The 144,179-nt window shown below is 44.1% G+C and overlaps 2 protein-coding genes and 1 long non-coding RNA gene across 6 annotated transcripts; 2 read left to right on the forward strand and 1 right to left on the reverse strand.

Annotated features, from left to right (window-relative positions):
* Positions 1 to 19,454: 19,454 nt before the first annotated feature.
* Positions 19,455 to 91,727, reverse strand: TMEM200A (transmembrane protein 200A). 3 transcript variants are annotated; one of them, XM_077353073.1, is made up of 3 exons: positions 91,342 to 91,727; positions 34,331 to 34,417; positions 19,455 to 23,427 (listed from the first exon to the last, which is right to left on the reverse strand). In XM_077353073.1, exon 3 carries the CDS (start codon positions 23,409 to 23,411, stop codon positions 21,936 to 21,938), a length of 1,476 nt encoding a protein of 491 aa, XP_077209188.1. In that variant the 5' UTR covers positions 23,412 to 23,427; positions 34,331 to 34,417; positions 91,342 to 91,727; the 3' UTR covers positions 19,455 to 21,935. The 3 variants fall into 3 exon arrangements, with proteins under 3 accessions (XP_077209188.1, XP_077209197.1, XP_077209207.1); XM_077353082.1 differs by lacking the exon at positions 34,331 to 34,417; XM_077353092.1 differs by lacking the exons at positions 34,331 to 34,417; positions 91,342 to 91,727 and adding an exon at positions 24,606 to 25,188.
* A 27,863-nt stretch (positions 91,728 to 119,590) lies between these two features.
* On the forward strand, positions 119,591 to 121,696 carry LOC143841396 (uncharacterized). The gene is made up of 4 exons (XR_013232687.1): positions 119,591 to 120,013; positions 120,271 to 120,326; positions 120,420 to 120,744; positions 121,216 to 121,696. It is a non-coding gene; the product is annotated as an uncharacterized LOC143841396 (long non-coding RNA).
* Positions 121,697 to 121,869: 173 nt separating this feature from the next.
* On the forward strand, positions 121,870 to 128,076 carry LOC143845079 (uncharacterized). 2 transcript variants are annotated; one of them, XM_077353114.1, is made up of 4 exons: positions 121,870 to 122,320; positions 122,911 to 123,017; positions 123,125 to 123,259; positions 123,344 to 128,076. In XM_077353114.1, the coding sequence occupies exon 4, from the start codon at positions 123,382 to 123,384 to the stop codon at positions 127,957 to 127,959; it is 4,578 nt and encodes a 1,525-aa protein (XP_077209229.1). In that variant the 5' UTR covers positions 121,870 to 122,320; positions 122,911 to 123,017; positions 123,125 to 123,259; positions 123,344 to 123,381; the 3' UTR covers positions 127,960 to 128,076. The 2 variants fall into 2 exon arrangements, with proteins under 2 accessions (XP_077209229.1, XP_077209220.1); XM_077353105.1 differs by having other exon boundaries at positions 122,914 to 123,017.
* Positions 128,077 to 144,179: the final 16,103 nt, after the last annotated feature.

Raw genomic sequence — 144,179 nt, forward strand, 5'->3', positions numbered from 1 at the left:
GCACCGAGTCATGTCTGACCCTTGGGGTGACGCCCTCTAGCGTTTTCATGGCAGACTCAATACGGGGTGGTTTGCCAGTGCCTTCCCCAGTCATGACCGTTTACCCCCCAGCAGCAAGCTGGGTACTCATTTTACCGACCTCGGAAGGATGGAAGGCTGAGTCAACCTTGAGCCGGCTGATTGGACGATGGGCTAAACTAGGAGGATGAAATTCCTTGTCCTGGAATGAGTTAATTATACCATTAATGTAAATATTAAACAAAGTAGGAGCTAAGATGCAGCCTTGTCTAACTCCTTTAGTAACATTAATGGGATTGGTAAGGTGGCCTTGGTTACTGCATCTGACCCTTATTGTTGTACCCTGGTATAATAATTTAATAAGGGCAAGAAGCCATCGGTCAATAGAGGAGTTCTCCAATTTCTTCCAGAGGCGAGATCTAGAGATGGAATCAAAGGCCGCTTTAAAATCAACAAATACAGCGTAGAGAGCAGATTTTGCAGAGGTGTATTTTTCTGCTAGGTGTTGGATAGTCAAGCAGTGATCGATAGTGGAGGCACCTTCTCTGAAGCCAGCTTGTTCGGACCCTATCAGCCCTTCCTGCTCGCTCCAACTCGAGAGTTTCTCTAGTAGGTGTTTGGCATATAATTTGCTGGGAATACTCAATAAGCTGATAGGGCGATAGTTTGCAGGGTCACTTCGTTTGCCAGTCTTATATAAAGGTACAACCACTGCTGTCAGCCAACTACTGGGAATATGACCTGAGGAATTAATAGATGTAAAAAGAGTTGCTAATATTGGGCTCCACCATTCCTCATTATTCTTTAGAAGTTCAGGGGGGATCCCATCCAGCCCCGGGGCCTTGCCTCCCTTTAACTGATTAATAAGTGATTTTACTTCATTTTGAGTGACTGGAGGCCACTCAGGAAGCCCCTCCAATGTGCCTGGTTGGTTCATTTCTGAAGAATCGTTATAAAGGTTTTGAAAGTAAGTGACCCACTTTTGTGGGGGGATGCATAGGTCAGTAGTCATTCTGCCACTTGACTTCACCCCTGAGGTCAGTTTCCAAAAGAGAGTGGTGTTCTTATTTTTTACAGACTGTATTAAGGACTGCCAGAGCTCAAGACTGTATTTTTTCTTCTTACGAGCTATTAGATTTTTATACTTTTTCTTAAGATTTAAAATTTGTAAAGGCTTGTTATTCAAAGACCCAGCTCCATTTTCATTATACCGTTTGTAAGCGGCTGTTAGATCTTTCTTTGATTTGATGCAGTCTTTATCGAACCAAGGTTTGCCAAAATGGCCCGTTGTCGGACTATGTGGGATGTTTTTTTTGGTTAGGACAGGCTTCAACTTGTCAGTGAGTTCAACATACAAGGAAAGAAGGTTCTGGCAAGAACTGGGCACAAGAAGCTTCTTGCGCAGTTCCTTTAAGTTGTCCGAGACTAACATTCTTTTTACCGAATCATCTAGTTGAGGGGACCATCTTATCCGACAACCAGTGTTTTCCATTAGAGCAATTTGGGGAAAGTACGCAGGTTCATATTGGAAGTGTTGGTCAGGGGGAGAGAAATGAAGGAGAAGAGGGAAATGATCCCCTTCTAAGTATGGAAGCACTTGAAAATCACTAACTGACCTGCCAAAAATTGCATCGGTCAGCATATAGTCAATAGTGCTAGCTCTTGTTCCTGCCAAGTATGTAAATTCTCCAGGGTGGTCTCCGGGTGTTGACCCGTTTAATACAAATAGGTTTAATTTATAAGCCATCGAGGCAAGTTGAACCCCCGCTTGGTTGGAGCGTTTATCTTTAGAAGCACGGGTAAGGAAGCGGCTTACTGAGCCCTCCTCATTGCTGATCCAAGTTATTTTGTGTTTGGTTCGCAAAGTTTGATCATCTGGTCCAATACGTGCATTTAGATCCCCTACGACCAAGACTCCTGCTGATGGATGATCCAGACTGGTATCAAGTATGTATTCTTCTAGAGCTTTCCAAGCAGCTTTGGTGTCCATAACCCTCTTTTGGGGAGGGAGATAGACATTATAGATCAAAATTTTGCTGGCTCCCCAGCTTACCAGAATACCAAAAGCCAGATTGCTTAAAGGATTTAGGGGAGTGCATGTTGCCTTTAGTTTAGTGGATACCAAGAAACCCAAGCCACCTTTCAGTCTCCCAGGGCCTTGTCCTTGCGCTGCTTCCAGCTTGAAGGAGTAATATCCATCAAAATCAAGATCGGCTTTTGTCCACGTTTCCTGGAGAGCTATAATGTCACAGGGATGGTGTAAAAAGAGAATTTCTTCTGCCCTATGGAGGACCCTAGACCAGCCAGCTATATTCCAAGATAATAGCTTAAGTGAGTTGGTTGGTCTGTGGGAGATGGGCCTATCTTGGCGTCAGGAGCTCGTAGAGTCCAGATCAATCAAAAGTGGTACCTGTCTACTTTCTCCTTCAAAGATAGATTGTGGATTTATTTGGTCGTGCGCTCCCGATTCATTCCGTTCTTGCAGCTCAAGCAGTTCTTGTGCCAAGTATTTTGGATTAGGCATAGATTGTGCTTGCCTCTCCTGAAACACTTTGTGTAGGGCAGGAGGATCCAACTCCACTTCCTGGAGGAGCAACATTCCTTGGGATTTAACTACTGATGGTTCCTGAATTATTTTGTCCCTAGGAGAGAGGGAGGGTTGTACCATAGATACTCCAGCAGCTTCTGTATCTGTTGGAGGTATTTTTTCCTCCTGGTTTGCTTCCATTTCTGAACAGTAAGATGTTTCCAGTGGGGGCATTGAGTCGAAAGATGCAGAAAGGTGACTTCTTGCCGGTGAATCTTGATTCTGATTTCCTCGTGCCCCACCTTTGTCATCTCCCGTTGTCACTTGATTGATGACTGTCCGGATTTTACTTCTTAACATTATTTGGCTCTTTTCCAAGCTTTTCTGGCTATAGGTCTGGTCATGCTTTCGAAAAGCTTGGGGACCTGGTTGTGAGCTTGCCTCTTTATTATTTGTTTTGGTAAACAAGGTCATATGCCCAGAACTATTTTGTAATTCTTTACCCTTTCTCATTGATGCCCTTGAAGTTGGTACCAAATTCCTTGGCTCCTGTTGATTAGACTTTACTTTGCATAGAGGGGAACAGACAGAGTCTTTAAACACTCTGGTTAAGAAAATCTGGTACTTGACAAACAGTTCCCTCCTGCGCGTAAGCATGGTTACAGTCCTGTTATGTCTGAATGTAATGACCAGCCTTTTATAAAAGTTCTCACTTGGCAACCAGTGGAGGTTGTCTATATTAACCTCCATTATTTTGCATTGGAGAATTTGTGTCAAGGAATTAAGCACGGCTCTTTTAGAATTCCACTTATTGTAATTTACTCTGAGGTTTCCCACCAGAATAGCCAGCTGATTTCGTTGGAGCCTGCGAGTGTTTTTTGTATTATTGATATGCAATTGCAGGTTACTGGGAGGGAGCACTGAGGGAACGGTTTTCTGATTAGCATTTCCTTTGGGGAGGGTATCTTGAGAATTTGTTTTAACTTTTAGGTGATTTGCTTTCTCAACACTGTTCCTCTGTCCCTTTAAGTGAAATTCCTTAAAGTTGTATACTGCTTCCTTCAATTCAGTCAAATGAAGGTTTATTTGGTCAAATTTTGTAAACAAATTAACTACTGTCTCAGTTATCAGAATTGATTGTTTAAAAAGGAGCTCAAAGTTACTTGCCTGCTTGTTACACGGTGATTGCACCCCCGTATCTTTCTCGATTGGTGAAGACAACTTCGGTGGACTTGAAAGTCTTCTTTCAACTACCAGAGTGGGGGAGTCTTCCTCCAAGATAGAATATCTGTTGCTAAATAGAGCAGTTTCTAGTGTAGGATCCGAATTCTTTGTTTTCAAGTAGTAATCAAGCTTTAGTTGTTTCTCGGCACTGCACCCAGGTTGATCAGCAGGTGAATGTAGCCTCTTTTTCGCTCCCATTTGTTTAGACTGCAGGAGTTCTTGTTTTAACAGGGAGTTTCTTGTCCTTATTTTCTTTATTTTCTTGTATTATGCTTCTTGTTCAGATAAGGAGCATATATTGAAACTCCTCTAAACGCGAAACAGAGACCAGTAGAGATAGAAAAACAAAAATAAGCCAGGCACAGCTGTGCGTTGTTATCTCACTACTGCCGCCGCCGCCATCTTCTCCCGGTATCCATTACAGGACTATATTTTCAAGAGGTCATGCTTTAACTATGTTTCTTTAATGGACTAAGGAAACCTTTATGAAAATATATGGACTTCATAACCATTTTTTGACATTGTTGTACATGGAAAAATAGGGGGATTTATATTAGTGTAAATTCTCTGGTTAGGGTTACCTCATATATGGGTCTGGTTGGGGAGTTTGTAGGTTTAGTGGGAGTGTTAGGGTTGGGAAAGATGTTGTGACATGGTTAGGAAATGCTATGGAATGAATACATTTTGACATTATTGTACATGTAAAAATATAGGGATTAATATTAGCAGATATTCCCAGGATAGGGTTAGTGTTAGCTTATGTATGGGTCCAGATGGTGAGTTTGTAGGTTTAGTGGAAGCTTTAGGGATGGGAACGATGTGGTGACATGTTTAGAAAAGGCTATGGCATGCATAAGTATTCTTTGTCATTACTGTATGTGTAATACTAGGGGGATTCATATTAGCATTAATTCTAAAGCTTCCCAGAATATTAATTTATACATATGGAAGGGTCTGCAACATCAACTTACAGCTGCTAGCCTCCTTAATTGTTGCTAATAATTTAAATATTGTTTGTGATGGAATTGGCAGTTGGGGGTTTGTTTGTTTTACATTGTGAACTCACAGATCTGGACTAGAGCAATATGAAATCTGAATCATTCTACAAAAGATAAAACTTAGATGGAATAGCTGCGTATGTAAGAGAACGATAAAGTGGCGAATAATGCTTCCCCCCCCCCTTCATTTGATTTCTAGCCTGTGAAAACAGGAGGTCACACTTTATAAGCTTTGCTCTTCAGTAGGAGATTGTAACAGGATTCGGAAATGTGTGCAGGAAAGAGCCAAGACCAAAGAGGTAACTATGCAGAACAGTCCAGTGGGATACAAATATGACAACTGATTAATAGAGGTTACCATACAAACCTTGAACTACAAAGGCCACTCATACTGCAGAGCAGCCAGAAGTCAAGGAGGGCAGGACTAATAGAAGAGGGATCTTTAGCAGGTGTTGTTTGTCTTCCAGTGTTTGGGGAGGGGGAGCTTCAATTGCTGAAATGGCATCTTCCTTTGCTTCTTAGTCACCTTTCATGACACATACAACTTTTCTCTAAATTCCTTCATTCATATGTGTGTGTGCACGTGTGTGTCCATACAGTTTCAAAACTCTTCATAAATCAGGAAACAATACTTTTCAAAGTAGCCTAAGGTGGAGTTTAAAAACCCTCACTTTCCTATTTACTAAAAAAGATTTAGGCCCATCATTCTGTCCAAACCCTTTTATTTGTAATAACGGGGTAGAAATAACTGTCAATAGGGCTTTTCCCCCTATTGCTCTCAAAACAGAAGACGGGTAGCAAAGTAATTAAGGCTGGCACAGGCTTAATTACAGCTATAATTGCACAAAACGTTTTCAGCCTAAAGCAGCAAGGGACAATCCCTGCAGCTTAATGGAAGTAACACTTTTTACCAATCAGTATTCTGATGAAACATCCATTCATCTCCAAAAAGGTCAATAGCAGCATATCACCCCACTCACAGGCTATCTCTGGGTAACAGCTGGGTGTGAAAATCCATCCAGCAATATACATTCTTCTGCTTAAAAAAAAAAAAAAAAACCTCTGCCTCACTATGAGGCATGTCTTTGAACATGACTGTAACTAGTACCCAATGCAATGAGTAATTCTCACCACAGGATAGCAAAGATCCTGTGTTTATTATGTTCCTTTATACGTGCACAAATTTTACCTAGAGTTCTTTGCTTTTCTTTTATGCCCTGCACTGCAAGATTGAAAAACAGCTTATTTATTTCTGTTCTTCATTAAAAGAAATTGTTCTCTAAGATAACAATTCTGAATATTTCCTTTTCATTAACCCCTCTTTACCTCATATTGCACCGTTAACTTTTACTTTATTTTTTTTAATTAAAACTTTTATTCAGAATTTCAAAATGGAACATAGATGAGAATAAAGAAAGGAAAAAATCTTCTGATTTTATTCATTACAATTATAAATCAAGTTGTTATCTATTACACTATGATGGTATATAAAGAAATTTAAAACCACTCTTTCTATACATTCATATTTCCCCCTCAAAGCCATGAGCCATCATTTCATTTTTTTTTACTGCCTTTACAAATTAAGTCAGCACATAAAATTGCCCCTACATTTTACCAAAGCAAACCTTAGGCCCTGGTTGGAACAGTGTAAGTAAGGAAAAACAAAAGAATTTTAGTAGGATGCATTAAATCTGTGGGTTCTGTAAGTTATGGACACTCAGACTGTTTCTGCAATAGCGATATTGTCCAGATTTGCATTTTTAAAGGGTTAAATTTTTGTGTCCATTTCCACACTAAAATTTTCCTCTTTGAGCATGGTTCCAAATTTCCCCCTCACTTGTCCTGCAGCAAGAATCCCCAGGAAACCAGATTTAATTTTTTCAAGCAGGGTCTAACGGAGTCTAATCCAGGACTGGCCAATGCAGAAATGCATGCAGTTGGGTTTTTCCACACACACACACAATTTTGAGACAATCGGGCATGCCTCTTTCATCATCACCATCATCCCTCCCCCTCCCTTAATCCTCCCTCCATTTTGAAAAATCTGCATTTTAAAAAGCAGGCTCCATTTTGTGAAAAACACATCTTTTTGGAAAGCAGAAGGGAGCAAAGCATGACAGGAGGCTGCCAGAGAAATAAGGGGAACAAAGTCCAAATGTGGAAATGCTAGTCCATTCACAGCATCCAAAGCAAATACAAAGCAATGTTAAAAGAAGGTATGTCTCCTAATGCAGAAACAGTTTCAGCTACAACAACCAACAACTTTACTGAAACAAGAAATGTTGAATACAGACAATTAGAACTAAGGAACTTGTATGCATACTTGAGACTCCCACCAAGATATGTGACTGGCCCTTAATGGAAGCTTGTGTTAGGTCCACAAGTCTATATGATGATTGATTGTAAACTGGACACTGGAGAATCCCGAACCAGGGTTCATGATTCCAGTCTCTGCTACAAGCTCAAGGTTTCTGAATGGCTGAAGTTTCTAAGAAAGTGTTAGCGTGTCTCTAGCCAAGCTTCACCTGAAATGAAATTAGGAACAAATTTAGGGGTGTCAGCCTCCAGGCGGGACTGAGGACCCCCCCCCCCGAATTACAGATCATATCCAGGTTACACAAATCAGTTCTCCTGAAAAAAATGGATACTATGGATTCAATGAAATTGTGCCCCCTGTGGTCCCTGTCTCCCCCATGCTCCATCCCCAAATCTCCACATTTTTCCAATGTTAATCTGGCAACCTTAACCCCTCTCCATCTTCTGCCAGTGGCCAGGGGGGATGGGACTGGCAACCCTAGTCAAATTTAGTGTAATGTTTTCAAGCAAAAGAATATCTGAAGGAACATGACAGAATTTTTTTCAAGATTGTAAATTGTAATGTAGACATGATTTTATTAACTGCTTGCATCCATTCCCCAATGCCACATGTTAAAACATAGCAGTTTTGCTAGTGTAGATGTTTTAGAACTGTAGATACACATTTTATGTTGTCTTTCTATAGGAAGATGCTTTGTACTTTTGAAGAGGAAAGTATTGTTAATATACCTGCCACTTGGATTATGAACACGGGCTCAGTGTTGTACAGCTACAACTAATATTAACACATGAAACTTTTTTAGAGGGAAAAACTTTACATACTAGTGTCTTCCTGTTATGCAGATGTTAAAGGCATGGAGCATCAATTGTTTCTCAATAGTTGTGGCAACCCCATTGCAAGAAATGGAAGAAATGCATATGATGTGCTATAAAAAATGTACTAATGAAGATCTGACTTGAACTATGACCCAGTCAGAAATATCAAGAAGATTCTTAATCCAACCCAAACTGTGTCCAAGAGTCAGGAGCCTTCAGAAGTCTAACCATGTCTTATTGCACCTGGGAATTTTCTGAAAATTCTGTCATGTATGAAAGTAGGGAAGGATGCATTAGGGGATACAGTTCCTAAGACTGTCATTCCAAATTATGGATGGGGGTTATGACTTTCACCTCTCCACACTTTCCTACTATGAGGTAAAATTTCCCTGTAAAATGAAATGTTGTTCCCTCACATACTGAACTAGCCTTGTAGTGTGGTTCCTTCATTATAAAAATGAAGCTCATTGTCCCACCCTTTCACTGTTAGATCTTTTTGACTTAACTCAGCCCTGGAACTTTTTGGGAGTTGTAGAGCCCTTTTTCTTTTAACCCTTTTGTCAGAGTGGCGCTGAAACATTTTAAACAAAAAAATCAAAAATCGTTGCTAGAAAGTGGGTACTCTTCGCCTGTGCCGCCACTTTTCCCTTTCTTAGATGAACCAGGATCCCACTGCCTTATGAGGTAACTGTACTTGCCCACACATACAAATCTGAGAAATACAAACACCTATATCCCCTTATTAACTAAGCAAGGATCCTCCTTCTCTTCCTTAAAAGGATTATCCTTCCAATTTGGCCAAATTTGGAAATTAACATCTTACTGCCTAAATTCTCACTCCCATATGACTGCCCTCATTGTCCAGACACTGTGGATTTGCTGTCAATAGTTATCAGAATTTATCCTCAACGTAGGTGATCTGCTAAGGTTTTAGCAGAATACTCAGAATGGCTTCCCTCCAGTACACAGCCAGAATATCAACTCCAACTCAACTGCTGCTGACCAGTCAGATGGCTCAGAGCAGCCTGTGGCTCTGTCTCCATCTGCCTAGTGGGGATTTTTAACCCTTCACTAACTTTTGATGTTTCAGCATTTAAAACCTTATTTTCTAAGTGCAATCTCTCACAGGGGTTAATACCCAGATATATATTTCCCCTTATGACCAATTAAAACAGTGATCAAATTGAGTCCTGTTGTGTTTAACTTTGATTATGTTATTCAGTTTCTAAAATAACAGACAATTCAACTTTTTAACAAGCAGAGACCTAGAAATTGCTGTAGTATTCATTTTGAACATGAAATCTTGGAAACCTGCATCGTGAAAAATCAAACCATTTTTGAGTCTGGACGCTGCCTAGAGGAAATGATGTTTCTCTGCTTCTTCATCATGAATTATACATAAGACAATGAAAGTGGAAACTCACTATTTGTTCTTTGTTGGGTTTTTTTTAATAAAAGGAAAAAGAACATCAATTTACATGTTCCCATGGCAATCACAATATTCTCTTTGCAGTAGCTCTGTGACCTCCTTTGCAATGTATTTTTCCCTCCAAAGGTAGAGCTGGACTACAGGAACTTCTGTGGAGATCAGTGTATGATCAAAAAACAAAATCCTCAGAGTAACAGGGTCTTGTTTGCCCTTACGGCTCATTTGGGAAACAAAATTTAGGTTACTCATTTTTTCTTATGTCTTTTGAAAACCTACCAGATCTGTGCTTTTAACATGCCAAATAATTATATTCAGCTTTGTCCCTATGTAATTATCTGCAAAGCTGTACAGTTACTTTGCTCCTGGCGAAAACACAGCACTAGCCCTGACAATATTCAATTGAAACAACATTTGAACTTGTGAAGACAAAAATGTAAAAGAAATTCTTTGTGATGCAGCATAAGCCCCTCCAAGTCAAAGAGCTTGCAGACTCAGTGATGGCAGAAAAGTTAATTTACCTCCCCAAGTCCCTAGCAGTGATGGCAGAAAGCAGCAGGAAGCCCTCAATGTGTCCATCCTGCATTGTAAAAAGATATCAAATATAATTTAGCAATCTCTATAAGACCAAGAACTCAAGTTCCCAGAAACAGTGACAGCTCATGCTATTAACTCTGCCCCATTGCAATCAGCATGAAACTACAAAAAGAAACCATTACCTTATAGTGAACGCAATCACTTCAACGTACATAATTCTGCACGGGGCCAAGTGGTATTCTCCAGGAAAATGTGGCAGTACATTCAGCTTTCCTCAGGATAACTGCAGGTTATACCCCCAAATGTGTGTCGAATTCCTGCTCCTCTTTTGTAATATCTACGGTATTCTATGTGTATCCTGACAGCAAGATATTATCCACACATAACTGGAAGCTATTGTGGAGTATGCATAAATGTATGACAAATTGGCATTAGGACATGAAAAATGTTATCTTAGATTTCCAAGGAAGAAGATTAGAGAATTCCATGGAGAAGAACTCTTTGGCTGTAAAAACATATTTTATATAATTCCCCCCTCCTTTACACCTCTGAACTCCACGCTTTCTAGACCACAGTATTTTGTGACTCGTATTAACTTTTCTTTCAACTGACTTCACATTTCAAAATAATAAACTCTTTCCTATTCACAAAAAGATGCAAAACTGAACAGAAATACGATTGCAGATTGCAATAGTACCACAAAAGCATGATTAAAAAATCTATGCATAAGCACAGTATACACAGAGCTCTTCTGTTTGTAAATAAACAGGATACTTGCTTTAATGAAATTATGAAGGCCCTCGGTGGCTCAGTATTTGATTTTTTTAAATCTCTGCATTTGAAAATTAAATACTTCAGAATCAAGGGCTGCTGATGAAGCTGCTTTAGCTAAGAAAGACAGAAAGAAGGAAAGTTTTTATATGCTGCTTTTCTCTACTAGGAGTCTCGAAGTAGTTTACAATCGCATTCCCTTTCCTCTCCCCACAAAAGACCCCCTGTGAGGTAGGTGAGGCTGAGAGAGCCCTGATATTACTGCTCAGTCAGAACAGCTTTATCAGTGCTGTGGCAAGCCCAAGGTCACCCAGCTGGTTGCATGTGGGGGAGTGCAGAATCAAACCCGGCTTGCCAGATTAGAAGTTGCTGCTCTTAACCACTACACCAATCTGAGAAAGAAACCTTGTTAGCAATGCACATATTATGAATACTTTGCTTTTCACTGGTAGCCCTTTGCATAAGTTCCCAGTAACTAAGATTAATTACTAAAACACTGCAAAGTAATTTTGCTGGATCCAGTGCTGGTCTCTGTTCTCACAAAAGGCAGTTCTGTGGAGAAAAGATGATGGGGAAATTCTTACTTTCTGGTTCTCCTCAGTTGGTAGAGTGAGAGAAGAATGCCCAGGCTGAGAGAACTCTGCAAATAAATTATTCAAGCAACATTGCAAGGTGCCCATAGACTTGTCCTTGTTTTTATGACAATCGAAAGAACACACTTTTAAATATGGTTGTTACCTAAATTAGCTCTTGAGCTTGGCAATCTGCCTAGTGAGTGTGGTAGCAACTCAATGAACCCGACCAAAATATATGAAAGCTGGTTTTGTTAAGAGGAAAATGTAAAGGTACAAGAACTTAAACTATGGAAGGCTGGGGTGAATGGATATAAGAGAGGGAATAGAGGACAATTATAGTTACCATCACAACATGAAGAAGTCTGCAGATGAAACAATCAGCATCTCTGGAAATAAGATGTAGCTTACAAGCATGTAGGGATGTACATATTGGAGCCAAGAACACACACAAAAAGAGAAGAGTTATAGGGTGGGGCTTAAATAGGAAATTTGTATGATCAGGCTAAGGTTGGGTGTCTTAGCCCCCTAAAACCATGTACTAGAGGTGATCAAGTGTACTATGTGAAGCATAAAAGCATAATGACTACAGATGAGAGATTGTTTGCTGCACTGCAGATCATCATAGATGAGAGGAGGAGCACCACAATTTGCCTTTTGAGCACACAGAGTGTGAGGCTGGTGGGCTACATAGATGCAGGAAGGGGGCAGGGGGGGCGAACTGAGCCAACCCCCAGCATCCATCTCTCACCCTTGCTCTTTGTCTTTCCACTGTATTTTCTGTCGTCACATATCATAAAGTCTGCCAGCTCCAAGCCAGAGCCAGAATGTGGCATATCTATAGAATAACAAGTTTTTTATTTCCTTATTAATAAGTTGCTTATGGAGAAATAAAAATCCCTAATGAAGATTATGCCCTGAGGAAAGGAACTGATTACAAAAGAAATCTCTCTGAGAAGGGTTATTCAGCAATAGATGGTTTGATCACACTGGTGAAGCAGCAAAAGGTAGCATATGAGCCTGGATTGTGAGATGAAGGTCTCTGTTTTGTTTATTAAATGAAAAATATGATTTAATTATTTGAACGATGCAGCCAATTTTCTGGTTTGTGTCCTGAGTCATTATGACTGGAAATGCTGAGGGTGAATAATTTTGCAATTCATTAACAGCTCAATCATCCCCCTGTGTGCTGTTAGTACAGAAGGGAAAGAGATTGCCTCTGATGCACAAGCTTGTTCAAGATGGTCCTAGGGGCAGGAAAGAATCCCAGTGACTAAATGCCTTGATTGTAGTGACTTCTGCTGCATGGCACTGGGTCTTATTCCTGTCCATGCAGTATCAAAGAATAGAATGTTTAACAGAAAAGAAGATTTAAGATGGTCTTCCATGTCATAATTTTCAGTGCATTCACAGACTCCAGAGTAGCAGTATCTAATCTGGCAAACTGGGTTTGCCTCCACATGCAGCCAGCTGGCTGACCTTGGGCTCATCACAGCCTGATAAAGCTGTTCTGACTGAGCAGTGATATCAGGGCTCTCTCAACCTCACCCACCCCACAGGGTGTCTGTTGTGGGGAGAGGAAAGGGCAAGCAAATGTAAGCCACTTTGAGACTACTTTCAGCAGTGAAAAGTAGGGTATAACAACCAATTCTTCTTCTGTGTAATCCAGGAGAGGAAGATCATGGAGCAGGAGAAATTTCCAAATTGTTCCCCCCCTGGCAATTCTTGTGGGCCCCAAGCCTGTAAATAAAACTATTTTTTTCTCATTAAGGGATTCATATTACATTTTGTTACTCAGAATGTATCTGTTGTTAATTTTTATTAATGGGTCTATACTATATTTCTGTCAGGGGACAGCTGCTCGCACCCACGACTTATCCAAGAAGTCCACCATTGCTCTCTCAATCACCTTACCCAAAACAGACTAATTAGAAACAGGGAAGCAGCCATTTGCTCCTGATGCAGCCAGCATTGGGCAGCAAGGGGAAGGGGGGGCATGGGCGTCAACGTACCAGCGGGAGCACACTCACAGGCGTGGAGCTCCTGCGCGCGTGTGACCACTGGCGCGCTAATGCCTGTGCCTCCCCTCCCCCCCTGTGGCGCTGGCTGTGTCAGGAGCGAACGGCTGCTTAGGGTGCCAAAGCGCCCAACTCTAGTTACAACTGGCTGCATCACTTTTCTGTAGGGATGGATGAACACCTCATGAGTGGCTGAGGGAAGGTACCCTGAGTCAGTGATTAATCCACGATAGACAGAAATGTCAAATTTAGTGGTCCTTAGATTTCAGCAGCCAGGATGGACAAGCATTCAAATATAAATAGTATTCTTCAAAGATCCAGGATTCTGTTGACATCCATCATGGTAACTGAGTCAAAACAATCCATAAACAGACCAGACAAAGTATTCGGTATTTACAACCAGAATCCAGATTACTTTTAAAAGAAACTTTGCAAGACATCACAACTAATTTCCTAACTAAAGGCTGAGATTTAGGCATCAGTAGAAGCAAAGATACCTTAAATAATTGGAACGGCTGTGAACTGGCTGATACTATTGTTGTTGTGTTTAGATTTATTACCCGCTGCTATTAGCAAGCCGTCTCACGGCAGGTTACATAGTAATAAAACCACACATAAAATGCATAAAATTATTGATCCCCCCATTATATATGTCCAGGTAGCAAAAACCTATCCCCCCCAGATCAACTAGCTCCATTTCTGTGGGTCATGGTGGTAATCTATGGATGCCAGCATAATAAAAGCCGGGCCCATCTTGCACCAAACTTTCCCATGTTGTGGGTGGAGTTAATCTCACAGGAATCAAGGAGAAGTGAGGGGTGGGCATAGCCAATAAGAGTGGCCAAGGACTAAGGACAAGAAGAATCTTCTTCAGCTCTCCCTGTGCCTAACTGGCTGGAGGGAAAAGCAGTGTGGGGAGGATGAGCACAGATATTCTGAACTGTCTCCCCTGTCAGGACTGAGGCCTGTCAAAGCCCAAACCAGTGAGACCTTGAAAGATATGTCATCCCTTGCCAACTCTAGCGACACCACAGAGGCTCACATGCCCATGAGCTGTCTCGAATTCATAACTAGTTTCCAAGTCTCTATTTACTGATCCAAGAGAATGAATATTTCAAAAGCAATTTACCAGGTTGGCCTCTCAAAGTCTCTGGCTCCATGACATTCTTTTTTATAACCATCTCCTTCTGGAATTATTCTCATTTTGTAGGAATACTCATCACTAATAAACTACCACTCTGAGGCCATTTCATACTCAGATAATGCTTCATGACTGGCAAGAATATAATTCATGTGCTATATATCAGAGTAATTTCTCTGTTAAATGATAATGAAGACTTGGTATGTATGTGTGTGTTTTATTAATTATACCTCAGTTTGAGGGTGAGAGAGCTGGGCTCTGCTTCAATCAGTAAATTCCACCAGAGAGATAAGATCACTGTCCACTGGGCCTTTCAAAATTGTGGTCTTCAATCTAGGTTGTGACTCTTAGGTAGATCACAGAACCCCATCTTCTTAGTCTTGAGTCCCTATAAAGTAACCATATTATTTCTCTAGCTTCTTGGAAGGATCTGCTTTTAGTGCACATATACAGAGGGCATTGGCAACATGACTTCTACAGTTGTATGCATGCTGAGTGTAGGCATGTGCAAAAAAATTTTTTTCAGGTCCGGGTAGATTGGGCATGTGAAATATAGGTATATGCCAGTATACCCAAATACCAGTATTGGTATTTGTATTCAGATCTGGCAATATTTGGGAATACTGAATATATTTAGATCCATTATACCCTATGAGGCCATTAAAGTCAATGGTAAATCTAGCCTAAGTATATTCAGTGGTCTGGTGGGGGCAGGGCTTAAAATAGAGGCCCCAAATTTTCAGTGTAGTTTCTGGAGTCTCTCCTCAAAATTACCTCAAATTTTCCAAAAAATTACACCAGGGGTCCAATTTTATGGTTACGCAAAGAAGGTGCCCGCATTCTCCATTGTTTCTAATGGGGGAAAATAGCAAGGTAATGTAAACCCAGCAGAATGTCCTAGAGAATTTTTACAGTGATAGTGAAGAGAGGCATTTTTGCAAGACCAGCCCAGCAGCAGAGCCAATGCACTAGGGCCCAGCTGAACCAGTGACACTGTTGCACAGTGCCAAACCCAGTGGGACTAAGGTCACATTTGAGAATCTCTGGGATTGTGATTCCTTGCTTGTCATCAGTCAGTCCTGTTGAGCTGGCATTTCTGATGCTGGCACTAGCACATGGCATTGGTTCTGCTGTCCCTGCAGTAATGCCTCTCCTCCTCCATTACTACTCAGATGTGACCCTAACCCCACTGGGTTTGGCACTGTGCCACATTGGCATTGGTTCTGCTGGGCAATCATGCATTGGTCCTGCTACTGGGAAGGTCTTGCAAAAATGTCTCCTCCCTTCACTATCACTGCAGAGATTCTCTGGGACATTCTTCTGGATATACTTCTGCCTAGCCATTTCTCCCCAATGGAAACAGTGGAAAAACTTGGTTTCTTTTGAGGAGAAGCTCAAGCAGCTGCACTGCAAATTTGGTGCTTCTTCCTTAAACCCCACTCCCACCACTGAATAGGCTAGGGTAAAAAGGGGATGAATATGTTTGGTATTATTATTATTTATTTATATTTGAATGTATATGAATGTATATGACCACCCCTCCCAGGGGACCAGATCGGGGTAGTTTAAAATAGTAAATGGTACAAAAGATTAAAAACAGTTAAACTGATATTGCTATCTCTGAGCTTTGCCTTCAGTACTTCTGATGAAAGTAGGGAATTGCTTACAAAAGCTCATGTTCTTTCAATAAAACATTTAGTCAATTGTAAAGGTGTTATCTGAATCTCTTTGCAATCCACCTTGAATTACTTTGGAAAAGCCGGAAATAAATGCTTCAACAAAACTAATAGGATTATCAATAAAGGCTATAAGAAATTATACAGCAGACCACACTAACCTAGTGTTTAATTAAAATATTTATATCTTGTTGTTCTCATCTATGGGACACAAAGTGGTTGTCATCATTAAATCCACATTAAATTTAAAACAAGTACAAATGTAGAATACAGATTAAAAGATATGAAAAGCAGCCTTATTAATTACTCATCAAGCTAACTGGCCTGGATCAACAGTTATTAAAAGACTGTCAGATTAACATGGTAGTGTTGAGGTTTTTTTAAAGGGGACAGGAAGGTTTGAAAAGGAATAGTGGAAAATGAATTACTAACTTCTTTGCTTGGGGAATCAAAATATTTTTCAGAGCAATGTGGAATAGTGTTTCAACAAATGAAATTCAAAGAAATTAAATTCCTAGGCACCTTTCCATATTTTGTTCTATTGGACCAACAGAATTCTTTTGTGAATAATAAAGCAGATGAATGGCTTAGCTGAGCTGGCATGAGATCCCTTGCAAAGTGTTTGGCTCAAGTTCCCGCAGTGTTTAGCAAAAGACATAATTGGTTATAGGAAACCCCATTCTTGGTAGAAAGACTCCCTGGTTGGTTTTCTCTTAGTTTGTCGTTATGTAGGTGTATGTTGGGGAACTGGTTTTAATGGGCATATTAGTGGCCACCATGGAGGGGGGGTTAATTATAGAAATATTAGTGTTTGTTGTTTTATATTGTCTTTATAATTGTTTTTATAATTTGTAAGCCACCCTGATTTATTTTACAGACTATATGGGCATATAGAAACATCCAGAATTAATGTCAGGACTGGGTAAATTGAGGTTATTGCTGTGGCAATCATGCCCACCCTTCACCCCAATTCCTGCCTCTTCTCCAGGGCTCTGGACCAATCCTTGTGATTTTGTCCTAATAGAAATTAAGGTGACTGTCAGCCAATCAGAATACATGGAACTCCACTAGATGAGATGATGTGAGCTAGCCAGAAGGGGGAGGAAGAACATTTCCCTCAGCTTGGGGAATTTGTAGCCCTGCATAAAACCATCAGTTTAGCCAGGCTTTTATTTGGCTTTCATTTAGAGTTTGAGTTCAAATTAGGGAAGGCAGCTTGTTTTAGTATGATAAACAAGCATCCCGTTAAGGACCTCACATGCCTAACTTTCATGTACAGGTTCTGTGAGCAGATTTTAAAAGAACAACCTTGAACCTGGGGAGAATCCTGACGGTTGTGGCATTAGGTTCCACTGAAATCTAATCAGCTGAGATTTGTCTGGGGAAAAAAGGGAATAAAATCTCCCTTCAGGGTTTTTTCATGGTAACTGAGGCTCAGTTACAATATGATTAATTGGAGAAAGTTTGTAATCTTGGGGGGGGGGGGGACGATGACTGAGTAGCAGTTCATATCATATACTGAAACATTGCCACCCAAGATCCTTACCCTGCTAAATACTTTATTTTTGGTTAAATAAATATTTATTGTTCATCACCGTGTCTTGTCTGCCTAGTCAAATCTCTACAAAAAGAGATCTCTCCTTACCTCATTAGTAATTACAGCCATGGGCTTGCAGGTTACCAATCTTTGGGGAGGATGTAGCTTACATGCAACCAACCTATTAATCAAAGTTTGTGTCCCATTCTTACCTGACTGTGGGTGGCTGGGCACTGAAGAAGGAGAGGCTGGAGTGGGGGACTGGAAGTTCTTCAGTCCAATTGTCAGTTGTCTCAGGAGTTCCTTCCCACCCACCTTTAGAAGCCACAAGTTCCATTTTTGCTTGTATTTTAAAAATCTCAGTAAAAATAAAAGCTACAAGGTGAGTTGGAGACAGAATTACAATGAAAGTCTAATCAGAGTTACAATGCTTAGTTGTTACTTTTATTCGTGTATGTATGTATCTCTATCTCTCTCTATAAAATTAACTCCCACTCATTCAGGAAATGCTTCCAGCGCCATCAGGCTTAAAAAGATAAAGGTATCCCCTGTGCAAGCACCGAGTCATGTCTGACCCTTGGGGTGACGCCCTCTAGCGTTTTCCTGGCAGACTCAATACAGGGTGGTTTGCCAGTGCCTTCCCCAGTCATTGCCGTTTACCCCCCAGCAAGCTGGGTACTCATTTTACCAACTTTGGAAGGATGGAAGGCTGAGTCAACCTTGAGCCGGCTGCTGGGATTGGACTCCCAGCCTCATGGGCAGAGCTTTCAGACTGCATGTCTGCTGCCTTACCACCCTGCGCCACAACTTTTATTTGTGTATGTATGTATCTCTATCTCTCTTTATAAAATTAACTCCACTCATTCAGAAAATGCTTCCGGTCTCATCAGGCTTAAGGTTCTGGTAATCAGGTTCAACATCATACATGAGTATTTGAGAAACTGCCTCTCTACCTATGCCCCCCAAAGAGTACTATGCTCTACCAACACCAACAAACTGGTGATTCCCTGGCCCTAGGGAAGCTCGTCTATCATCAACCAGAGCCAGGGCTTTCTTGGTCTTGGCCCCCACATGGTGGAGTGAGCTCCCAGATGGCATCAAGGCTCTGCTGGTACTAAAACAGTTCTGCATTGCCTGGGAAAGGGAACTCTTCCACCAGGCTTTCAGTCAGGACACATAAACATACCACCAAGCAGAGCCCAGAGGCCCCTCCTACCATCAACAGCACCCACATGGGGGGGGGGACAGAATCACGGTGCAGTTAAACAAATGCTGAGTTATTGAATGCGTAATATTGAACATTAAATTATAAACTGTTTTATTCATTACAAATACTTAAGTCATGATTTTATTGTATTGTGTTGCTTTATGAAAGTTTCGGCCCTGAGCTGAAAAGGAGGCTGGTATATCAATATATAATAAATAAATTTAAAAAAATCAAGAAACCCCAGGGGTTCATGAAACCCTGGTTGAGGAATCCTGAGTTAAATCAAATGCATGAGTAGTCAGAGAGTTCTCAGTGTTGTCTCTCAGAGATGGCACTGCAGGGCCACTCAGTGTAGTGGGGCCATCAATAGGTGGTAGGTCACGCACTGCATAACCCCTCCCCATATGGAAGCAGTGCAGGAGGAGACAGTTGCCAAGCAGACGTCAACTGCCATGGCTGATGCAGTGTGCAGGCCAAGTGCCCCTTGAAGCTTAAGCAGAGTTACTGGGACTTGGCTCTGCTGGGTCCTGCCCACCAATAGCCCTCTAGAGCCCACTGGGAGAGTTCCCTGAAAGTTAAGTAGCCAGTCTACCCCTTTTCAAGAAAAATGAGCTTATCCCTAACCTTCATGAAACTAGAATAGCAGCATTACTAAATAAGTACACATAAATTATATGTTTGGTTTTTATTTAGAAAAAATAGCAAATGTATTAAGAACACTGACCAGAAAGTTATTAAAAGCTTCATAGCAAAATATTTAACCAACTTTGTTACAATATATAGGCTTGAGAGTCTAACACTATGCCTTAATTCACTGGGCAAATAATGCTATTGAAACAGAAACAGTACATTGGTAGGATATGGAGTTTGAAATCAGTAAAAAAGTTATTTTTTATTTCCTAGTCAACCGAAGTATAACATTTTAATGTAACTGATTATTTTGGGATAAGCTATTAAAATAATTCCTGAGATTTAAGTAAGAATATCAAACAACTGCTAAAATGACCCAATAACATGATGATTCTATTGGCAAAGCCACAGGGTGGACTGGACTACAGTGGACTGCCAATGAGAGCAGGGTCTGCATGAAACACAAGGAACATTCCTAGTTCATCTATTCAAATCACTAATTTCTTAGCCATAACTTGCTTCCCCGGCGATCTGATCGGATGACACATTTGCCTTTCAGGTCATCATCTTTGTAGCACTTATTTCTGCTTTGAACTATTTTTATAATGATCACAGTATTGTCCACAGCAGCTTCACATTTAACATTGACATGGCTGGGGAATTGCACTGTTCGTTATTTCACTCGGTACCTTAACCAACATAAGGTGTAATCAGCAACTGTTGCATGATCAGAATTCCCCTTCCTCATACTTCTCCTTTTAGAAGAAGAAGAAGAAGTAGAAGAGTTGGTTCTTATATGCCGCTTTTCCCTACCCGAAGGAGGCTCAAAGCGGCTTACAGTCGCCTTCCCATTCCTCTCCCCACAACAGACACCCTGTGGGGTGGGTGAGGCTGAGAGAGCCCTAATATCACTGCCTGGTCAGAACAGTTTTATCAGTGCCGTGGCGAGCCCAAGATCACCCAGCTGGTTGCATGTGGGGGAGCGCAGAATCGAACCTGGCATGCCAGATTAGAAGTCCACACTCCTAACCACTACACCAAACTGGCTCTCATTTAAAATGTGCTGACTATTTGCATTCCCTGTGATCCCAATCCTGACAGGTAAGTTCTGTGTTAAACAATCCTACACAAACCAACACTCGTAACTGATCTGAACTAATAGGTATAATTCTAGCATATTCTACATTTTTATTAATTCCTAATACATTCTAAAATATATTTATTCAGTCCATTTATATCCTACCTTTCTTCCCCTTGGGGCATTTATTAATTCTTAATTTTTTAAAATTCACTTCATTTATGTCCACATTTCCCCAATGGACTCCCAAAGAAATTTACATTATTTCCCTCTCCTCCATTTTATCTCACAATAACCCTGTGAGGTAGGTTAGGCTGAGAGAGAGCATAACTGGCCCAAGGTCACCCCGCAAGCTTCCATGACAGAGTGGGGATCTGAACCTGGGTTTCCCAGATACTAGTCTGACATTCCAACCACAACCCCACATTAGCTAAAGAGCCCATTTTATTAGAAAGTGCCTTTGTTGGCTAACACTGGGCCTTGCTCACTTCTCTCTCCTCAGTTCCACAGCTTATCTTTCCCAATCCCCCAGTTCATTTATTCTCTTGCCCTCACACCATTACTATAACAGAACTAATCAACATGACATCAGTATTTAATGTGGCTGATGACAGCAAACTCAAAAAGCAGGGTTTCAGTCCGTATTCTCCTTACTGTCTTCCAAATGCCATCCAACGGGCATGACCTACTGGGACCCTGCTGCGTGCAAGCACTGCTGGAATAAATATGAGTAGCTACTACATAGAACTGTTATTTAATTCTATATTTGTTTCAATTGCACATGAGAAAGATTTCCAAGATCTTATCCACATTTATTGCCTGGATCTGGAAAACCAAGCAACTAATTCCTCATACCTAAGGGAGATTTGAATTCCTGTTTCCCAGACAGCAGAACCCCTTACTTCTTGGCAGAAGCATTACATTTTTCTTTCTCATTGGGAACCTTAAATCCCCCTCTATCTTCAGCTAAAAGCACAATTGCTAAAAGGCTGCTATCACTGATAGATCTGAAGCTTATCTGGACAGCTCTTAGTGTGATCTTGTTGCATGCTGAAAGAGAAACAAAACAGCAACAAGACTGGATGGAAACGGAATCTGAGGCACCCAAATATGTTTAGTGGCGATAATGTACAGTATTGCAATAGTTAATGAAGAAGACATCCATTCCCAAGCCACTCTCTCAGCACAAAACCATCCAGGCGGCATTATGCTGCTGTTGTGTTTGGATGTACAAGCTGCTTGACCTTAAACACTTGGCACTGCAGAGGTGGAAATAACCTTTGCTAACACAAGGCAATTCTAATCTGATAGAAATATCTGGTAAAAATAAGTTTGCACCAGTTTCACTGGAAACAAGAAAACGGACCCCAAAAAGTCACCTGTCATTATTGTTTCCTTTTTTAAATACTGGTTAATACTTCATTAATGATACCAGTCTGACTCTCAAAACCTTGTCTCAGAGGTTCTGCGCTTTAGATTGTTACTCAAAAACTCCTCATGTTCAAAACTTAAATTATTATGAGATCTGGAAATCATAAGAAGCTTCTCTTTATTAGTGAAGTCCTTCTTGGCTGAGACTGGTGGTACAAGCAGCCGGTCCATTGGATCCTCTTTGTTTTCTAGTTTCATATAACCTTTGCTGTTGTTCCGATCCAGTCTTGGCCAGCTGGGATGTTTTCTTTGTTCCACCTGGACAGTGAGGGTTGAGGGTCTCCTATCTAAGTCTAGGGATTTTGAATGCGCAGATAAAAGATGCAAAGAGGTGTTTGATCCAAACTGCTTTCTGGCTGCACCAGGTGACAAAAGCTTTCCGGTGCTGGGTCCAAGAGTCATAGACGATTTGGACTGAGAGGGTGAAGAGTCTCCATATAAATTGTTCCTTGGGAGCAGCCCACAGGCAGGTTTGTAATGGTCATTGGTATCAGTTAATGGAACAGCTAGAGAGTCCATGGATAAATTTCTAGGCTGGCCTCTGGTGCTTGCAGAATCCTCAGAGATGTTGTCTATACTGGGTTCATCAATAACACAATTATTTAGCTTAATTACAGGTAACGTAAAAGCATTGATGGAGGATGACACAATGGACTTGGTTTCACATTTTAGAGAGCCACTGTTCCTGTCCTCCTTTCCTTTTCCAGGGTGAGGATAAATGCCAAAGACCGAACCAGAGTGCTCTGTCAGCAAAGGGGGCAAAAGATGAGCGGCATTTTTTCGGCTACTCACAGACATTTCATCCTCTTCAGGATTGCTATCCACTCGAACGTTGCTTGCAAAGCCTGAGAAAGGTGCAATTGTATTGGCAGCCAGCCGTGAAGCACAGCTACTTCCGCTGTGCTTGATTTCAGGCTCTCCCACAAAGCCCATGTAAGCTCCATTCAGCTGCTTTTGTTCACTGATCCGCAGGGTGTGGATGTCAATGACAGTGGAATAGATGTCTCTCATGTGTATGATTTTTGTCTCCTTGTCGCGGTTCTCATGGAGCATAGCGTTGGCGCAAATAAAAATAAAGATTCCAATCCCCATAGTGAACGGCCCCAGCATTTTCATCTTATCGGAGTGTAAATGCTGTTCGAAGAAACGAATGATAATTCCTCCTTCTTTTCCTATGACTTGAGTCTCATTTAATGACAGACTGTTCTGGGGCTCTAGAAAAGGGTCCTTTTGAGGCCAGTATCCAAGGATTGCCATAGCAATCCCCAGGAAGGCAATGAGCACACCTAGAACGAGGAAAAATCCTGATGGAGAATAAAGTCGGATCTTGCCACGAACAACAACTACATCAGCCCGGGGTCGGCGCTTGACTGGCTTTGGTTCTTCAGCGACTGGTGATGCTGTCAGGTTTAGGTGATGCTGGGATCTGGCAGAGTCTTGCCTTTTTAAGGCAGCCAGTCCTGTTATAACTCCACCAGTTGCTATCATAGTTTTGCTTATTGATCTGGATTTGGGAGAAAAAATGGCAAAGTTATAAAAAGCCTTTAGTAGAAAGTATGCAATATCATTTACTTTTTACATAGTACGTGTACAACCTGTCTTCCAGCCCACAAGCCCCATAATAGTATAACTAAACTAGTGTTCTCCAATACATCTGTAAAATATTTGTTTGAAATTTTGTATGGCACCCATCAGATGCAATCTCCCATTGTGCATTTCAGACAATACTTGTGTTTTCAATACAGTGAAGAGCTATTAGGCTGTATCACCGTGGAAATGTTTAGTCATTACTAACATATCTGGTCTAGGGGAATTAATAACTGAAAAGACTTTGCATATTTTCATATGACTCTTGTAAAGAACTGTGAGCATTGGCCATATCATTTATTGTGCCTCTTGATGTAGCAGTCCTCCTATACACCTACGTATGCATAAGTTTTTTGCAAGGAACTCCTGTACCTAGCAGATGGATAGAACTGTCATATTACCAAACACGTGGGCAGGGAAGGACACACCTGGATCCATTAATTGCATTCCCTAACATAGGATTGATGCCATCAGTGCCAACAGCACTGACCATCTGCTCACTGTGCATCTACTCCAGGTGCTTAGATGTAGGTCATCCTCTGCCTCACTCAATGCCATTCTATAATGCTTAGTTTTATTGGGGGGACTGTCTTAGCTGAACCAGAGCAAACTTATTTTCATAGGAAAAGTGTCATGATCACTCACAACATACATTGCATAACGCTTGGCTGGGAAGCTGCTTGGACAGGCCCTTACTCTACAATGGACTGCTGAAAAGGTATTTGCTATTTTTCTAGCAGGCTTCCTGATTGTCAGCCATACCTGGTCTTGTTGTCATATTTATATTGTGGGATATTTCTAACTGAAGCAAAAATGCACACACAAGCTGAATTGAACAAAACTGATTCTTACCCCTTTTTCTAATTCCCTATAATAAAATGTATAAAATCTCAATTAAAGCCTGGTTTGTTTACACACTCTGCCCTGGGGATCCAGAAGCCCACTGGGCTTGTTTGTTGACAGAGTGTCTCAAGTTTATTTTATTCATTCATGTATTGATTTGGGGGCAGCTTCCAGTATTTTACAAACAAATTCATAATAAAATACAGCTTATCATAAAACATTAAAACATTGACATTAGTTTTACAATCGGACCACTTGATCAGCCAGAGAGCTCATGCCGTTATACTCGCCATAGTTCAGAGGACAGGGCACATGGTATGGGAGTCTGCCTCAGAGATCCCTAGCATACCCACATAGAATGCATACTGGTGCAATTCAGTGGTGGGAGAGGCACAGAGAGGGCGCTTAGAACCCCTGAGAAAGTGGTGAGAAAAACCCATGCTGTGTGGCTAATACATCTCATTTCAGAGCCTTAACCAGTAATCTGCCTCCTCCCTTGCAAAAGCTTGGTGCCATTTATACAATGCTGTCTCCCATCCCTGAGGCTAGTGATAGATGCATATTGGCGTGATCTGAGCTAGCACTATGGTCAATGTCATGCAATGAGGCCTACTTAGGGTTGCCAACCTGGCAACCAATTTACGAGGAGAGGGAATGACCCAGGCAATGCAGCAGTGTCACTTCCTGCATGCATAGGGAGTGATGTTATCGCTCTGTGACATTGTGGCAACACACTGGCATTTTGGCAAAAACTGCAGTTGCAAGTTGCTGCATTCTGCAGGGGTTGGACTATATGTCCCTGGAGGTCACTTCCAATTCTATGATTCTATGGTAAAAATGGCTTTTATCAGAGTTTTCCCCAAATACCAAAGCATCACCTAGATATTGCTGGTGACAACACTTCCTGAGCACACCAGAAGTGCTGTCACCACATCATCAGTGACATCATCTAGGCCTCCCCCCCACCCCCCACTCTCTCTCTTGGTAAGTCCCCTTGCTGGTGAGCTGAGTGGCAGCGAGGAGTGGGACCTGGTGGTGGACGACCCCTGCCTCTACCAGGGGGCTAGCAACCCTATCCATATTCTCAAGAAAGTGTACCCAGGAAAGCTGCCTGTGATGTGGGGGGTAGGGGTGCTGGCAGCCCCCTACTGGAACATTCATACTCTTTGCCCCCCCCCTCCGGGCACAGGACGCAATTGTGGCTTGGGATGCCTGGCAGCCTCCCCACGGTGTTCTGTGGCTCAGCTGCCCAAGCAACCACGGAACCCATTGCCTTTCAGGATCTGGGCCTAGGGCATAGATGGAGCACTTGCAGAGCTTTTCCTTATGGGCTCAGTATCATGTGGGTGGCTACAGCATGCATCTTAGGGGGTGTGGATTCACAGACCTGCCTGGCAATTAATATCACCATTAATATGACTGTCCCATCATTCAAAGAAGCTCATTTGGTGGGTATCCACAGAGGGCCTTTTCAAAGGCAGCACCACAATCATGGAACAACCTCCTCAGGAACAATTAAGAAACAACTGCTCCCCAGCTTTATTTAGGATCTAATTTCATCTAGATACCCTCAGCCCTAAATTGTGGTTTTGATTTTTGTATAGGCATTTGATGTATTTTATATCTACCTTGTAAACCACTTTGAATTCCACAAGGAAGAAAGGCAGCTGATACATTAAAAAAAAAACTTTAGTGATGATTTGCAAGTGGATTTTCCTGTTCCTCACCGGAAAATCTACTGGCAAATGATCACTAAAATACACTGAAAGTGCATTACCCAATATGTGTGAAAAAGTCTAAAATTACCTAACTGCACCACTGGCTGAATGCCAATCCCTGATCTGTTTTTATCATTGGATGAGATTGCGATTGCAAATGTAGGGAATGTATATCCCCCCCCCCCAATTATATAGGACCATGGTCAGCCTCTAAGTCACTATCCAGCCCTCAATAGCAGTTGCCTTTGTATTCTGTCCTGTGTTAAACTTTCATATGAATAAGAAATCCAAATTGATTAATAAAGTTCTAAAATATACTAGTTTCAGTGAGGTGGATATGATGTTGCTGTTCATGATCGGTTATGAAGCAACAAATCCTGCCTGGAGCAAGTATTGGAGCTGCTTAGCAACAAGAAAGCTCCAACATTGAGCCTATAGACCTCTCAGTAGGTATGGTGGTACATCATGTTGCCATGGCAGCAGTCACATAAGAACAAATATACTGCTGCTGGTCAGCCTCACAGCAGGGACACAGAATCAGAACTTGGTACACATGTTGCATATTTACTGAGTGTCTGGAAACCAAACTAAAATAAGGGAGCCACATATATGTCTAACAGGACATATTAGGGCCAATTAATATTTCATGTTGCAATGTTGCAATGTAAGCATTTAACTGGCCAGTGCAACAGCAAACATATAAAATCCATAGATGTTGTGGCTCAGGGGCAGGGGACATACATTGCATGCAGAAAGTCTCTGGTTCTATCCCAGGCACCTCCAGTTAAGCAGTGGTGGGAACACCCATTCTCTGCCCAAGACATTAGAGTCTGCTGCCCATCACAGTAGATATGGACCACAGATGGACCAATTGTTTGATTCCATTTAAGGCAATTTCACAGGAGAGTGTATGGGCATATGCTAAGGAGCCATCTTGCAGAGTAACTCACAAGGGGCTTTGGCTTAAATCGGGAAGCCAAAGCTACATGTCACAGAGGATGAACAGCTGACATTGAAAACAGCAGTCCCGTATGTTCTTTCCTCTTTCCCAGTAGCATATAATAACCTAACATGCAACATATTAACATGCTAAGAGGTTCTCCTTGTTTGCAGGATTTACATTTATTACAGTTGGCAGCAAACACTCCTCAAAGAACAGCACACTCATGACATCACAAAAGGTATGATTCCATTAACTGTCTGTGTCATATATCGGGATTTCCATGAATGGACTATTTACCCTTGCTGCATCAGATCTTCACTGAGCCAGAAAGTTGTGTTTTGTTTCTTTGACAAAGCTATTTTGACAAAGCTACATGGGAAATTATGTTTGGCATACTAATCTTTGCAAATGGGTCCATAGCTTCTGAATGATACATAGGGGTGTGCATTTGACATGAACCAAGCTGAAAAAATACCCCCAAATACCTTACCTTTCAGGTATTATTTATATTATTTAAGTGGGGGGGGGAGAGAGAGAGAGAGAGAGAGAGAGAGAGAGAGATCAGGGAATCTGATTGGCTACTGGCATAGCTGATGTGAATAAAGCTGAATTCAGCTATAGCAAAGATCATCTTTCAGGATTTCTGAAAGATCCTGGATCCCCATACCATACCAGTATTGAGATCTGGGATTTTTCAGAATACCATAATTTTTTCACATCCAATGCATGCAAATTAAAAAAAAAATGCACACCACTAGTGATAAACTATTTTTTTTGGGGGGGTGGGGGCGACGACAAAGTTTCATTAGCTCCAACTACTGAACTTCATGAGCACTCTTAGGACCCTAGAGGCGAACCACTAGCATTGATTCTGGTCAACTTGGCATAAAGCTACCGGTCCAGTTTACATTTGTGGCTGCATGCATGCCAGCATTCTGGGAACATATAGGCTGACCACCAAGCAGTAGTAACACAAAAGTACAACTGAGACAATTGATATGTCTATGTGGGATCCACATTCACAACTGCAACCATGTGAGAGATCGCATCACCCTTTCTTTAGACTTTTGTGATTGTGCCAGTTTCAATAGCTGCATGTATGGCCACCATAAGCATTTGTGAGGAGCCTGGTCTATAGGATTGGTAGGGGATACACGTGTTCCTGAGGTGTTTGTTTCAGGTTCACAAGGAATGTGAACCAGTCCACAAGCTGACATCTCCAGTAGATGTGTATGTGGGAGGGGAGTGCTAATCAATAGGGGATCAGACCTCTAAATACATATAAAAAATATTTCAGAGAATACTTTGCTAGTCTCTACAATGAACCTTCTGAGCTCTAAATACTCATGTTTTGTCTTCGAGTAAACTAGAGAGCCTCTTGTGGCGCAGAGTGGTAAGGCAGCAGTCTGAAAGCTTTGCCCATGAGGCTGGGAGTTCAATCCCAGCAGCCGGCTCCAGGTTGACTCAGCCTTCCATCCTTTCGAGGTTGGTAAAATGAGTACCCAGCTTGCTGGGGGGTAAACGGTCATGACTGGGAAAGGCACTGGCAAACCACCCCGTATTGAGTCTGCCATGAAAACGCTAGAGGGCGTCACCCCAAGGGTCAGACATGACCCGGTGCTTGCACAGGGGATACCTTTACCTTTACCTTTAAACTAGAAACCTTCTCTGTGCAGCAGAACTACCATTTTTACTCAAGAGGTAGATGAGATACTCGAACTTTTTTGGCTTCCTAAGGAGGATGGTGTGTGTGTGTGTATGCATCTTTCACTTATGTATATAGATACGCTGAGCGAGAGAGATGATTCACCAGCAGAGAAGAAAGCAAAGCTGAGTATGTAAATATGGTCTTTCTATCTGCTTTGAGTTTCAAGGCAAGAAAGGAGGGGTCTGGTGGAATCTTTGGTTACCTTTAGAAACTTCAGCTCCTTGCCAGAAAAATATTATGAAGCTGTGGGAACAATGGGGGTGGATTTGCACCTGTAATAACCCATGTTTTTGGCTAAGACTATTTCTCCACATCAACTTTGCTTTTTCCTCTGTGCTTCAGGCAAAAGTTGCCTAGTAGTTGGGCTCTTCTTCTTTGCCAAGAGAGAAAAAGTGGAACAACTGGTAGATTTATGGTATAGTACATAAAGGATAAGGAAAGTGGTTAAACTTCCTCTTGGACTGGAGATACAATGCTTTCTGTTGCAAAAGTGAGCCTTCCTAGCCTACAGAAAGTATTGTAAACCAGTGCATTCCTAAAGAGATTTTTTTTCAGATGGTTGCCATGATGGTCTGCAGTAGATTTGCATCTGACAAATGGGGCTTTGACTCTCAAAAGCGTATACCCTGAAGCTTTTGATGGTCTCTAAGGTGCTACCGGACTCTGTTCATAGAGAGTTATACTCTTTTAAGTCCACTGATTTCCACGGATTTAGAAGGATCTCGCCCTACCAGTATGTCAGTTTATCTGAGCCCTTGTCTATGTTGGAATATGCAACAGTTGTAGTATGCATGATTCAAAGGCATATGAAGAATATCCTATAAGGAGCGTTGGAGGAGCTGTGTATTTAGCGTAGTTAGAATAGCAACTTCCTGATGTTTTGCAAATAATCTCTTACAACAGGGGTAGTCAACCTGTGGTCCTCCAGATGTCCATGGACTACAATTCCCATGAGCCCCTACCGGCGTTTGCTTGCAGGGGCTCATGGGAATTGAAGTCCATGGACATCTGGAGGACCACAGGTTGACTACCCCTGTCTTACAATATCCTGCTTGGCTCAGTACGAGACTTCCAGCTCCTTTGAGCATGTTTCTCCCCCGCTTGCTTCCAGAACCAACAGACAGAATGAGTGCAGAACAACAGTTAATTAGGTATCTCTCTCCTCCCTTTCTATACAAAGTTGTTTCTCTTCTAAATATAACTATTTTATTCTTTTAAGCAACCTGGTGCTACATATCTCTTTGCATATTTAAACTCTGACAACAGTCTAGTAGTTCAACTTAGGGGTGTTTTAAGAGCCTTTTTACATTTGAAACTATGATCCAATGCTATCTGTGAACAGTTCCAATGCAAAGAGGTAAAAAAAGTAAAAATAATATTTTTTCTATTGTTATTTTATTTGTTTAATATTGGAATAAAATTATGTTTATAGTCTACCTTTTTAGAAGAGGTCATTTTGAATTTGGGGCCACGTGCTGTTTAATGTATAATCCTTTTAAATGGGGAGGAATCATCTTGCATTCATGGTAAATATAGTATACGTCTTCTCTGGGATTTTTAGCAGTACAAGTGGATTGTCATCGTTTATCCTACATTAATGGCTGCTTAGATATTTTGGGTTGCAAGGAATACTGAAGTTCTGTTCATCTCTCCTTTATCACCACTAGCCAAAACTTTATTCAAATGCCTGTTGTGTTCCGGGGTTGCAAGTTGTGACTCCTTCTTAAGCTTATCTCTTGCTCTGATTCAGCAAGCACACAATTTATGGAGGTCTTGTTTTTTGTTTTAATACTGTGTATGCTGTGTACATTGTGCATAAGGGCAAAGTGTAGGTGGAATGCAAATTACAGTTTTATTTTCACGTACAAGGCCTGAAAAAAGTTTTCCTTCGTATAATTCTCCCTTTCAATACTACTTTCCATCACTCTTCTCTCCCACTGATAATTACATTTAAACAAGCCCTGGGATCACAGGTGTCTTGCTAATTTCTGACCTCATATATTTATGTATATTATTAAGCATTCTTTCTCCTCTTAAATCTGTACTTTTTAAATTGCTACTGTGTCCTTACTTTTTGCCTCCTGATTATAAAGGAGTGTATGACATAGCAGCGAGAAGGAAAGGGCCCCAATGTTATGCCTGGAAAAAGCTCCATTGAAGTCAGGTTGCTAACTTGCATTCCTGGAAGCATTCATACATCTTTCACAAACACCCACACACAAACTTAAAAAGAGGACTCTTTTCATCCGCTCCCTCTCACCAGCGTTGCACATATGAAGTGAGAAGAACTGCATGGATGATATATTTGGGGAGGTGGGAATGAACGGGTTTGGCTGTCCTGGCTCACCTCTCATTAAAGGAGGCAACAACAGCAACACTTTATTTGCAGCCATTGGGATACCAAAATACAAGGTAAAATGTTGAATGCATTTAAAATTAAAGCCATAGCATCACAATTTAAATAGTAATCTATATAACATTCATAAACATACGGCTATTATAAAAAAGGCACAAAGATGTATTTTCCTGCGAAATTTTTGCACATCTTAATGGCAGCAGCACAGAATTTGGCGGTACAAAGGATGGGTTGGGGGTTCTCATCATTTAAAAGATTCTTTATCTTTCCTTTTGCTGCTAGGCCTGAGTACCTCTCTAATAAAATCTGTATTGTTTTGTCACATAACATATCATGTACGAGGCAGTGGAACAGAAAATGCTCCCTTGCATCTCTGGGGCAGGGGCATAGTCTCTGAGGGAGGGGGTTATGGATGCAACATTATGTAAGCAATGACTGGAGTTCAAGATGGAAGCATTGCCTGAAGTTTAGGGAAGTTCCTTTCCCAGGAGGGTATACTTTGGACCATTCCGCACATACAAAAAAAAAATAGTGTTACGCCACTTAAAAAGCGTGCCTCCAGCCATTCCTCACCTCCTGGCTCTCTTGCTTTCCTCTGCCACCTTCTTGCGCATGGTGGCACTCTGCACGCCTGCTTGAAATGGTGGAAGAGAGGAAAGCACTAAACATGTGACTCTCCTCCACCTGTCAATCAAGTCAGGCAACCAGTCACCTTTCTCCATGTTTTAAAGGGCCCACAATGAAAGATATTTCATTTTTAAGTAAAACTTTTCTGTTGCTATGCCTATGCATTTGATCATAGAAGCATAGTGCTTAGTTTACTGCCACCCCCTTTGGAATTATGAGCCTTGAAGCTTTAAAAAAGTAATCTTGTACCCAATTTTTTTTCGGGGGGGGGGGTAGAGAGGCATGCTTTATGAGTTAACTGGTGGTTAATTTTTTTTTTTTGCTCTGCCTGGACGATTTAATGCATATTTGTTGCTCCAGGCAGTTTGCTTTAAAAAAAAAGCCCCAACCCCGGGAGAAGGGAGAGCGAGGTGGGGGTAGTGCTATTTCACCACACATTTCCTTAGTGTGTGGTTGCTGGTTGCTGTCCTCTCACCTGCACTACATAGTTGGTGGATTCCCCAACTAGTGCTTTAAAATGGAGGATGTTGCTGCCAGTTTGCTGCTGGGATGCTGGATGCTGATGACGTTTGAAATGCCAAAAACAAGGCATCAGCAAAAGGTAAGCCTTTCACTATATTTTCTGGGTGTGGAATGGCCCTTGGAATTGGATTGTAATGTTAGAACTCTTGAGTTATAGGATGAAATACATTTTCATCATTGTAGGTTGAGGAACTCAGCTCATTTTTATAATACTTGGTTGTGCGCTAATTAGCAGCAACAACAATCAGTGCCGCCCCCACTTCTGAATTTGTTTACCAAGAAATTTAAATCGTCTTATATTCTTATAATCTATACTCCTACCACATGCTATTTCAATGCAACTAAATAATCAAAGCTGGAGTTGGTGACATTTCTACTAAACCCACAAATGTAGTATTACTATATAATACTTGCTGAGACCTTTCGTATCCTATCTTCTGCCCCCAACAGTGGAGTTCCTTACACCTCTGTGTGGAAAGTGTGATCAATTCACAGCCGACATATAGCAACCCTGTAGGGGTTTCCAGACGAGAGATCAAGAGAGGTGGCCTGCCATTGCCTTCCTCTGCAATTCCATGGTGGCCTCCCATCCAAATACGAACCATAGCTTCTACTGGCCAAATGCTAACCAGAACTTCTACTGGTGCCTTTGATTCAATCCAGTGTATTGTAACTAGCAGCAAAAATGCTTTGGATATGGCTCAGGCATTAAATTTTATTATGGACACAGTGATTTGTCAAAACTACTTTAGCTGGCTTATCTAAGGTTGCCAACTCTGGATTTGCAAATACTTGGAGACTTTGGGGGTGGAGCCAGGAGTGGGTCGGTTCCAGAGTGGGGAGGGACTTCATTGAAGTATAATGCGATGAGGTCCATCCTCCAAAGCAGCCACTTTCGCCAGGTGAACTGATCTCTTTAGTCTGGAGGTGAGCTATAATTCCAGGGGCTCCCCAGGTCCCACCTGGGACTGGTATCCCTAGACCTTTTTTTACTTTCAGAGCTGTTCTGCCTTATCTTCCTAACATCATCTTTCTTCCTTTAGCTATTCTTGCTGTTCATTCCTTTTCAACTGTGTAGTTGGCCTGCACAGTGCAATGATTACAGTGCAGAATGACAAATGAGAACGCTTGAACAATCAAACCCCAATACAACCATGAAAACTTACTAAATGACTTTAAGCCAAGCCTACTATGTGTCCTGCCATGAGTAAGGGTGGAATGAAAAGATAGGCAGGACTATCCCAGAGCTCTTTTTTCCCACCACTTTCGTCTTTGACTGGGTCCAAAGTTCTTTCTCAGGACAATACAGCTGTACTGGAAACCAGGCAAAAACAATTCAGTTGCAATCGTAAAAGAAATTTATCATCCTAAAAGCAGTCAGTGGTCATAACTGAGAATGGATGCAACTTGGTGGTTACAGAATACAATCAGTTGTGTTCTTATATGCATGTGCTTGGTCTAGAAACATGAATATCTGTAAGGCAAATTTCTATCTTGCCTTCCAATTCTTTTTTGCATCTTTGAAAAATAGCATGCAGGTATATGCTATTATGTAGTTACCAGTTAAGTGTTCATTTGTATGATAATAGCCAGACCGAAGTGTAACACACAACAGGGGTGTCAGTTAATTTAGCAAGATATAGCCCCAGCATCTGCAGTCTTGGCAATCCCAGCCTCCTCCTCTTTAAACAAAAAAGTGAATCTGCAGCATTCGCTTCTGTATGCAGATGAGAGGGGCTGAGACTTCCACCACACTCAGAAAGCTGAGAGTGAGGAAGCTCCAGCTCATGTGCCCACCTGAGTCTTCCTTCTCGTTCATCCCCACGCCAAGGTCAGATCATGACTGGCATGTGCTAAATGAACTTAGCAGTGGTGGCTTTGGATATGGCCAGGCATTAATTCTCATGAAGGAGTCACTGGATTTTGAGGGCATGCCCACACAGATCGTAGCCTGCACATACTATTCAAATCATACTGCTTTGCAACTCCACCACTGCTGGGAGCTGTGGGAATCCTTCACTCTATACCAGACTACTTCATACTGGAATTCCTGTGACCTTATTGTCAGAAGGACTATTTCAAACGAGAACTGATATTACTGACCTTGTCTAAATCTGTTTGCTGACACTCAGGGTTAATTCTTGCAAGGGCCATCTGTAGACCACACTTCCATTGTCCTGTGAATGTGAACTACAAAGAAGAAAATGACTCTTAACATGGGCAGCTAAGAGTAACATCTGTTTCTTGTATCAGAGCAAACAGCAGTGCCAAGAGGCTTATTCACACTGGAAGGGTTTTTTACACACACATACAAAGGCACCCACTCTTGCTCAGCACCATGTTCAAAGCTGTTGTGCAGGAACTATTTAGGGAAGTTCAGTGAAGTGGGAATTTTGATCATGCATCTGAATAGCCCAAACTAGGCTCTGTTCATCTCAGACTGGAAGACAAGATCAGAAAGTCAAAGAGTGTTCCAGGAGAATTTCAGCCCGCATCTTCTTTTTTGGCAAATGAGAGTCCATAGCACATTACTTCTCTTAAACCTAAACAAGTTGCAACTCCTCTTCTACCCCCTAATGCTTTCCTTTGCTGCATCTACCATTTAAGAAAAGATTCTGTTCTAAAGTAACCTCTCTCTTCAATCTTGCCTATGGCCAAAATCACATTTCAGAGTCTGTAGAATGCTGGTTTACTATTTAGCAGTTATCTGAGCAGGGCAAATAGACAAAAGCAAAAGAAACTCATTTTGTAAGAAGTTCAAGCTGGACTTGTGTACTACCCTAAGCTGTTTATACAGTCACTCTTGTTTCTATTTTTAGGATATAATCTTTGGGTTCTTTATCCAGATTTTCATATTGCAATCTGTTTTCAATGTTTTGCCTCCAGGAATCACAAAATTTTAAAATGTTGTACAAAGATCCATTCCTATGGCTAAAAATCCCCTTTTAGCAACATTGCCTGTATAGGCCAATAAGATCAATAAGAAAATATTATTTCCCTTTCTCATGCAAGAAGTGTTTGAAAAGGAAAGGGGTTTTTCAGTGGTGGTGGGGGGGAACTGTTGCTGAAGCTTCAACTATCTGCTTCACTGAGAGGACAATTGCTTGTTATTGCAGAATCTTGCCCTCAAAATGGGGACTCCCAATGCACTTCATAAGAACTTTATTCACAGCAAGTGAGCAGAAGAGGAGTGGAGAGGCAAGCAGAATGGTAGCACAAGACAGTGACAGAAAGAGCAATAATAATAGCTCTTTCTAAGCCGGAGCACCAATGGCAGAAGACACATCATTTATAATATGAGCCTCCTCAGTAATACAGACACCAATATTATTGTGACGGGATAAACAGAACTGGGTCAGCCAAAGCACACACCTTGGCAACCAGCGAGGTCTACTATTTAACTCCCCTTTATTAGGGGTTTCTCCTTGCCATTCCTTTAAACATCAGGCTGTTTTATGGCCAAGTTAAGTATAGCAATAATCCCCACTAGCACACATTTACATGAAAAAAACACACCCTCTAACATACTAGCTGCACAGTCTTGCGTGACTTGCATTCATTCAAATCCACTTTCAGGAATTTGAGGTTCTATATAAGGCAGCAAGGGGTGCTTAAAGCAGTCCTAATGGCTGCTGCACAGACACTGCAGTACAAACAGGACCAAGGCGGGACCACATAATAGTGCAGGATTTATTTTGGCATCACCTGCTCCTAATGGCTGCACTGTATTCCAGAAGCTGTCATTCATTATCTCTATGTAGTTCAGGCATCTGTAGCTATTTGTTTTATGACTGCGCTAGCAAATCATCTTCAAAGGTGATGCGTGTTTGGCATCCCCACTTGGACCGTAATGTGGTCTGAAAGGAACAGCTATGGTACCACAGTAAAACCTGAGTTCATACGGGGTCTCATACAGTCAGAAAAGGACATAGTCTCATTGCTTGTTTCCATTTGCTTGCCGTCTAGTGTAAACTGCATTCAACAAGTTTTTAAATACTGAGAACAGTACATGCTGGCTCCCACTGTAGTATGCAAGCAAATTCTGCTGAATAATACCCTTAAAAGATTCATGGAATTAGAAGCCTTGCTTTAAGGAATTAGGATCTAAGCCGTTCCATTTAAAAATAGGATTTTCATGCTTACCGATAGTCTGGATGTTTGAATTTTAAAAAAATCATACAGCTTAGTTGTAATCTAGGTGGATTCATTAGTAACTATATTTGATAAAAGCTAATGGTATTTCACACAATTCTCAAAGCAGCCCCCTTCAATTGCTTAAAAATTCTGAATTGTGTCATAATTCTTACACTCCTTCAGTTTAAATTTGTTTTTTTTTCTTCCAATACTTTCTTACTAATGTCTCTGAACTGATTTTTTCTCTCTTCAATTCCAAGATGTTTGGCAACAACAGAAGGCCAGGCAGGAAGGGGGGGGGGTGGACAAAGGAAACAAGGTATATGTTTTTCTATAATATAGAAATCTGTCCAAGAACTCAAGCCAGAATTATTCAGAACAGAAAAGAAGCAGACACCATCGGAAAATGATGAAAGACATGAGAGACACGTCCTTCATAATCCTTAAAAGGAATCATTTCATAACATCAGATACGGCAAATTCTGTATCTACAGCAGTGCTTTCACGAGCACAAAAGTATCCTTTTACAGTATCCCAGTACAAAAGCCCATCTGTATTATAAACAGAAAACAATTCAGGAATCTGGTTAGAAAATTTTGTGTCTCATATGAAACATTTAAATTGTTTAGTACAGACAACAATGCTTGAGTGATATACTGCTGTAAGGTATAGCAGTGGTTCTCAGCCTGGGGGTCAGGACCCCTTTGGGGGTTGAACGGCCCTTTTACAGGGGTCGTGGCAGGGCAAGCAGCTTGGCTGGGCGGGGTCATCATCCACAAAACAGGCTTGCAGATTGAGATAGAGCGTTTGTCTGTCTGGAGCAGTGGAAAAGAGTGAGATCGGCATAGTGGGACAAGAGACAGAACTGAGAAACCCCGAAAAAAACCCATTTTATATACAATCATGGACAATGGATCTTCACACTATTGGGCAGTTTCAGTTTAATTTATGTGAAAGAACACTTGCATAATGTTATGGTTGGGGAGTCACCAAAACATGAGGAACTCTATTAAAGGGTCACGGGATTAGGAAGGTTGAGAACCACTGACTTATAGAGATAAACAGGGTCAAATTTTGGAGACAATGAAAGTAGAGCTAATCCTTGTCAGAGGAAGGAGCTGCAGCTGGACCCCATCTACCCTGACAGCGTGCTGCCAAGCATGCTGATCTTCTGACAGCTGTCAGGGTAGATCACCTCCTCTGATGCTGCCATTCGGGGCTTGCTGGGGCTTTGGCCTGAGGCCACCAATACTACACCTCCAGTTAGTCTTCTGGACTGGTCACTGCTTTGTCAAAGGCTTGCCATAGGGGAACTGAGTGCCAGCCGGGCTGGGCCCAGGCTACTATCCTCTGGTGGCTCACGCTGCTCCAGGTCTGTGGTAGTTGGGTCTCCTGCTGCCTCCGGCTGCACCCTGGTTGGCCCTGCCCCTGCATCTCCCACCCTCCATCCCTGGACTCTAGCCTATTTGCTCTCAGACACACCTCAGTGCCTGAAGCCAGCAGCAGGTAAGGGGAGAGGGCCCTGGGCAAAGGATTGTGGTGGAGGGCCTGCTAACGAGGACCCCTTAGCCTGCTAGGCTGGGCCTGCTAACAGCCTTCCAGCCTGCTAGCCTGAGCCTGCTAAGGAGCTCTGTCCCGGGCCTGCTAACAAGCAGGACAGCCCCTGCCCACTCGCTTGATCCGGCTGCGAGCTGCAGCCCAAAGCCACTTTACGCTGCCTGGCCGAGGCCCAGGGAAGAGGACCCTTTCAAAGCTAGTCTAAAATATAACACACTACCAGGCTGGCCAGTTAGAACAAAGGAAAGAAGTTTAGGGAACTTCATATTGCTAAAGGTTAAACAAACATCCATCATATTCGAGTCCAAAAAGGACATTGTCAGAGGCAGCAGAAGGGAAGAACCTGAAAACTCATATTATTCAGGCCCCCTCCATTTTATCATCATAATAAGTGTCTGCATCTGTACTGCTTTAAAGCAAAAATAAACATAAGTGAGAAAGCATCCGCCCAAATGCAAGGTGTCTCTGTGCACAGTCAAACATTATATCCGACAAGAGAGTAGCTTAACAGTGAAAGGGCCAGGTCACCTGGGACCAGGATTGGGGGGCAGAATCCTTTTTCTTTCTTTTACATAATGGTGGTGATCCATTTATATTTAAAAAATGCTGCACTGTTGCGGTGAAGTTACACTTAACTGCAACAATGTAGTGCTTTTCGAAACAAGTGAATTGCAAGACCGATTCTACACAGAGGTATAAAACATACGCTGCCTCCCCCTTGCAAAAACACAATAATAAAGCATGTGTTTGCAAACTTCCTGACAGGAGACCCTTCCCACATCCCGCCATCTCATCACGGCTTTATGCCTGCCGATGAGGTGGCAGAGAAGCAGGAAGCATGGACAACCCGAAGTTTCGCCCCAGCTCCTCAGGTTGTCAATCAATGAAAGCCACCAATCCCTTCACAGCAGTGATTTTGGGTACTCACAACAATATAGTACAAAAAAAAACCTTTAATGGCATTTACGATATAAAACAATATACAAATCGGTTCTGTAATACAAGTCTAAAAAAACTGTGAGGAAAGTTACAGCAGGCAAGGGAGCAGCAAATACAAAAAGATGAAGCCAGTGACGTTTACTTCTTTACCCTGTGGGTCATTACTATAAAAACTTGGCTACCCGTTCAGTGGGTAGCAATTATCCAAGCAATTATCAATAAGCAGCAATGCAAGAGCCCTGCCATCTGAGACACTAGGGAAGGGTAGAAATGGGGAGATCAAGTCAGAATGTTTGTTGTTATACAACTCACATTGCAGAATGATATGGCAAACTGAGTCTGGTTCTGTATGGCAATACCTGCAAATTCTTTCATTGCGGAGAATTCTCCTATACCTGCCTTCAACCATTGCAGAAGGAAATACGTTTAGTCTGGCTAACATAAACGCTCTGCGGTTTGAAGGTATTATAAGGTTGGAAAAATAGTGTGCCATAGTGTTTGGGGTTTAGGATAGACCAAAAGCTCATGGGGAGCACGGTGGTTTTGGAGACTCAAACTTCTGCCCCCCAGTCCCGAAATTAATTAGGAAAAAAAAACACTTCTGCATTGCTGCGTGGACATGCCACAACAATAAACCATTAAAAAAAATAAACGTACACTTCCACATTGCTACAGGATCATGCCACACCAATAAAACATTTGTCTGTCTTTATGTTTGGGTATATTTGTGATAGGCTGACCATGGTAATTGAATCCCGATGGCTGTGTGTTCACAATGAAGATTTGAAACACAGTGCATGGATGCTAAGCTAGGGGCTGCTTCATCATACACACACCCCTTTCCACACCACTAGAAAACACAACAGGAATGTGTTTTAGATTGAGTTGCTGCCCGATCCCAATACTACTGTGCACACTGAAAAGAACATTTTATTTTAATTGAGGGCCTGTCGTTTTGTGGTCCTGTAGCTACACGGACTGCACCATTTCTTTTTAATTTCAATCCAGAAACAGGGAAGGGAAGGCAGGTGCAATGGTGAGCACAATGCTACCAAGACTGTCATGCATTTCTCCCTTCAGGTGGGCTTGCCCCTGTTTGTGCCCCAATTTGCAGCATGACAAGAAAGGGAAATCATGTTTTGGCTATTTCCCTCATTGCGGAGCAAATCGGGCAAAAATTTGCACCAACTCTTACACAGCTGCAGGTTGCTGCCGATGTCATGTGGAAGTAGCACTAAAACCTGCAAACAATGAGAGGCAGTCCAACGGCAAATTTCTTGTGTTGAATCGGTCTCACTGTTAACTTATATTAATACTGGAGTGGAAACTTAACATGCTCTATGAGCTATGTGAAGCCAATGCTCTGAGTCCAAGAGAACCAAGCTTGCTCCCACCTCCATAAACCCATTCTGGGTTCCATTTCTCAGTCATACTAGAATGTAGCAGAGTGCTGGAAGCTGACTTTACAGGTATTTTTTTTAATGATAGCAGTTAATTGGATGGCCCGTCCCAGAGATAAAAGCAACAAAACTAGGCCATTCACCATGTCCAAAACAATCTGAATTCTCTTACATTCAGCAGTACACAAATAGCACCGCTCATCTCCAGTTTTAATGCAAACTTTTAAATAAAAGATGAGGATTGGTTGTGGCTTTCTAACTCACAGGATATTTCCAAAATACCCCTTCAAACCAAACAAGCTGTCCTCCTTTATTTAGAAAACAGTACTCCACAAGAATAAATGCCCATTCTTAGAGTGGTAGTAAATGATGTATGATTTCTACAAAAGTAGAAGGAGAGGAATAAACAAAGCTTCTAGGAATTATTGGACAGTGTCTTAGACATTTTCCAATGATTTTGGTTGGACCAAAATCACCTAGCAAGCTGCAAAATTTAAAGGTTTGCACCCTGAAAAAGAGAGACTAAGAAGCGGAAAACGTATTTCTAGAAATCAGACACTGCAGCCAATATGAATATGAAGTGAAGTTGCTTTGCATTTAGAAATTATAAAATATGTGACTCATACTATATTGAAAACAGTTACACACAGCTTCACTTTAAAGTATAAATCTCTAACCTTAAAAGCCATAAAAGGAAAAGCTGTCTGTTTGGTCCTGAAAATTGATCTGGAAACTCACCTCTATATCTGGAAGATAATTTTTTATGAACAATGTAAATCATGTCAAGCTTTAAAGATAGCAAACATAAATTCTCAGGGCTAAAAGTCAAACAATGTTCCCTGCTTCTGAAGTTTTCTCCTTTTCTAAGAAGAATGCAACTGAAAACACATAGGTGCATTAAAAGAAGACAGCTTTTTGGCTAAGCAACTTCTAGGTCTTACACAACTGGAGTCCCAGTGTTCTGATGCTATCTATGTATGTACTTTGTGAAAGGATGTAACTATTAATATGTGTGGTGGTCTTTGGTATGTATTGCCAGCAAAACAAGAGGTATGAAAACTGCTTGCTGGAAAATGAGAGTAAAACCTATCCCAAGGCTACTAGCAATGTTTGCAAACTTTATACAGAATAAAGAAAAATAAGATAAAAGGTCTGTGTAGCTTTATTGTAGAATCCAACCAAAATGAATTTCTAGATATCCCCCATTTTCAAGGTAAATTTTCCTCTGTGGTTGTTCCTCTTACTTGTAAATGAATTGGTACTTCAATACCTCTATGAAAAGAAATTATATAAAGTATACCCTTTGGCTCTGCAGCGTAGGGATGCTAGGAATCCAACTGCCAATTTCTTTTCATAGAGGTATTGAAGTACCAATTCATTTACAAGTGAGAGGAACAACCACTGAGGAAAATGTACCTTGAAAACAGGAGATATCTAGAAATCCGTTGTCGTTGGATTCTGCAATAAAACTACACAGAAAGATGAGACCTTTTATCTTATTTTTCTTTATTCTGTATAAAGTTTGTCTCTATTTGGCCATTTCCACACAGAGTGGCTTCCTGATTACAAACCTGGAATGGTAAATCTTGTGTTTGCAGCCCTCCTCATGGAGAGACCCCTCTCACGTTTTCCCTCTGCCCCAATGTGAAGCTTAAATTTCCAAAACAAGAGAGATCAACAAAGGGGGTGTTATCCTTGACTAAAATATGAATCCATTTCCAAGCCAGTCGTGGAGGGTGTGTGGGGGGGGGTGATTTCTGGAATATAAATTACATGACTACAGCCCCTGGCTCTATTTCCCACCACTACTCCAAGCGTCAGTAGAAAGATTTATTTTTTAATGGCTGTTAGGTTGATGGTGTGACATCTTCTCCAGGTAAAACCCAGAAGTCAGTCCTCTCTAGAAATTGCATAAAATTCTTTGATTTTATTTATTTGTTTGTTGGGTTTCTAAGCCACCCCTCTCCAAAGAGGTCTCAGGGCAGCTTACAATAAATAAGATTATATACAAGTATTACTAGAATTTTACCAAAGAGTTTCCAGTAATGCCTAGAGAGGTGCAATAACATTTCCAGGTTTTCTGAGATCTGAGGCGAGCAGGGGAAGAAGTGTTTAACCCTTTCCCTGATGGTTTTTGTTGTTGTTGTAGTTGCCAAAATCACTCATCTACCAAGCTGCTTTTGGACAGTGTGATCTAAATGTCACATTTGGAAATGTCAAGAAAATGGAAAAAGATTAAGCAACCTTTTGTTATTCCAATCTCAATCACTCTTCCACAAAGACGCTTTCTAGCCAAAAAGGGGAGGTCTCTGTCTTTCCTGGTACAATGCCATAGAAATAACTATGCCTTCTCAAGTAAAGAAGTTGACTGCTATAGCTTTTGGCTGACAAAGCCTCCCTCCTGAAATTTTACAGGAACCTGAAGAAACAAATGTACATTAATAATTCAAGATCTCAAAAATGGGACATTGAGGATGGGCCAGTGAGAGGGCTAGATCATGTGAAGATTATACTAACTTATACTCATGTATTACTAGGATGCTTAAATTCCTGTGTGCTGGCTTCCCCCCACCATCTCTGCATAAATTATATATCATCTTTATTTTCTTTGCAACTCTGATTCTACTGTACTGTTAACTTCAGCTATCACTCAGTATGTTCTAGGGATGGTTGTAGGCAGTTTATTGCGTCAAGCAAAGTATATCACTTTTTCCTCCTGTGGCGTCACCAGCTGGTTCAGTGCTGAAGAAGATCCAGCCAGTGATAGCACAAGTCCAGGAGGTGATGCCCAGGAGGTGGATGGCTTACAGCCAAAGAAGCTCCTGTCTTCTTGGAGTCTTCCTTATTATGCCCCTCTCTCAGCACAGTCACTTCAGTGGCTCAGCCAGAGAAGTGAGCAGCAAGTCAATATACCAGAGAAGGGTAGGGGGGAAGTAAGAGCTGTCTTTATTCCTAGTTGCTGCAGCTGTTCCGCCACCACATTTGCCTTCTATCTGCTTATTACAGCAGATGTGATAAGCAAAGGGATAAGAGATGCCCTTGGACAAAATGTGGGGTTGGATGGAACCATGGTAGTTTCATCTTGTGCTTGGATAACTACAAAATAATGGTGAAGAGCAGATCTCTGGGTTGCAACTCTAGCTCAATTTTTAAATAATCTACTGCTGTTGTTTTATTATTAGCAACAACAACAATAACAATAATTTATAGTCCACCTTCCTCATAAGACTCAAGATGGGTTACATATAAATATAAAATCCCATAAAAACCCCTAAACTAGCATCAACTTCCCACAGTCATCTAACAAGGAGTGTGCTAGAGGTTGTATAGCATAGCCTGGGGGGGGGCTCATTACTCTTACTGACCTGGCCTTAACCATAGACCTGGTAGAAGAGCTCCATTTTACAGGCCCTGCAGAACTTTGCCAGCTCCGTCAGGGCCCTTAGCACTCCCAGGAGCTTATTACATCGGTCCGTCAGACAGGCTAGGGCCAAGGCAAAAATGGCCTTAAAGGTCAGAACCAAGACATTAAATTTGATCTGGGCCAAAACTGGTAACCAGTGCAGCTGCCTCATCACTGGCTGGATATGAATCCTCCAAGGTGAACCAGTGAGGACCCTAGCAGCTGCATTCTGCACTAGCTGGAGTTTCCAGGTCAAGAACAAAGGTAGGTCACCGTGGAGCAAGTATCATAAGGGAGGCATCCAGGATCACTCCCAAATTCCTTGCTGTGGATGAGATGATCATTTGTGCCCCCAAAGGTGGGAGGATGAACTTCCCACCCTGCATCTTTCCTATTAGCCATGGGACCTCTGTCTTGGAGGGGTTGAGTTTCAGATGCCTTTGCTCTAACCATCCAGAAATAACTTCCAAACAACTGGCAGATGTATCCAGGGGGGAGTCCAGGTAGCTGCCCATGAGGAGCTAGAGCTGGGTGTCATCTGCACACTGATGGCAACCCAGCCCATAGCTCCTCATCAGTTATCCAAGAGACACATGGCAATGTTAAATAACATGGGGGAGAGTACCACACTATGTGGTACCCCACAAGGAAGTCCATGTGATAGAGACCCCCTTAACAACTAGCCTCTGTGTCCACAGCGATGGCCAGGCTGTCCACCACATCCTGGCTCTGGTGAGGCGTTGGGCCAGTAACCCATGGTCGACTACATCAAATGTGGCTGACAGATCAAACAACACAAGCACCGCAAACCCGCTCCAATTCAGCTGGCGCCGAAGATCATCCATCAAGTCAACCAACACCATCTCCACCCTGTGGCCAGGATGGAACCCCACCTGGTATGGATCAAGTGCTGCCATTTCATCCAAGTAAGCCAGAAACTGGTCTGCTGCGGCACTTTCAACTACCTTTCCCAGAAATGCAAGATGGAAGAACAGGCAGTAGCTGAGTGGGTCCCACAGTTCCAGCAATGATTTTTTCAGAAAGGGATGGACTACTACCTCCTTTAGCACCCCTGGAAACTCCCCTGTGAAAAGGGAAAGGTTCCCAGGGGGCATCCTATCTGTTGGTCACTTGTTTTGAGTAACCAAGATGGACAAGGATCAAGAGAGCAAGTGTTCGCCTTTACCGACCCCAGAAACTTGTCTACTCACCCAAACATTATAAAGATAGAAGAATGGAGGACTACCCATACATCCTCTTTATTTGATCTCATCCAGAGTGATATTCGTGAACTCACTGCGAGTTAGATAAGAAAGCCTTAGTACAAGCAAGGCCACCTGAAGGGAAATGTGCAAATTTGTGAAATGCTTTGTATCCAACAATAACTACTTTGGAAAGTGTGATCAGAAATCCACAAGGAATTAAATTATAAATTTCAACACGTCTGTTGGAGTTGGCCTGTTAAAGGGATCTCATCCATAGATGTCTTGGCCATCTTAGCACAGCGAGCTTGGTTTGGCTTCATCAGTAGCAATTGTGTTGGTTTTTCTTGCTTGAGCCATCTGGACCTGTTTCCTCCAGGCAGAGTTTATAATACACTTACCCCTTGCTCATGGCAGACTGTATTCCACAATTATTCCAGCTCACAGTTATTTTAGACTGAATGAACTTCCTTCACTGGCAGCACCAGTCCTGTGGAATGGTCTGCCAAAGGAAGTGTGTGAAGTGTCATCTCTGATGGCATTTAATAAAAGATACATGCAGAATTGTTAAAAGGGCACATCAGTATTGAAGAAGAAGAAGAAGAGTTGGTTCTTATATGCTGCTTTTCTCTACCCAAAGGAGTCTCAAAGTGGCTTACATTCACCTTCCCTTTCCTCTCCCCATAACAGACACCCTGTGAGGTAGGTGAGGCTGAGAGAGCCTTGATATTACTGCTTGATCAGAACAGCTTTTATCAGCACCGTGGCGAGCCCAAGGTCACCCAGCTGGCTGCATATGTGGGAGTGCAGAATTGAACCCAGCTCGCCAGATTAGAAGTCCACACTCCTAACCATTACACCAAACTGGTTGTAGAAAGCAAACTAAGCAGGTACACTCCACACAATGGTGTGGAGGACAGCATTCTTAGAATTACAGCTATATTTGGCCCTGGTATTATTGCATTTTGGAATTTGTAAAAATAGTAAACACATGTTTTCTTGTATACTTTATGGACTATTTATGAAAACTGCTCTGAGCAAACTGGAAAAGTGCTATATTACTGGGAGGGGTGGTATATAATTTTGCAAAAATATATATAAATCAATAGGTAATCTTATTTATCTGCTTGAATGTGCACACCAGAGATCCAATTATAGTGAAAGCATCTATGGCATCAGAAAAAAACAATTTTAAGGAGGCCAAGTAAAGCATGTATTATTATGCAGTATTATGTTATATTACAAAAAGATAACCTAGCTCTCTGCTGTATTCCTTATAAGTTACTGGAGTTACATGACACCTCTTTTAATAGTCATTGTAATTACAGGTCTTTCCCAACATTTATGAAACATTTTACCCCTTTGAAGCTTTATGTGGTTTTATAGGTGAAACATTTATAGGTTAATGTTTGTTATGGAAAAATCTGCTGCATTTGTGCCAGTGATTAAGACTTCATAACTAATGTATTAATAGTTTTAAATATTTTGCAACTGGTTATCTATCAATGCGAGCCTCTTGTGGCGCAGAGTGGTAAGGCAGCTGTCTGGAAGCTTTGCCCATGAGGCCGGGAGTTCAGTCCCAGCAGCCGGCTCAAGGTTGACTCAGCCTTCCATCCTTCCGAAGTCGGTAAAATGAGTACTCAGCTTGCTGGGGGGTAAACGGTAATGACTGGGGAAGGCACTGGCAAACCACCCCGTATTGAGTCTGCCATGAAAACGCTGGAGGGCGTCACCCCAAGGGTCAGACATGGTGCTTGCACAGGGGATACCTTTACCTTTACCTTTATCTATCAATGCAAAATGGAAAACCCTCCCTACATCCTTTGAATGTTGTTTATCATTATCAAAATGACAGAAATTCAAGGATAAATCCAAATAGAGAACATCTGCAATCCACTTGGCATGAAATCCACTGCTTCATTACAGGTCATATACATTCTGTCTGAACATCTGCTCTCATGGGAAAATAATAGCAAACCAAATAAGGAATCAAATGCTCTCTTACAAAGCACTTGCTATCATCAAGATTATAACAGATAGGATGTTAATGTGTGCAGCTGCAGAATTTTTGCAATAGTCATAAGAAGAACAAAGCTATGTTTGAAGGATCTTTTCACACCGGTTTTTGCAGAAAGATTAATTCTGTCCTTCCAGCATATGAAAAACAGATAAATTGCAATCAGCTTTTTGGAACTGGAAATACCAGCCAATTTCATACTAGCCCATTCAGTACTTTATTAAAAATATATATTTTCATGTTCTGTTAACTGGAGCCTTCCTATTCCAAGATCTGGGAGTGGGAATATGCTATTTCCCCCTATTTTCCTGTGGTTTAGTCCTCTACAAACCTGTCTGAATATCAACATTATATACTGCTTTGGGGATATGCACTGGCTTGGGGATCAATCAGACTTCAGATTAAGTGAATTCAAAAGCAGACCGTCAACCCTTTGTTGTTCTGCCTTGATACACAGATGGCTTATTTAAGAGAGCACTCCAGGTTGACTTTAGAGATTTCAAGAGGGAACCCACAACACAGAAACACAGAACCCACAGGGTATCTCATTTTCCTTCCTTGACTATTTCTCCTGTCCCTTTCCTGAAATTCCCAAGCGTCTTCACTTTTCTGCTTCCTTTTCTCCTTCACATTCAATAGCCAACCTAGTTTTTTCTGCCCCTCCTCCTTCAGCTTCCCCTCCACCAGCAGGCTCTACCTAGGAAAACTATGGCAGGAAAGGTGGGCATAGAATCCGAAGCAAATATTAAAAACTGCTCTGCAGGTCTGCACTAAGATTTGCATGTGTAACAGGCTGTGAAGACAATATAAGCCACAGAATGTTGATGTAACATGCCCCCAATAGCCCATTCCTATCCGAAGACAATGTTTTGTGCCAACTGAATTTTCTAAAGTATTATTGGGAAATCCCCAAGTAAAACAGTAATGTGTTAGGGCCAGTTGTAAGATTGTTAATGCTGCCATGTAGTATTCAAGAGTAATTTGTAAAATTAATCTGATTGAACACAGTGCCCACACAATATATTTAAAAGATTTCAATCATTCATTTTTTGTGTGTAAAAAATACTATTAATTTACTGTTAATATTAACAATGACAAAAGATGTTAAATCAGATCATTAACCTTCTTAAGAATACTAAGTATTTTGCATTTCCCAAGGTAAGAGAGAAGAAAAACACCTCAATGTGTGGTGTGAAAATACTTATGAAGGGATGGGGACTGTGTGGCATATGGATGGAATGGCTGCCAATATTTAGCCCACTGTGAACAGTTTCCAGACAGAAACAGGTTGTCGTGTGCAAATCTGCTGGGGGATAACAGGCTGTTGTGTGTGTGTGGGGGGGGGGGGAAATGTCCACATGCAGTTACATACCCACACCTTCAGCACAGCAGTTGAGTAAGAAAAGTTTGAGAAGAGCTATTACATTGCTTTAAAAAAGATGTCAAGGTAACAACAGAAATAGGGAGCACTTAGACTTCTTCTGGTGGTCCATTTCTACCCAGCTAACAGGAATAAGCTCCACACAGGAAACTTTTTAATTTTTAATTTGATATGTGGATCCTCTCTGACTCCCATAGTTCTCTTGATCAGGGCTCTTGGCTTTTATTTCTCTGGGATGCCAGTCTTACACAACACGTTATTAAACCAGACAGCTTCTATTTTGCTGTAGGCAGTCACAGGGACATGGACAGGCACGTTTTGCTAGAAAACAGCTGCACAACCAGCACCAGTCACCATTAAACATTTTGCAGGCTTTCCATTCCATACAGAATGCCATCTGTCCATCAGACCACTCCTGTTCACTGTCCCTGCCCATTAATCACTTGCTTATTTTAAAAGTTAGTAAACAAACAGTAACACTGGTCCTTTAGAATCAAACTGGATTATCTTTTTGTAAAATGCCATTTATTGGGGGGGGGGAGTGCTTGAAACCAGAAGTTCAAGATATGTAGTGCCAAAGGCTACCTAAGTGAATAATAAAACCAAATCTTTCTGTTATAGAATATAATAGGCTCTAAGCCTCGAGATGCTGGTGCAGGGATTTGCTTCCTGCCTCTTTTTATGGATCAGTGCTCTGCCATGGATCATAGAAGAGGTCTGAATAGTGGAGGGAAGAGAGCTCATCATGGTGGGTAGCTAACCTTTAAACAGCAGATGTGCATTTAAACAAAATGGTGCTTTTGTTCTTCAGCCTCTACAATGAAAGTGGCTTTGGGAGAGCCATTAAAGGTACATCAGAATGCATGTTGCAGCTTCAGCGTACACCAAAAGGAGAGACACAGCCGGCATGACTGAATGGGGGGGGGGGAGCAATTCTCAGAACATGTGCAGCAAAGACTCAGTAATTTACATCCAATCTTACACAAGGTCTCTGCTGGATCACCCATTCCATTAACTTATTCCCAGCATCCTGTAGCCTCTTGGAAGCTCAAAAATTTGAAAGGCAACAACCTTCTTTTGTTGTCCCAGTTGTTATGAAAAGCCACGTAGTCACCACAGGTGACTAGTATTCAGTTCCAGGCGATCAGGAAGTGAATCAGAATCCTTTATTTACTGCACTTGTCTAGCATGAGACTGGCCATTTAATTGAAAAATCAATCACTGGACATGTTCAAATCAATGTTTATTGACTATTCATCAATTACAGTAATTTCCACTACAAGTCTTGCTTTGTACTTATAATGAATACCACCATATGTTTCTTTTTTACACAGATCAAGGTCCAGTAAATTATGAAAAAAGCAAACATTTGTCTGTGGATTTTTGTTGTGTCATTTGAAAGAACTCCTGATTAATATTATTACTTCCCTGGGGATGTACACTCTGATTTGCATTTGCTATGAAAATTGTGACTACTTTAAGACAAAGTAGCCTGGAAGCTAATTTTAAGTGGAAGTACAAAGTGGCTTATAACTCCTTGGAGGACAGAAAAAGTCCTTTACCAATGCTCAGTGATGATCTATTATTACCTCACATGAGTCATTCTCTTCCCTTCCCATGGAAAGTCCTTACCTCTTTTCCTAGGAAACCAAGAAAGCTTTCCCCAGTCACTAGATGATATGAAAGGGGCTTATCCTCAGGCCTCTTTCACACTTTCCTCCTTGCTGGTAAAAAAACAGAGACTCTCACTTTAGTTAACCTGGAACAAGCTTTTATTTCATTTTGACTTAAGCAACTCTCGGCCAGGGCTGCCTTTCCATAACATTTGATCCTACCCTTCTTCCATAAAGAGCTTAGGGCGTGGCATGCAGTTTTTCCTTCTACGTTTTATACTATATCAATACATGAAGTATTGAGTTTTGAGCTGGGATGTCATCACTATGCATACGACATCCAGCTCTATCTCCTCATGGATGGGCGCCCGGACTCCCCCACCCCCCTGATACATTTGCCAGTTGTTTGGAAACCATACCTGGGTGGCTCGAGCAAAATCACCTGAAACTCAACCCCTCCAAGATGGAGGTCCTGTGGCTGGGAAGGAATGCAATCTTGCATATACTTATATTGTTATGGGCCAATATTTCTAGCCTTTCTCTGTGTGCATCCTGTGACACCCTTTTACCCCACACTGTGGGTCCTCTCTAAATAGCAACAGAGACAGACTGAAGTTGATGGTTTAAATAACTGCTAAAATCACTGCTCCCCTCCTTTATTTTGTTTCGAGGATACTGAAAAGAATAGTACTGCACATATTTTATTTGCATGTTAAGTCAACAAGATAGAATTTGGTAGCATTTTTGTTAAGGTGAGAATTTTATGCCTCATTGAATGTTAATCAGTCTTGCCTTATTTTCCAAAAATAGCATCCAGTGATAAATAAATAATGGCCTGGAAGAAAGCAACAGAGAGCATGCTATTTTTTAAAATGGTTTTGTAGAACTATATTGTGTAGCATTATTATCATGTTCTATTTATTCTTAGAAGTAAAATTACTATTTGGGATATTTATTTAGAAAAATAATCTATGCTGCCAGAGGCAGCATCTATATAAAATAAAAACAAAACATTAAAAGATATTAATTAAAATCAAGCATTACAACATCGATGATTGTCAGTATTCAGACTAAAACAGTGTTAAAAATCCACCCCTTAGTTGTAAGCTTGGGTGAATACAAAGAAATCAAAGAGATGAGGGGAAAACAATGGTGCAGTGGGAAAAAAATTTATTTCAAATATCAAATATAATTTCCCACCAAGCTTCCTCAGACAGTACTGCCAAATAGAAACACAGTCACGCTCCAACTAAATCAGGCTAAAACAGTGTCAAAAACCAACTTCTTAACTGAAAACAAGAGAGAACAGGAACATTTGGGTTTGGTGTCTAAAAGAGAGGAACACAGCCAGCAGATGAACCTCAAGGGGAAAGGGCTTTCTAATAAGTCAGGCGCTACTGCTGGAAAATCCCTCTCTCTGGTTGCCACCTGACTCATCTTTGAAGCAACAATAATAAGGAGCTATAATGACCATAACTTGAAAAGGATCATATTATTTTGGCAAAATGCTTAAAGTTCTGTGAAGCTTGACCTGCACAGGGTCAGTAATGGGATCTGCACAGACAAAAGCCATAGAGAACAGGGGCTATAATACTGAGTAGATTGAGCTGAGACTAAGTGAAAGAACTAGCTGTATTCAACCCAAAATAGTAAAAGAAAAAAAAAGAACTTTAAATAATAAAAAGGATCTGATGTAATAAACAAAACAAGCAAACATCAATGACTTCCACACTTAATTACTATAATGCCTTATAAGTGGAGTGTCCTTGAAAATAACTCAGAAGATTCAGCGAGTGCAGAAGGTGGCTGCCCAATCGATAACTAGGCACTGAGAATATATTCAGTTGATATTAGTCCCATGGGCTTTCCATTTGCTAGTGAGGGCAGTTCAAGTTGCAGGTGTTTCTAAAAACCTTTCACGGCTTGGGATGTCTGGACGGTTCCATATGAGCTCTCCCTCCTACCCCAGTTGAGATCTTTCTGGTTTGGGTTTTGCTTATAACTAGTAGCAATTTTTAATTTTTATATAGATCATGTTTGAATGAATTCAGTTCTGTATACTTCCTTGGATTTAAAGTCAAGCATTTGAATAAAAACAACAAAATTATATATTCTGGTAATTACCAAGGATGCTAAGAACTCTGACATGAACATGATAGCTGTGCAAACTTACTTTCATTGCATTTAAAAACAAAGTGATTACCTTGATATTTTGAATATCAAAATTCAGCAGCTGGGCAACACAGTAACTGCTTTGACTATAGGGTAACAGTCATACTATTCCTTAGTAATAAGTAATGTAAAGTTTGAGCCCAGTGGCATCTTTAAGACCAACAAAAATTAGTTCTTTAAGGCCACTTAGGTGCCATGAGACGCAAAGTGTGTTCTGTTGTGTCAGACCGATATGGCTACCACGTGAATCTAATAATGTGTTTGTGTTGCACTTTTGCATTTGCATGGCCCATCTGCAATCTAAATGTTCCCAGCCACTTAAATACAGTAATTTATCCACAAAGTCTTGGTCAGCTTATTTAAGTGACCTACTTGTCAAGCACAGAATTAGTTCATACCTCTCCCTCTGCATGAACAATTGGATGCACTTTTTAAATAATCTGCCTACTGTTTGTACTTGCACAGTACACAGCTTCTATCATGAAGTGGCTGCAAGAACTGATCAGAGAATTAGTCACCTAGGTGAACACCAAATCATGGTATTAGATGAATCACAGAAACACAGAAGAATTATGTCTCAGTTTAAATTCCTTGTAAGCCACCCTGAGCTCACCTTAATAGCTGGGGCAAAAATCTAAAGTATAAAGAAAATCTCAAATCTTTTTAAAAAATCAAAACCATGTGCCTTTTCAAAATTAGAGGTGATGGCAGGTGGGTGGTGAAGCAACAGCAGCTTTGAGAAAGCAGTGTGTAGCAGTGTATGGTTAAATGTATAGAATCATAGAATCATAGAGTTGGAAGGGGCCATACAGGCCATCTAGTCCAACCCCCTGCTCAACGCAGGATTAACCCTAAGCATCCTAAAGCATCCAAGAAAAGTGTGTATCCAACCTTTGCTTGAAGATTTCCAGTGAGGGGGCGCTCACCACCTCCTTAGGCAGCCTATTCCACTGCTGAACTACTCTGACTGTGAAAAACTTTTTCCTGATATATAGCCTATATCGTTGTACTTGAAGTTTAAACCCATTACTGCGTGTCCTTTCCTCTGCAGCCAGCAGAAACAGCATCCTGCCCTCCTCCAAGTGACAACCTTTCAAATACTTAAAGAGGGCTATCATGTCCCCTCTCAACCTCCTTTTCTCCAGGCTGAACATTCCCAAGTCCCTCAACCTATCTTCATAGGGCTTGGTCCCTTGGCCCCAGATCATCTTCGTCGCTCTCCTCTGTACCCTTTCAATTTTATCGATGTCCTTCTTGAAGTGAGGCCTCCAGAACTGCACACAGTACTCCAGGTGTGGTCTGACCAGTGCCGTATACAATGGGACTATGACATCTTGTGATTTTGATGTGATGCCTTTGTTGATACAGCCCAAAATGGCATTTGCCTTTTTTACCGCTGCATCACACTGCCTGCTCATGTTTAGTTTACAATCCACAAGTACCTCAAGGTCTCGTTCACACACAGTGTTACCTAGAAGCGTATCCCCCATCCAGTATACATGCAAGCTATTTGGATGCAGCACAGCAGCCTGCTCTTGGGAGGCCTTAATTCTGTACCCTAAAACAATGAATGGGCAGACCAGCCTTTCTCAATTTTTTCACCTTTGAGAAACTCCTGAAACATCCTTCAAGCTGCAAGAACCCCCAGAAGTTGCTTGATCATGCAGAATATGGTTGGGAAGCATGGCTGTGTATGCACCCACCTGGAGCCCCTTCCCTTCCCACACCCTTGAGGTCCATCACTGGCCATTTTGGGACAGGGGATGGGTCAACATGACCATATATATTTAAAAATTAATTAATCCTTACCCATTCAAGGGTCCTCAAGAAAACCCTGGGTTTTACAAACCCCTGATTGAGAAAGCCTGGGCTAGGCAATAAGTAATTTGCCATGCTCAAAGATCAACTAAAAGGTATTAGTACGAAAGAGGCAAGGCTATAAACTATAATTTTACTAGTAATTAACAACATTTCAGCTGATTTCATCAGAAAATTCAATGAACAGTTATATCTCATTCTAAAGTACCATATATAGAAGAACTGTCCAAATATAACTGATGATCGCAGGAAGACATTAGACAGAAATGTAATTTTGTGGCTATCTAATTAGTGCATAAATTCTCCTGATGAAGACAGCTGAAATGCACAGGGGTTTACTTATTAAATTATAATAATTCCTTATTTGCCCTGTCAATTGCATCTTTCCCATTAGGAGGTGGTAACTCTAGGAGCAAAAATAAGCAAAGGGCAGCAAAATTGGCACAGTTCCCTATTATGGCTGGCATTTGTTTTGCACATAACAGACAAAAGAAATCTAGTGACAGTACAGGGCATTCTGAAGATCCAAGGCAGAAAACTCTAGCCAGAAGTCCAACTCAGTTCCTTGCCTTGTTTTCATAAAGGCCTAGAACGGATACTGGGCGGCTGGCAGGCTCGCATTTATTGACTAGCCAAGAACAGCAGGCCAAATTCCCAAGCCTGCCACCAGTAAATTAGAAAAGCCAAAGTGAAAAAAATGAGAGCCTTACTGAATGAGACCAAAGTCCATTTAGTCCAACAAACTGCAAACACGGAGTTCATCTGATACGTGAGAGGGCAAAAAAATCTTTCTTCAGGTCAGGTATAATTTCTGACGTATTTCCAATCCGGGTCACTGACATTTCCCCCCCTCTAAACTAGCCACCTCACTTGGGCCTATTACACATGGAGGGGAAGGTCCACATTCGAAGTGGGATGGTGGCAGCTAAGATCACCAATAATGCACACCGCAGGCAGCAGCTGGGCGCAGAGTCGATGTATGCCGCCAAAAAAGCTGCGTTAGCAAAACGCGGAAGAAAGTGGAGCTTCCCAGGCGACCAGGGCACAACCAGAAGTGGCTCAGGAATGGCCACATGCATAATCGGGGAGGTCTGTGGTGTACACGGCTTCTGGGTGTGCTTGCTCTCTCCCCTTCCCTGCCCTTCGGTTCCGCTGGCAGGGCCTGCGCCTGCGTATGCCGTGGCCGCCCTGCTTGGCAGCCTAGCCTTGGTCAGCACCATGCTCGCCTCCCTTCCTGTTTGCTCTGCATCGCCGCCTTGTCGGCCGCAGCCAGCAGCTGCTCTGGGTTTTGCCACTGTTGCGTTCCGTCCCATGCATTTGCGGTTTGCTTCGCTTCTTTCTCCTCCGCGTTTTCCATGCGACCGCCAACCGGCGTTTCAGCGGCCGTGCATAATAGGCCTTGGTGAGGAAGGTGCTCCAAAACAGTTTTAGTTGCCCTCTCCTGCCTCCTTTCCAGTGTTACAATATCCTTTTCCAGGTGGGAAAAACCAAGGCATACAGTATATTCCCAATGTAACCACAGCACAGTTTTATATAAACACGTTATGACAGTGGCAACTTTATTTTGAATCTCATTCTTAATAATAAAGAGGAAATTTGCCTTTTTCTCTAAGGCTGCAAGCTAACTTGTTGAGCTACCCATTATGATCTCAAGATATCTCTTCTGGGTAGCCACAGAGAGTTCAGATCTCATTAGATATATGTACATAGTTTAGATGTATGCCCCAACGAGCATTACTTTTCACTTACTTACACTGAATCTCATTTGCAGTTTTGTTGCCCATTGACCTAGTTTTCAGGTTCTTTTCTTTGCAATCTTCTTGTTCTCTATGGAGTATTTTTTATCCACACACTTGACTAACTCACTGCTTACCCTCTCTCCAGATAATTTTTAAACAAATAGCACCCAACCTAATATAGATCCCACTGCTTATCTCAGGCTTTCTCAACTAAGGTTTCATGAAACCCTGGGGTTTCTTGATGGCCTTGGAAGGGTTTCCCAAATATGTTGAACAGGCTGCATGCATGTCACGGTTCCCTTTTACCTGCCGCTGTGTACAACTCCCCCTTCTGGCCATGCGGCCAGCACATGCCAAACAGGGATTCCCCCAGCTCAGAGTTCACACTCCAGCTGCACTCTCTGTGCTCCAGGCTCCCCCACTCCCACAATGGCCACAGTGGTCTTATAGCTGCCATGGTATTTAATTTTATATATGTATTGTAAATTTGTGAAACATTTATCAGGTGATATGACCATATACGATCATGTTGACTCCCCACCAAAAAATGACCAATGATGGGCCTGGAGAGGGTGGAAGTGGAAGGGCCCCAAGTGGGTGTGTACCCAGCTATCTTTCCTGACCACATTCTACACAATTGTGCCACTCTTGGGGTTTCTCAAAGGCTGAGGAATGTTTCAGGGGTTTCCTAATGGTAAAAAAAAAAAAAAGTTGAGAAAGGCCGGCTTATCACTCTCTATTGTGGAAATTTTCTGTTTATTATCTTCAGTGCTCCCTATTTTTAACCAGTTAATCAGTGAAATGGCAGAAATAATCATAAGCACTACAGTGGAAGAAATCTGTTCCGGATGGTAAGTGGATACAGGCAAAAGTAATTTTTAGAACCTCTTATGTGATGAAAATTCTAACAAACTATACCCTCCTGCCATTCTTGCATCTGCTTAATTTCACCTAGTAACCGTTCTAAGGGCTAAGGGGATCTTTTATATCTTGGCCCCAAGAGGAATTAATGAATCACAGTAACCAATTTGCAAAACACTTTGCAGATACAATCAATTTTATTTGATCTGATTGGAACTCTCCTTTAATAATCAATGTGATTAATGTTCCTGTTTCTATTTGTTATTGTTATTATTATTATTATTATTATTATTAGATTTATAGCCTGCCACTCCATTGCGGCTCGTGGCGGGTAACAATATCGCAAATCCCCATTAAAACCCCATAAAACAATAATAACATTGCCAATATTGCCGGCATGGCAAGAATGGCAGCTCAACTCCCCCCCCCTCCCACTACTAGCGGGTGGAGAAGAGGTCCTGATGATGTTTTGCTTCGGGTCCAGAACCTGAGTCCCCGGGGGAGGCATAGATCTATTATCAGCCCCGGCCTCAACCATAAACCTGGCGGAAGAGCTCCGTCTTGCAGGCCCTGCGGAACGTTGAAAGATCCCGCAGGGCCCGCAGCATTCCCGGGAGCTCATTCCACCAGGTCGGGGCCAGGACCGAAAAGGCCCTGGCCCTGGTCGAGGCCAGGCGTGCTTCCCTAGGGCCGGGAACGACCAACAGGTTTTCACCCGCAGAGCGCAAGGCCCTGCGAGGGGCATAGGGCGATAGGCGGTCCCTCAGGTATGTTTATATGGATACTTCATGTTTATATGGATACTTTTTTCAGTTAAGGCACCCTGATGCTGTAAATACAATACTTGGAAAAGAGTTTACTTAACCCATGTCATCTTGGCTGGTGAAAACTTACAAGATGACTTACCAAATGGGCAGAGCAAACCAATAACTCTTTAATGGCTATTGAAAGGCCTGTTGTGAGCCCAGGTCCTGTTAGTGAAGACTCCTCTGAGGAAGAGTCTAGCCAGGAGCTCCCAACTTCACTCAAGCCTCAGCTGGATGAGAGTTTAGCTCAGTCAGATGCCCTGAGCCACAGGCAAACCAAGGCTTAGACTCCAAATTTGTTGCAAAAGCCCCTAATTCCTCTATCCAGTCTCCAGCTGCAGCTCCCTGTCCTTTCATCCCACCTGGCTCACCTGAGCCAATTAAGCAAAGCAGGCTCCATGCCAGAAGAGAGCTTCAGTTTAAAAGATACCACACAAGATTAGCAAAATGGTCGCTGACTGGAGAAGTCTGTGAGTCATAGAATCATAGAATCATAGAGTTGGAAGGGGCCATACAGGCCATCTAGTCCAACCCCCTGCTCAACGCAGGATCAGCCCTAAGCATCCTAAAGCATCCAAGAAAAGTGTGTATCCAACCTTTGCTTGAAGACTTCCAGTGAGGGGGCGCTCACCACCTCCTTAGGCAGCCTATTCCACTGCTGAACTACTCTGACTGTGAAAAACTTTTTCCTGATATATAGCCTATATCGTTGTACTTGAAGTTTAAACCCATTACTGCGTGTCCTCTCCTCTGCAGCCAGCAGAAACAGCATCCTGCCCTCCTCCAAGTGACAACCTTTCAAATACTTAAAGAGGGCTATCATGTCCCCTCTCAACCTCCTTTTCTCCAGGCTGAACATTCCCAAGTCCCTCAACCTATCTTCATAGGGCTTGGTCCCTTGGCCCCAGATCATCTTCGTTGCTCTCCTCTGTACCCTTTCAATTTTATCTACGTCCTTCTTGAAGTGAGGCCTCCAGAACTGCACACAGTACTCCAGGTGTGGTCTGACCAGCGCCGTATACAATGGGACTATGACATCTTGTGATTTTGATGTGAATCTCAATCCTCATCACAGAATGAGGATTGAGAGGCTACTGGCATCCTACATTAACTTGGCGTTAAGAGGCCTCCATTGCAGATGCAGTTTTGCAGTATTACAGATTCAGATTCAGAGTACCTTTATTGGCATAAAATTGCAAAGCATGAAACGAAAATTTCAAACAGTTCCAGATATAAAATCTATCGTAAAAGATTTTCATTTAAAACTGCCAGTAAAAACTTTGCTACTTTTATAACAGTTGCTGAGTCCCTCACATTTAGTATCATTTTAATCCAATGTTTCTAATTAACACAACTGAATTTCAATTTCTTCAGATAATTAGCTAACTGGCGATGACTGGCCTTTTGCAGATTTTATTGTTTTTTCTCTATGGATGGCCCAACTGTTAATATAAGTAAAGTTTATACCTAAATACTTGTAGTGCAGTATTACTTGCAATCTCATTTGCCAACGGTCCTGAGCTGTCTGAACAACTTTCAACCCAGCTGAACTCTGCCTGACCATCTGTTTGGTGTTCTCTCCTTGGACACTGCTTTTTGCTTGGCCTTAAATCAGCTTGTTTACTTCCAACAGAGAGCTGAAATCTGAAACCAGCACAAGGACATTGCTTTTGGATCCCAAAGAACTAAACAATGATTGACTATTCTCTAATTTGGCCTTCTGGGGCAAGATGCTCAAAAGCATGGTGACATCTCAGCTTCAAGTTTAACAAGATGATATGCCCATGCTTATGTGTGCTCAAGGAAATTTCTTGGCTCAAGGTGAGCCAAGATACCTGGATAGCCATGATTCAGCTGTAGGGTGCAAGGTTCCTGGTTCAAACACCAGACCCCCTGATATACATGTGAAAACCCTGAAATACACTGCAGATAGCTAAATGAAAGCTTGTTTACCTGGGATTTCTGGAGCCTTTTTAAAGTGAAACTTCTGATATGTGATTATTGTGTAAATTGCCTGTTAATTATCTGTTTGTCATCTTAAGCATCTTTGGTGAAGGCAGTGGGATAGAAATTATTCAAACAAATCCCAAACAGAAAAACACACAGGTGTACCTAGTAAGCCAAATATGACTGCAAGGTGATAATTGGGGGAAAAACCCAGCAGGACTCTAAAATACTTATTCTTAAAACTGTTGAAACTTCTGGAAAACATCATAGCAGGGCTACATGCTGCCTTCCCTTATAAAAGTGGCAGCTTTTCTGCCTTAAATGTTTTAATGTAACTATTGTTAACGGTCTGTCAGAAAAAGAGAGATGTGCTCTACTTAGGGACCTTCTGCACAGTGTGAGAAAGACAGAGTAAAGGAAAATGAAACACTTCTAGTCCCTTAAAGAAAATTCAGGCAGCATGCACATTCTGCTTTCATGTATAGTATAATGAAGGCAATGGTTACCACAATGTGTCATTTTCTCCATAAGGATAAATGCTTCCTGCTGAGACCTTTTGAATATATTTCCCGAAGATATCTCTCTTTTTAATTTCGTTATGCTACCTACATTTTCCATAGTCCTTTCTTCTTGAAAGTGTTTGTTTCCATGGTAGGATTGGATGGGTGATGCGAGTTACTTGTATTGCCCCTGCCTGAGGGGAATCTTTTATGAGAGTGAAAGATAAGATGTGGGGATCTTGAGCACTGGCATCATTGAAGAACCCTCCTGCACTTCCTTCCTTCCATTATGTAGCTGAGTGTGTGAACAGCCCCAGAGAAAAGCTAACAGAGTACATGTATTTCCTCCTGACAATACACTGTATACACAAAAGTGGTAGTGATGGCCACAGAACTGGGGCAGGCAAATTATTTTTCATTCAACTGTGTCTAGCTCATTTCTCCATTTGACCATCATTTCTCCATCCACACACATTTCTCCATCCACACACATCCCAGCTTAGGACCACAGATTGTGCTTCGATAGCCTCTACCTCCTATTTCTTCCAAAGTACCTCCAAAGAGGAGTGTCCCATGATCACTGACTGAAACTGTAGAGAACAACCAGGAGCATCATGGGGAAAGGAAGTTATGCTTATACCTATACATACTGTGAGAAGCCAGATACACAGGGAAGAAGACTCCTGGTCATATATATTACAAAGAAACCTCAGGTACAGAAGAAATATATTATTATTATTATTATTATTATTAATATTATTATTGTTGTTGTTGTTGTTGTTGTTGTTGTTATTGTTATTGTTAATTAGATTTATTTCCCGCCACTCCCCGTAGGCTCGTGACAGGTCACAATAGTCCTATCCCCATTAAAATACCCATTAAAAGACTTTAAAAACAATCCCAACATGGCGGAAGCTCTCAGTATTCCTACCCCCTGCTATCAGAGCGGCAGGGAGGGTGGGGAGCAGATCTGACTTACTAGGTCCGGGGGGGGGGGGGAATGCTGGCACTCATTCGCTGACCCTGGCCTCAACCAAAAACCTGGTGGAAGAGCTCTGTCCTGCAGGCCCTGCGGAAAGCTGGTAAATCCTGCAGGGCCCGCAGCTCACCCGGGAACTCATTCCACCAGGTAGAGGCCAGGACCAAAAAGGCCCTGGCCCTGGTCGAGGCCAGGGGCGCTTCTCTAGGGCCAGGAACGATCAGAAGATTTTCCCCCGCTAAGCTTAAGCCCTGCGGGGGATATAGGGCGGTAGGCGGTCCCTCAGGTATGTGGGTCCCAACCCGCGTATAGCCTTAAAGGTCAAAAACAGAACCTTGACTTGTATTGACTCCCTAAATTAGAAGCCATATGATCCCAATGTGTTCTGAGTACAAATTCACACGTTACAGGTACAGGCCCCTGCTTGTTTGTTATTTGTTTATTTATCTATTTATTATTTGATTTCTACACTGCCACACCTGGGCCAGCTGGCTCATGGAGGCTCACAATATATATGTATTAATAAAAATACTGACATCCCATAAGACAGCAAACTATACCAGTTTGCTGATAACTACAAATACAACACAGAAAGCAGTAAAAATCAACATGGATGGTGACAATAACTACTCTTTATAGACCCTTATACCTCAGCTTGTCTATTCCCAGTCTTATATCTAAGCAGATATAAATCAGGGGAGCGATGATCAGCCCCAGGGGGTCCAGATCTCACAAGGATGGGGAAGGACCCGTTCTTATTGACCCGGTATATGGCTGGCCTCAACCAAAAGCCTGTGTTAAGTAGTTATATACAATAGCTACTGCATGCTGTGAGTAACACATGTGCTTATAGCAATTCAAATAGCTCCAAATGGTCTTAAAGAAATATTTTTACTGACAAGCCCAATACGTCTGTAGTGCTCATGATTAGCTGCTGCACACAAGCATGTCACCTCTGTGAGCATGCTGTGAGCTCAGAATAATACATGTCATGTGGAATATTTAAAGCAGAATCCACAGGACAGTAGTTCTATATGAAATGGCCCTGAAACATTCTTGGCCCTATTATAGGGCAAAAGTGCAGGTGAGTAGGTAAGGACAAATCCCAAATGCATTTCTAGCACACACATATACAGGATCTGAGCCCTTTCATTAATTTATGTTTGTTGTACCTTGAAAACCACTAGAGTGACAGTTACTTGCAGTGAATTTTATTGATTTTATTTCTACGCATTATAGTGCAATCCTATTTTCACTGAAGTCAGCGGGTGCAACTCTGTTTAGTATTGTACTATACATGTTGCAAATTCTTATAACTATAGGCCTGGACAAAATCAGAGGAAAAGAATGTGATCATCCTGTCTCCAGTATAACTTAAAAAACCTGAATCAATTCTACATAACAGTATTCTACAGAGGGATTAAATATGGAAGGATACAGTTGGGAAAAACTGTTCAAATTAAAGAACCATATGTATTTTGCAGACAAGATCTATAAGTAAGAAAATAAATTCCTGCTGGCTCATTTCTATAGCTCTTGTCCTACAGATTCTATGTAGAGTTCCTATGATTACCACATAGATCCATCTATAGGGAAAACTATGCAAACTGCAATCAGATTATTTAATAAGAAATTACCAAGGGTATGATTGTTTCCAATAAAAAAGCAAATAATTGAATTGTTCAGGGAATCTCTTCTGAACACTTGAACTGTTTGTTCTAGTGTGAGAACACAGGTTTGCTTTATTTTATTTAAAAAAATATTAATTTGTGATGCAATATCTAAAACAAATTGTGAAGTAAAATCCAAGAAAAATGTCTGGTTAGAATGTCAGTGTTTTCTGATGCCACTAAAGTGGTAGTTCTCAATGGTCTACCCACCTGACTTGTACAACTCTGGCCACTGAAGACTCCCTTGCCCTTTAAAAAGCGGCCATGAAGCATGAGATAGTGTCGAGAAAGATAACTGAAAACAGGATGGCCAATTTCTTCATCCTGAGAGCCAGTCTTTCCAAGTCAAGACTCTCAGAGCTAGACATCACTTCTCCTCACCACTTGTGAAGATTGATCAGAGTCTAGCAGAACATGGGGGTATCAGAAAAAAAGAAGAGTCCTGTTGGATCAGACCAGTGTTCCTTCTAGTCCAGCATCCTGTTTCACACACTGGTCAACTAGTCCCTTTGGAGAGTAAACAACAGAGCACAGAGCCGAGGCCTTCCCTGATGTTTCCTTCTGGCACTGGGATTCAGAGGTTTATTGCCTCTGAACATGGAGGTTCCCCTCAGCCACCATGGTTAGTAGCCATTGATAGATGTATCCACCAGGAATTTGTTTAATCCGCTTTTAAAGCTGTCTGTGCCTGTGGATATCAATACATGCTCTAGCGGCGAATTTCACATTCTAATCACCCATTGTGTAAAGAAGTTATTTCCTTTGGCTTGTCTTGAATCAACTGCCCATTGGCTTCATTAGATGTTCTCAAATAGTATTTGGGGAGAGGGGAAAAGGTGTTTACTTCTTTAGTGTGTGTGGTGTCTTTTGCTTGATCATCATGGCTCCCAGGATTTCTTTGCAATACCTCCCCGGTCCTTCTTTGTTGCCTCCCTCAAGCTCGCCTCCCTAATTCTCTCCCCTGAATCAAAAGCAGCATCTCTTAGATTCTCTGGTTTCATGCAATGCATTTGCAACACCTTGTATGAAACTGGAAGGCTAACAGCACTTTGTTTCCAAGGACTCCTCATGTTTAGCATTTCACCACCATCACCCACCCCACAAAGGAGAATAAGTGCGCAGTTTGAAATACTGGATGCCGAGTGCAAGCAAATTTCAAGATCCACCAAAGGCTTACTGGGAAAGAGAAGGGGGGAATTGCATGATTTTAGTAATCTGGTTGGGGGGGGGGAGGGGCTGGGAAAGATTCTCCTGATTAGCAGCTGCTGAGTAACATCTTGTGGAGTCCTCTCTTCATTGCAGATAAGTATTTAAGGACTCATACCTGCAGGTTGGAGCCTAGAAGTAAGTGAAGATCAACTAGCAGAGGAAAAAGAACTGCTTGGCAATTGGAAACTTGCCCTCTCTTCTTTTCTTGCTTGCTTGTTTAGTTTTCAACTCATAGCTGAACCAGGAAGTTCTTTCAGTCCTTCTCACACTCATAAGGCATTATGTGTGCAGACACTATCCTGGCCTAAAGAAATCAGAGAAATAACAAGAAAGGGAAAGGAGAGGGGCAAGAGTTTGTATTGGCCCAGCCATAAATTACATTACTGGAACAAGACATATCTGAAACTTTCAGAGCCCTGGCTCCTGTATTATGGCTCAAAATAATATTAGGAGTCTCTCATCTCCTCTCTTATGTGGGAGTAATTGTGCAAAGGGGGATTTAGAAGAGGGAGGAGGGAGGAGGAGGAGAAGAAGGAGGAGAAGGAGGAGAAGGAGAAGGAGAAGAAGAGTTGGTTCTTATATGCCGCTTTTCTCTACCCAGAGGAGGCTCAAAGCGGCTTACAGTCGCCTTCCCTTTCCTCTCCCCACAACAGACACCCTGTGGGGTGGGTGAGGCTGAGGGAGCCCTGATATCACTGCTTGGTCAGAACAGTTTTATCAGTGCCATGGCGAGCCCAAGGTCGCCCAGCTGGTTGCATGTGGGCGAGTGCAGAATCGAACCCGGCATGCCAGATTAGAAGTCTGCACTCCTAACCACTACACCAAACTACACCAAATCTCCTTTGATTTGATTACCAGTTAGTTTATTTCACTGTGCCATTATCCATTGTTATGGTTCCCCGGCTCTTTGCTTGCAAACCACAACTTCCTTTGTATGCATTAATAGTTATGAAATACATTGCCAGTACAAGGTAGCATTGCCAGATTCCCCGTGGCCACCAGCGGAGGCTGAGAGGAGTAGGGTTGTCAGCTCCAGGTTGGAAAATTCCTGGAGGTTTTGGAGTGGAGCCTGGGGAGACCAGGGACTTCAAACGGGTTCAAACAAGTCCATCCTCCAAAGCATCCATTTTCTCCAGGGGAACTGATCTCAGTCATCTGGTGATGACCTGAAATTCCAAAGATAATAACTACTGGTTGAGAAATGCCAAGAGATGATGAGACCATAAAAGAGATTTCTTTGTTTTTGCTGCAGCCTGTGCAGACTAACACTTTGTACACAGACCTGTTTTGCCTTGACTGCGCAAACAACAAAATGAGATTATTTTGCAACAAACAGCCTGCTCCTAGGCATGTTTATCTCCTTGTAATTTCTACCACATTCCATGAGACTAACTCCCAGGTAACTGTGCACAGGACTGGCCTGCATAATTAAAACCAACGGGAACAGCCTTATTGAAAGAATTAATGCACCAGCAGAGGTTAAGCAGTCAGAGATTGTACCTTAGCTGACATTAAACACCACGGCAACCTGACATTCCTCATCCCCATTTAATTTCTCACCATTCACTGTCAGTCCCTGGGGCCCTCTGCTGTTGCTGTCTTGTCTGCCTAATGGAGATTATAAACCCCTTGGGTAGAGACTCTGCCTACATGATGTTCTATATGCCACTTAGCACACTGCTTGATGAATAACAATAGCAGCACTGCCAGAGCTCTGCACCATTACAGCATCTTGACTTGTGGCACTGCAACAGACGACTGTCCTTCAGAACAGGGTGGTTTTTAATTTTAAAAAAACACTCCGTTTTTGTTAATGTCAGTTTTAGACACACTCATGAAATGGTTTGTTTCATCTACACTACACTGGTGGGATAACACCTGGGTTATGTCTAATTTAGAAATGTCCCCTTTGGGATTCATCCATAACACACTGATCTGTTCATGCTAGTCATCCTATCTGCCAATAAATAGATTTCATAGCATTCATCTAAATAGCATCACATGGTGAATAATATCCCATTAAGCCTATGTTAGAGGATCGGGACAGTTCTTCCTCCAGGTTGTGGCCAATCACAATCCAGAAGGTTGATGCAATATTTAAAGGCGAAATGGTTACAGTAATTATAAGGAGTTGTATAATATGAAGTCAAGGACACAACTATAACCTGGCACTGTCTACCCATCTGCCTGTGGCTTTCCTTGTTTTTAGGCAGAGATCATCTCTGGACCCATTATTTCAGAAGATTGAACCTGGAACAGTCTACACTGAAAGCATGTAACATACTCACTTTTCAATGCCATTTATTACATGGAAAAGGCCATTTGCTTATAACAATATAGTATAAAGACTTCTTAAAATTATGGGGGAAAGTGACATAGTAATGATAACAATGATTCAAAAACAACCAAGAAATTATCTTTAAAGACAAAAGAAACCTCAGTATGTTCTGAGCAGCTTAACAAGAGCTCTAGCATTTTGACTAATAATTCCTCTGTGAAAACAGCAAAATTGATCTGTAGGATAGCCAAATGTGAAGCGGGAAAGGGTTTCTGTGGCTTTAACACCTGTGTAGAAGAATGCAGGTGCAGCTTGCTATGCAGGAATGGGAAAACAGCTACTGTAGTCACAGCAATTAGGGTACAGATGCTCTATCCTCCCTTACATCTGGCTGTCATAGAAACAGGATCAGAAGAAAGAGCTGCAAGAAGCATCTGGCAGGCATCATATTATGCCTGTCATACTTGGATATTGCCTCCATGTGCTTTGTGTAACTTTGAACCCGAATTTCTTAAATTTCATTCCTCATGTTTGTTTCAGTATGCATCAGTCCACTAATGTCCACCATACAAATAAAGCATGTTATTGAATCCTAAAAAACAAATGAATGTTTTATTTGTTTATTATATTTGTATGCCATTGCTTCCAGCAAGCTGGCTAATTAATTTCATAGTACAAACCATCTGGGGGAGAATACAATACCTCGTGGACAACCGTTTGTTCTTATCCTCTGTGCCATGAGCCTAATTGATCAAAACAAATGTCTGTTCCCTGGGCTGGGAATTGTCCAATCTCTGTAGAATAAAAGTCAGAGCAACTTGGACCTGGGATAAGGAAAGGTTTTAACTCAATAATCCCATGTCATACTGTAATGTGATAAGGTATAAACTGAGGTAAGAAACCAACTATTTCTTAACAATAGTATTTCATTGACTAGCCAGGGTAATAAGAATTGAGAATTATGTAGAAAACTAGCTTCAAAGCCCGTTCCTAAGAACGGGCCTTGAAAGGGTCCCCTCCCCTGGCCCCCTAGCTTAAGGTGGCTTTGAGTTGCAGCCTGCAGCCGCAGGCCTGGGACAGAGCTCCTTAGCAGGCAGTCAGTAGGCTGGGAGGCCCTCATTAGCAGGCCCTGCTTAGTACTCCAAGAGGCCCTCATTAGCAGCCCCTCCACTATGACCCTGTGCCCAGGGCCCTCTCCCCTTACCTGCTGCTGGCTCCAGGCACTGAGGTGCATCTGAGAGCAAAGAGGGGACAGAGGGCGCAAGCTGCAGGGGCAGGGCCAATCAGCTGTGCTGGGTGTACCCTGATTGGCCCTATTCCAACTTGGACAGCCGGACACGTTCCACCCCCCAGGCTGTTTCACAAATATCAATAGAGGAACCAGGGATAAGGATTATATTGGCTTAATTTTCTACAAAGCCACTAGGGGAAGGAGACGATCAAAAAGCCACTAGGGGAAGGAGACGATCAACATACGGAGTGTATGGAAGGAAAACTATCGGAGGCAGCCCAACCGGCAAGGCCAGCTCATAGGGAACCAAAAGTAAAAGGATTCAGATGTCTTTATACTAACGCCCGAAGCATGGGCAATAAAAAGGAAGAGCTGGAACTTCTCATGCTGATGGAAAGGTATGATCTAGTAGGCATCACAGAAACTTGGTGGAATGATTCTCATGACTGGAATGTAATGGTGGATGGATATGAACTGTTCAGAAAAAACAGAATAGATCGAAGAGGTGGAGGAGTGGCACTGTATGTGAAGAAAGGGCTTACCTGTCAGGAAATTCTAGTGAAGGAGAGCATATCTACAGTGGAAAGCATCTGGGTGAAAATAAGCAAGGGGAAAACAAACAGTGTGGTGGTTGGTGTCTGCTACCGACCGCCTGACCAACGAGAGGATGTGGATGCTGCACTTTGTGAGCAGCTTGAGAAAATATCCAAACGGCAGGACCTTGTCATCATGGGTGACTTCAATTTCCCAGATGTGTGCTGGGAAACAAACTCTGCGAAGCGTCCTCAGTCATGCAAGTTTCTGACCTGCCTGGCTGACAATTTCATTTATCAAATGGTAGATGAACCCACAAGAGGTTCAGCCATACTGGACTTAATACTGACCAACAGGCAAGAGTTGGTGGATGAGGTGAAGGAGGTGGGGACCCTAGGGGGAAGTGACCATGTCCTCATAGAATTCCTTTTGAGATGGGGAGCCAAGGAAGCTTGTAGCCAGACGCGGATGTTGGATTTTCGTAGGGCAAACTTTAATAAACTCAGAGACATGATGAGTGTCATACCATGGACGAGAATGCTGGAAGGGAAGGGAGCATGTGAAGGGTGGGCGCTACTCAAACAAGAGCTATTGCATGCTCAATCAATGACTATCCCAGAAATACGAAAACACTGCAGGAGCTCTAAGAAGCCTATTTGGATGAACAGAGAACTTCAAGAGGAACTAAGAAAGAAAAGGAAAATGTTCAGGAAATGGAGGGAAGGACAGAGCTCTAAAGAAGAGTACCTACAGGTTACTAGGCACTGTAGATCAATCATCAGAAAGGCCAAATCTGAGAGTGAGCTAAGATTGGCCAGGGAAGCCCACTGTAACAAGAAAAGATTTTTCAGTTACGTGAGGAGCAAACGTAAAGTAAAGGAGGCAATAGGCCCGCTGTTGGGTGCGGATGGACAAACTCTAACGAAAGATGCAGAGAAAGCAGAAAGGCTTAGTGCCTATTTTACATCTGTTTTTTCCCACAGGTCAAAGTGTTTAGGCACATCTAGAGATGGCTGTAGCCAAAGGATAGTGTCTGGGTGGCAGGTTAACATGGATAGAGAGGTTGTCGAGAGGCATTTAGCTGCACTGGATGAGTTCAAATCCCCTGGTCCAGATGAAATGCACCCGAGAGTACTCAAAGAACTTTCCAGAGAACTTGCACAGCCCTTGTCCATCATCTTCGGAACCTCTTTAAGGACTGGAGATGTCCCGGAGGACTGGAAAAGAGCAAACGTTATTCCGATCTTCAAAAAAGGGAGGAAGGATGACCCGGGAAACTACAGACCAGTGAGTCTGACCTCCGTTGTGGGGAAGATAATGGAACAGATATTAAAGGGAGTGATCTGCAAACATCTGGTGGATAATTTGGTGATCCAAGGAAGTCAGCATGGATTTGTCTCCAACAGGTCCTGCCAGACCAACCTAGTTTCCTTTTTTGACCAAGTAACAGGTTTGCTGGATCGAGGAAATTCGGTTGATGTCATTTACTTGGATTTTAGTAAAGCTTTTGACAAGGTTCCCCATGATGTTCTGATGGATAAATTGAAGGACTGCAATCTGGATTTTCAGATAGTTAGGTGGATAGGGAATTGGTTAGAGAACCGCACTCAAAGAGTTGTTGTCAATGGTGTTTCATCAGACTGGAGAGAGGTGAGTAGAGGGGTACCTCAGGGCTCGGTGCTCGGCCCGGTACTTTTTAACATATTTATTAATGATCTAGATGAGGGGGTGGAGGGACTACTCATCAAGTTTGCAGATGACACCAAATTGGGAGGACTGGCAAATACTCCGGAAGATAGAGACAGAGTTCAACGAGATCTGAACACAATGGAAAAATGGGCAAATGAGAACAAGATGCAATTTAATAAAGATAAGTGTAAAGTTCTGCATCTGGGTCAGAAAAATGAAAAGCATGCCTACTGGATGGGGGATACGCTTCTAGGTAGCACTGTGTGTGAACGAGACCTTGGGGTACTTGTGGATTGTAAACTAAACATGAGCAGGCAGTGTGATGCAGCGGTAAAAAAGGCAAATGCCATTTTGGGTTGTATCAACAGAGGCATCACATCAAAATCACAAGATGTCATAGTCCCATTGTATACGGCACTGGTCAGACCACACCTGGAGTACTGTGTGCAGTTCTGGAGGCCTCACTTCAAGAAGGACATCGATAAAATTGAAAGGGTACAGAGGAGAGCGACGAAGATGATCTGGGGCCAAGGGACCAAGCCCTATGAAGATAGGTTGAGGGACTTGGGAATGTTCAGCCTGGAGAAAAGGAGGTTGAGAGGGGACATGATAGCCCTCTTTAAGTATTTGAAAGGTTGTCACTTGGAGGAGGGCAGGATGCTGTTTCTGCTGGCTGCAGAGGAAAGGACACGCAGTAATGGGTTTAAACTTCAAGTACAACGATATAGGCTAGATATCAGGAAAAAGTTTTTCACAGTCAGAGTAGTTCAGCAGTGGAATAGGCCGCCTAAGGAGGTGGTGAGCGCCCCCTCACTGGAAGTCTTCAAGCAAAGGTTGGATGCACACTTTTCTTGGATGCTTTAGGATGCTTAGGGCTAATCCTGCGTTGAGCAGGGGGTTGGACTAGATGGCCTGTATGGCCCCTTCCAACTCTATGATTCTATGATTCTATGATTCTATGATTCTAATTAGAAATATCCTGGAGCCGTTACTAAACCTTTTTGCTCTAGAGTCCTATTTCTGACTGGTTTGTACAGGCAGGTGATTATTCTAGAAGACCACTCATAGCTGCTACCTCTTCCTCTTTCTTCAGAGGAATGTTGTGGCTTTAACAGCTGTATTGCAGGTAGAAAATCTATAGATGCAGCTTTTCCTCAGCATGAGTGTACTGTTTCAGAGGAAAACCTCACCAGTAGGATTTCTTTTACCATTAATGTGCTGGTTGGCCCAGGCTAGCCCAATTTCATCAGGCTAAGCGGGGCTGGTTCTGGATGTACTTGGCTGAGAGACCACCAAGGAAGTCCACAGTTGCTCCATAGAAGCTGGCAATGGCAAACCACTTGTGGTTATCTCTTACCTTGGAAAACACACGTGGTCACCCAATGTGAGCTGTGTCTTGATGGCACAATTTCCACAGCCATTTTTTTAAAAAGAGGGCAGCTTTTTCAATAATTCTGACAGCCATGGACAACAACAAAAGTGCCTCACAAGGGAGTCTGTAATGTGTATGAGGAACTGCACAAGTGAATAGACTGTTTCAACAATTGCAATGTATATTAATTCTACATAGGGAGATACTATAAATGGGGAGATGAATGGTTTGGCTTGTAATTCACTGGAGGAATGTGTCTGTGGTGATCTACAATTTGGCATATGTTTTTAAGACATGCCACTGTTGCTGATCACTTTGCAAACCTTGCTGCTGCCCGAAAATGATGCTTACAGCAATGTGCAATTTGCTTCAAAAACTGGCAGCCTGCTTCCCTCCCATAAATACACAGGGTGGCCCATAGTTGCCCAAATGGGCAATCAAAATGCATTTGTGTTCAGGTTCCTGCATGCATGCAACTGCGATTATTGTCACATTAAGGATGGTTGGAGGCTTCTCAACTGCTCTTCTGTAACTGTGCTAGAAAGCAGGAATAAGCCTGTGAAGAAATGTATCTTTTCTTTGGAGGTTTGAAATAAACAAAACTTTCAGTCAGAATTTTAAAAGAGTTTCCTCCCCCCTCCCCCCCCCCACAGCAGAGAATAAGGGGAGAAGTTAGTTCAACTGCTTTCCAAACCTACCTCAGCTCACCTACATCAAATGCTAATAGGTCTAGACAACTGGATGGTCAAGCTTTCCCTCCCAAAAGAGGTAACAGAGGTCTGGTGGAATTAAATATTGGAGAGACTTCAAAAAGGAAATTTTGTAGAATTCAGGAAAAACCTTCAGGACCAGCCTGATCTGGTCCCCGAGTGGGGAAAAGAGAGGTGATAAAACTCAAGGGAACAAGGGAGTCTATCAGAGCAGACAGAACACTTAACTGATATCTGGAGGAGGCAGGCATTAGCCGTGTGTTGATCTGGACAGCTGAAGGAAGCTTCAAGGTAATGGAAAATCTATAGATATCTACAACTTCCTAAGCTAAGAAGCCTATTCTATATTTTAACATCTGATAAGGCTTGTATAGAGAGAATGACAGAGAAATTGCATTTTACCCATTTATTTTGAATTCCTTGCTCAATTTGATGCAGTGCTAAGAGCATGCTTATGAACATTTTTCAAGTGAATACTTTATAATTTTTGATATTGATAGTGGTTCTCTGTACCACAAAGACATTCACTGTCTTGGACACATAAAAAGAGCACCAGGAGGAAGGTTGGCAGTTGGCAAGCACCTATTCCTCCAAGGGTGCACAAAGCAGTAAACTGTCTTCATGGTGACCAGGTGCTGGGTAGCTGGAGACACAGAGGCAAGATCTCAAATCTGGGAAGGTAAGATGGGAATCCTGATCCACCCAGTAGGCAATTTCTTACAAAGGTCATGTGGTGGCACTGGGTTACCTGAGAGAGAAAGAAAAGCCTCTCCAGATGTTGGGTAAACATTGGGAGGGCAGGGTGGAGGGCAGGTCTGTGAAGGAAAATGTTGAGCTTTAGCTCAAACTATGGTTAAAAACACAGTCCCAAGGGCCAGTTCAGAAGTTGGAGATCCTGTCTGTGTGTTGGCAAGATTTATGCGTTGGCTAAACAACAGAAAACCTTCACCTGCTCTTCTTTCCATCTGTACATCTTCCCCCCCTGTCATTCCCCCCCCCCAGAGCCAGTTTGGTGTAGTGGTTAGGAATGCGGACTTCTAATCTGGCATGCCAGGTTCGATTCTGCGCTCCCCCACATGCAGCTAGCTGGGTGACCTTGGGCTCACCACATCACTGATAAAACTGTTCTGACCGAGCAGTGATATCAGGGCTCTCTCAGCCTCACCCACCCCACAGGGTGTCTGTTGTGGGGAGAGGAATGGGAAGGCGACTGTAAGCCGCTCTGAGCCTCCTTTGGGTAAGGAAAAGCAGCATATAAGAACCAACTGTTCTACAGACTGTTTTATGTATGGTTCTCTGTTATAATGTAAACCGCCCTGAGCCTCCGGGGAGGGCGGTATAGAAGTATGATAAATAAATAAACTCTTCTTCTTCTTCTTCTTTGTCAGCTCCTCCTCCCCCTCTTTCTATCATCTCATCACTACCTTCCTCTATCTTAGAAAAAGGGATGTACCAATTTAACAGCTGATATCCAAGCTCAGGTTTCCAAATAGCCAGTATAAGAAAACCAGCAGAGTCTATTTTAATAGTAGCTTAGTATGCAGGCATCAGCAGCTGAAGCTTATGGAGATAAGCATTATCCACCTGTCAATATCTGCATGCCAAACAGTTATTAAAAGAACATTAAAAAGTTTGCAATCCAATGCCCCTCCCAACAAGGGCCTGCTTGGATCATAGAGAGACGTGTTGACAGGATCTGATTTCACAGCTGTAAAACAATATTTAGGATTTAAAAAACCCATTCCAACAAAGCTATACAAAGAAAAAGTGAATGAAGCAGACTGGGAAACTTTGAGAGCAACATGGACCCAAAAGTCTCTCCCCCTGGTCAGATCCTGAGTAGAAACTCTGAATGAAAAAGAACAGAAATGAAAACAACAGCAAAGGAAATGAAGTAACAGGGATCAGAACTGTTCATACAGATCAGATTTGGCAAATACAACGCAGTCTAGCTGCTCTTCCAATGGAAAAAAGCCTATAAATACAGTTCCACTTTTGGGTTCTAAACAGTGGAATTTGAGGCCAAAAACTTACAAGAGGATAGATATAGACAGCATTCACCTGGAGGTAAATGATCCTTTGCAATCTGGCTTCTGACCTGGCCATGGGGCAGAGATGGCTCTGGTTGCAACTGAACCTAGGTGAGTCAGTGCTGCTGTTAGAATTGCATCTGACAGCAGCATTCAACACTGTAGATCATGGGCTATTAGTCTAATACCTAGCCGATGTGGGGATGCTAGGCTCAGCCTTAGAATGGCTGCAGTCTTTCCTCCAAGGTTGGGAACAGAGGGTGGTACTAGGAGAGAGAACCTCCCAGCGGCAAGTCCTAATATGTGTTGTCCCACAGGGTGCTATTCTTTCCCCAATGTTATAGAACATCTACATGCACTCCCTAGCACAGTTGGTCCAGGGTTTCAGGCTGATGACACACAACTATTTCTGTTGATGGGCAGCCATCTGTTTACATTCCCATATTCTTTGGCAAATTCTCTTGAGACCATGGTGGACTGGCTCAAACAGAGTGGGCTAAAGTTAAATCCAGCTAAGATGGAGGTCCTCAGACTGAGCTGGAGTGCCAGTGGGGAGGTAGTGAAAACTCCCAGCTCTTGACAGGTTCTAGATAACATTTTTGACCATCATCAGGAGCTTGGATGTGGTCCTGGATGTCACCTAATCTAAGGAGGCCCATGTCACAAATATCACTCACCAAGAATTTTACCACCTTTGTCAAGCACAACTTGCACCCTACCTCTCAACACCCAACCTAGCCATTGTGATCCAACACTCAACTCCAGATTAGTTTTCTATAACTTGCTCTAGGTAGGGCTACAATTGAAGCTGCTCTGGAAACTTCAACTGATCCAGAACTGGGTCCTTACTGGGTTACTCAGGTCCTTAATGAGACCCCATGGAGAGCACATATTACACCAGTGTTCTCCCAGCTGTATTGCCTCCAGATTGGAGACTGAATCATGTTAAAGGCTCTGATCCTGACATTCAGAGCCCTAAATGGTTTAGGACTCCTATATCTATGGGACCATCTCTTCTGTTATTCCCCCCAGAGAGCTCTAAAATTAGCACAATTTGCTAAGGGTCCCTGGCCCCAAGGAAATAAAACTGGCCTCGATCAGGGCCAAGGCCATTTTAGCCCAAGTGGAATGCTCTGCCTAGTGAGATCAGGTCCCTCCAGGAGTTTAAAAAATTCCAGTCAGCCTGAAAGATAGAGGTGATCTGCCAGGCCTATGGCTGAGACCAGGAAATTAACATCATCAAAGTACTATCAGAAATCTCAATTGTGAACCAAATCCACTCAAATGCCAACCAAGTCCTCCCCTCAGAAGGATTTCAATTATATGGCGATATGGTTTGTAACCTGTTTAATTAACTTTAAAACCTAATTTAAATTTATATAATTAATGTTTATTATTTATAATTTATTTGATTGGTTTGTATTGAATGTTTTGATTGTGCTGAGCCTACCAGGGAAGGGTGAGCTATAAGAATAAATTTGTTGTTGTTAGAATAAGAATAATAGAGTTGGAAGGGACCTCATGAGTCATCTAGTCCAACCCCCTGCACTATGTAGGACACTCACATCCCTATCGCTCATCTATTGTAACCTGCAACCCCTTTGCCTTTACAGCAGTGGTCCCCAACCTTTTTGAGGCTGGGGACCGGCAGGGCAACCCAGATGCCTCTGCAATATTCTCCCAAGTGATTTGAAAATTTAGCACCCAACTTCACAGATTTGGTTAAATCGACTGGCTTGCTGCTGGGAACAGAACGGAGCATGGAACAAGCTGGAGGCTAGGTCCAAAGTAGATATTCATAGCAAAATTATCTATAGAGACTGCAGAAGCACCTCATTAGCAGCTCAAAAAAAAAATCAAACCTGGTGCGCCAGATTAGTACGCATTCCTAACCACTACACCTAGCTGGCTCCGCACCCCTAACCACTACACTCCTACAAGTCTGCACTCCTAACCACTACACAAAGCTGACCAATGCAACATTACAGCTCCTCTACTCGAAAACTGGGAATAAACTAAAACAGCCAATCCATTGTATACAATCCGTGTCTTTTCCTGCAGATGCCAGATTAGCTGAAGTCCTGTGTCTTATTCAGATTGGCAGATATGCCAATTTATAGATATATGTCCCCCCTGCACACTGTAGGAATATTGCAAAGTAAGACTGCTGTCCCAAACTTGAGGTGTACACTAATATATTAAAATAACAGAACTCGAACATACCCATCTTTGTTAACAGCTTTCATTCTTTTTCAAAAGTTAAAAGCTACACTGATCTATAAGTAACTAATGAATTACACTCTTTGATTAATGATTCCTATTCTGGAGTTAATACACTAAACCTTCTCATTAGAAAAATGAGAGAACATCTTCCTTTTATTCTCAAGTATATTAGGGTTGACATGTACTAATGTGAAACTTGAATGAAATTGACTACTAAAGATGTTAGAACTTTTTAAAATATATAACACAGACAAACTACAATGAGCCTTCTAATGAGATTACATCCCAATATTCTCTTGGGGAGATTTTCAGAACTGTAGGTTTATTACCTAAAATAAGGATCCCTGGAGTCAGTTCTTCTTTGCATTCTTGCAAAGATAGGCCTGTTTGTGGACTAAGGGCTGCATTCAACAGCAAGCCAAAATAAGAGTTACTTTTCTGTAAGTATCTTCCTTGTTTTAATGCTCCTAATCCTATTAAACCAATAGCTGTAAAACAGGGCTGAGAATGCTTGGATTAACTTGCTGGCAGACATTTAGGACTTCAATGCACAGTCTGCAAGAACTGGCCATCTCAACAAGGTCTGCATTGCCAAAGATATCCACAGCCATGGGTCACTCAGGTGGAGTCAGAAACAGAGGCACCAGATATCATATTGCAAATTTATATTGACTACTGAGGCATACAAGAGAATTTCAGAAGAAAATCGGTTCATAGATTACAGCAAAGTTTTTGGCTTTGAAAAGCTATGGTGGGTTTTAAAAGAAATGTGTGTGCCACAACATCTGATTGTCTTGATGTACAGCCTATACTCTAGACAAGATGCCACTGTTAGAACAGAATACAGAGAAGTTCAATGGTTTACAGCAGGGGTAGTCAACCTGTGGTCCTCCAGATGTTCATGAACTACAATTCCCATAAGCCCCTGCCAGCAAACGCTGGCAGGGGCTCTTGGGAATTGTAGTCCATGAACATCTGGAGGACCACAGGTTGACTACCCCTGGTTTACAGTTCACAAAGGAGTCAGACAAGGATGATTTTTATCTCCCTGTCTCTTTAGTCTACATGGAGAACATCTCATAACGAAAACTGGAATAGATTTAGATGGTGGAATATTAAAATTCTGAGATACACAGATGATTCCGCATTTTTGGCAGAAAATAGTGAAGACCTGAAATTATTACTGCTGATGGTTAAAATATAATGTACCAAAACAAGATTACAGTGGAACATCAAAATAAAGTTTGAGCCCAGCAGCACCTTTAAGACCAACAAAGTTTTATCCAAAAGATTTTTAAGTGTAAGCCTCCAGATTTCACCATGCAGACTTCATCAGGGAGAATCAGACAATTCAGCTATCCTGGACCTATTCACAACAGTTAAATTCTTTTACTTGATTAAAACTACAAATGACTAAACTGAGGCTATGGTACTTTGATCACATCATGAGAAGAAAAGAGACACTAGAAAAGATAGTAATGCTAAGAAAAAAATGAAGGCAGCAGGAAAAGAGGAAGACCCAACATGACTCAATAAAGGGAGTTATTACCCTCCATTTGTTAACACCTAAACAAGGCTGATAACAATAGGACATTTTAGAAGACATTACTTCATAGGTTCACCTTAAATTGGAAGCCGGGGGCCCCCTCCCCCTCCCCCCGAGGCCCCGGCTTTGTCCTGGAAAGCCTTTCCCCCCATCCCCTCCCCACCCCAAGGCCCAGGCTTCATCCCGGGGAAAGGAGCAGGCACGTCTCTGCTCCTTTCCCCGGGACGAAGCCTCTTCTCCCCCTTTCCCCCCCAAGGCCCTGAAACACACTGGGCTAAGCCTTCCCCCCTCCCTCCCACGAGGTCCTGGCTTCGGCATGGCGAAAGGAGCAGGGCCGCCATGTCTCCGACATGGCAGGCCTGCTCCTTTCGCTGCACAGAAGCCTTTCCCCCACCCTCCCCCCCGATGTCCCGGCTTCAGCAGCAGGAAAGGAGCAGGGCCGCCGCGTCTTCGATGCAGAGGCCCTGCTCCTTTCCCGGCGGCAAAGGCTCTTCCCCCCCGGCCCCCTCACCTCCCGGACTGACACTTGGAGGGCTTCGCGGCTCCTGATTAGCCCCTTCAAATTTTTATCCCAGACTCGCCCCGCCCCTTTCTCCTCTCATACTGCCCATACCGCTTTATTACTACCGCTCCCGTGGAGCAGTTTACAGATAGTATGCAGGCTTTGTTTAGTTATACACCAATACTTACTTGTTTTTTTTTAATTCAAAGTTTTTGTTTTATTTTCCAAGAATAAAGATAGTACAATACAAGTAATCTACATTATTGATACAGAAAAAAATAGATTGTGTTCTTCATTTAATACACTTAATTCCCCGTTTCAATCTCCTTTTACACAATGGTATGAACTTTTGCCCAAAGCTTATAAACTTTTTCATGTTTCCACATTTAGAAGGAGAAGCCTGCTTTGCTACCATCTTTCCAGCATTTGTTTGCATAGTTTTTAACAATTTTAACTGTCATTATTGGTGTCCCATAACACCTATGAAACAATTTATACTTAACACAATCTTACAGCCATCCACATTTCCACCACATTTAGGAAAAGAAGCCTACTTAGTTGTACAGAAGTGGGCATGGGGAAGGGGCATCAGCTGCCTGGCTTGATTGGCACATGGAAGAGAGTCGCATATAAATTGTGTTGCTCTCTTCCGCCATTTCCAACAGCACCTGTTGAGGGGGAGAAGCGCAAAATGGCGGCAGAGAAGAGTTAGACAGCAGGAAAGGTGAGGAGGGACTGGGAGGCACAATTATATGTAGCGTTACGCCACTTAGCTGGCGTAACACTATTTTTAACCATGTGTGGAAATGCTCTTGAAGAGGATTTAATTCAATTCACCTTGGGATGGGCATTATTATATGAGATTATACCATTTATTACAATCCCAGGTAGACAGAAAAACCAGGATGTTTACAAGCCTCCCTCATCCTATATTGCAGAATCTTCTCTCTTTGTATAAAAACCAAAAGCAGACTGATGTAAACAGACATACCTAGGAAACAAACAGCAGTGAAGCAGGCAACAAAGAAAAGTTTGTAATACTCCATTACACTATAATGCACCCTTTGCTGAACCCAACCAGCAGAGAGTTCATTTAGCAAAAAAATATGTCTATTCCAGTTGACTCAGCTTCATCATACTCCCTGGAGTAAAGAGCCAGAAACTGATGTTTCAGAGTATTATCCTGACTCAAAATCCCTTAATTCAGCTACGTTATTTTGCATCTGATTAACACCTGAAGTCAAGGTAACTGTAATATACAGGCTTAGAAACTCTGATTAGATGTAACATTAGATGTGACATGTCACTGACTTTAAAAAAATACAAAGTACATGTAAAACAAACCAAAAGCCTGCAGAATGCATTCATTTATAGTTTTCATTCCTGCCAGGAGGCTTCTAATGCAATTCTATGTAGAGTTTACCTCACCTAAACCCACTGAAGTCAATGGCTTTAGAAGGGCTTTAGTGTAGCTCTTCTTAGGACTGCACAGGTGGCATGGATTGCATCTGGCTATCCTAAATGCAAATCTCCATGTGTCATGATTTCTTTCTGCTTAAGCTATCTCTGGGATGATTTCCACAGTTCATCAGTACTTCCTTTCTCCCCACATGGAATCCGCAAAGAATTATTCAATTTGCCTCTAGTTTGGTGTAGTGGTTAGGAGTGCAGACTTCTAATCTGGCATGCCAGGTTCGATTCTGCGCTTCCCCACATGCAACCAGCTGGGTGACCCTTGGGCTCACCATGGCACTGATAAAACTGTTCTGACCGAGCAGTGATATCAGTGCTCTCTCAGCCTCACCCACCCAACAGGGTGTCTGTTCTGGGAAGAGGAAAAGGAAGGCAACTGAGTCAGTCGGCCTCACCAAATGCCTGGTGGAAGAGCTCCCTTTTGCAGGCCCTGCGGAATTGTGGAAGTTCTGACAGGGCTCTGATCTCTTTGGGGAGCTCATTCTACCAGAAGACCTTTGGGAGTTGGTTAGTACTTATGTGTTTATCCTTATTGATTTTATTTGATTGCAGTTGATGACAATAATTATATAATGGAAAATCTGGATTATTTATATTAGTCTCCTCCCCTTAGGTATTGTGTATAGCAGACTTTCTCAACTCTTTCACCATTGAGAAACCCCTGAAAAATTCTTCAGGCTTCCAGAAGTGGCACAATCTTGCAGAATATGGTTGGGAAGCATAGCTGCATACATGGCCACTCAGGACCCCTCCCCTTCACATCCCTTCCAGGCCCATCATTGGCCATTTGGGGGGGGGAGGGTCAGGATTGACATGACCGTATATGGTTAAATCACCCAATATATGTTTAACACATTTTAAAATATATATTAAAAATTAATTAACTCCCAACTGTTCGGGAAACCCTTCCAGGGCTGTCAAGAAACCCCAGGGTTTTGCAAAACCTTGGTTGACCAAGTTGATGTAAAGAGAGCTAGTTTTTATATTTTTCTGTGTATTTATTTATGATTAGATTTCTATCCCACCACTTCTCAAAAAGACTCATGGTAGGTTACATATATATATAACTAGTTCTCTACTCCATACATCAGGTTTACATATATACAATCAAAAAACCCATTGTACTTCAAAATACAATGGGTGGTACCCTTTCTCCCCCATCCAGGCAAGCCCAGGCATCCTGGGGCAAAGGGGAGGGCTGGCTTGGACTCTGCTGCTCCCCCGCCCCAGGCAGGCTCTCCGAAGCTGAGAAGCCAGGCCTTCTTGAGGTGAATGGGAGACCTGGCTGGAATTCGAGGAGGTGAGTCCCAGCCAGGGCTCCCATTCACCCTGAGAAGGCCTGGTGCGGCCTTTCTTGGCCTTGACAAGACTTCCCAGTGTGAGGGGAGGGCTGGCTTGGACTCGCCTGCCCCCTCTGCCCCAGGCAGGCTTGCTGAGCCCGGGAAATGGTGTAGTAGACCTTCTGAGGGTCGTGGAAAGGGAAGAAATTGCTACCTCCTTTCCCAGTAGCGTCCAAGCGGTGAATGGCGGTGAGTGCCTTAGAGTTCTCATTACTGGGTTTTATTAGGGGCAGGGGCGAGTAAGGCCGGCCGAATCAGGACATGCACAGCTTTGCTGTGTACATCCTGATTAGCCTGTAATATTCCAGGGGACCAGAAAGAGGATACACGGTATCAATAGTCAGAACTATTGGACCACTTTTGTAGTTAGATCATTAGAGAAGTTCTGCATGTTGGAGTACTGAAACTGAATGTTGTATATGGCTTACGTCTACTCTAGAGGAAAATATGTATGTAAATAGTAGAATGAAACAAGTTCATAACCAGTGTACTTGCCATACTATAATCATTAAATAGTTAAATTAATTATACTTAAATTACATGTTTACAAACTAGATGTGCTTTGGAAGATTATTTGACGATGTACTTCAATCAATTGTGAGATTACTATTTAGAATACTTTATTGTAACTCTCTTTTAAAGCCATCTCTGCTTGTGGACATCATGATACCCACTAGAAGTGAATACTGTAATTTAATCACACTATGAGTAAAGAAGTATTTCCCTTTTGTCCACCCTGAATTTATTGCTCATCAGTTTCACCGGGTGCCTCTGAGTTCTAGTAGTATGATTTATATGGACCAGTTCCCCTTTCCCCTGTTTTCTTACCTTAAAATAGATAAGCAAAATATCTTGTTTTCATTAGACTGGTATTACCCTTGAGGTTTAGTAGCAGTTGTTTTTCAAATCCCCCTTTTGAAGGAAACCCATAAAATTTAATATATATTGGGGGAAAAATAGTTTCAGATATTTGTTCACTAAAAACAACTGTTTTCTTCAAGCCTGTTTTTTCTAAATGGGTTATACTGTGGGTCCATAGTCTAGCAGTGTTCCTTATCAGATTAGATTTATTACAATATGGCTCCAAGCCAGCTACAAAACCATAATCCAGGAAATCATGGCAGTATATAAAAGTCCAACAATAAAAACACTTATAAATAGAACACTTAAAACATTATACTATAATAAATCTATACAAACATGTAAGGATTACACAAGGCAAATTTCCAATAACACAGTTTTGTTGTACTTTGCATGCTATGGCACAGTATTTGACTACTTGTTTGGTAATCTCAGTATTTTCCCCAAAGAGGAAGCTCTTAATTTTGCCTCCCTCAGAGTCACTGGGAATCCAGGGCAAGGGGAAGTGTGTGTGATGATTTCATTTCGAATTCCCACATACAGTGAGCATCTGAAGAGGACATGCCCAATGGTCTCCAATTCCCCACCTCCACATATACAGATTCTCTCTGCTTTCCTAGTCTTTTTATAGCACCCCTCAAGCAAAGCAGATGGTAAAGCAGAGCACCTCACAAGAGCAAATGCCCTCCTGTGGTTCTTAACCTCCAGAAAGGACAGAGAAGCTGCTGGTTTCTGAATATATTGGGTTTTTTTGGGGGGGGGGGCATGAACTTGACAAGTCTAGTTGGCAGTCTGTGTCATTAATCCTTTTGCTTGTGCCACAGAGTTTGGGGAATCTACTTTATGTGATTCCCCAACTAGCATTTTAAAATGGAGGATATTGCTGCCAGTTTGCCAAAAGTATGGCATCTGCAAAAGGTAATCATTTCACTATATTTTTCGGGCATGGAATGGCCCAGAGATTTCACTCCCTTTTCTTCCTTTGTTGTCCAGATCTTTGCTGGTCCGGATCTTTTAACTTTTTTTGTTTCAGCTGAAATTGTACCTTTTCTCTAGTCAAATTAGGGTACACAAACCAAACCTTTCAAGATGCCACTTGCTATATGTAACCGACCAGGAACCTTGCCCTTTCCTGACAGGTGCATAAATGGTAATCTACACCCTGCCTGTTTGTCTCCCTAAAGAAAATACATCTCTTCCCAGCCAGTCCTTTGAGATGGTTAGAGTTCTATTACCAGAGAAATAATGTTATCTCTGAGAACAGGCCCTCCATGGATATTAATTAAGGGACCTTGCATCTTTCTGTCACAGCCAACTGTACTTTCCAAGATATGGGCACTTCTGAGTGCAGAGATCCTGCTGTGCCATGGGGCAGCAGTGGTAACACTCACTCTATTCCATAAAATACTTATCTGAACTTCAAAAAATTATCTTTAAGATACTCTTCCAAATATTTTGCTTATACACTTAGCATCGCGACATTTGTCTGATAAGGAATGGCAGCAGCATACAGAAGGAAGAATCTTAAGCCTTGGATTCTCTACACAAGTCATATTGGAGCTGGGCAACAACCAAGCAAGGCAAGTTATTAAAGAAAGGATTAATGACACAGACTGCCAACTAGACTTGTCAAATTCATGCCCCCCCCCAACCCAATATATTCAGAAACTAGCAGCTTCTCTGTCCTTTCTGGAGGTTAAGAACCACAGGAGGGCATTTGCTCTGCTTTACCATCTGCTTTGCTTGAGGGGTGCTATAAAAAGACTAGGACCCAGCAAGCCACAGGCTAAGGAAATGTGTAGCAGCAAAGTAGCGCTATCTCCACCTCCAGTGCCCACCCTTGTACCCGACTCCCCCTCCCTTCTCTTGGGGATATTATTTTTTTTTAAGCAAACTGCCTGGAGCAACAAATAGGCATTAAATCGTTCAGGCAACACAAAAAAAATCCCCACCAGTTAACACACAAAGCATACCTCTCCTAAGCCCCCCCCCAAAAAACAGTTGGGCTCAGGATTAATTTTTAACAGCTTCAAGGCTCATGATTGCAAAAGGGTGGCATTCAAAAAAGCAATATGCATCTATGATTAAAAAAACAATAGCTGGCATTGCAGGCCCTTTAAAACATGGAGAAAGGTGACTGGCTGTCTGGCTTGATTGACAGGTAGAGGAGATGCCCTTTCTTTACCTGCCTGTTTTCAACGTTCCTGCAGGCTTACATTCATTTTAGTGAATAAAAACCTTTTAAAGTATGACTGAGTTAAATAATCTTAGTTATGCACCTGACTGTTCATTCCTAGACCAGAAAATCCTGAATGAACTACAGCTTTTACATGTCATGGGGGGGAGGGGGCAGGAGGATGCACTCAAACACAACCCCTTTGTGCCCCAAGTGGCAGATAGAAAAGGAAGGTATGCTATCCCCTACAGCAGGAAGTGAGAGTGCAAATTGATCTCAAAGGCACCCAGACTCTCCCTTGCCTCTTGAACAAAGGAAGGAAGGGGAAGTGAAGAATGGACACAAAAAAACTTGAAAGGGTTGCAGAACTTTAAAGAAGGGGCATTGGCCAATTTATTGCATACAGTTAACTACTGAAGGACTTCTGTTAAGGAAATAGTTCTCTTCTGGTTCACTCTGCATTTTGCTTACATAGCTATAGCAAGATGTTAGAACTGGTGGAGAAATCATGTTGGGATTATAAATGAGATATGGCTGAAAATCATATTTCTTCATTCACAAAACATTCTTCCTAATTTCAGGTATGTCTCAAGAATAAAACAAGAAGTAAAACGTGTTTAAAGATGTTATCTCCTTTACTGTGAACTTTTGTTTTCCAGAGTTATGTCCTAGCACAGTTGAATTTACTACCAACAGCAGCTCCAAAAATTAGGTTTTTGGAAGTACCATACCAGCAAGTATGCCACCTGTGCGCTTCTGTTCTACCGGTGTTTCCTGTTAACTGGACCAGGCTCTGAGATGTGGGTACCTTACACTTTACAAGGTCTATGACCAATAATGTATGGACTGGGCTGTTAAGTCCCAAGCCTGCATTCATGTCGGTTTTACCTCTGTCAGCCATTGAGACTAAGGTGCTGATAGAATGGCTGACTGTGCATCATCATACTTCACCCAGAATTTATAGTTGTTATTTTTGAAGCATCCATTTAACTTAGAGACCAAAAATTGTTTCAGACAATTTAGGCAGTTTCTAGTCTCCCTAAGATAAACTCATTCTGTTATATAAACCTTTCAAATGGAAGTTATGCAGTAAAACATCTGTTTTTACATTGCTATCCCACCCAAAGAACACATATTTCATTAAAGTTGCTATCTTGTTTGCTGATCCTGCTCTTGTACCCTTAACTTGCACTTGACATGCAGATATTAACCAGGTGACAGTTTCCCAAGCACTTTGTCTCTCTACGGGGGTAATATTTATCTGCTTAGTTTGGAAATATTGACAAAGGCATGGGAACGTAGCCAATACAAAAAGTTTGCAACTTTGCATAGCGTTAATGTTTCAGGATGCTATGCCACCATACATGGGAATACAGCTGGCCTGTTTGTGATCTTGGAGCTCCATGTGAATCTCCAGTACTATGCATACACTTGGAAAAGGTGAAGTTCTATGCACTGCAGTGGGATTACTCTCATGCAACTGTATACAAGGCTGTATTTTAGAATCAGTTTTTAATTCAATAGCAATACAGTGCTTTTAACATTTTGAGAAGTATCAGACAGAATGTTGTGTATGTTCTTCACTAAACACTGTAGAACCATTATCCTTTAAGAAAACCATCAATCTATTCCAGATTTAATTAACTAGGGGGATTTTTTTAGTCCAGGCACTTTTTCAATGGACATATTTAGAGCAGTAAAAAAAAATGATTGAAAGGTTCTTGATTTCATGAAAGATATTTTAAAATCATTATATTGATTAAGCTGTATTATTACTGTAACTAAAGTTAATTCTGCTGCAAAATGTATCATAATGCATTTCAGGTCATTATAAAGTCATACTTTTTAAATTAAAAAAGAAGTCCAGCAGCAAAACATCTGTCCCAGGAACAAATGAGGAGTAAAGAGCACTGAGGAAAAACCAGCATGGCTGAAGCCGTGCCTTACCAGCTTTTGGAGTTTTTTGAGACAATGAACAAACAAGTAAATTACAGGGAAATATTATATACTTGGCCTTTCAAAAGGCTTCTGACAAGTTCCTCACCAAAGATTTCTGAGTAAGCTTGGCAGTAATGGGATAAGATGACAGATCCTCTTATGGATTAAAAATTGGTTAACGGTGGGAAGCATAGAGCCGGAATAAATAGACAGGAGTGAAGTAAGCAGTGGGGTCCCACATGGATCTGTTTGGGGCTGGTTCTATTTAATTCATTCATAAGTTATCTGGAAGTGAGGGTGAGTGGTGTAGTAGCCAAGTTCCAAATAACACAAAATCATTTAAGTTGGTAAAAACCAAGGCCAACTGTGAAGAGCTCCAGGAGTACCTCCACAAATTGGTTTGATAGGCAACAGTGTGGCAAATAAAGGTCAATGTAAGTGTAAGATGCTGCACAATAGAACAACCCCCCTAACTAATGGGGTCTGAACACACAGAGACTGAAAGGGAACAAGACCTTGGGGTCAACCCAATGTGCCACAGCAATGTAAAAGGGAACCTTTATGCTGGGGATTATTAGAAAAGGGATTGAAATAATATAGCCAATATTATGATCTCTCTGTGTGGTGCAACCTTATCCTAACCCCGCGTGCGACGCCGCAGACACCATGGACTAAATAAAGCCGTAAGGGCTTAGGGGGAGGAGTTAGGGCGGGCTCTGTCCGGGATGAGGAAGGGTGCCGATTGGCCCCTTCCTCCGGACAGACCATTGGCAGGGCCAATTGGCAGGCGCGAACCGCCTGCCGATTGGCCTCTCCGATTCCCGCCCTGCTGACAAGGGAGCAACTGCGAGCCGCGCGTAGTGACTCCCTTGCCGGCGGCCCTTGCCGGCGGCCTGACGCGTCGGGAGGCGCAAAGCACCTCCGACGCGTCAGGCCGCCGGCCAGGGAGCCCCCGCCAGCCGCGCTGTGCGCGGCTGCCAGAGGCTCCCTTGCCTAACGCCCGCTGTACTGTGATTACAGTGGGTTTGATTACTAGTCTATAATATTTTATGTAGCTCTAGTTACCATTATCTCAAAAAGAAAACTGGACATCTGGAAGAAATACAGAAGAGGGCAACCATCAAGGAGTTGGAGCACCTTTCATATGAAGAAAGGCTGATGAGTGACAATTTTCTGTTTACAAAAGAAACGACTAAGGATGGATATGACAGTGATGTGTCAAATTATGCATGAGATGGAGCAGAATGAAATAATTATTTCTCCCTCTCCCCAAACACTAGAACTGGTAGACATAGGGTGAATAAAATTAAATACTTCTTTTCACAACCAGTAACTCACTGTCAGAGGATGTAATGATGGCCACAAGCATAGACGACATTAAAAGGGTATTAGACATATTCATGGAGGATCTTTGAGTGGCTACTAGCCATGGAGACTAATGGAAAACTCCACATTTAGAAGCTGAAAACCCCTGAATACGAGTGCCAGGAGGCAACATCAGGGGAAGGACTTGGCCTCTAAAGAGAAAGTACAGAGATTTGACATTAAACACTGCAGCCCAAACAATATGTATTTGAAAGGCCCTTCCTCCCCCCCCCAGCATTTTATTATCTTTCTTTTTAGATTGACAAGGCCACAGCCTTGTTATACTTTTGACCTCTGCCTGTTCAGCATGAAACATAAAAGACTCTAGGCAGCCTTTTTCCTTTTAGAGTAAAAAAGAAAAGGTGTAATTATGCAGCTTGTATAAAGGCAAAGAAGGTGTGCAAGGCCATCCTCTTTTAGCCATCTTTTTGCTGAGACTGCTACTTGCATTTGATGAGATTCTAAATGAAATTAATTCATTGATGGCCAGTTGTGTTCATTTGTTGTTGATGAGTTCTATTTCTGTCCGATCAGCATTTTGTTATCTTGTCTCGACTCTCTAGAGAAAGACAGGATATGTGAATAAATAAAAGAAACGTCTTTCCCTAGATAACTGAGTCTAAAAGATTCCCTTTTGATTACAGTATATTTGAAGTCCATATAGTAAGCCTACACAAAGAGGAAATCTTGGCTGTTCTTCCACAAGTCAGGACACCCTGTTCACAAGTCAGCACCTCTTGTGCTGCATATTAAGCATAGAACACAGGAAACCTTTCAAACCATGATGTTGTGCCCATACTGTAAGCTTTATGAACATACAAAGGTGCCTTATTATAAATACCATCTACTCTGACTGGCAGTGGTTCTCCAGGGTCTTAAGCAGAGTGATTGCTTTTATCCAACACTGCCAGAAATTGAAACTTGCCAACATTAGTGGTGGTGGAAAGTACCATCAAGTCACAGCTGACCTATGGCAGCCCCATAGGATTTTTAAGGCAAGAGTCATTCAGAGGCGGTTTGTCTCTGTGTCACGACCCAGGGCTGAACCTGCTTAGTTTCCAAGCCTTGGCTATCTAGGGCCCATTCCACACACATTAGATGATGCACTTTCATTGCACTTTAGAAGCGGCTTTTCCTGTTCCACACAGGAAAACCCAGCTGCAAAAGCACATTGAAAGTGCACTATCCAATGTATGTAGAATGGGCCCAGGAAAGGGCTTGCAATGATACAGGGATGTTACTCAGGAATTATTATGCCAATACACGTAGCTTATGATCATGAAATCAGCCCTGCAAAAGCAATCATCAGTCTGGATCCTGGATTCTCTTTCACTTATGATCTCCCTCTGTCTTCCTTTCTTGTGTCACCCATAAGATGGACATAGGTGACAGCTTGTGTTCTTATTTTATGCTAGACATTTGGCTTCTACATACTGTAGGAAATCTTCAAACTTCCAAGTCATGGTCAGGGTTGAAGTGTACATTTCCCTAGACAGCCAGTGACAAACCCTTTAATTCAAAAGTGAACATTTCTAAATACAAGTTGAGAAAAAATTCTGAAATGGTCACCTAAAGTTCTAGCATGGAACTGCTCTACAGAGTTATGTAGACTCATGCTTTGTGAAGAATGCTTTAACGTAATTTTCTTTAACCCACAAAGGAAAATGCAGTGATTTCTTACTTGGACTATCCCTGTCCATCTTATCCCTCTTGGTCCAAACAAGAGATGCACTGCACAATTCCCTGTACTTCTTATCTCAAGTACCAGTGTCCTTACTAACTCACACAATTAGTAGTATTGGTAGCCTGTTGGATGCAACTATAGTTTACTTTTATAAATGTTCCAACAGGACCCATTCTGCACACCTTGGATAATGTACTTTCATTGTGCTTTTGCAGCAGGATTTTCCTGTGCGGAGCAGGATACTCTACATTTAAGTGCATTGAAAATGTATTGTGCATAATGCATCCATGTGTGCCAAGAGTATTGGGAGAGAATGTGTAATGATGTACTGTTCTACAGTGGAAGTTGGTCATTTTGCCACACAAAAACCACTATTTCATACCTTGCTTTCCATGTCAGAAAAAGACAATGGCTATATTACAAAAAGGTGTCTTAAGGAAGATGCACATATCTCCATTTGCCTTTGCTAGATATCATGAGCATCAAAGAATCTTTTCCATGTAGGTATCATGCCATGAGACACTATTGACACATTATGAGGCACACACTTTTTCCAACAGAGATTCACAGCCACACCAGAAAGGGTAACACATGTCAGGTGGCCCTTGTATTCCTTGATGAAGACCAAAGCTTTAGGTAATTTATTTCCTCTATTAGTAACAATGAAGGGAGCTGGACTTGACAGAGTGGAGAGAGAGAGAGAGAGAGAGAGAGAGAGATTAAAGTTGTACTGAGGCAATCCACAAGTGGCATATCCTGTGTCAAATGCCATCCTAAGCAGAGTTATACTGTTCTCCATGCTGTAACTCTGCCTAGGACAGAGAGGTGTGTCTATGAGAAAAAGAGATGGCTGTTACAGATGAAATGCTGTTGTGAACAGGGGTACCTATTTGTACATAGAGGACCAGGAGCTGCTTCCTTTTCCCAGATTCCCTCCATAAATCCAAGGTCTATATAAAGGATTGGAAGAGTCCTCACTTGGTCAGCCTTTTCACAAACAAAGGGAAGAGTGTGTTTGTGTCAATGTCCCTTTTCCCACGTTGCACTTTCATCTGAATCATACTGATGCCAACAAAGGCGCAACAAGTAAAATATGTTTCTATGCCAACACAATATAAATTACATACCATTTCTTCTACAAATTACTATATATCTGCACTTGAGCTTTTTTTTCACATGAACACAGCTTTCTGCTCAGGACAAAAGACTAATTGTTACTCATGTACTAAATTACTCAAATTGCCTCTTAATTACCCTTTAACAAGTATTTTGCTGGAAAAGAAATGTTCCTGGCAGCTTGGTGTGGATGTTAAAATGTTCCAGTTTAAAAACAAGATATAGCACTATTGCCAAATCACTCCACTACTCAGACTTCTATTAATATGACTATAGATTCTCTCTTTTTAGTCTAGACTTTCTTGAAGTACAGAAAGGGGGAGGGAACACCACAGGCAAAGAACCAGAGTGCTTTACATACACCAAGTCAGACTATGTTCCATGACTGAAATAACTGCTTCATTGTTTTTTAAAAAAAGTTTTCTTGAGCCTGATAGCTCCAGCTTTCACCACCTTGGTTATAACTTTGCACAGGTAGGTTGTGTGCCGTCAACAGTGAAGTCAAGCAGATATGAGTAAAATCCCCTTTGCATTGTTGCATTTGGTTGTGGAATTCCAATGAACAATGGTTGCTACAGAAAAAGATGCACCAAGGAACATGATCAAACTCCAGTTCCTTGCAGCAAAGTGGAACATAGACAAGAGTTTACCATTTGGAATTTCATGTTTTGTTTCACTGTCAGTTCTAATTGGGATTTCATTTGGCAGTATGTAGTTTATTTTGATCATAAAATTGATAATTCTTCTGCAGCAACCTATAAGCATTAAACCTTGCATGTCAGCAAATCAGCTATTTACCTGACAATTTTACAACCTAGAGTTAGTCTGCTCCTGGGAAAGTCTCTTTCACACTTCTGCAGAGCAGCATATGAATGAGGTTCTTTGTAAAGTGAACAAGGTACAAGAAACTGTAACTATTGACCATTTAATCTTTGCTTACAGGCCATTTGAGTATGACACTTTTCTTGCAACCATCTATTTTTTTAATTGACAATTCAGGCTAATGTGATTTAGGGCCCCTAGTCATCATTTCAATCATGGGGATAAGAAGTACAGTCCCCCCCCCCCACACACACACCTTTGATAGTTTCCATCTGTCCCTCTCATCCAAGAAAACATTCAGCAAACACACTGTGTATGTGTGAAGGAAAAAACTCATTATTTTTTTTAATGAAGCTCTTTTTAAAAATAGGAACTGCCCATGGGAGAACACCAGCAGCACCCCACCACCACCACCACCACCACCACCTTTCCATTTTTGGAGGCTAGTCGTGGATTGTCGCTAAAGAATTTCAGAATTCTCTGAGCCAAACAAAAGAGGGTGTAGCAGCTGCAAAAAGACAGGCAGACTCTTAACGTGCAAACAGGCTCTATTTAGAAGGCAACGGTGTCCTATTTTAGGGACCCGTTTTTCTTTTTCTTCATTTCCCCCTTCTCCATTGAAGTCTATTGCACTGACTTTCTCTTTTCTCTGACACGTGTCAATGGGAATGGACATACTATACAAGGGGAGGGTGAGGAAGAACAAAGAGTTGTTCCGACCATCCATATGACATTCGGAGATGGTGGCAATTTTTGCTCATCTCCTCCTCCCGCTGAAGGCATGATGCGCCTCCTTAAGAAACGGATCGTCAGGGATTCCCCGGGAAAGGCTGACCGTCAGGGCAGGCTGCGCTCCTCTCCCACCCGCTGGAGTTACCTGGAGCGAGCGAGCGATGCCTCTCGATCCCTTTTGTGCTCTCCGAAGACTGGTCTGCGTCCGGGGCTCCTTCACGGCGGAGAAAGCGGCTCAATGTGAGCCAGGCCGGCGGCGCATCTCTTCATCCTTCCCCCCCTCCTCATGCTCAGAGGGTCGCGGGCAGAAAGCCATAAGGGGAGGGGGGCAGCAGAGTGCGGCCGCAAGGCGCATGCAGAGACCTAGAGAGAGAGGCAGGGAGGGAGAGACCAGACCAGACCAGGGGGCGGCGGGAGAAACGGACATTTATTTCTGGCTTGAGCCAAAGTCTTGCGCTGCACAGGCACAGGCTGCTGCTTTAACCTCCAGCCATATGTTGCAGCCCCCGGCTCATCCGTGGGGAAAGCATCCGTGCCATTGGTGGGAGCTTCTTCTGGGAGGGGCGGGGCCAGCGGGCCCCTCCCCGGCTGCCGCGAATGGGAGGTGTCTGTCGAGAGGCGGGGAAGAGGAGGGGAGAGCGGGGGTGGAACCAGCCCGCCCGGAAAGTTTTCGCCGCCTCACTGAAGCGGCGGAGCGCTTGCTTCGACTCCCTCGCTCGCTCCGTCTCTTCCCCCGGCGCTCTAGACGGCCACTGGCCTGGTGCTGAAGCCCGTCAAAAGTCCGGGCGTTGGCGCGAAGCCGCGCCGTGTCCCTCGGTCCTGGCTTGCAAAGGCAAAGATGCTCCAGCTGCAACTCTCCGCGACGCAGCCCGGCCTTCTACTAACTCTCCGGACTGTGTGTCATCCGCCAGCAAACCCCACGGCCACGTTTGAGACTCAGAAACACGTCCCCCCCCCCCCCGCCTCCGCTTGGTACCAGGAGCCTCTTAATGGACACGTGTGTATAACGCCCCACCGAAAGGGACACAGCCTATGCGGAGTTGGCGGCGGCGGCAATGAAACTGCTTCCCGCATTGGGTCCCGAGGAGCCTTCTCTTGCGTGGTGTTAACGAACCCAGAATAGCGACTCTTCCTCCCAATTGGAATGTATTAAATATCTTCATTTATTGCTAATTCACTCGCTACCTGTAAATATGGACAGGTAATCCCCGTTTCATTATGTCTGAGGAAGTGTGCCTGCACACAAAAGCTTCACCTCAAATAAAACGTTGTTGGCCTTAAAGCTGCCACCGGACACAAACATCTTTCTACTTTCCCAATAGCCAGCATTTGGTTTAAAAGCCTCTACTCAACCATCTCTTTCCCTCTCAATCTCATCAAATTCAGACCCCCTTGGATGTCCTTAAAGTTGGTGGGGGGGGGGGCTCTCTGGAATGAGATCAGGCTCAGGCCCATTCACTCCTCCTTATGGGGATTGGATTTTAAAATCTGTTTGTTCTACATTTATGTAGAAGGATTGGGGGGGGGAACCTTGGTAGCTCGCACACTCCTCTATCATCCTAGAATATGCCTGGCTAACGGAGAACTAACAAACCAGGAGCCCTTCTCTAGGCCTCCGCCAAAGCTAGTTCTATGTCAGCGTGCTGTGAGTTGAGCAGGAGTGGCAGGACCCCAAGTTCCTGGATCATCAGTTCCCCTTTTGGAGGAGGCGAACACCAGGGTCAGCTCCTCACACTGCAGTGTGGGAGAAGCCAGAGAGCTGGATTCCCCCTCCCCAAATGGACTGGGTGGGATGTCTTTTTCCAGAGGCAAACGCCTTAGTGCCTTGGTGGTTCCCTCAGGGCCTCTCCGTGCTCCTTGCAAGGAGAAACTGGCTTGTAACACCACCCCCCCCCCCGCCCCCCTCTTCCTGCGGCTTTCCAGGCAGTTGGCTGAGAGTTGGAGAGAGATGGGTAAGGAGTCCCCAGGGGAGAAAACCAGGTGCAATGTGAGAAGCGGAAGACACCAAACTACAGCAATCGATGGCTGCCATGGTTTCTCCCCTGGGAGAGGAAGGACTCAGCCTTCCTGCCACAAAACATGTCCCAGGGAGAATGAGGTAGGGTGTAATTTCAGCCTTGGGACTTGTTTTCAGGGCTAAGGCTCGGCCGTAGCATATGTCAAAGTCAGAACAAAACAGAAGACTGTCTCTTAAGGATGTGCAGAGTACTTTCTTCCATTTCTGTGCCTCAATATTACTCTTCAGAAGCGAGAGGCCTGAGAGAAAATGCCTGAGAAAATCTAGCCCTTGTAGAAATTGTGGGATTATTTCCTATTAGATCTATAGTTAGTTAAAAAAAATGCTAATTGTTACTGTTTTGTATAGTTCAGCTGAATCGTAACCGGCATGTAAGGGTGACTAAAGTTACAAAGTTCACCTGGAAGGTCAGGAGGTGCCATAGTGGGCAAGCAAGCGGAGGCAGCGCATACACTGCATGCCTCATGGAATCTAGTAGCACAAATGCAAAGAAGTCCATTTGTTTCTGGGGAGAGTAATCACTGTTCCTTGACATCGTAACTCTGGCCAGCTGGAGGGAAGGAATGTGCCCATCCAAGAGCAATTCCCGTTCCCATGAGAATGGTTGGGAAATGACATTCTGATGCCCACTCCTGACACCAGAGTCAAAGTTCTATTCAGCTATCAGAACAGAATCCAAACAGCGGATCTGGTGTCTGACCAATCCAATGCCATCGTAAATACTTAGTATCTGCGCTTTTACCTATGAATGATGGGTACTATAAAAGTATGGGAATGCGAACTATTAAAACTTTTTCTCCGGCCCTGGGAGGGCAGAGATCACTGTTTCAGCCATCTTTGTTGTGCTGTTTTGATCTCCCAATTTTGCTAAAAATAAACTTTTCTCTTTGCTTCATCCAGAAGTTTTCTTGCCTGACTTACTTTGGATTATTGGAACTTTTGCTAGTTCGGGTTTTGTGCATTTGCACTAAGATTTTGAGCCTAACAGAAATGTAAAAAATTAGCAACCCTGCTGGGGGCGGTAGGGATAGTGTCTGTTCTCTCTCTCCAAGGAACAGATTTTTGTGAAGGGAGAATGGAGATTAAGATAGTCAGGAATGTAGCCAGAAAACTATTTTTTTCCAGAACGAAAAGCAGTCCTCTCTTGTGCACTCATTTCCCCCAAATCAGACATTTTCCAGCAAGACTTTTGCTGAATATTTAGAGGCAATATCTGTTTTTAATTTTGCTTTGTTTCACCATTCATACTATTAATTATTTTACCGCTTGTGTGTTTAATGTGTTTCATATTTAGTGGTCTGTAGTTGGTCCGCCCCCCTACGCCCCTCCCCCAAGAGCTGCCTTGGCCCTCTTATGGGAAAGGAGGGATGAAAATGTTTCAGTAAACAATTGAATAAGAAAATGTCATTCTTAAGTACCTAGTCTTAAGAAAATGTATTTTTTAAATGAAAATGTCGTTCAAAAAGTTCTAATACAGCTGCCAGTTTCCAAGCTGACATTATCCAATTATTCCTCACTCTGGCATTCACATTATATTCTTCCGAGGGCTCAGTGTCATCAGAACTCTGAGTGTGGCTGTCGGAAGACTGATCTCTGTGACTGTGACTGCCTTTTTGTGCAGCTGTGCAGCAAGTAAAGCACATGGTCAGCATTCACCAAAATTCATAACTGTCATATTGCCCAGCAGCTGCAGTAATGAGAACCCAGCACATAAAGGTCAGGAAGCAAATCATTCTGTTTCAGGAAGCAAAGGGCCACACTGAAATATCAATATTAGATTTGGGTTACTAAGTGGAAGTTAATGCATATTCTTTCTGGTCATGACAAGAGTGGAGATAGTTACGCTGATGACTGTTCTGGTTTGACTGGCAACAATGCAATATCCTGTATAAACTTACTATGTGCCAGCTATAACTGAGTTGGGGTAACAGATGGCCACCTTTCAATATGACTAGCATCCTGTAATGCCTGGCAACCTACACAAATAAAGGATGTGGTAAATCAGGAGGTCAATATAGTACCAGAAATGACATTTACCTGTTGATGATGTTATACCCTCCTAGAAGGTTCTGCTGCACTACTGTTTATACCGGTTGAGCAATCACTGTGAAATATGAGGAGGAGACAGAAAGTGGAAATGGACATCAGCTGGCTTAGGAAATGAAAGGGGGCGCTAACTTGCATTGGTGTCCTTTGTAGCCTATATATGTAATGTCTATGCTGTTCTTTTTAACTAACTTCTTCAAAAAGGTGCAGTTGTGCCCTTATGGTTCATTGTAGATGGTCAATGGAAGGTAATTGTACACAGCAAACAAGGCAAAGGAAGACTGCAGAAGAGTTGGTGCTAAGCAAAGGGTGAACCAGAACAGGCAACAAGGAATAAGTGTAGTGTGTGCATTATGAGATCAGAGAAGAGGCAATTGGGGTGGGAGTGGGACTTTGTAGTCCATCTGTGCTGCTGTGGGAAGGCTGAAGCCATTATCTGGGGCAGTAATTAAAGCCAACTACCACCCATAACCAATATTCTGATGCAAGTTGAAACTGGTGTCTCAAATGTATGATTATGCTGTACAGCTTCCTTCATCTATTAAAGAAAGTAATATCTGCTAATTTCTCAAGAATCATTCAGTAATTAATTCACTGTTGAACTCACCGTAAGGTAATGTCCCTTTTTTAAACAGCCATTAATTGTGCTATCTCGATTTTATTTTTATATTTCATTGACAGACACCTTGCCAGAAGCTTTCTAAGGGAGGGATTTTGACTCTGTATATTTTTTGGCATTTATGAAAAAGGGCAAGTTTTCTACTCACAGAAAAATGAAGATAACGAATGAATCTGCTTTGAAAGGTAGTCACCACCCCTGTAATTCCTACTTTGTCTTGGGGCCAAACTAGATGTGTTACAGCTATGTACCCCTTTCCTTGGCAGGATCTCTGGATCAGAGCACTGGCTGGAGGGAGGATCTGCTTAGCTCTGTTTCTGCCGTTTATCTGCTCAAAATTATGCTGCACCCCCCCCATGTCTTTTCCCCCTGTGGGAAGAAGGGTACAAAAGGCCTCATGTTTTACCTTTTGCAGGTAAAAATGTAAGATGGCAGAAAAGACACAATAAACCCAGTTCAGAACATATAAATAAAAAGATAGATTGGCAATATGTCATTCAAAAAACAAATAGTTTGCTGGCTTGCTTGAGACCGACCACAGGTCCCCCCCCCCCACCTCTGAAATCCCCTCCATGGCCTGAAGCAGCCTGAACTCTCTAGGGAGTTTAGCTTGTTATGTTGTTATTGTTGGGACCACTGAAGTTGGTGTTTAGAACCTCTGTTGTGTTGTTACTGTTGTATATTGACTATGTTATATGTTGACTCGTACCATGTATCCCCTATGATGTTGTATGTAAACCACCCTGAGCCATACGGAAGGGAGGTATAGAAATCAAATCAAATAAATAAAAATAAAAATAAAACTTTAGACACAACAAAACATACTTGTATCTCCTGATCATTTGTGTTCATTGTGAACTCATTCAATCTTGAAAATACCTGCTTAATTTTTTAAAAATCACTAAAATGTAAACAAGAGCCTCTTGTGGCACAGGGTGGTACGGCAGCCGACAAGCTGTCTGAAGCTCTGCCCCTGAGGGTGAGAGTTAGATCCCAGCAGCCGGCTCAAGGTTGACTCAGCCTTCCATCCTTCCGAGGTTGGTAAAATGAGTACCCAGCTTGCTGGAGGGTAAACGGTAATGATTGGGGAAGGCACTGGCAAACCACCCCGTACTGAGTCTGCCATGAAAACGCTAGAGGGCGTCACCCCAAGAGTCAGACATGACTCTGTGCTTGCACAGGGGATACCTTTACCTTTACCTTAAAATATAAACAAACCAAGTTAAGGCTGAATTGATATAATATAAAATTAACATTGCTGGGATGTGATTCTGGCCACAAAGATAATACTCCGCTGGGTACTGGAAAAAGCTGAACTACCTTAGATAGAATGTTCACTGTGTGTAAATAGATCCAGCACTACTATGTGAGGAATAGTTATCATATGGAGCCCAGATCACCTTTTTCATCTGGTTGGTTCACAAGTTGTGGTCATTCCTGAAAACGTATGAGCACACATTTCTTCATGCTACAGAGGTGGCCAGATTTGCTGACCTTCTAAGCTATATAAGATAAGCTTCAAAAGAAAGCTGCAAGACGTGGGTTTCTTTTTTTTTTTGCAATAGCATTTCCTTCTTATAAAGTTAAGATTGTATAATTATGTCATGGCTAATTAGGCCTGTGAAGAAATGCCTTCTGCACTAGAATTCACCTCAAATTTTCAGTAATTGAAGCCACACTCTGTGCATGCTCCAGAAACTTTGATACTAGTGAATGACTGGTAAAAGTACAAGAGATGATTTATCTCTCTTCCAAGCACCATTTCATTGTGTAGTATGCAGATTACATGGCAGCAGTGGAACAAACGTTTTACCATCCCTGCTAGAATGTCACACCTATGGGCAAAGACTAAGGAAAGCAAATGCTAGATTGTATCTCTTCATTTTATATCAGAACAGTGGAATGATCCCAGAGGAAGGATGGACTTCTGTAAGGGAGATTATAAATTCTCTGGACAAATTGAAGCTGTTTGCCTCTTAATGAAGGGAGCTTCAATTTGTCAAGCCATGAATAGCTTGCTTTTACATTATCTTGTCCCCATGTTGATGAACAGTGGGGAGAAGTCCCCTAAACCAGACATGGAGGACTTTTGAATTGCTGTAAATTCAAGAGTTAATGGTGGTGGAAGTGCCACCGAGTTTCAACCAACCTTATTGCGACCTTGTTGGGTTTTTAGGACAAGGGAAAAAGAGAGATGGTGATGGCCATTATATTTTCTTCAAATGTTTGCTGATGGCTGTTTTGGTGTTCACTAAAGAAAGTATTGTTCGACTTTAGTCTGTACATATAATAATGTTAAGCAGGTGACAAAAACCATCAAATAATTGCTCTGAGGGATGCTGCAGTAGCAAGGGATTGGTTTTTCTCACTCACAGCACAGACCCCAAAGCACTGGCATGGTTTTAAAAAACAACAGATACTTTTGGTTTAGGTCACTCTTAACTCAGAAGGGGCAACCAAATGATATACACAGCTACTCCCATGATTATCACTGTCAATCATATAGAATATTCAGGCACACTTGGGTTTTTTGACAAGTTGGAATGAGGGGTAGTAAAAGAGCCCAAATGTATAAGCCCCTATGCAAGACATAATTGGATGTGACTTCGAAATGTGTTGTGCTAGTCATTTGGAAGAGAATCTTTAGCAACCGCCTGGAATTGACGTATGACATCAAAATATTTGAAGTAGATGCCTGTCAGTGATAGGGAAAGCAGAAGGAATTGTCACCTTTTATTTCCTGGGAAGGGGGGAAATGTACTGTATGATTTAACAACCCGATTCCATAACAACTGGCTTCCCACATATGAATGATGTCATGAACATTAGTAAGGCTGCCTTTGTACAAAATTCCTTCCGGGACCTCCAGCTGACGAAGCAAGGAGGAAATGAAGCATCATTTCCCCAGGGAATATATACCATCTCAGTTCCAGCAGCAGAGAAATTTTCATCTACTTTGCGTATATGTGCCTCAGTCACATTATCATGTGGAATTTTTTCACAATGACATCTGAGTGCAGGGCACACTTTTAATTGCTTGGAAAATTCATATTCTTTTTTTTCCAGAACACAATGAGGTAAATTACGGATTTAAAAATACACAAACGTGAAGTTGTTCGCAGATTTGTGACTTATCTGTTGGCATGGTTATCCATAAATGAATATTATTGTGCAAATATAGTGCTGGTTGGGGTTGTTACATAAAAATTCAAGCTAGATCTCATTTCTACACCAGAAAACAAATTTACCACAGATGACATTCTACAGTTTGGCTTAGGCCCTTCCACTTGGAGTCATTTAGATGAGACTTTGAATAAAGGACTTTGACTCAGTATAATCACAAACTGGTGGCCACAAATGCATATACTCTGCTAGTTCTACAGTGTTCATAAGAGATGCTAATCTGAATGTACTTCAATCATGACACTCTGAAGGCTGTTTAGGCATGTATACATGTTTAGGCTAGGTTACGGAGATTTTATCGAGTCTACTTTCATACTTTCAATGATAACAAATTTATCAGGATACAGAATACAGCTCCATTCAGCCTGAGATTAAACTGAGATCAAGTGCATATATAACTTGTTGCTGTGCCTGTGAGGTCCCCTCCATCCTCTCACTTTCCTTCTCCCTTGATGCACAGAGTTTCATTCAAAATTTTCTGATGTGATCAAATTCCAGTTCACCATTGCATCCAAATGCTGGCAACTCATTGCATGGAACTAGTCTGATCACCACAAATAAGGACTCTAAAATGGGATTCAACCAAGGTTTAGAAACTTGGCTCATGGGGTATAAAACAAATAACACACTGAAGTGCATGCATTTGGATGTCATGGAAAATGAAATCTAGAAACCACACCATGCAAAGAGAGGCGGAAGGAGCAAGATGAGTTCATGAATACAGCAACAAACTATAATCAGGATTGATCTCAATTTAATCTCAAATTGTGGTATTTAAGTGTACTCAACAACTGAGCTACCTTAACTGAACTAGGATGCCAGTAAATATCAGACAGTTTGATGATAAACATCTGAGTCACATACTAAAATATTACAATGATTGCAATCATTTGGGGGGGGGGAGACAAGGGAAGCAAATAACTGTCATACTGCTTTATATATTTGACAATTTACTTTCTTTGTCTTTATCACTGGCTCTGGAATGACAATTGCAATACCCCTTATATTTTAAGTAGCTTATTTATTGACAGTCGTACAATATAAAAGGACCAAAGATAATTTTACTTCAGAAAGCTGTCAGAGTAAATATACCAAAACCCTGCCTGGAGAGCCTTTCGCAGAACCCCACCAGAGGAAGCAGAAGGTAACACAGCACAAATATCTGCTTGGTTGCAGTGCTTTTTAATGCCTCTCTTGCAATGTCCACATCCAGGTCTCCAGCTAAATACCACTGAGCAATGCAATTAGTTTAATTAACTGAGCAAAGTCCTAAATGCTGAACTATTGTGGATGTCTGTTTGGAAGGTCAGCCATTGTATTTCAAAAACAGCCTCTTCAGTGCTTGTCATTTCGTTGCTTGCCTCTAAGACACAATCATGAAAATTAGCATGTAATAATATTAAGTAATGAAAGCCATCCAAGCGGAGCAAGACAGAAGACTCCATTGGGTAACTTGCATTCAGTACAAGAAAGATCTAACTTGTGTTATTTGATTTACGTAGTCAGACATGATGCAATGTAACCACAGCTTCTCAAAGGTTCAGTTCATTTTCATTAGTATTTCAGGGGCTTGGCCTGATTCCTCTTTCCTCTAGTGGCCTTTTTTGTTGGCAAGATAAAGGGAGGTATTTACACTTGCCACCATACAGCTGCTCTGTGCATGGTCACACGGAAGTCCCCCTGGCATAAAGAGACAGATATTCTATATTCCTGTATTAGCAGAGATTTTATATTTCTGAACCTACTACTACAGCGGCTCCACCTCATGTAGGGCTAGAAAGAAAGGCAGGAGCTGAGAAGACAGCCTGGACCCCTGGATCATGCCACAACCAACTCCCCCCTTGAAAGAACACAATAAAAAGTTACAATAAAAATGTTATAAATAAAGATATCATCATATGCATCCCAGACAAACAGGATCAAGATGATCTGGGCTATGGCACAACCACAGAACAGCAGAGGAGCTATTTTGAATGCAGCTTCCTAAAGACAGCAGCAAGGCCTTTCTATGGAAGTGACTGAGTTAGGTCTGTTCTATGATGACACTTCTATAGGGCCTTGGCCACGTCTGACAGCTCAGTGTTTCATAATATGATAATACTAGTAATCAAGCCCATTGCAGTTCTAAATGCAATGGGCGCTAGCAGTGAGTGTGGGTTTGGGGGGGGGATACCTGGAGTCTTTGGACGGGGTTTGAAAGGGGAGAAGGGGGAAGGGTAAGGGACACGCTCTCAGCCACCCACCCACCCCCTCTCTCAGAACCCCCCCCCCGAGAAGCGGCACCGCGGTCCTCCCTCCCAAGGCCAGTCAGAACCCCAGGTCCACTTACCAACCTTGCACTGGTCCTGGTTGCTCTCTGCTGGTCTTCGGCCATCGCAGTTCCCAGTAGAAGGCCGGCTGGCCCACCCCCCCACCCGAGGCTCTCTGGAGCCTTCCCCTGGCCGCCGGAGCGGCTTCAGGCCAGCGGCAAAGGAGCAACTGCGAGCCGCGCTGTGCGCGGCTCGCAGTTGCTGGCGGCGGGAATCAGAGGGACCAATCGGCAGGCGCTTCGCGCCTGCCGATTGGTCCCTCTGATTGTCTGTCATGAGGAAGGGTCCAATCTGGACCCTTCCTCATCCCGGACACATCCCGCCCCAGAACCTCTTACTGTCTTATTTAGTCCGTGGCGCCGGCAGCGCCACGGGCGGTTTACAGATAGTCAGTGGCGCCCGCGGTGCCACGGGCGGTTTACAGATAAGTAGGAGGCCTGTAACACTTGTGGGGAGGGATCCCATCCTTCACCTCCTCCACAGATTTTGGTATCTGCACACGTGGGCACACTTTGCTATTAGATAACAGAATTAAGAATAAAAATGATAGAACCACCTCTTCAGAACAAGCTTTTGTATTCTGAAATCTAGTTCCAAGTGAGCAGTATGAAATCACCTATTTACACATTATCCCAGGTCAAAATAGAAGGATGTTAAACTTTGAAAAAATTAGAATCAATCTATGAAATCAAATGGAAAGAGATATTTCTGAAGATTGATTCAATTTAAACAATTTCCTGTCACATTGTCTAGCAGGAAAATATTTTACCGAGGAAGTTATTTGAATTTTCAAATAAACATGAAATGACTTGCTGATTATGGAAAACAAATCACTTTGCAAGCACTACTGATAAACAAATTCCTTTTTAAAATGTGGATTTGACATTTAACTTTGCTGTACTGTGTCTAGATTAATAACATCAACATTTTAGGCCTCCCATATCTGATTTATTATTTCCCTGGCTCCCAGTATACCATTTTCAAATGCTGGGACTAAGTCACAGGAATACACAAGAAGAATGTTCAAAGTGTTCTCAGAGAAGAGCACACTTTATGAGACATAATAACGAAAAGAGGTTTCCCCTCACTGAGTGAACAGATTACCTTCTGGATTGGTTCTTGTTTTGAATGAGCCTTTTTAACCCACTGTAGGGTTGCCAACTCCAGACTGGGAAATTTCTGGAGATTTGGGAGTATGTCAGGCTTATAGTGGCTGTGTTGTTCCACCGCTGCCACAGCCAGTCTCAGAGTGGCTCCCAGGCTACACTGAGGCCACGGCCAGGCCTGCAAGTAGCTCCCAAACTCTGCCACCTGCATGGCTGGGCCCAGAGTACTTCCACCACAGCAACCAGGCTTGGAGTGGCTCCCAGGCACCACTGCAACCATGGCCAGGCCTGCTAGGAGCTCCTGGGCCCTGGAGCTGGGACTGGGCCTCCAGCAGCTTCCAGTCTCTGCTGCCACAGCTGCTGAAAGTGCTGGACTCTTCTTCAGCTGCTCAACGGCAAGCATTTAATTCAGGGGAATTTAAAGCCCCAAATCTTCATATTTTATTTTGCTACGGACTAACATGGCTAACCATTTGGAATCTGCATCGATTTAAGTGAGTTAGCAAGTGCCAGGGTCTGCTTTCTCCACAAAAGATACATGGGAGGAGTCTCATTTTTGTCTTGTGTTGATGTTGCAGCTATGGAGAGATGGTCTCTCAGGTACACTGGGCCTAGACCGCATGTGGCCTTGAAGGTAAGAACCAAAACCTTAAGCCTCATCTGGAATTCAATTGGGAGCCAGCTGAGTTGTTGGAACAGAAAATTCCATAGGGCACAGTGTCTGTGTTTCCCCATTCATACCAAGCACACATTACCATTGTCCCTCTCCTTCCATTGCTTTTGGTCCTCCATCATGAATCCCCATCCTTTTAACAAAAATTGGGGGCACACAGGTAGTGCTGAAGAGGAATTGCATAGTAATACCAGCATTTTAAAAGAACATTCTGCATATTAGGTATGGATCCTAATTCTGTCAGGCGGATCAATAACTGGTTGACAGATCGTGCCCAAAGGGTACTTGTAAATGGTTTAGCATCCTCTAGGAGAAGAGTGACAAGTGGGGTGCCCCAGGGATCTGTCCCGGGGCCTGGGTTGTTCAACATATTTATAAATGATTTGGATGAGAAATTAGAGGGGGTACTTATTCAATTTGCAGATGATACTAAACTGGGAGGAGTAGCAAACACAACAGAAGACAGAATCAGAATTCAGGATGATCTTGAGAGGCTTGAGAAGTGGGCTAAATTGAATAAAATGAAGTTCAATAGGGATAAATGTAAAGTTCTGCATTTAGGTAGGAAAAAAACATATACACCAATACAGGATGGAGGAGACTTGTCTTGGCAGTAGTATGTGTGAAAAGGATCTAGGAGTCTTAGTAGACCATAGATTGATCATAGAATCATAGAGTTAGAAGGGGCCATACAGGCCATCTAGTAAAAAACCCTGCTCAACACAGGATCAGCCCAAAGCATCCTAAAGCATCCAAGAAAGGTGTGTATCCAACCTTTGCTTGAAGACTGCCAGTGAGGGGGAGTTCACCACCTCCTTAGGCAGCCTATGATCATGAGTCAGCAGTGTGACTCGGTGGCTAAAAAAGGCAAATGGGATTTTGGGCTGTATCAAACGGAGTATCGTGTCCAGATCACAGGAGGTGATGGTACCGCTTTACTCTTCTCTGGTTCAACCTCACTTGGAGTACTGTGACCAGTTTTGGGCACCACAGTTGAAGAGGGATGTAGACAAACTGGAGCATGTCCAGAGGAGGGCAACAAAGATGGTGAGGGGTTTGATGACCAAGACATATGAGGAAAGGTTGGGGGTAGGTTCGGGCGTTTCAGTATTCGAAGAGGCCAGAGCTGCGGCTTGAGGTGGGGAAGGGAGGCATGGGCGGCGGTGGGCGCACACATGCAGGTGCTGCACCTGCATTTGTGTACCTGTGCCTCTCCTCCCCGCTGCGGCGCTGGCTGCTTTGGGCACAAACGGCCACTTCAGACACCAAAGTGCCCAACCCTAGTTGGGGGAGCTTGCACTGTTTAGCCTGGAGAGGAGATGACTGAGAGGGGATCTGATAACCATCTTCAAGGGCCATTCCGCACCGGGATCCATGTTGTAAATTGTTTGCGGAACAAAAAATCGCCATTTTAAATAGTGGAATTCGTCATTATGCATACCTGCCTTTGTAGTGGAATCCAGTTGCGTTTCTATCGTTTCCCACAGGTTTCCGGTCTCGGCAAAAATCGCTAGCCAGGAAGCGATATTGCCGAGCTGTGTCCCGCCCCTGGCCGTCAAGCAGCCAATGGGCGGCCGTTATCATGCTCCCAAACAGCCCCTTTCCCTTTAAGGAAGGTTTAAAAAAATAACACAATCAACGCAGATTCGTTGCAACGGAGAGACCCATCCAGCTAGCAGGTGGTGTTTGAGCTGCCATTTCATCGTTGCCACGCTCCCCCGAGTGAAAAAAAAATACCCCCCCCCCTCACGGGCGCGATTTTCGGCCAAAAATAGTGTGAAAAATGAAGGGAAAATAAACCAGCAAACGGGCCTCTGTGTTGCTTGTGCTTGGTGACTTTAAACAGAGGAACTGCAGCTGGGGAAACCTCACTGGGTAAACGAAGGCTTGCCGGTGCGTTGATCTCTGCTCGCTCGGAGAGAAAAAAATGGCGATCGCTTCGCCAGAAGATCAGAGGAGAGAGCCAGGGGGAGGGACTTTGCAGAAACTGCAACAATGGTAACGCACATAACTTTTCCGCTAGTGTTGCAGATTAGTTGCAGGAGTGTAGCGCTTTCCGGAGGGTGAATCCACTTTTTGGGATTTCCCTGAAAGCGCTATAACGAAGCGCTTTTTGCGGATCGGTTTCAGGAGTGTTGCAGATTGTCAACGACGTTGTGCATAACGGCAAAACTGTAGCAATTTCAATTTGTAACCATTGTGCTATTTTGGACGAATGCGGAAAGGCCCCAAGTATTTAAAGGACTGCCATACAGAGGATGGAGGAGAGTTGTTCTCTCTTGCCCCAGAGGGACAGACCAGAACAAATGGGATGAAATTAATTCAAAAGAAATTCCATCTAAAACATCTAGAAGAAGTTCCTGACAGTTATTGCGGTTTCTCAGTTGAACAGGCTTCCTCGGGAGGTGGTAGGTTCTCCATCTTTTTTAAACAGAGGCTGATTCTCTGAAGGTTCTCTGGCACGTTACAGTGGATGAGCAATAGAGTTGTGAGTGACCTGCATAGTGTTGGACTAGATGACCCAGGAGGTCTCTTCCAACTCTATTATTAAGTGATTTTATATTTACATGGTACTGATTAGGAATAATGCAACACTATAAGCCTCCTACCTCCTGAATTTGCCTGTTATACCACAACTCCCCCCCCCTTAATGAACAAGCTCCCCTCACAAGTTTGCTGCATTTTGTTGATGGGCAGGAGACTGTGGGTTGCCCCTCTACTCATGGATAATTAGCACTTAGAAACTCATGGAGTAACACTCCCCCCTTAATGAATTTTCTCCCTTCTCCCAAGTTCAAAGCTATATTTCAGTGCTGGGCAGCAGATTTGGGACAATGCCCCCCTCTTTCTGTGTTAATTGCAGCACTGGGAAACATGCACTAAACTGTGGTTTTGAATTGCAGTCTCCGAGCAACAGTGTGATGATATTACAGAGATAAAAAACAAAATAATGTAATAGACAGGTGGGGGAAGGGAGGTGCTTCTTTCCATTGAAACTGACGGCATACCTTTGACTTGGCAATCTTTCCTCTGCAATCCTTTGCTCCTCTTCATTCGTAATGCCGGAGTCTGCTCAATGCAACTCTCTGGGAGCTCAGCCACAGGGCAATTGCAGAGTTTCAGATTACATTTTTTAAAATAGCATATTTAGAGAGCCTAAATACAGCCTCCTCCGTTCCCCTGCAGTGAAGCTGAACCCCCCCCCCCCCAACTTCCCAATGGATAGTTGGAGGAAGGAGGAGAAGGCGTTCCTTTTCATTGAAATCAAAGGTATACCTTTCACTCCAGACACATTGAAAAGAATGCCCCCACAACATCATGGGGAATGTTTTTTTTTCAGTTTACTTTTTTAAAGTATTGCTCTTAGAGAGAGAAAAAGAGCAGCCTATGATTGGTGGATGAATGTGGGACAACTTCATGTGGAAAGCGGGGAGGCACTGCATGAGTTGGGATGGACAGAATGGGGAAAATATTCTGTGTGAAAGCAGCCCACATTGAAAGCAAAGAGACCCATTTTCCCATATATCAGAGATTGTCACATGACTGAGAAAGGTGTTCTCTCTGATCTGTAAATGCCCAAATTTTCATTCTAAAGGTTTCTTCATGTTAGCATCTTTACTTCCTCATCTCCTATGCTGCTCTCTTCAATGTGAAGCTGAATTCTGGCTCACTGAGGTGAATGGATAATTAAAATCAGTTTACATCTTATTCCAGTTGTTTAGTTCCTAGTGGCTTATGTGGATTGGATGAACTGGGAAAAATAGTAAACTGGGAGAAATAGGAAAAATAGTCATCTAAGAATCTGTAAACCGCCCGTGGCGCCGCGGGCGCCACGGACTAAATAAGACAGTAAGAGGTTCTGGGGCAGGATGTGTCCGGGATGAGGAAGGGTCCAGATTGGACCCTTCCTCATGACAGACAATCAGAGGGACCAATCGGCAGGCGCGAAGCGCCTGCTGATTGGTCCCTCTGATTCCCGCCGCCAGCAACTGCGAGCCGCGCACAGCGCGGCTCGCAGTTGCTCCTTTGCCGCTGGCCTGAAGCAGCGTCAGGCCGGGGGAAGGCTCCAGAGAGCCTCGGGTGGGGGGGTGTCCGGGCCCGCCTTCCCCCGGCCGCAGGAGCGGCTTCGCAGCGTCTACGACGCTGCGAAGCCGCTCCTGCGGCCGGGGGAAGGCTCCAGAGAGCCTCGGGTGGGGGGGTGGCCCGGCCGGCCTTCTCCTGGAAACTGCGATGGCCGAAGACCAGCAGACAGCAACCAGGACCAGCGCAAGGTTGGTAAGTGGACCTGGGGTTCTGACTGGCCTTGGGAGGGAGGACCGCGGCACTGCTTCTCGGGGGGGGGGTTCTGAGAGAGGGGGTGGGTGGGTGGCTGAGAGTGTGTCCCTTACCCTGCCCCCTTCTCCCCTTTCAAACCCCCTCCAAAGACTGCAGGTATCCCCCCCCAAACCCACACTCACTGCTAGCGCCCATTGCATTTAGAACTGCAATGGGCTTGATTACTAGTGTTTTATATATTGCTACTAGCAAAAAAAGTCTGTTGTATCAAAAAATACAACAGGTGATAGGGCCTCTCCCCTACCCTGGGCAGGCCAGCCAAGGCCTAGAGAGGCCTCGGTGGGTGTTCTTGGGGCGGGGGGAAGTGCAGTGGGGACTCCGCTCCCCCCCCCCGCTGCCCCGGGCAGCCCTGCCGAGGCTTGGCAAGGCCACAGCCAGAGCTGCTCGGGGTGGCAGGGGTGCTGACGGGGACCGGCTTGTCCTCTCCTCCCCAGCAGCACTTCTGAAGCCTGGCAAGGCTGTGGCTGGGGTTGCTTGGGGCAGGGGCTCCCTCCCTTCTTCGCCCAACCCCCACCGGGCCCGCAAGTCCAGGCCCACCGTTCTCTCTCCCAGCTTCTGCTTACCAGGCTGGCACTTCTTCCATTTGGAAGACGTTGGAGGGGGATGCGGACAGGGGTAGGACATTCCTCCTGATTGGCCATTCATTGGACAGACAGCCAATCAGGAATGGGACAGCCGGGACAGCCTACGCGATTGGTAGGTGATGAGTCCCAACTCCTCCCAGCACCCTCTTCCTATTTTATTTATATGTTCAGATTCACAAAGGGTTCCCCTATCTTTTAAAATGAGGCTATAGCTTGTTGTTCAGAAGGGATTTTAAAAAAGGAAATCTAAACCTAGTTTAATGGACATCCCAACCAATTAGTCCATCAGTCTGAGCTGCCATTCTGGCTTTTGTTTATGTCAGGTGAGAACAAGAAGGATGACAAGACTTTACTTTAGAAAGCACTCATTTTCAAATTTTAACTGTCAGAGTAAAATTCCACTTCAAAATTGAAGAGATTAGTGACATTTTCTGCACATTTTATCTCATTTTCCTTGCCCTGCTGCATCTTCATGGTATTGACCCAGGATTTCTCTTTAAATTCTTCTTTCAGTAATTACATTTGACTCTCATAAATTCTACTGGCAATTTCAATTTTTAGCATCATCGCTTTTACTCAATAACTTTATAATAATAATTATTAATAATTATTGTATAAAGAAACTCTGCAATTTTAGATTCCATGCTGTATTCCATGCTGTATTCAAGAAGTCTAGATAAATCGATTGTTCCTTTATTATATTAAAATACAAAAGAATCCTCTTCAGAGATCTTTTATCAGACTCAGTGAATCCTATTCCTTCAAGAGTTCAAACCTGGGACCTGTTTGACTTGACCTAGATTATTTGTTACAAATCTTTTTCTACTACATCCATATTAAGGAACTGTTCATTTTTGAAAATCTGTGCCATTTCACCCAGTGTAATAGTTTAGCAAAAAATGGGGCTTTAGGAACTAGCAGTAATGGCTTGGCAGGGCTCTGAAAATCCACCTACACTAGTACTACAAATGGCCAGTTTCATGGTAAATTTTGGCCAGTTTCTAGATAAGTGTGATATCACTTCTGGATTCTCTTGATAGTGACCACATCCTCTGCCAGTTACCACTTTTATTTCTTTTCAGAAGCACCAGTTTAAAGAGCTTTATTATGTTACCGTCACCACACAAAATCAGTTCAAAAGTGTTGTCCTTCAGGTTGATCCTGTGTTGAGCAGGGCATTGGACTAGATGGCTTGTATGACCCCTTCCAACTTGATGATTCTTCCTTTGTTTTTCAGGACTGCAGGGGTACGGAGGCCTCCTTGCATACTATATCTAGATGGATAGTTGAAGCTATCAGGTTGAGCTGGGTTGCTTGCCCGCTGTCCCTTTGAGCTCATTCCACTATGGTACAAGCCTCCTCTGAGTGACTTGATGTATGAGGTCTGCAGAGCTGCTACCTGATCATCCGAAGACATCTTTATGTGGTTGATACAGATGCCCAAAGACATGAAGTAGTTGGCAGAGTAGTTTTGTGCTCCCTGTTTGACTAGCGTTCCACACCTACCTCCTGGTGAGTAGCTTGGTACTCCTCAGTGTGAGACTGCACAGAAGATAGAAAACAAAAACAAGATTGCACCTACCTGTAACTATGTAAACGTTCTAAAATGTTTTATGTAAACTGCCCAGAGCCGTAGGGAAGGGCGGTATAAAAATCTAAATAAATAAATAAATAAACTGTTGTTCATTGAATTGTCTTCTGTGCAGGCATACATTCCCTCCTTCCTACCCACTGGAAGCTCGGTCTGTGGCTTTGCTTCATGCTGCAGTGGGGTTTGGTAGAGTGGAAGGACTGATGGAAAATGGCATCACTCATCCTTGGTGCAGGTTCAGCAGAAGCACTCTGAGCATGCACCAAGGAGAGGGACGCCCTCTCAGAAAACTAGAACATTCTCTCCATTGGCAGGACAGTGCATGTGCATGAAAACTTCGTACTCCTGAGACAGGACCTAAAATGGCAATCCAACACGATTAACTACTCAAGGAGATTTAGCTTCAGAAAACCTTTATTGGCATAGAAACTACCCAAGGAAATGGTGCTGGCAGGAAAGATTGCATCTCAACACACCAACTGAGGAGTCTTTAACAGCAAATGAAACCCACTACCACCCCATTGGCACAGCACTAGCAATGCGACATGGTGCACCCACCCTTCAGCAGCCTGCAAAGATGCTGGACCAGCTCTATCCCAGTCAGTGACTAGCTGGTAAGCATTTGTGCAGCCACTCTACTGCTTATTTATTTATTTAATTTATTTCACTTTCTCCTTTTTAAATAATTCAAGTGAATAGGCCAGAGACTGAGGGCTGAGGGGGAATCGTGTTGTATACTAAATCCTGCAAACTCCTCTCCACATGCAGTAATAAAATTAGGGATGCCAGCCTCCCAGTGGAGATCCCCCAGAATCACAACTCCCTGCCAAATGCAGAGGGGAATACAGTTCCTCTGGAGAAACTGGCTGCTTTAGACCATGAACTCAGTAGCATTATATTCCACTGAAGTCCCTGTCCTCCCCAGATCCCATCCCCAAATCCAAGAGCTTCTCAACCTGGATTGGGCAACCATATCTCCCCTGCCTCCCCTGCTGTGGCCAGGGAGGACTGACAACCCTAAATAAAACACCACTTTCACATGCACCAAAACTCTAAAATACAAATGGAGGCAAACGCTCCAAACAGCTAATGCTAGTAAACACTTCCACAAAGTATATCAAGCCAGCCAAAGAGAGAAGCTCTATAGATACAGGACCTCACTCTCTCTCTCAGCTGTAGCAAGAAGACAGAAAGTGAGAAGGAGCAGCAGGGCAAAAAGGCTGATTACACTTGTCTGTTTGGCTGCTGTTTTTTCCACAGGTCATGGAGCCTCGTGATTGATTTAGAGTAAGCTGGGGGCCAGGACATATCAACCCACATGATTTGCTGTGAATTTCGCTTCCCACCACTGCAACACACTGGGTGGACATTTTTACTGAGCTATTCACTACAACCCCAACATCTCTTTCCTTCTCAGTTTCATGAGGTTTCAGGTTCTAATGGATGTCAGGCCCACTCACTCTGCACTTATTGTGGGTTGGGCAAGAAACTCTTCTACTTGACCCTATGTTTGTTTATTAGAGAAACTAGTCTCAAAATGGGAGTGGAACAGAAAAGATAATGGAGGTTTGATTGCAAGAGCATATTGTCACCTGCATGACATTGTAGTTGGAACAAAGGATATTTGTCTTCAAAGGTTTGTGTGAATGTCTTTGATATTTGCGCCAAAGAAAAGCACAAGTTTGAGTCCCCCAGAATTCACCTATACATGAGGAAATCATGTATGGTCAGTTGTACTGTTATTATACAATAGAAGCCAAAATTAAGCCCCATTGTTTATAGTAACTAAACGGAGCAGGTTAACAGTGTAATTCTAAATAGATTCATACTTTTCTATACTTAGAAGGGTATAACTCTGCTGAGGACTGCAGGGTCAGCCACCAAATGAGGTATGCTTAACAGGCAATCTGAATGCAAAATGGGGAAAATGGGAGCAGAAACTTCACATCTCCCCAACAGTCACTTAGGTCAATCTTCAACCTCAAGAAATTAAAGTTGTTCCATTGTATTATGGAAGGACATTGTATATTTACAATATATGAAACACTGTGCAAATAAAACCTTGGCAGAAGCCCTCAAAACATTCAGAGAACCAAGAAAGAACTTTTGAAAGATACCAGTTTTAGCAACACAAGTTTTATAAGGTAGCAGGAACACATAACAGACCTAACAAACAACCCCCCCCCCCAAGGGAATCAATTTGGAGCTGCAGAAAACCTCCTGCTAAGGCACAAAATTGTGTTTAGTGTTTCAGATGGCAAGTTAAAGGAGAGGCTCCTTGAGAAACCCCATCTGACACTTGCCCAAGCTGTTGATCATCTTCTAGGACATCCGCATCATCCAGAGTCTCAGCACAACAGGCAGAATTGGCTACTGATTCGTGTGAAACAACTGTACACTCTATTAGCAGCAGACACACAGAGCCTACACTTAGACCAAGGAAGACTCCATCTAAATTAGCTCTGCAGAAGGATTGCAGTACAGCACAAAATCACCTGTACAAAGGCTGTGGAAGTGTCCACAAGTTCAAAGCATGCCCAGCATCTGGTGCTAGAGACTGCAAGTGTTCTGGCACCATTTATTTATTCATTAAAACATTTATACCTCACCTTTCTCTAAAAACAAAAGGTAGTTTGAGGATGCAAAAACAAAGCTGCAACAAAATATAATGCCAATAATACCAACAAACACATCTTTAAACAGCCCGTGGCGCCACGGGCGCCACGGACAAAATAATTAGTTAAGCCCCCTTGAGGTGGGCTTTGTCCGTGATGAGGAAGGGTCCGGGTTGGACCCTTCCTCACGACAGACAATCGGAGGGATTGATACTCCGATTCCCAGCCTGAGCAACTGTGAGCCGTGCGTAGCGCGGCTCGCAGTTGCTCCTGGCCTGACACGGTGAGAGGCGCGAAGCGCCTCTCGCCGTGTCAGCCCGCCGCCCGAGGGAACCCCTGGCAGTCGCGCGAAGCGCGGCTGCCGGGGGTTCCCTCCCTGGCGGTCTGACGCGGCGAGAGGCGCGAAGCGCCTCTCGCCGCGTCAGACCGCCGCCCGAGGGATCCTGCCTGCCTGCTGCCTAAAAAAGCCTGCTGCCACCGCCGCCACCGACAACGACGCCGACCAGCCCGCCGCCGGTGAGTCCTAGCGCCCGCTGCATTTCCCTGCAGCGGGCTTGCTTACTAGTAAACCATAAAACAACTGCAAAGAAACTCTGTGATTGTCTCTCAACTAGATTTCTGCCAATGTCATTAGCTAAATTTCCTGAAATAGGATACCCTTTACAGCAGGGGTAGTCATCCTGTGTTCCTCCAGATGTCCATGGACTACAATTCACAGGAGCCCCTGCCAGTAAACACTGGCAGGGTCTCGTGGGAATTGTAGTTCATTGACATCTGGAGGACCACAGGTTGACTACCCCTGCTTTACAGGTCACTTGAAAACTAGTGACAGCACTATCTGAATCTTCTTAGGTAGACGCTTCCATGATGTCAGACCAGTGACCAAATAAGATGTTACATGGGCTAAGTAGGGGCAGACTAATCTGCAGGAGTACAGAAAGGGGGAGGCAGTGAGAAGACTGCAACTGATGCACAGGAGCAGAACCAAAATGTGCATGTTAAAACAAAGAGGAGCAAACTAGAAAAGGGCACAAATACATTCTTCATTGAAAGCACACTATGTCCAAAGACAAGCCATATCCAAAGAAACAGAGCGTGAGGATGCAAGGATGCCACTCTCGCTGATATCTTGATATAACATCTGCATGATCTGAAGGCTTTTGAGATTTTACTTGCCCATATCACCTATGTTTGGAACCCACTGTTTCCCCAGGGATCCATGAATCAATACTAGGAATGCAGAAACTACCCTTGGGAAGCTGCAGGCTATAAAAGCTGTTGTTGAAGAAACATGACTCTGCTGTCAAGTCAATAGCATATTAATCACAGAGAATAAAGAGAGCTCTCCAGGGATTGCCTTGACCCAAGAAACGAGTGGCAAAGAACAAAGGGGCAAGGCATTTCCATTCACACATGATTCACAAACCTAGCCAGAAAGAAACTGTTCATAATCCTGGACAAGAAGGACAGAAGCTATCCAGTGAAATAGTGTGAAGGGTTTGTGGTATAGACACATTCTTATATTCAGTTCCTGGGGTCACTTTAGCAGACTTCCATTTGACATCAAGTCTAATTAACATGTTGCAGCAGAAAAATCATGTGTTTTAATGATATCACAGTGCATACAAAAAGGGCACATGATGTCATCTTGAAACAAGACTTAGAGCTTGGTAGGAAAGTGTGAAGTTCAATGAGAAAAAGATACAACTTCTTGTTGACAGCATTTTTTAAATTTTCATTTTATTGCCACATTTTATACCATGTAGAAACACTTACTGTCAATCAGACTCTTCTTGTCATAAGCCCCTAGCCTTAACAAGGAAGTTGGAAAGAAGAACACCAGTGCATTTAGAAAGAGAAGAGATAAAGACAGAGGGAACAATGAAAGAGAAAAGGAAAGGGGAAGGGCAAGTTATTAGTATATCAAGTTTCATAAAAGCTTTAAATATTCAGCCAAAACATCACTGCATTTAATTCTTGCCTCCTGTCTATCTCTATATAGAATAGAATCATCTTTAAACAGCCCCGTGGCGCGGAGCGCCACGGACTGAATAAAGGAGTAAGGGCAGTGTGGGAGGAGTTAGGGCGGGCCCTGTCCGGGATAAAAACTCGAAGGGACCAATCGGGAGCCGCGAAGCGGCTCCCGATTGGTCCCGTTGACTGTCAGTCTGGGGCCAAGCATGGCCAGCACAGAAGCCAATTGGGAGTCTGCAGAGAGAACGAGGGAGCCAATCAGGAACATGCAGTTCGAATGTTCTGGGAGGCTTGAAGCGCCTCCCAGCCCGCCCACTCACACCACCTCACTCCCAACGGCGACCGTTGCCCTCTGGGAGACCCTGCAAAAAGACCGGCTGCCGCTGCTCTGGCTCCAGCACCGGACTTCTGCCATAAGGTACGCTGAAGCCTCGGGGCGGCTGGGCGGGCTTTCGGGCAGGGAGGGGGGGTGGGCGGCCGGAGGAGGCTTCCGCGGGCTTGCGGGGCGGCCGGGCGTGCTTTCGGCGGGGAGGGGGGGGGCGGCTGGAGGAGGCTTCCGCGGCCTTGCGGGCCGGTCGGGCGGGCTTTCGGCGGGGGGTGGGCGGCTGGAGGAGGCTTCCGCGGCCTTGCGGGGCGGCCGGGCGGGCTTTCGGCGGGGAGGGGGGGTGGGCAGCTGGAGGAGGCTTCAGCGGCCTTGCGGGCCGGTCGGGCGGGCTTTCGGCGGGGGGTGGGCGGCTGGAGGAGGCTTCCACAGGCTTGCGGGGCGGCCGGGCGGGCTTTCGGCGGGGAGGGGGGGTGGGCGGCCGGAGGAGGCTTCCGCGGGCTTGCGGGGCGGCCGGGCGTGCTTTCGGCGGGGAGGGGGGGGGGCGGCTGGAGGAGGCTTCCGCGGCCTTGCGGGCCGGTCGGGCGGGCTTTCGGCGGGGGGTGGGCGGCTGGAGGAGGCTTCCGCGGCCTTGCGGGGCGGCCGGGCGGGCTTTCGGCGGGGAGGGGGGGTGGGCAGCTGGAGGAGGCTTCAGCGGCCTTGCGGGCCGGTCGGGCGGGCTTTCGGCGGGGGGTGGGCGGCTGGAGGAGGCTTCCACAGGCTTGCGGGGCGGCCGGGCGGGCTTTCGGCGGAGAGGGGGGGTGGGCGGCTGGAGGAGGCTTCCGCGGCCTTGCGGCCCGGTCGGGCGGGCTTTCGGCGGGGGGTGGGCGGCTGGAGGAGGCTTCCGCGGCCTTGCGGGGCGGTCGGGCGGGCTTTCGGCGGGGGGGGGGGTTGCCGGCCGGAGGAGGCTTCAGCTGCGCCCTGGGAGCAGGCGGGCCTGCTCCGTCGGCGCAGCTGAAGCCGCGGGGTTGCGGGGCGGCCGGGAGCGTTTTGGCCGGGGGGGGAGGGGGGCGGCCAGAGGAAGCTTCAGCTGCGCCCTGGGAGCAGGCGGCCCTGCTCCGTCGGCGCAGCTGAAGCCGCGGGGTTGCGGGGCGGCCGGGAGCGTTTTGGCCGGGGAGGGGAGGGGGGCGGCCGGAGGAAGCTTCAGCTGCGCCCTGGGAGCAGGCGGCCCTGCTCCGTCGGCGCAGCTGAAGCCGCGGAGTTGCGGGGCGGCCGGGAGCGTTTTGGCCGGGGAGGGGAGGGGGTCGGCCGGAGGAAGCTTCAGCTGCGCCCTGGGAGCAGGCGGCCCTGCTCCGTCGGCGCAGCTGAAGCCGCGGGGTTGCGGGGCGGCCGGGAGCGTTTTGGCCGGGGAGGGGAGGGGGGCGGCCGGAGGAAGCTTCAGCTGCGCCCTGGGAGCAGGCGGCCCTGCTCCGTCGGCGCAGCTGAAGCCGCGGGGTTGCGGGGCGGCCGGGAGCGTTTTGGCCGGGGAGGGGAGGGGGGCGGCCGGAGGAAGCTTCAGCTGCGCCCTGGGAGCAGGCGGCCCTGCTCCGTCGGCGCAGCTGAAGCCGCGGGGTTGCGGGGCGGCCGGGAGCGTTTTGGCCGGGGGAGGGGAGGGGGGCGGCCGGAGGAAGCTTCAGCTGCGCCCTGGGAGGAGGCGGCCCTGCTCCGTCGGCGCAGCTGAAGCCGCGGGGTTGCGGGGCGGCCGGGAGCGTTTTGGCCGGGGGGGAGGGGGGCGGCCGGAGGAAGCTTCAGCTGCGCCCTGGGAGGAGGCGGCCCTGCTCCGTCGGCGCAGCTGAAGCCGCGGGGTTGCGGGGCGGCCGGGAGCGTTTTGGCCGGGGGGGGGAGGGGGGCGGCCGGAGGAAGCTTCAGCTGCGCCCTGGGAGCAGGCGGCCCTGCTCCGTCGGCGCAGCTGAAGCCGCGGGGTTGCGGGGCGGCCGGGAGCGTTTTGGCCGGGGAGGGGAGGGGGGCGGCCGGAGGAAGCTTCAGCTGCGCCCTGGGAGCAGGCGGCCCTGCTCCGTCGGCGCAGCTGAAGCCGCGGGGTTGCGGGGCGGCCGGGAGCGTTTTGGCCGGGGGAGGGGAGGGGGGCGGCCGGAGGAAGCTTCAGCTGCGCCCTGGGAGGAGGCGGCCCTGCTCCGTCGGCGCAGCTGAAGCCGCGGGGTTGCGGGGCGGCCGGGAGCGTTTTGGCCGGGGGGGAGGGGGGCGGCCGGAGGAAGCTTCAGCTGCGCCCTGGGAGGAGGCGGCCCTGCTCCGTCGGCGCAGCTGAAGCCGCGGGGTTGCGGGGCGGCCGGGAGCGTTTTGGCCGGGGGGGGGGGAGGGGGGCGGCCGGAGGAAGCTTCAGCTGCGCCCTGGGAGCAGGCGGCCCTGCTCCGTCGGCGCAGCTGAAGCCGCGGGGTTGCGGGGCGGCCGGGAGCGTTTTGGCCGGGGAGGGGAGGGGAGGGGGGGCCGCCGGAGGAGTTGCGGGGCGCCCGGGATCGTTTTGGGCGCAGCTGAAGCCTCGGCCTTGCGGGGCGGCCGGGAGTGCTTTCGCCGGGGGCGGGGGGGGTGGCTGGAGGAGGCTTCAGCAGAGCCCTGCTTGGCCATAGCATTTTAGCGTTGGATTTGCTGGGTGGCCAGGACAGTTATGGCTGGTGAGGGGGGGGGGGGAAGGAGCCTTCAGCGGCATCTTACTCACACTCAGAAATACATGGAGGGATCATAGCCTAAGCTGATGTGATACACAGAGAGGGAGACCCCAAGGGAGAAATTGTGGGGGGAGGGGCACAGAGAAAGAGAGAGACAGAAAGCGGACTGAGATTAACAGACACATAGGGGGAGGGGAGGAGCTGGGAGTTCCATACTGCTTATCACTGCGCTGCCTCTAACAACTGCTGTGTTTGTCACACTCACAACCCTTCAGTGGGTTTCTGTTGGGGTTGGGAACCTGCTTCCACAGTCTCTTGCATGGGAAGATAAAAGTTCAAAGACTCCTCCTTTCCCAGAATCACATGATCCCACTGACCTTCGGATGGTTGCAGGAATTCTGTCAAACTGCTATACTCCTCACAGTTCCTGCCAGACAGCCCCCCTCCTTCCCCAAGAGATGAAGATCTGTTCCACAACTCTCTGAGAGTTTTCACTGCCAAATACACACTTTGACAGTCCGTTTCTCTGACACTGATCATATTTGCCCTTAGCCACTCAGCCGATGTGAGAAACACAGGGGGGGGGGGCGGAGCCAGTCAGCCCAAGGTCCGACAGACACAGAGGGAGGGGAGGGGGAGAGAGAAACAGAGACAGATCAGACTTGCCTTACCAAGCCATCCCAATATGAGAGACACAGGAACGGCAGCAGGAGTGGGGAGACACAGAGAGTTAAGACAGTCACCCCAATGTGAAAGACACAGAGACAGGGTGGTGGTCAGGGGGGGGCACAGAAAGAGAGAGAGCAGAGGGAGAGCAACCAACACCGGGGGGGGGGGGCAGGACCTTGCCCGCTGCTTTGCACTGTGCTGCCTCCAACAACTGCTGTGTTGGTGACACTCTGAATCCTAAAACGACTTTCTCTCAGGGTTGGGAACCTGCTTCCACAGTCTCCTGCACGGGAGGAGAACAGTTCCAAAGCTCCTCCTTTCCCAGAATCACATGATCCCACTGACCTTCTGCGGATGCTTGCAGGAATTCTGTCAAACTGCAATACTCCTCACAGTTTTTGCCAGGCAGCAGCCCTTCCCAAGAGATGAACATGTTCTCCCCTCTTCCACAACTCTCTTTTCGAGTGTGCACTCTGGCAAAAACAAACGTCGACAGGCTGTTTCTCTGACACCAATCATACTTGCCTTAGCCAGTCAGCCCGACGTTACAGAGACACAGGGAAAGAGAGAGAGGGCATGCCAGATACACAAAGATACGGGGCATTTCCCCACTACGTGGTGCTCTACTGGCTTTTACCAGTACACTGTTGGTGACATTCAGAAGCATCCCATGGCTATCTACCAGGGGCCTGGGAGCCAGGTTCCACAGCCTCTGCCATGGGAGGAACACAGTTCTGACACTCCTCCTTTGCAAGGGTCTCATAAAGCCACTCTTGGGGGCTCCCTGAAGTGATTGCCACAATTCCATAACACAGTCGCCTGCTTCTGCAAGTTCACGCCACTCAGCAGCCCTTACAGAGACCTAAAATTCTTCTCCCCTCTTCCACGGTGTCTTTGTGAGTGTGCACTCTGCCTACACCAACCGTTGATAGACCACTTCTCAGACACAGCTTCAATGTCATTTGGCCAGTCAGTCACATGTTGCCTGCAAATGACAATAGGCAGCTTGACACCTTTCATTACAACGCTGCGCTGACTAAGGGCAGGCAGGCACGGAGAGATGACTGTGAAGATCATGTTGTTATGTGCGAAGTCATGTCCGACCCATCGCAACCCCATGGACAACGATCCTCCAGCCCTTCCTGTCCTCCACCATTCCCCGGAGTCCGTTTAAGTTTGCACCTACTGCTTCAGTGACTCCATCCAGCCACCTCATTCTCTGTCGTCCCCTTCTTCTTTTGCCCTCGATTGCTCCCAGCATTAGGCTCTTCTCCAGGGAGTCCTTCCTTCTCATGAGGTGGCCAAAGTATTTGAGTTTCATCTTCAGGATCTGGCCTTCTAAAGAGCAGTTAGGGTTGATCTCCTCTAGGACTGACAGGTTTGTTCGCCTTGCAGTCCAAGGGACTCGCAAGAGTCTTCTCCAGCACCAGAGTTCAAAAGCCTCAATTCTTTGACGCTCGGCCTTCCTTATGGTCCAACTTTCGCAGCCATACATTGCAACTGGGAAGACCATAGCCTTGACTAAACGCACTTTTGTTGGCAGGGTGATGTCTCTGCTTTTTAGGATGCTGTCTAGATTTGCCATAGCTTTCCTCCCCAGGAGCAAGCATCTTTTAATTTCTTTACTGCAGTCCCCATCTGCAGTGATCTTGGAGCCCAGGAAAATAAAATCTGTCACTATCTCCATTTCTTCCCCATCTATTTGCCAGGAATTGAGAGGGCCGGATGCCATGATCTTTGTTTTCTTGATGTTGAGTTTCAAGCCAACTTTTGCACTCTCCTCCTTCACCCGCAGTGAAGATCATAGAATATCTCCATTTCTGTCCAAAAGGAACAGGCGTCTTAGACAACAACATTCCTCCCTAATGAGAAGGGACACACTTCACAACACCAGTTATACCTCTGTTCCTGTATATCTTGATGCATGAGACACACAGAAAGACGGAGAGAAACTCAGGCACAGAGAGAGAGCGTGGGTGGATGGATTTCGCCTGCCACCACACCCCTGCCTGACACTTGCACATAGACCACCACACTACACATCTCCCTCTTACCCTGCTTTCTTTCCTCCACAGACTGAATCGCCTGCTGTCCTCTTTCCTTCATCCCTCTGCACTACTGTCTCGCCCATCTTGGTGAGTACCACTCCCTACTCCCTCTGTAGCCTCCTGCCCAACACACATTTCATGCTCAACACCTGCTCTCTTACGCTCCCCCCCCAAGACCCTTCTATCTTCCTTCCACTGCAGCCTCTATGCCTGCACAAGTTTGACCCTACTACACAGCCATCCTACACTGCTGACTCCAGCACCCTTTTACACATGGCGTCTGACTCCATGAAACTGCATTCTGATCACCATTATCTAATTGCCCCCCTCTTTTTTCTTTCCAGCACTGATACCTCTGCTGCCAACAGAAACTGCCTTCCAGGTTGTGGGGGACATTACTGTAAGTAATACCGGGGTCATCTTGCAGACAAGTCCTTCCTGTGCTTCTTGAGGAGACTGACTTCCTCATACATTCTCCCTTCTCCTTTCACAGAACCACCACTGTCTGCCTGTGACACCACCGTTAGGAACACTACCTGCATCTACAACTACCTCCTTGGACTACGTACCTCAAACCACACATCCTATTTGCTCAACCCGTCCCCATCCCTCCCCTACTCAAACACTCTCCCATCAACCCCAACCTACCACACCTCTTAACACTGACACTTACACTGCACTGCTACAACACTCCCTCTAACACTGCTTTTTTCCCCTCTGCAGACTTACTCCCCTACATTCCTGCTTCACTCCTCCTTCTGAACTGCTGCCTCAACCCTCTGCATTGTGTTGTGCACCTCCTCCAGACACACTCCTTGGTGAGTTTCAATCCTTCCCTATCCCAATCGTACAATCCTTGCCTTCCCTGTTCCTACAGTAACCCCCTCAAACACCTACCCTCCACACTTACGCCTTCCCTCCTCTATACTCAGCTACCCACAGTTTGGTGTAGTAGTTAGGAGTGCAGACTTCTAATCTGGCATTCCAGGTTCTCTTCTGTGCTCCCCCAAATGCAACCAGCTGGGTGATCTTGGCCTTGCCATGAGTCTGATAAAGCTGTTCTGACCGAGCATTGATATCAGCTCTCTCTAAACCTCACCCTCCTCACAGAGTGTCTGTTGTGCGGAGAGGAAAGGGAAGACGACTGTAAGCCGCTTTGAGCCCCCTTCAGCTTGGGAAAAGCAGCATATAAGACCTACATTTCTGTTTCTTCATCTTCTTCCCAGTCTTCTCCTCCTCCTCCTCCCAGACCCCACCTCATGCATCCCCCTTCTGTCTCCATCCCACAGCTCCCTGCGTGCCTGCCAGCCACTCCTGCTACTGTCCAGTCTCCCAACACTCCTGATCCCAGGACTCTTCCAGCTACTCTCTCCCCCTGAAACGGGGTGTCAGCCTCCTCCCAACCCACCGCTTGGTGAGTGCAGCTACCTGCCAGTCCCTGTCCTTACTGAAGCCTTGCCACCTCGATGCTCTGCCTCCCCTTCCTCCTCCCAGACCCCACCTCATGCATCCCCCTTCTGTCTCCATCCCACAGCTCCCTGCGTGCCTGCCAGCCACTCCTGCTACTGTCCAGTCTCCCAACACTCCTGATCCCAGGACTCTTCCAGCTACTCTCTCCCCCTGAAACGGGGTGTCAGCCTCCTCCCAACCCACCGCTTGGTGAGTGCAGCTACCTGCCAGTCCCTGTCCTTACTGAAGCCTTGCCACCTCGATGCTCTGCCTCCCCTTCCTCCTCCCAGACCCCACCTCATGCATCCCCCTTCTGTCTCCATCCCACAGTTCCCTGCGTGCCTGCCAGCCACTCCTGCTACTGTCCAGTCTCCCAACACTCCTGATCCCAGGACTCTTCCAGCTACTCTCTCCCCCTGAAACGGGGTGTCAGCCTCCTCCCAACCCACCGCTTGGTGAGTGCAGCTACCTGCCAGTCCCAGTCCTTACTGAAGCCTTGCCACCTCGATGCTCTGCCTCCCCTTCCTCCTCCCAGACCCCACCTCATGCATCCCCCTTCTGTCTCCATCCCACAGCTCCCTGCGTGCCTGCCAGCCACTCCTGCTACTGTCCAGTCTCCCAACACTCCTGATCCCAGGACTCTTCCAGCTACTCTCTCCCCCTGAAACGGGGTGTCAGCCTCCTCCCAACCCACCGCTTGGTGAGTGCAGCTACCTGCCAGTCCCTGTCCTTACTGAAGCCTTGCCACCTCGATGCTCTGCCTCCCCTTCCTCCTCCCAGACCCCACCTCATGCATCCCCCTTCTGTCTCCATCCCACAGCTCCCTGCGTGCCTGCCAGCCACTCCTGCTACTGTCCAGTCTCCCAACACTCCTGATCCCAGGACTCTTCCAGCTACTCTCTCCCCCTGAAACGGGGTGTCAGCCTCCTCCCAACCCACCGCTTGGTGAGTGCAGCTACCTGCCAGTCCCTGTCATCATTTATGCCTTACCTCCTCTATCTACACCCAGACCCACAACACAACACTTGGTGAGTGCTGCTACCTGCCAATCCCTCTCTTCACTAAAATCTTGCCTCCTCTATACTACACTCCCCTGAAATGGGGGCTCTGCATCCTCACCACTTGGTGAATTCTGCTACCTGTCCATCCTTCTCCTGCCTGATGCCTTCCCTCCTCCCTAAAGGCCCTTCCCTCTCCCCACCCAAACCCTTGCTCTTCATTCCCCCTTTGGCACCCCGTCCACAAATTCGAAGAACTTCAAAGACCCACTTTGCATCTTATCACACCTTCTGCTTCCTGAACCTTTACCTCCTCTCTACAAACCCTTCCCTCTCTCCACCCAAAAAGATTTCCCATGCCCCTTTCATATCCATTCCACAACACCATGCCTGCCTTCCTACAACTCCACCTTCCATACTACCAAACAAAAAACCACACACCTTCTATCCCTCAGCTTACTACTACCTTCCTCTGTGACCAGCACACCTCATCCATCACGTCTCTTACTAATCCATGCTCATTATCTATCCGTTCAGCAGGTTCCAGCACTCCAGCCTCAATATCAGCCTCCTCAACCACTGCTTGCACCTCAACAGGAGACCCTCTGAAACAACAATTCCACCTCCATCACAAACACTCCTTGGTAAGCTATTATGACTTCCCATCCGTCTCCTCCGGAATAAATTGCCTCCTATAGACTACCCAAACACCATCACAAAAGTGACCCAGCCTTTCTCCTTCTGTCTTCAGTCAACAGCTCCCTGTGATCCTGCCTGCGCCCCTACCTACTACACCGCCATCAAATACTCCTCCTTCCTACAGTCTACTTGCGACCTACAACCCTCCTCTGAACACACCCTCTGCAACAACACGACCCTCTGACTGGTAAGTAAACCTACCACACCACCCATTGCCTTCAATTTCCATTCACCCCCTTCAACCACTACAACCCACTCCTCCCTTTCCCAGGCTTTCCGTACCATACATCGGAAAACAAATACCTCGCCATGCCACGGCCAAAATGCCAACACACTCCAGAAGACAGACAGAAATCTCACATGGCTGCAAACCGCAAATACCGCGCATCACGCACTCCACAAAAGACTGCTGAAGCCTATCAAAGACGCAGTGAACGACGAAGACAAACCCGGGCTGCCCGCCAACCATCTCCAGCAACTGCCGCTACACACCAACACAGTACAGAATACTCCACAGACAACAATCCATCCACTTCAATAGACAGTCAAGCAGCTGCACCTCTACTTACTCTCACTCCCACTCTACAAGGACATCTACCTGTAGCTTTCACCATGCCAGGCAACCAGCCAACTTCAGACCCACACTGCTCTGGCAACCTCACTGAAACCTGCCTGTCTTGCCAGGCGAAACACTTCCCTGGAGAGAAACACTCTGGACACCACTACTCAACATGCTGCACTAAGGGGGCTGTTAACCTACCACCCATTCGCACCGCCACGCTCATCAATGACCTGCTAACCAGACAACATGACCACTCCACCAACTTCATGACCAACATTCGATCCCTCAACAGCTCGCTGGCATTTGCATCCATGGGTGCCTCTATTACCCCCCCACCTCACCATGGCCCATACTGCTTCAGGATATGTGGCAATATCTACCACCGAGCCGGTGCACTACATCCAAACACTGGGGAACCTCGCTCATACGCACAGCTCTACATTCTAGATTCCCTACAAGCAGCACATGAACGGCTTCAACGACCTGAGAATGAGTCCTGTAACCCAATCCTTCTACAACAACTAAGCAACTTCATGGCTGAAAACAACCCTTTCGCACAAGCTTGCAAAATGCTCTACGAAGTCGAGCAGGAGTGCATCGTCGAAGCTCACAAAAAACATGCTACACCATCCACTGTCACCATGGCCATCCTTCAAGACAGGGAACATGATCCACGCCGTTACAATGCCCCTTGGTCTAATGAGGTTGCCATCATCTTTGAAGCTGATGACGGATGTCCACCTCTACATCGCGACTTGCTCATCCACTGCCGCAGGCCATCTACTGATCACCCCGCACGTACCGAGCGAATCTCCATTCTCGATCCAAACCTGGAGCCCATGGTCTACCCACTACTTTTCCCCTTAGGAGACCAAAGCTGGGGAATAGATATACCTCTTCAAGAGCGACCTAGAGCAATTGCACATCTCCACCAACAGAGAACACACCCACGCACACGTGTCACTCAGATGCAATACTACCAATACCGTCTTTCCGTCCGAGATACATTTAACCCATTTCTGGCAGCGGGCAAACTAACACAGCAATACATTGTTGATGCCTATGTCAAAACAGAGGCCAACCGTCTCAATTATCTACGCGAGAATCAAAATACACTACGTGTAGAAAATTACCGTGGACTTATGGACCACCTTCAACAAGCCACAGGAAACACTCCCCCACCAGGCACTGCTATCATCTTACCATCCTCTTTCCAGGGCAGTCCAAGAAACATGATGCAAAACTATCAAGATGCCATGGCTATTGTTCGACAGTACAGTAAGCCTGACCTATTCATTACAATGACTTGCAACCCACAATGGCCAGAAATCCAGGACAACCTTCAAGGACAGCCAGCAGAACACAGGCCAGACATTGTCGCCCGTGTGTTCCACCTAAAGCTAACATCACTGCTTCATGACTTGATGCGACGACATATCTTCGGAACCCCAGTTGCTCAAGTGCATGTCGTTGAGTTCCAAAAAAGAGGCCTCCCACATGCCCATCTCCTACTCCTCCTCAAACAACCCTTCAAACCACACACACCAGACATCATTGATCTCATTGTCAGTGCTGAGATCCCAGACCCACAGAAGATGCCTGCTTTATATGCAGCAGTTACAAAACACATGATTCATGGGCCATGTGGCGAACAGTTCAGATACGCTCCCTGTATGAAGGAGGACAAGTGCAGCAAACGTTTCCCCAAATCCTTCGAAAAAGACACACAACCTAACCAGAACGGTTACCCATTATACCGCCGAAGAGACAATGCCAGAACAGCCAACGTCCGTGGAGCGACACTGGATAACAGATGGGTTGTCCCCTACAACCCATATCTACTCCTGCGCTATAATTGCCACATCAATGTTGAGGTTTGTGCCTCTGTGAAGAGTGTTAAATACCTTTTCAAATACATCTACAAAGGCTACGACTGTGCCACTATTCGCCTCACAGAGACCAACCAACGGTATGATGAGATCAAGATGCATGTTGACTCCCGGTATGTCAGCCCACCAGAAGCCATGTGGCGCCTCCTTTCCTACAATCTCCATGCCCAGTCACACAGCATTGTACGTTTACCTGTACACTTGCCTGACTACCAGTCTGTAATTTTTGATCAGCGCACACTTCAGACAAACCCCGCCACTGTGGAAATCAATGCACAGAGAGACACCATGCTGACGGCTTGGTTCCTGCTAAACTCCGAACATGAAGAGGCACGCTCCATCCTCTACATTGACATCCCAAAAACATATACCTTTCAAAAAGACATCCGGAGATGGGTCCCACGCAAACGGCAGGCTACAAACATCATTGGACGTATGTACTCTGTAAACTTCGCCGCAGATACAGAACGCTACTGCTTACGACTCCTCCTCTTACACGTCCCTGGCGCTACAAGCTTTGAAGACATTAGAACTTACAATGGCATTCAATGTGCCTCTTTCCAGGAGGCAGCACTTCAACGTGGCTTGCTACAAGATGACAATGTCTGGGATGCTACAATGGCTGATGCTGCACTATACACCATGCCACACGCTCTCAGAGACCTCTTTGCATACATCCTTATCTACGGGGTAGTCCCAAGACCTCAGCAGCTCTTTGACAACTACAAAACACAACTCTGGGAAGACTATGCCACACAACATGGCCAAGAACATACTGACAACTGCATTACCTGTCTTGCACGCACACTGACCGACATTGAAACCACTTTGCGCATCAATGGATCCTCATGTAGAAAAAAAGGACTCCAACCACCACCAACCAACATCAACACACCACCAGAAGAACACGCACCACAACACTACCACAATCTTGCTACTCAGATGGTTGCAACACTCAATGCTCAGCAACTTGCTGCTTACAACAGCATTCTGGATGCAAGCCAAGACAACACACGCCCACACCGCTGCTACTTCATTGATGGACCAGGAGGCACTGGCAAAACATACCTGTACACAACTCTAATATACACATTCAAAGGACTGGGAGGACATGTCTTGCCTGTCGCTTCCACAGGCATTGCAGCAAACCTACTTCCTGGGGGCAAGACATTCTACAACCAATTCAAACTCCTCCCCCCACTAACAGAGACATCTTCCTCAAATATCTCTCCGAACTCCAGGGATGCCACTGTCATACGTACTGCCACTGCCATTATCTGGGATGAGGCCACCATGGCACCAAGAGCAGCCCTCACTGCCATTGACAGACTACTCCAAGAACTTATGTCTTCAAACAAACCTTTCGGAGGAAAACTGCTCATCTTGGGAGGAGACTTCAGACAAACACTCCCGGTTGTCAAACATGGAAACAGAACAACTACCATTGAGGCCACCATTAAACACCATCCTCTCTGGACCCATTTCAACATTTTCCCCTTGACTGTCAATGTACGTGCCACAGATCCTGCCTTCAGTCAATGGATCCTTCAGATTGGAGACGGGGCACATGACATCACACCACCACTTCCAGAAGACATGATAGAAATCCCACAACACACTGTCACTACACAAGACCTGGCTACAGACATTTTTGGCACACAGTTCACCGCAGAACAAACCTGCACTTTTACAGACAGAGCCATTCTCTGCCCCAAAAACTCCCATGTTGACACCCTCAACGCAAGCATTCTTCGTCGTTTGGAGGGCGATGCGACAACATACTACAGTGTCGACTCCATTGAGGATGAGAATGAAGAGAACTCAGAAATCTTCTTCCCCATTGAATTCCTCAACTCCCTAAACCCAACCGGCATGCCTCTTCACCAGTTAACTCTGAAAACTGGAGCCATCGTGATACTCCTACGAAATCTGAACACTAAGAAAGGCCTATGCAATGGCACCAGACTCATCATTACTGATCTCCGGCCAAACATTCTTCTGGCGCGCATTGCCACTGGATCAGCATCAGGAGACACCGTTTTTATACCACGCATCACATTAGCACCTAAAGACCCAGACTTACCCTTCACTCTCTGCCGATTACAATTTCCTGTAAAACTTGCCTTCGCAATGACCATTAACAAATCTCAGGGACAAACACTCAGCAAAGTTGGCCTCCATCTTGAGGAGCCTGTATTCAGCCATGGACAGCTATACGTTGCAATTTCCCGAGTGCGCCGCTTCCAGGACCTACGCATACACGTGACTCCACAGCCACAGCAAGGCATGCTACTACCAGGCTCAGACCAGATCTTCACCAAAAACATTGTCTTCCCAGAAATCCTCATAAAGACCCCACACAACCAGCCACAGGAACAGCATCCACATCTAAGCTCTCTTGACCTCTCCCCTGACCATCCCACCTCCCCTCACTAACAACCAATCCTGAACAACAAAAGCATAACAATTTCCACACAATATCATTCCTTTACCACTACACTCCTCCATGACACGCAGCAGCAACAAATCATAACCCCTCCTTAATGTCAATAAAGAACTTCTGATTACAAAATGCACTTCAGCCCATTTGTCTTTTTTTCATCATTTATTGTTATTATAATCTATTGCCTCCAAAGTACTTCATTGGTGTCACCAACCAACCCTGTTCTTCTTGGACCTCCACGCACGTCACTCCCGCAAACATGGCTGCATGAAAACACTGCAAAGCAAAACAGAAAATTAAGCAACATCAAACCACCTCCAGATAACCCTACCACCCTCCAACCCAGCCTCTTCACAATATGGCCATACACTACCTTTCAACACCACAGTTTAATCCCTCCTTAACAAAACACTACTGCACATTCCCACCAACTATATCTTCACTTTCCTGAATCTCTCCCATCCACTCTGCCCAAACACCTACAATACCACTTGCAGAAACACTGAGCCACTAACAGCACTCTCAAATCTACACTTTCTAGCGCCCGTTGTATTTAAACGTACAACGGGCTTTAAATCTAGTAGAATCATAAAGCTGGAAGGGGCCATACAGGCCATCTAGTCCAACCCCCTGCTCAATGCAGGATCAGCCCAAAGCATCCTAAAGCATCCAAGAAAAGTGTGTATCCAACCTTTGCTTGAAGATTGCCAGTGAGGGGGAGCTCACCACCTCCTTAGGCAGCCTATTCCACTGCTGAACGACTCTGAATTTTGTTTTCCTGATATCTAGCCTATATCATTGTACTTGTAGTTTAAACCCATTACTGGTGTCCTTTCCTCTGCAGCCAATGGGAACAGCATCCTGCCCTCCTCCAAATGACCACCTTTCAAATACTTAAAGAGGGCTATCATGTCCCCTCTCAACCTCCTTTTCTCCAGGCTGAACATTCCCAAGTCCCTCAACCTATCTTCATAGGGCTTGGTCCCTTGGCCCCAGATCATCCTCGTCGCTCTCCTCTATACCCTTTCAATTCAAGACAGCCTTTCTCAACTTTGTTTGTTTGTTTGTTTGTTTATTTATTTATATACCATTCCTCCCCAAAGGCTCAGGGCGGTTTACATAAGAACAAAGAACAATACATAAAACAGTCTATAAACAAGTGAATACCTTACCATAATAATACTAATAGTTGTAACCATATAACAGTATAAACAATATAAACAATACAACAGTGCAACAATGCAAACAGGTCCAGAGCATTGGTGGAATTCTAAGGGGGGGGCAGGGGGGAAGCAGGAGCCCTTCAATCGCTGTTGATTACGTCTGGTCTCAACCAAATGCCGGTGGAAGAGCTCCTTTTTGGAGGCCCTGAGGAACTGTTTACCCTTGAGAACCCCCTAAAATGGTGCAATCATACAGAATATGGTTGGGAACCATATATGGTCATATCACCTGATAAATGTTTAACAAATTTTAAAATATATATTTAAAAATTTATTATTTATTATATTTTTATACTGCCAATATAATAATTTAACATGATAATAACAATGATACATAAAACTCTTACTGGACCCTGTGGGCAGCCGATTAATGTTGGACGTAGAGGGGGGGGAGCTTGAGGGCCAATTGGAAGCGATGGTTTGGGTCGACCTCAACCAAATGCCTGGCGGAGGAGCTCCCTTTTGCAGGCCCTGTGGAACTGTTTAGATTTTGTCAGGGCCCTGATCTCCTCTGGGAGCTTGTTCCACCAGGTGGGGGCCAGAATGGAGAAAGCTCTGGCCCTGGTTGAGATCAAGCGGGTTTCCTTGGGGCCAGGGACCACCAGGAGGTTCGATGTAGTAGAGCGCAGGGCTCTCTGAGGAGTGTAGGTGGAAAGGCGGTCCCTCAGGTATACTGGGCCCAGTATACCTGATAACCAACACCTTAAGCCTGATCCGGAATTCAACCAGGAGCCAGCGCAGCTGCTGGAGGATGGGCCAGATGTGGGACCTCCAAGGTGTTACTGTGAGGACCCTGGCAGCCGCGTTCTGGACTAGTTGCAGTTTCTGGATCAAGGATAAGGGTAGGCCAGCGTAGAGTGAGTTACAGAAGTCCAGCCTAGAGGTGACCGTTGCATGGATCACTGTGGCCGTTGCATGGATCACTGTGGCCAGGTGTTCTGGGGCCAAGTAGGGCGCTAGTAACTTGGCTTGGCGAAGGTGGTAAATTGCCAGCTGAGCTACCGTCATGATCTGAGCCTCCATAATTAACTCCCACTCATTCAGGAAACCCAGGACTCTCAAGACACCACAGAGTTCCATGAAATCCTGGGCTAATATCTAAATATATTTTCAATACATTATGTTGAAATTAAAATATATATATTACATACTATTTTTGCATTCTATGAAACTTTTTGTTGCTCCATATAGACCAAATTTCAAATCACGACACCCCCCCCCCCCCGGTCAATGATGTCCTGCTTTACCAATGTTAAAATCTGGTCACCTTATAGAATTCCCATCTTAACACAGCCTGCGGTGCCCGCGGGCACCACAAACTAAATAAAACGGTAAGGCCTTGGGAGGCTGGATGTGTCCGGGATGAGGAAGGGTGCGGATTGGCCCCTTCCTCCGGACAGACTATTGGAGGGACCAATCAGCAGGCGCTTTGTGCCTGCCGATTGGTCCCTCCGATTCCCCGCCAGAGCAACTGCGAGCCGCGCACAGCACGGCTCGCAGTTTCTCCTTTGCCGGCGGCCTGACGCGTCGGGAGGCGCTTTGCACCTCCCAACGCGTCAGGCCGCCGGCAAGGGAGCACCTGCCAGCCACACATAGCACGGCTGCCGGGGGTTCCCTGCCTGCCGGCCTGGCGCGCCGAGAGGCGCGAAGCTCGCCTTTGGCGCCGGCGAGAGGCTGGATGCTGGATGTGGCTGGATGCGGAGAGGAAATGGCGGCGAGGAAATGGCTGGCCCCAACAGAAGCCCGCGTGGCCGCCGCCTCTGCAGGCCGCCCTGGGCTTCTGGCAACCCCAGGACCACAGCCGCGCCGTTAAGGGGCAGGAGCGTCGCGAAGCCGGTGAGTGGGCCTGGGGTTCTGTCTCGGCTTTGCAGGGAGGAGAGCGGGGTCGCATTTGGGGGGGGCTCTGGGAGAGGGGGTGGGTGGGTGTGTGTGTGTGTGGGAGTGTGTCCCTTCCCCTTCCCCCTTCTCCCCTTTCAAAGCCCATTTTTATAAATCGGCTTTGAAACTAGTATTGTAATATTCCAGGCGTATTCAAACAGATAATTAAACCAAAGTATTTGGACCTCATTTTCATTTGAAGATTTGGTTAACGTGGCAATTCAATGGTATGCTTGATAGACACTTTAAAAAGCACTTCTGTATGGCCTTCCACATGTCTTAGACTGTTTATTATTAGCTCCATAAGAGTAAGTCAAAATGACTATCCAGATTCATGATTCAAGGTAAAAGCAAAAATTGAGAATCAAGCTGGCTGCATGCACTATAATTTGTGGAAATTATACAGTGATGAGCCATTTTGGTAATCAGCTAATTAGGAGACTAAACAATGATGTAACCAGAAAAATCTGCAATAAAAAATGAGCCCTTGGTCATCACAAAACAGGTAATTATTTGTTTTATCCCAATGACCTACTGCAGGGCTGTGTTGACCCAGCAAAAAATAGGTGCGATTATACTGTGGATCTTCTTTCAACACAATTATTTCAAGAGACTTGGAATTGAGAATTTTTTTTTAATTTCAAGAAGTAATGGCTAAAGCATCCAACAAAGTGGTTTCAAACTTTTTTGGGACTGTTGCCCCCTTGAGTCCCAGGCCACAGTCCTACCGCAAATTCAATATACACTATATTGCCTACACTTCTTTTTTGGTTGTTGGGCAGCAGCCATGTTCTAGTTATACACACACACTTAAGTGCCACACAGTGCTTAACACCCACTCAGGGCAGCTGTTCCGCCCCTGAGTGCCTCCTCCTCCAACCGGCTTGCCTGTCTGTCCAGTGGCCAGCCAATCACCTTCTGTCCCCCACCCACTCCTGACCCCCCCCCTCCTCCTTCCACTTCCCTCAGAGGCTGTAGATCCGTACTGTGTGAGATCTGCCTCTGCCAGTGAGTTCCATAATAGCTGCCTGCAGCCTTTCCAGGTCCTGGGAGGAAGGGGAGGCAATCCGCAGAGTTCTTCCACTCTACCCCCTAATCTAGTGCCTGTTGTATTCTTGAATGGAATGGTCTTGGTCCAATGTATGTATATATGTATATGTACATGTATATGTATACATATTTGTAAAAGCCATTTTGGGTCCTTATTGAGGAAAAAAACAAATGGTGAAAGAGAGAGAAACAAACAATGGAAAATTTCATGGCTAAGAACAATTAGGGGAAGGCTTTTCCAGCCTTCCAAAGATTGAAATTTTGGGGGAAGGGTTCCAACTCTGGGTTAAGAAATTCCTGGAGATATGGGATGGAATCTGGGAAGGACAGAGTCTGAGGAGGGGAAGGAGCTCAGTAGGGTGTAAACTGCACGGAGCTTTTATTCCAACCCCAGATCAATTCAGTCCCTGCCCTCTACACAAAATGCGATATCCGTTTGGATTTGGGGCGATTCAAAATTTCCTTCTGCAGCAAGAAGGATTGATCCGGAGTGACCCTACCTTTATTCTGCGATATCTTAGAGTGCTTTTAAGCCTCAATATTTAAAGCTGTTTTGAATCTGGGCTCTCTTCCGTGGTAGAGGACCCGTGATTGGCCACAGGTGGTCATATGACAAACTTGCCTTAAAGGAGAAGACCCTAATTTCTTTCAACTTCTGTCGGTCCTGGATTTTTTCTCCCTTCTCTGCCTTTTTCGATCATCCCCCCCCCCCCAAGAAAAGATAGAGGCATCCTGCTTGGCTCCTCTCCCCCACCCTTCAAGAAAAGAAAGAAAGAGGCTTAGCTCCCCCATTCCCTTCTGAACTACCCTAACCATGTGCAGAACACTTTCCTGTTTCAATGGGGAGGGGGGGGGAGAGGAAGATCCGAGTTCAAAGCAATCTGAATTCAACATGATTGACAGTGGAATAAACAAAGTAAGTGCAGACTCTGCCCAGGAATATGATCCCATCTAGCTTACCTTCTGAAGCTGTTGTTTTCTTCAGGAACCTAAGCAAGATTGGCCCTGTTCAGCACTGGGATGGGAGACCACCAAGGAATTCCAGGGTCGCTACTACCCAGAGGCAGGCAATGGCAAGCCACCTTGAATGTCTCTTACTAGGAAAACACAGCTGCAGCACGAAAAGTCAGATTTCTGCCCCCTTACAGCCCCCAGATTCCTCACTGCCCCCCTGGATCCTTCCACTGTCCCTGGGGGGGCATACTGCCCACTTTGGGAACCCCTATTTTAGGCTAAGAAGAACAATGGAAGTCATTTATAGCTAGGATTTCAAGAAAGCAACTCGATATAGTGTTCTTTCAGTTTTGGTCAGAACCTTGTCCTGTACATAAAAGGCAGTCATCTTTTCAGCCAGCCTCCATAACTGTTTGCCAAAGCAGCTAGATCTGCAAAAATTAGCTAGTGGAACTTTTTGGGATGGAAGTATACCCTGTCATCTGCTAATTGCTGCAAACTGCATCTGCTGTTAAAGGGACAACTACACAGGCCATTTGAAAAGCTGGTAGCCTTATGCAGCATACACTGCATAGTATGGGTACAAGCTTTCATCTCACTAAACATATCCATCTCTTTAAAAGGTCTATGGCCACGAGAGTGGATGCACCTGTGGCTTTTCAAACTCTGCTCCTCCCAATGCCTGCATTCCCTTCCATCTGTCAAAGCAACAGGTGAAAGAGATGGATGAATCTCCCAGGACTGTGGGAGTGGCTGATTGGGCCAAGTGACAGTTGCATCCTCTTTTGCAGTGACAGACCTATTAAAGAGAAGAACACAGTCCCTGAGATTGACCCACAGTCTCTGGAGAAGAAACACATAAGGAACCAAGTTCCATCACTTGAGAAGAATTGCAATGAGATACAGAAAAACACCAGGATCTACCCTGCTATGTTTCACTCATGATCCCATGACAGAGGCTACCCATGAATATTATGTTTTTAAAAATCAGTTTTTGGAAGGCAAAGGCTGTCACAGTAAAATTAGGTACACCAGCACCATACAATGGAGGTGGTACAACCATCCTGGAAACTGATTTTAGACATACTAACCAGTGAATTTTGCTCTCAAAACTTAATCAATTGTCTTCCTTCCTAAACTGAAAATAAAATTAACATGCATTGCATATTTTAAAAAAACAAGGTAAAGTCCAGCCCTTTGGACTGTTACAAAGCACTATCACACAGTGTTTCCATCTCCCAGTTTCCTCATGTGATGGCGCTATAAAAGAATAGGTCACCCTTGATTGAGCAATGTTATAATTTCATCAGGGTCTGCAGCTGAAATCATACAGAGCCCAAGCACAGCTCAAGCAATTTGTGACTGGCAGCAAATCCCTGTGATTAAATATCAAGCTAGAATTCACCAGGGAACTGTTTTCAATCTTTAAAAAATGCTTCTTTAATAATGAAAGGAAGATCGTGAGTGTGGCAATAAATGCCTGCACAGTACTCTGGGGATGCATACATACTGCGAGGAAAATTAAAAGTGATACATGCAATTGATCTTCATAGAAGAAGAACCTGTTCACAGTTTGAAGTAGAAAGAGCTTCTTAGATAAGGATGTGAAATATAAAAGGTGGATCTATAAGAAACATAACCATTAGGCCTGTAGTTTCTGTGTCCATTATGGTTAAAAGCAATTAGATAGGTTTCCCAGAGGGAAGAAGATATTTAATTATATTTTATAAGGTATGCTTTTAATGCAGAGACAAGCATAATAAAGCATTGTTAAGTATTTAGGATCTGGAGAAGAGAATATATAGCTCTCCAGGGCTCTTAAGAGCACATATATTCTGAGCAAGCAGCTGACTTTGTGTCATTGTTTAAGTTCATGTGAGCAACGTTCCTCCATATTGAAATCAGCAGAAAAATTGTAGTTTACAATGAACTTAGGGTTGCCAGCACTTACTCAGCAAGTATCGGGAGATTTTGAGGGTGGTAGTTTGGGGAGGATGATGGTCTAGTGAGTAAGAATGGGGAAATTCCTAGAGCATCTCTATGGGGGCCATCTTCCAACCATTCACACAAACCCCACTCAGTTTTTCAAGAGGTGGGGTCTGGGGCTAAGAGTGGGGGTCTACTTGGCAAGGCAAGCAAATGGCAAGCCTAAATGATCCTTTTGTGAATGTGCTCATATATGACAAATAGCTTTGGTGGTGTCATCTTTGCAAGTTCTTTAAAGTGCTCCACCAGTGCACATTGTATTTAATTAACATTTTCAAGATATCCTTGAGATTTTGTTCAAGTATGTTGTTGCACAGTCCTAAGCAGAGTTATACTATTGTATAGGATTAGGATTGTGCTATAAATTAAGCTGAAAATTAGGAGGGAATAAGATACAAACTGCTCCTGTTATGGCAACCTAGTTTTTAAATGTTGGTAATTGAATCAGATCAGATTTATCAATACAGTCAAAAACCAGCATGGGTAATTGGAAGCAGATCTTCCCAACTGGAGTGTATGGGAGGAATCCAATTCTTGTTCTACTTGTCTTTGCAGGTTGAAAAGAATGTATATCATGGTACCATGTGAACCTGAAACAAAGGCTGCAAAATGATTTTGAAATGGCATGTGAGAATACCAACAATGACTTTTTTAAATGTTTCATCTCAGAAGTTGACTTTACTTGGCAAATTCTGAATATTGTCTAGTACTGAATTCTGTGAGGAAAACCAAGTTCGGCAACTTGCTTTAATTGAGTTCAGATTTCAGATTCAACATTTTCCAGTGTGAGAAATTCCAAAACAAATCACCACTATCTGCCTCTATGAGCAAGACTTTGTGTGTATGACCTTCTTTACCAGATCCTACAGTAGTTCTGTATTGATAGTTAATCAGCTTAGGTACTTAATAAAGAATGAATACTATTTCAAACTTATGACTTTCTATGAATTGTTGCATTGATTAAAAAAGAAGTGCTCAGAGGACTTATGCACTGGGACAAATTCACAACACTCATTAATGCTATTATACGGGTAATTATCTGAAGAAAAATCAGTTGGAGATGACTTGCTTTTGACCACTACCTTCACTGGTGCAGCCCTACATTGCTCAAAACCTGTAGAAGTGTCTTATGCATCTGACAGGCAGCACAGTGAGTGAATGCAGTTGCCAACACTAAGTAGGGAAATTCCTGGAGATTTTGTGTGTAGAGTCTGGAGAGGGCATGGCTCAGTGAGGACAGGGACTTCAACCTTTTGACTGTGGAGTAACCCCTGAAATTTACTTCACATTTCGAGGAACCCCAGAAGTGATGCCAGCTGGCCACACCTCTCTGCCACTAATAAAATAAAATGCTTGTTAAAGAAGGTAATTTCATTTTTGTTTGTGCAGTACTTTGCTTGAGTAAAACAAGGAAGCATTCATCTCAGTTGTCATAAAGTCCACCATGCAAAGGCAGCAATTCCCCTAAGCAGAAATGATCTGTGTGATTTGGAAATCACTTGTAACTTTGGAAGACCACCAGGCATCACCAGGAGTTTACAGTCTGTGACTCTTTTATTTATACACTTTTAAAAATGTATCCTGCTCCTTTTCCTAAAAATCAAGTTGGCAGACATTTATCCCACACAGCAACAAGGCTTCTTACTCAGAGACATGGAACAGAGAATTTTCCAGGGCTTGAGGAAATCTTTCATTTCTAAAGATTCTGTGTGTCATAAAGTCAATAACTATCAGTAGATGGCAATGCCAATATGAATCAAGTTTGGTTGTTTCTTTTAATGAATGTTTTTCAAAAGACTGTCTTTAGGAACTATGTAAGATGGCAGGTGTATATTTTATTGATTTGGGAACCGGGGGATAAATGGGAGTGGGTGGATAAAACCACAAATTCATAGAATTCTCTAAACAAAAATTAGTGTATGAATTCACCAGTCTGGCTGTGAAGATACTGTAACCACCAGTACTGTAACCACCCAGTGTTAAATCCTGTTGAAATAAAATAAAATAAAGTAGACCACTATGTCTATGGCATGCTATGAAGAAGAAGGTTCTTATATGCCATTTTTCTCTACCAGAAGGAGTCTCAAAGTGGCATACAGTTGCCTTCCTTTTCCTCTTCCCAGAACAGACACCCTGCGAGGGAGGTGAGGCTGAGAGAGCCCTGACATCACTGCTCGGTCAGAACAGCTTTATCAGTGCCACAGTGAGCCCAAGGTCACCCAGTTGGTTGTATGTGGGGGAGCACAGGATCCAATCCAGCTCACCAGACGTCTCCTAATCACTACACCAAACTTTGCACAGTTCTTTGGGTGCACTGCTGACTAAGGAAGATGTAATTTTAACACTAAAAGGAAAAGATCCAAAGGTTTCAGAAGTCCTGGGTAAAAGATCCTACTTACAAACATACTGGGAACATAATTTGCTATCTGTGCTGCCACCTTGTGGAATATATGCATCTCTTTGCAGGGATTTCCTGCATCAGTTTTCTTTTTTTATCAACAAAAAATGAGTCCAATAGCACCTTTAAGACTCACACTTCAAATAAATCTTTGTTGGTCTTAAAGATGCTATTGGACTCAATTTTTGTTGTGCTACTTCAGACCCACACAGCTACCCACTTGAATCTATCTGGTTTTATCAAGAAAGTTTAATTTTAAGAAACATTTGACATTGTATGTTATCTGTGTGTAAAATCTGGAGGCATTTTAACAACTTTGAGTTTCCAAAAGTCAGGTTATGACAGTTTGTCATGATTATTTGATCTAATGCAATCATAGAGTTGGAAGGGGCTATACAGCCCAACCCCCTGCTTAATGCAGGATCAGCTTAAAGCAGTCATGTAATGCATGCTTGAATTCAGTGGTACAAATGTGTTAGATTTTGTTAAAAATATGGTTTAAGGTAATTGCTTGGCAATGTAAAAATAATCCAAATTTGAGCCAGTTCTCTAAACCAGGGATCCTCAACCTGTGGTCCTCCAGATGTTCATGGACTACAATTTCCATGAGCCCCTGCCAGCAAATGCTTGGAACAAATGCTGGCAGGGGCTCATGGGAATTGTAGTCTATGAACATCTGGAGGACCACAGGTTAAGGATCCCTGCTCTAAACCAGCGGTCTGCAACCTTTTTGAGGTTGTGGCCCGTTGCCAAAGGGTGGGGGGAGAGGGCAACCTGGGGTTCCGTACATGCGCGGCAGCCCCCCCCGTGGCGGGGAGAGGGAGCTGCAGCCTACTGCCAAGGCTCTCACGGCCTGGCAGCAGGCCGTGGACTGGGGGTTGATGACCTCCGCTCTTAACTATATTAGCCCGTTTCCTTACATGCATATATAAGTGGCTCATTCCTAGATAGATTTAAAAACAAGCAAATACCACCACACTCCTTTTAGGCACACTAACATGTCATAGTGAAAACTGAACTATGACTAACCGACTGTCAGTTGAAGTTCTGACTTTTCTTTCAAAATAATAAAATACAAATTACTACCCATGCTGGAGGCCATTATTATCATCATTTTATGTCTTATTACAGTCAGATATTTTACTGGAAGATGGTGTTCAGGATCTATCCAAGTTCTTGGGAATTGCAGATGTATCTTTGCAGGATCCTTGTTGTTCCAAGCAACACTTCCTTGTGAAGCTGAGCTGGTGTTATTTGCTCAATGCCCAGAATGTCCAGGTGTTTCTTGAGACTTCTAGGTACTGCCTCAAGGGATCCAATGACAACTTGCACAGAGGTGCCCTTACTCTATTAGTTGGTCTTGGTATTTGTGATCTTCTCTTTTGTTTCTTTGCAATCCCAGGAAACAACAGAATAGAAATGTTAATGATCCAAACCCTATTTCTCATTTTTCCCTATCAGAGGTATTATGCACCAAATGTTTAACTGTTCTTAATAAGAAGTCCTGGAGAATCTTTGTTTTATCAGTCTCCATGATATTATTATTAGCCCAAAAATACGCTGGAGTATGATGGGTCCTGGTTCAGTTTCAAAACTGTTTCCTCCGCCTGATGCAGACCATTGGTCTGTCAAGGTCCGTTACACCTACTCTGACAACCAACAGCTCTCCAGGGTCTCAGTTAGAGAACCTTCACATGACCTCCAACCTCATTCCTTTGAATGGAGATATCAAAAATTGAACCTGGAGCTTTCTGATTATAAAGCATGTGCTGTATTACTTAGCCCCTTCCACATTATCAAGGAACTCATTTCATACAATATTTTACTTTGTTTCTCCCCAATGGGGACCCAAAGCAAGTTACTTCATTCTCCCCTCTTCCATTTCATTTTCATAACAGCCCTGTGGGGCAGATTAGGCTGGGACTGTGTGACTGGCTCTAGGTCACCCGGCAAGCTTCCATGGCAGGGTTGGAATTCAAACCTGGTGTACCTAGCCTGACACTCTAACCAGTACACCATACTGGTATAGGCCACAAATAAATGGGACCTAAATCTATTTGTTTGACTATATTCAGTTTAGACTGGTTAAACTATTACAGTGTTCAAAGTAATGAAGGAAAGATACTACAAGAAGCACTCAGATTACTTCTGCAAAAGGAATCATACAAATACTTACTTTCGACATATACTTATATCCCAAATACATTCCTTTGGTGTTGTTATTAGCCACAGCTGTTTGCATATAGTCTTTTTTTCAGTAAAATCAGAGTCCAGTAGCACCTTCAAGACCAACAAAGATTTATTCAAGGCGTGAGCTTTCAAGTGCAAGCACCCTTCGTCAGACTAAGAACTGTCCAGCATAACAGTAGGAATATATATGCAAAAGTTAATCCTGTTACATTAGTAAAAATCCACGCCTAGCCACATGATAATTCCCTGCCAAACCAGCCTGGTTTGGCAGGGAATTGTCATGTGGCTGTGTGTGGCTGCTGTGACACAGTTTACTAATGTACCAGGATTAACTTTTGCTTATATATTCCCACTGTTATGATGGTCAGTTCTTAGTCTGAGGAAGACTGCTTGCACTCGAAAGCTCACGCCCTGAATAAATCTTTGTTGGTCTTGAAGGTGCTACTGGACTCTGATTTTATTGTGCTACTTCAGACCAACACGGCTACTCATTTGAATCTTTTTTTCAGATTTGACACAGCTAATTAAGGTACATTATTAATACATCAATAGTTACTTGCTATGTTTTCAAAGTATTTCGGATGCATGAAAGTGTTCTCAAGCTACATCCATGGAATGGCAAGGTTGCCAATAAAAATTAAGGTACAAAGAGAAACCATCATTTATAAACTCTTATACACCATGATTCAGTACAAATATAACTTGAAACCAGGATTTAGTTTAGCTGTAAGTTTCATAAATTAGGATCTAGCTCACAGAAATCACTTGTTTCTTTAGCTGAAACGAATGGAACTTAAAATACTTAAATTTGGCTAAATTAAACCCATTGTTTTGACTACAGGCCTACAAAGATCAATACATAAAAGAATATTCTTACTTATGCCTGATCATCAAGTCCTTTGATATTGGCATTGGTAGTAGAAAAATATACATGATTTTGGTCCTGGCTCTAAAATCCACACAGGGTTTTTTAAATGCTACATGAGAAGGAATAACCAGGTCACATTGTCCTGCTCAGAGATCATTTCTGGAAAATCTACATAAAAACTATCTTAGGACAATGTTATCCACATATAACTAGAAAATATTTGTGTAACACTAAAGCACCAGTTGCATTACGGGGAGCGCCATACATTGCTGTTTTTACACTCAAGGCTTACAGGAGCAGTCCTTTTGCAACTCAGTTTATTTGTGACTCAGGGCAATTCCGCACAATGGGCAATTTTGCTAAGTCTGAGCACTATTGAAAAGCGCTGGAAGCAAAAGCGGCAGGTCTCGGTAATGCACACAGGCGGTTCAATCGAAAAAAAGGCTCTCCCACTAGTGCTGCTTTCGTAATGCACAAGTTTCCGGTCTCGCTAAAATTGAAACAAAGGAGGTGATATTTTTCCGTGCTTCTTCCCTCCCCTGGCCATCAATCAAAGAGAGCAGCCAATTAACTGTTGTGTTCGTGTTTCCCTTTAAAAACTGTTTTTTTAAACACGAAAAAAACCAGTAGCAATGCATATTCATTCATTCGATTTATCAGAAAGACCTTTTTTGCTGGCACGTACTCGTTTACACGCTCTGAAAGTAACCCCCCCCCCCGTGCTATTTCTGGCTGAAATTATGGGCAGTGTCGAACGGGGGGCTATATTGTGCTCGGAAACTTTACAGACAATTGCTTGTGTAGGGATTTCAGCCAAAGAAACATCGCTTATTCGTTGCTTTGGCCGGTTTAAGTGGGAAAAAATGGTGATCGCGATGCCAGAAGTTCAGGTGCAAGAGATTAGCGAGGCACATGCTTGCTACCGCTGTATTGAGAATGCACATGTCTTTTTCGGATGTGTTGCAGGTTGTTCTCAAGAGTCTAGCAGTACAACAAAGTGATTTTTGTGGGAGTGTTGCAGGAGTGTTGCCGATTGTGTACAACGTCATGAATAATGAAAAATGAATAACGTTACACAATGATAATACTTCGGCAACATTAGCGCTGTGTGGAATGGACCCCAGTCTACTTTTTTCACCTTTCAGGGGAAAAGATTCAGGTGCATATACCTTTCCCACCACTATAGATGTAAAAACAGTTTGAGGAAGGAATGGAATGAAGCAGCCTTTCCTTCTTAGCTTTCTGCCTGCCCAAGATGCTTTGAGTGAAATAACATAAGTGGAAGGTATATTCACCCAACTCTACTTAATGTGTAGTTTGAGCCTATGATTGTTGTTAAACTAAAATTCAGGAAGTGGGGATTGATTTACATTTAGCAGTGCTTTGTGAAGTATAGTAACAACTGCAGAAACACAGTACTGTAAATGTCAGAGAGATAAACCAACTACCCTGTCTACACGTGTCAAGAACCACAGGTAACCACCATAACAAAGTGGATGATGAGACATTACTCATGCTCTTGAAGAGAAAATGGCTTTCCAGGCAGCCTAAATAGAAACTGAAAGTTTAAGAAGCCCAGTTTTAACCACAGATATCGTGTGAGGTGCATGTTTTAGAAGTGGCTTAATTGACACTGACATCCATAATCCATCTTGCTGACAAATTATGCCATCTGTGAAATGCAAGAGCAAGATGTCAGTGCAGGTATGCAGCAGCTATTCTCTGATAGCAGTAATTGTATGAAAGAATGTAATCCTTTCATATTCAGGGAGGCTACATAATTGTAGTAAGGAGACCGCTGTGGAAATGCACTCATTGCAGTTTGCTCAGATGAATCATCTGTTCTCCCAGGTCAAACTCAGAGGAAACTAGTTCTGTAAGGGAGCCAAAAAGTCAGGTGTACACAGCTAGAATAGGCTAGACCTAGTGCATCATGAAATTGTCTCACTCTTCACCAAAGAGCTTCCAAAGAATTTTAATACTGGTTGAGTTTTTATTCTTTTTTTAGCAGGTGACTGTATATTTAATAACATACATGTATAGGTTTGAAAATAAAATGTTACCATTTGGGGCCCAGCATCCATGTTCTCTAGTCATGTGACAGTAGAAATGTGGTCTTACTACTCCAAAAGAGCCAAAATGTACAAAATAGTTGGAGAAATGAAGCATGCAAACTACCTTTCCTCCATACATTGTTACTCAGTCTTTACTGTTGGCTCTGATTTTAACACTAGTTTAAGCCTGAGCAAAATATCCTAGGAAACAATGCTCTTAAACACTTCCCAAGATCTGATAAACATTATCAACCAGTAATAGGGATCTTTGTGTGTGTGAAGAGGCACTATCTCAAGGCTTGAATGAGCAAATGGGCATAAAGAGTAACCCAAGAGAATTAAAAGTACAAATTGATTTAATGGAAGAGAAATTATACAAAGCACAATAGTGTCGAATGAGCCAAGCTGAATGACAGAATGATACCAAACAGACATTTTGAGCAATTTTGTACATATGCACAAGACAAGAAAGAGAAAGGAGAAAGGACTCAGAGGGAGAAAGAGGAGTTAACCTGGCCTAGTGCTGTGAACTGCAGTGAGAGAAAAGGGTAGGATATCTACCATTCTTGGGATTCAGAAGAGGGCAGGGCTGGAGAAAATGTTTCAGGCAGCTAAACAATAAGTAAAACTCCAGACAAACCTAAGAGCAGGGTAGTGTGCTTTTTTCCAGTTGGAGGAACTGTGGCAGTTCACAAAGGACAGGTAGTTCCAGAGTCAGCTGGCACAAGCATTCAGCTGAGAGGGGAAATTCTTTCCTCAGGGTGTACTGCCCTGGTAGGCTGCAAACAGTAACCCAGTAAGTGCATCCTCCTCCAGGAAGCCAAACCTAGTTGTGAGATGGAATCAGACTTCAAGAACCAGGCTAAGAGTTCAAGTCAGGGAGGTCAGTCAGCAAGGGGGATGGGATGAGGGTGGAGTTAGGCTTGCTGGGTCTGCTACCAGTGGGAAGACCACAGCTGAAGCAAAGTCAGGAACCAGATTGAAGTCCAAGGCTGCGCCAATGTCAGAAACCAGAGACGAGTCCAAAGCCGTACCATGATCAGGAACCTGAGAGAAATCTGAAGCCAAGCCAATGTCGGGAACTGAAGAAAAGTCCATAAGCTGAGCCAAAGTCCAGAGAGTTGTTTCGCTAGGCATGGGCACCCCAAATCAGAGCTCCAAGGATGACCACAGTGATCAATTAGGTTCACAACACAGTAAGTAGTCCTTCAGCTATATTAGACTCAATTGATATAGGGCTTTAAAAGATCAATAACAGCACCTTAATTTGTGACATAAACTAATTGGGAGCCAGTGGAGATGTGTCAAGACTGGAGTGATATGGTCTCTATGAGTCAATATCCTAGTAACAGCATTCTGCACCAATTGATGTTTCCAAGCATTTTTCTGTGGCAGCTCTGCATAGACTCCATTGCTGTAATCTAATATAGGTGTAACCAGAACATGCACCATAGTAGCCAGATTTCTTTTTGCCCAAGAAAGTCTGCAGCTGGCTAACCAGTCAAAGCTAGCAAAAGATACTCATGGCCACAGTTGCCACCTGCTTATCCAGCAGTAGGACCCCCCACACACACCAAAATACTGGCTTGTTCCTTCAAAAGGAGTGCAAACC

This window comes from Paroedura picta, chromosome 1 (assembly GCF_049243985.1).
Source record: "Paroedura picta isolate Pp20150507F chromosome 1, Ppicta_v3.0, whole genome shotgun sequence".
Taxonomy (NCBI): Eukaryota; Metazoa; Chordata; class Lepidosauria; order Squamata; family Gekkonidae; genus Paroedura; species Paroedura picta.

Bases quoted from the DNA above. Each gene is read 5' to 3' on its own strand.
- TMEM200A (XM_077353082.1), bottom strand. From the start codon at position 23,411: ATGATAGCAACTGGTGGAGTTATAACAGGACTGGCTGCCTTAAAAAGG.
- LOC143845079 (XM_077353114.1), top strand. From the start codon at position 123,382: ATGCCACGGCCAAAATGCCAACACACTCCAGAAGACAGACAGAAATCT.